General features: G+C 37.2%; 3 protein-coding genes across 4 annotated transcripts; 1 reads left to right on the top strand and 2 right to left on the bottom strand.

Annotated features, from left to right (window-relative positions):
- Nucleotides 1–5,185: 5,185 nt before the first annotated feature.
- LOC125237769 (solute carrier family 2, facilitated glucose transporter member 8-like) lies at nt 5,186–102,690 on the bottom strand. Its single transcript, XM_048144946.1, has 10 exons — nt 102,346–102,690; nt 87,144–87,266; nt 64,933–65,162; nt 50,255–50,371; nt 48,790–48,996; nt 42,492–42,624; nt 29,456–29,685; nt 27,819–28,013; nt 6,136–6,507; nt 5,186–5,295 (listed from the first exon to the last, which is right to left on the bottom strand). Exons 2-9 carry the CDS (start codon nt 87,220–87,222, stop codon nt 6,232–6,234), a joined length of 1,467 nt encoding a protein of 488 aa, XP_048000903.1. The 5' UTR covers nt 87,223–87,266; nt 102,346–102,690; the 3' UTR covers nt 5,186–5,295; nt 6,136–6,231.
- Nucleotides 9,805–20,141, bottom strand: LOC125237770. Of its 2 annotated transcripts, XM_048144947.1 has the most exons (11): nt 19,627–20,141; nt 19,429–19,497; nt 19,184–19,246; nt 18,978–19,094; nt 18,731–18,787; nt 18,610–18,654; nt 18,203–18,262; nt 16,484–16,580; nt 15,994–16,122; nt 15,758–15,894; nt 9,805–10,215 (listed from the first exon to the last, which is right to left on the bottom strand). In XM_048144947.1, the coding sequence occupies exons 1-7, from the start codon at nt 19,825–19,827 to the stop codon at nt 18,236–18,238; spliced, it is 579 nt and encodes a 192-aa protein (XP_048000904.1). In that variant the 5' UTR covers nt 19,828–20,141; the 3' UTR covers nt 9,805–10,215; nt 15,758–15,894; nt 15,994–16,122; nt 16,484–16,580; nt 18,203–18,235. The 2 variants fall into 2 exon arrangements, 1 of the variants encoding a protein (XP_048000904.1); XR_007178371.1 differs by lacking the exons at nt 18,203–18,262; nt 18,610–18,654; nt 18,731–18,787; ... (2 more) ...; nt 19,429–19,497; nt 19,627–20,141 and adding an exon at nt 16,991–17,126.
- Nucleotides 102,691–111,906: 9,216 nt separating the features above from the next.
- LOC125238044 lies at nt 111,907–117,279 on the top strand. Its single transcript, XM_048145331.1, has 2 exons — nt 111,907–113,146; nt 116,290–117,279. Exons 1-2 carry the CDS (start codon nt 112,142–112,144, stop codon nt 116,305–116,307), a joined length of 1,023 nt encoding a protein of 340 aa, XP_048001288.1. The 5' UTR covers nt 111,907–112,141; the 3' UTR covers nt 116,308–117,279.
- Nucleotides 117,280–121,003: the final 3,724 nt, after the last annotated feature.

Here is a 121,003-nt window from a genome sequence, read left to right as displayed (position 1 = left end):
CATATGAGAGCTGGTAAAATGTGGATGTAAGAACAGCTGTAGAGGCCGTTGTTCTTGTAGACGAGAAGGAATGCCATGCACACACTCCTATGCAAGACCAGTAATGGCAACTGTGATAATTCTAGGTATATTAGAGTTTGAATAACTGTCACTTTTAGTTTGCTTGCTGGTTTGTTTCAACTTTTTTGGATAATCATTGTTTTATTTTTTGTTACAGTGTAATGGACCGCGAAGCATTCATCGAAGATGATATAGAATTGGATTTAGAGTTATTTAGGGGCTAGGATCCTAGGAACCATCGTGCCAATTTTTCGGATTTTTTTGTGTTAGATTTTTTTAAATAAATAGGTACTGTAATCTTTACTTATTTTTTTATTTTACGAAGTTTAACATCTTCCTCGTGCACATATGGGTCCTATAATGTATTTGACATCCTTAAGTCATACAAATATGGTACCAACTTGGAATAGTAGCATAATGAATACCACTATATAGATTGAGACCCTATTTTCCTCCAGAGCAGAAGCTACCAAAACCTCAAAAAACTAACATCAAAAATCACGGTGGCCCCACTTCGAAAATCCATTCTTGGGCCCTAAGGACCAATCCTACCAAAGGAAATCTTTGGTTCAGCAAAAGCCGTATTCTTCGTTTTTTTGCCTTGTACAACTGCAACTATATTGGTATTAGTCCGGTTTCCTCACGATGTTTTCCTTCACCGAAAAGAGACTGGCAAATATCAAATCACATTTCGCACATAAGCTCCGAAAAACTCATTGGTACGAGCTGGGGTTCGAACCCGCGACCTCTGGATCGAAAGTCGCACGCTCTTACCGTAAGTACTTAGATTAAAGTTAGGTAATCAACGCCGGGGACTTTTTAGAAAAATAAACATCACATATCGTTATAAATAAAATACTTTTATTGTCATAAAAATAGACTTACAAATAAAAATACCAACATTAAACATTAATATTCGTCAATAATATCACAATCGTTCATCGTTAGGCGAAGCGAGTTCTATAATACAATCGATCAAACTACCCTCAAAAACAATAAAAATGAGCTATCTTGTACTTTCAAAGTAACCCATTTTCATTGCTCAGTCATAGATTACCTCCCACTACATAGAGCATATAAGACACGCTGTCGCTTTTAATATATTTAGCGTGCTTGTCAAATATGTTAAAATCACAAATATACTAATTAAGTACAACTTATTATTAAACTCTTAGAAATTAAGTATTGTGCGTTGAAATCCTTCATAAGAGTTTTGAATCGATGTAGGGAACAAATCAAATTATTTTATTAAATATTTTTTGATTTGTTTTTTTTAAGTAGTAACACTACTATATATACATTATAAACTGAAATAGATACCATACACTAAAGAAAAAAAAAGCGGTCGGGGTGGTGTAGCGGTCGAACACATCAGCCGCGATAGCTGGAGACCCGGGTTCGATTCCCGGCTTCGCCACCAGTGGGCTTGATCGCTTTTTATTTAGTATATGGTATCTATTTCAGTTTATAAGAGTTTTGAATGATTTTCATTACAAAGACTTAAATTGAGCGGGATATAGGTACCTATAGACCATGAATTCTTTTGTCGTGTTCGACAAAAAACAAAAAGGTGATCACAATCTATATCCTGCTCGATATATCTACAGATGTAGTGCGAAAAGAGTTTCCTTCGTATTTTTCCGGAAACGTTCGTATTTGTCATGCTAGTTCAGTCAATGTCAGTACATCTTGAGACTGACTGAAATAGCATGACACGTTCGTACATTTCCGTAACAATACTAAGGTAAATCTTTTCGCACTACATCTGTAAAGCAGTTAAAGGTACATTCATACGTTTCATTCTAACGTAGTAAGGTCTTGTAGGTTTTTAGACATTGGAAACCATGTAAAAGCATTTGGTGCATCATTGATGTAGGTATGTTCAAGGAAATATATATTACCGTGTCATTGGGTATTTTACATAGTGAGAAAATTATTAAGTATATAAACAGCATGATGGGTTTCGTATCTACTTGTCACTATGACAAGGTACAACATGGCACAAGATTTTAAAATTCTGGAATCGTGTAGGTACCTACATATCGATTCTGGACAAAAAATACCTTTTCTCAAACATGCAATGAAATATTGTCTTTACGTTCCTTAAAATGGGCTGGGAAGTATCGCTTTTTGGGCGCAACAACTCGAGAGGACTGTAAAGGGATTTCATATTATTTTTTAGGCCTAGGCCTGCAAAGTAACTTTTTTTTATAAAATATTGTCCTTTAGTGCATTTTTTTTTATTTCATTGTATGTTTGAGAAAAGCACTATACACATGCCTCGGCGTGAAAACGGATTGAACGTGAACCGGATCCTCATTTTCCCGGCCTCTGATGTAATGTACTATTTTAATAGCACATTGCGAACAATGCTCGATACCGATCTGTCAAGATCAAAAGTGCCATTTTTAATACCAAAAAAGGTCACTTTAGATTTAAATAGGTATTAGATCGCTATTATTTATAAGAATTGTCCGAATAGAGCCAATAGTATTAGATTGGATTTTTTGTAACTGTTTCCTAAAATTGTTTCCCTGTAAAATGTTTCCTATACGTTAAGTACACTAAAGAGTAACGACGAGCCGTCTTATATGTTCTATCATCTATAAACAGAGAGTAATATAAATATAACTAAGAACCCTGTCATATTAAACATTACGTCATACGTATTAAGGCACGAGAGGATTGAGCAAAATGCGATTACGACAAGGTTCTGTGTGATTTTCTAAAGTTATAACCCTTTATAAGGTATTAAGTCAGAAATTATGCAAGATTGAATCACTTTGAAATAATAAAGTACAAAATAATTTCTCTTTGTCATTTAAAGGTAATCACGTAGACAGCGTACTTTTATAAGTACAGAAATTGAGTTTTGAACTCTTAGGGCCACTTGCACCAACGAAAATGGAGGGTTAACCCGAAGGTTAACCCTCCATTTTATATGGAATTTAACAGATGACAACCCATTAACCCGAAGTTGAGTTGACTAAGTGGTCGGTGCAAGTGGGCCTTAAAGAAACAAAATAAGTTGCCAAATACAAAAATTAGTTTGTCTTAAAGCGTTTTCACATTATCCGATCACTCGACTAAATAAATAAATTATCCGATCCGATATCGGATGTAGGAAGTATCTTGAAAGCAAATGTCAAAGATGGCGCCTTTAATATACAGAGTGGGGCCTGTAACAAAGGCGAAGAATTGAACTGTAGGCTATTCTCCTTATACTGATCAATATTTGTTCAGTGACTTTAAAAAATTATAAAGTCTTTAAATTTTTAATTTTTCATACAAAATAAATATTAGCTTCAATGTACGCCATTATTGTTGTCATTGACGTTGTCTGTCACACTTTAGACTTAACAGAATTCGAAATACATTACCTCTTAGAAAAACTTTCAAGGGTGATAAAAATCAAAATACAAGTTATTTTTAAAAGTCGCCGAACAAATGTTGATCAGTATAAGGAGAATAGCCTAGAGTTCAATTCTTCGCCTTTGTTACAGGCCCCACTCTGTATAGCCTGCCAAGATGTTCAAAAATATCTGACCACACAAACACCAACAATAGCGTGCTTCGATATTTCTAAGCCCCTTTGCCGCTGACATTTGATGGTGAATTGTGACTGTCGGTCACCGTTTTTAAACAGCAGAATGGCGTACAGTCGACCAATTGGAACCCTCGGCCACTGTAGAACTATGTCATAGTGACGTTATAAATCAGATTGTAAGAAATCTCTTACTGCTTGTCATTTTGACATGGTTGTAGAGTGGCCTAGGGTTCCAATTGGTTGACTGTACCTTAAATATTTATTGCACTAATTTTTGCTGGTCAGTCGATGTCAATTTGTACAAATGACAAAGCACACAAGAATTTGGTACATAATTAAAGTCAGTCCACGATTCGTTTGTAACGATTTTGATAGCCCTGTCCGTCCCTGTAACCCATATTATAATGCCTACAGGATCGTTTTCGACCCACTCCTGAAAACACGCTACTAGTTACTCATTAAAATAAGTAGGAGAATAAGGTTGTCACCTCAAAAAATAGGAGAAAAAAATATATGTGTTGGGCACATATGGGGTAAGGGTTAAGTAAACGTAATCGTTAAATTTCATCGAATTTTGACGTTTAAAATAACAGTTGCACCGGCGAGGCTGTCAAAATTGTTGCAAGCTTATCTTGGGTTGACTTTACTTATGATCCAAAAACGTAAATTATCCACTAAACAGATTTTACAAATCACTTTTTTTCATTTCAATAAACATAATTATGACATGTGCGTTACCATAAGTAGAATTAAACAGTTCAGTCACGGTAAGTCTTAGGGGGAGTCAGTGAGACATAATTTCTGAAAAAAAATACGACACATGAATGTTACTAAATATCAAATAGACCAAATAGTCTACTGGACAATTCTCCCGGACTCCCCCTATAATTCAGTGCGGGACATAAAATGTGTCAAATTAAATTATTTTTGTTACGGTGGACCATTTCAAAAAGGCACAAATCAAAGAGTCTAACGGCTCAGCCACGACATTGGTCTAAGCGCGACAGCGGTGAGCGGCGGCCATACATTGGAGCGAGACACAGCGATGGGACTTTTCATTCGCACGTATGGCGGCCGCTCACCGCTGTCGCGCTTAGACCGATGTCGTGGCCGGGCCGTAAGTGTACCTAAGGCCCCGCTGTGCGGGTGGCGCGCATGGTTACGCGGGGCGGGTGGCGTGCATGTCAAACAATTGAAACTCATACAAGCCCGCCCCGCTGACCGAGCGTCCATTCAGGGGCCCATTTCTCGAAAGTTATTAGTCTAATAATATTAGTGTGTCGTCATGGCAACCCATACGATTTGACAGTTAATTCGTAGACTAATAATATTAGTCTAATATCGTACAAGCTACAATTTACAAGCGGTTGTCAATGTCTAATATGACAGGTTGGAAAGAGACTTCCGCTTGTAACTTGTAACTTTCAGTTTTGGGAAATGGGTTTTGAGGAATGAGGCGGAAGTCCCTTTCCAACTTGTCATATTAGACATTGACAACTACTTTTAAATTGTAACTTATAGCTTCGAGAAATGAGCCCCTGGGGCCCGTTTCTCGAAAGGTACAAGCCTTGTACTCGTATTACAAGTGCGCGAACTGTCAAATCGTATGGGTTGTCATGGAAACACACTTGTAATACAAGGCTTGTACCTTTCGAGAAATGGACCCCTGGCCTTACACTAATAGCGGTTAGGGGGAAGCGGGGCAGATACGTACACCTTTTTTCAAAATTGATTTTAGAGCCCAAAATGATCTTCAAATACATTTTTTTTATACCTAGTTGACAGCATATTTATTAAGGTATACAAAATTTACGTTTTCTTGTTAAATTTATACCCAGAGTCAGAGATATATTGATTAAAACAAAAAATGGTATTTGTGTAATTCTACCCCACCTGCAGGGCACTTTGATATCTAGTATGGGACACTTTGATACATCAATTTAGGGCACTTTGATACATATCAAACTGCCCCTAACAGCATGCGTTTCAGAATAACACACTTAGCTGACCAATGATAAGCCTTTTAAACATTACAAAAAGTTTATTAATGGTTAATTAAGTGTGGTGCTCTTGATACCTACGTACCTACCAGTAAGGTTATTAGGAAAGGTACACTAAAGGGGCACTTTGATACGTTCAAAACTGCCCCAACCAAAGTACCCCATTCGACAAATTAAAAAAAAATATTTATTAAAAATATACTATGAAGTTTTAGTTCTAAATAATAAGCCAACTTGATAACTGAATAGATATACTTACTGCTTTTGATAATGCTCATCCATTAAACTCTTTAAATTTGCGGCACCACTCGATCAGAAACACGTAAAATTTTTACTTAGGGACCGCGAAAACACGTTTCGACGCGCTGAGCGGCAACGGCTGACTGGCGAGCGGCGCGGCCGCCGGTACGTCACTCACACATACAAAGGCACGTTTGAGTGTTGCTGCAGGTGTATTTAAGCTTGTAGGTAAGGAGTTAGTGTGGGTGTTCAAAACTGCCCCTTGTGCCTAACTACCCCGCTTCCCCCTATTCAATAATTTATAGACAATGAGACATTCAATTTACAATACCATAGGTACTTGAGAGGGTCAGTCAACCACAGAAAACCACACGCCTCAAAAACTCATAACCGACACACCTCCTTCCCAGTCTCAACGTCTTTCCTCTTCTCCTTCTTTCTAGAATCTTCTAGAAGCGCGTAGATCTCCTCCACGCTGCGGTCCTTCGTCTCCGGGACCCATAATACTGTGTATATAGTGCCGAGGAAGCAGACTATTGAGAACATCACGAAGACCCAGTGGATGCCCAGCAGTTTGAGGAGTGGGTCGTAGGCTTTCGTTTGTAGGAAGTCGCTGAGAGCGTCGATGCTGCTTACGATGGAGGTTACCATGCCTCGGTGCTGGAAAAGGAAATAATAAATATAAATAAACTATAGCGTCTTTGAGACGAGAGTAGGTATAACTTTTCCAGAGTTATCTAAGCTTGTTCCTTGTGTAACAGAACAAGCATTCGATTCGTGGTCTTGTTCTTGTTTTTTTTCTTAAATGAGACTTACATTGTCAAGGCAACTGGAGACTTCTTTGCTCGATCCTTGGAAAGCATTTATTAAACTTTATTTCACTGGATACTTTAATTAATTCACTGTGGTACTTGTCCGTATGTGTTATCATGTTATCTCACATAAAATTCACTATTATTTGATGCAAAACAGGTCGGAAAAACATATTTATCAACAAACTACGTTCACATGGATGAAAAACTGACACTGACAGTTGTCAGCTGCGTAGCGTTCCGATATTATATCCTGATTTCAATCACAGGTCATGAAAGTTGATAATGATTAGTAATATACTTTCTGGGTGTGTTTAATGTAGCATTTAGAAACAAAAATGATATTTTATTATGTATTTGATTTACAAAACTAGTTAAAAACCTTTGATAAAGTAATATTTGCATATTTATATTTACCACAATATAAAATGTTTCATTACGTACTAGGAATCAACAAAAGATATCTCCATCTCACTCTAAAACACGTGCAGGCAAGCAGATGTTACTATTGAGAAGCAAAAAACGTACATGCTGAGATGTCTTGAACATTAATGCCTAAGGCGTACGACTTAGTAAACAAAACAGTTACGACTTTTTTTCTTATAAGTGTAATTTAGCGGCTATCCATTGTAATTTGCCGCCAGTCGCCTTTTTGTAGCTCTTTTGTCGTCAGTCGCTCTTTTGTAGCCCTTTTGTAGCCTCTTTGTAGCCCATTTGTAGCTCTTTTGTAGCCCTTTTGTAGCCTCTTTGTAGCTCTTTTGTAGCCGTTTTGTAGCCGATTTGTAGCTCTTTTGTAGCCCTTTTGTAGCCTCTTTGTAGCTCTTTTGTAGCCGTTTTGTAGCCGTTTTGTAGCTCTTTTGTAGCCGTTTTGTAGCCGTTTTGTAGCCGTTTTGTAGCCGTTTTGTAGCCGTTTTGTAGCCGTTTTGTAGCCCTTTTGTAGCCTTTTTGTAGCCCATTTGTAGCTCTTTTGTCGCCAGTCGCTCTTTTGTAGCCCATTTGTAGCTCTTTTGTCGCTCTTTTGTAGCCCTTTTGTAGCCCTTTTGTCGCTCTTTTGTCGCTCATTTTTATCTATAAAAGGGTCAGGGCGAACCGTCGTAGGGCATTCTTCAAATATCAACGAGACTAACAGTGTCCCTGGCTATCGTGTATTATACTGGTGAGTGAAGTTATTCTGCTATTGTTTCTCTGTTTGTACTTACTTGGAAATTATTCTAAGTGATTGTAAACTTTGAAATTGTGTCTCTGTTTGGTTGTGCGAAGACAATATCTTTGTACAGTTGAACTTAGGCTTGTAGTGGAATTGCTTTACTGTCAGTTGGGGGTTATTTTAGTGTTCTATTTATAGTGTAGTGTTACATTTTAATTAAGTGCAGAGTTATTTGTAGTTTAACGTGTATAGTGAAGTTTCTACGCTGTGATTTCCTAAGTGTCATTAAGCAATACAAAGACTGGGTCGATGTATGGCTGAGATTTGGGAAAGCATCTGTGTTTGATTTTATAGGAAGTGATTCTTGTAAAGTTAAGCCCAGATCATAGTAATTAAAGGAAATTTCACTTGTCAGTTTATTTATGTGATTTTACAAAGAGTTGTGTTAGTAAAATTGAATTTAGTTTTCTGTGGGGTTATTTTGCTATTTTACTAAGCCAGGTCATTGCTTGGGCAGACAGTTTGCCCGACTAAGCGCTTCTTACCTAACGGTGCCAAAAAGGAGCGATTAGGAGTCTTTTGTTCCAAGCCTGAGGAGGCTTGGCGTCTTTTTTATACTTACAAAAGGCGAACATTCCTCCCTGGTCTCAAGGTCCAGCTGCTAGATGGAAGTGAGGACTTTCGCGATTGAAGAAAGACATTAGGAGTAATCCTTGCTCACTGAAGTCAGCAGTAATTGAGGCTAGGTCTTGTATTATATATATTTATTTACTCGGTGCTCTGGGTCACGATGGTGCTGGTTGCTGGGGGATTTCGGTTGTGATTGATCCATACTTAAACGACAAAGTTTTGATCGCAGCTGGGTCTCCTCAAGTGACTGGTGTTGGCGTGTCCTAGAATACTGGATATATACACAGATAGGGCGATCTACTCTCTGCTACCTAGTCTACGGACGCAGAGGGGGGGATCAGAAACACAAGCCTATAGGTTGCCTATCTCAGCTTCGCTGGCTGAACTGTACAGTTCTAGTAGGGATACACTTGTACATATTCTGAACTCAAGATCTATGGTAAGTGATGATCTGTGGTTCAGATATGCTAGATTAGGGAAAACTATAGGAGTAGGGTAGAGTCACACACTATCACTATGAAATAGGGTTGTTTTACGATTGGTCTTGAAGTATAATTGATAGGCGTGTATTTCTATGGATTAAATGGACTTTAAATGTGGTGTTTACTATCTTTAAAATATGTGATAAACTGGTAATTCATAAAATCTCTTAATACTTAATTTATCTGAGTGCAATTAATAATTGTGGTAGCAATTTCTGATCTCTCGGTGTAGCTGCGGAACACTAAGTGTTGCTAACTGTTTATTCAAGGTAAATTCTATCAAATTGGCTAGGGAAACAAACTGTCTTTGAAATAAAAGGATTTGTTTGTTATAGGGCCCAGTGGCATGCGAGCGCCGTCCACTGATGACAAGTCAAAAGCTTAGAAAAGTTAGTAGACTTAGTTCTTATAAAAGTTAGCGACTACTCGGTGTTTCGTTGAAACATTAGAAGGATCGAGAAGTTATGGTCTATTAGCAGTATTGGGGAAAGGGGGGTTTAGCTAGGGAAAAAGAAATAAAACAACAGGGGGTTAGTTCGTAGATAGATAGCCCTTCAGGCTTACTTGCCTAGGATCCTGATAAAGTGGTTTGGTCAGGTCAGGGGTCCCATACCGCATCGCAAGCCCTTGCCCAAGCCGGGACCACTAATAAGGCGTAGCGGATGATTACAAAAATATTTTAAATATTCATTTTCTAAGTGCTGCAATAAACTAGTTCAAAAATCAAAATATTTACATTACATCATTATTCTTATTATAACTTCCTATTTCTGTAACGTTTTAATTTATATTATGCTCTAATAACAGGTTATTTATATTTACAAACTAAAAAATAACTAGAGTTCAAAATATAGTCGTTACTCATTAAAGGATCTGAGTTATCGCGGTTCACATTGAAGGGTTCTACATACTCGCACTAGACGATGATGAAGGCCAAATTTACGGGGTATACTTAAAGGGAGGTTATCCATACTGTTGGTTAGTCAAGTAAGTAAGTAAATAAGTAAGGTGAGCGGCGGTTTAGTTACATTTTGGTTCCGTGACCGAGGGATCTAAGATGTGCTCTTTAGAACACATCTTGGATACCAAGGTTTACAAATAAATAATAGAAAGTAGCCGTTACAAGGCTACATTTTGTTGCTGTGAGGCGGAGTGTGTACACTATATTTTGAACTCTTAAATAAAATTAAAACAATAAGAAACATTTATTATTCATAAACATAATAAAAACATATATAATATTTCCATATATCATTTTTCATTACTTAAAATTAATATCTCCTTGTTTTCTTGATACCTGAAAAAAAAATAGCAAAATTAATACCCATCTTACTAATTTATCAATTATAATGCTTCATTTAAAAGGGGGTAGGTGTGGGAAATAATTTAACTATAGCTGACCCGGACTTTGATTACATTTAAGGTACAGAAAAGAAAGTAAAATGAACAGACCAGCCCGAAAGCGTGTGGCAACAGCCAAAGCTCGAGAGAATGAGCCAACTAGAAAAACCAAGAAAAATACTTTGTCTACAATACCGGAGGAACCAACTCAAACAGAAACAACTTCAGCGGTACCCGCTCCAGTGAGACTACGAAGACCAGTTGCACAACCAGCTAAGAAGAAACCGTCTACCCCAACTACCACGGGGAGAGGGTTATTTTACAATATGTTACGAAGGACTGAGCAAAAAATGGTCGCCGGGTTAAGCCAGTTGCGGAACGAGCTGCAGGCGGCGATCTATCCTCAAGAAGAAGCCCTTATACCTGAGGTCATCACAGAAGACACTATCAATCAAAATGAACACGTCACGAGCGAGCCAGAACTAACTCACGAAGAAAGAAGAAATATAATCTATAATCTGAAAAATATCAACGTGGAGCGGCCTAAATTTGGGAAAACATCGTCGCACCCTGTCACCTTCCTCGAAGATCTAGAAGTCTACCTAAAAAAGACTTCAGCAGAAGGCCATGAACTCGAGACTATCATCGAATGCTTAGAAGGAACTGCAAGAGACTGGGCCAGGGTATACAAGGACCGATGGAACACAGTTGAAGATTTCAAGGAAGATTTTCTAAAATCACATTGGGGGGAATTCGAGCAGAACGAATTAAGAAGAAAGATAGTACATGGATTCTATGACAAAAATGAAGGTTCAATGCACAACTATTTCATCAAGATAGTGGGACAAGCGAAGACACTCAACTACGTCGTGCCCGAGACGCAATTAGTAACCGACATCATGCGCCACTTCCCACGTTACATTCAACAAGCGTTTATTACATCGAAAGCTATGACCATCTTGGAAGCGGCAGAATTTCTTCGGTCCATGGACGACGTCAATAAGCAGGAACCTCGATTCAACAGCCCCAGCGCTAGTACCACCACAAAACCTGCAGAAAAGAAGAAGTCTCAACCACCAAATAACTATCAGAACTGGCGACGACCTGAAAATCCAGAACGCAAGACATCGGCGATAGAAGTCGAAGATTCGGAAAACTAGAAAAGGCTGTCAAAAACGTCCCCGGATCAGCTATAGACAGGGTCGCTAGTTTAAGAATAATGACTAAAATGAATTGGAAACCCGGGCAGTTACTAGGTGTGAATGGGAGGGGGTTGCGGTCGCCCATAGAGATTAAACCATCTAATAGGGAACATAATGAAGGGTTAGGATATCACCAAAATAATGAATCAGACATTATAGAATTAGATTGCATCGTTAACGTCTTGAAACTAAAAGGAGAACAACTTGAACTAATAGGCAATGAAAAGGTTATTACTTCTGTTTTCGAAGAGTTAGATAATGAAAAAATAAACGCGATAATTTTAGATCAGAAATAATTATTCACGTTAGGGACTATGATATAGCGGCTTTGCTCGATACGGGTAGTGATGTCACATGCATATCACAGGAATTATGGGATGAAATAAAACACAAACACCCTGATATTCCAATCATGCCGATAAAAACCTTTTTCATAAAATCAGCTTCGGGACATAAAAGTAAAGAAATCAAATACATGGTTTTGCTACCAGTACGTTTAGAAACTCTTGAATTGGACGTTAATTTTGTAGTAATACCTAACTTGAACTTTCCTTTGATATTTGGGTTTGATTGGTTAAAAGAGAAGGAAGCTACCATTCAACTCTGTAAAGATGATTGCGGTGTAAACATTCGTCATGATGGTAAAAATGAGTGGATTAGATTTCATACTCAGGAAGACGAATTAAATTGGGTAAATCAAGCTCAAATAGAAGATCCTAGACCACGTGGTTCTTATACAACTGGAGTAGTCTTACAAAATAATGAACAAAAAGCCTTGCAAAATGTACTGGGGAAATACAATAGACTATTTGAGGATAGGCTCGGTAGAGCAAATTGTTATAAACATCTCATAAAAATGGAAAAACATACACCTATTGTCAAAAGAACCTACCCTGTACCTTATGCTTATAGGGATAAAGTTGAAAATAAATTGATAGAATTGGAAAAACAGGGAATAATAAGCCGTTCACAAACAGAATACTGCAGCCCACTAACATTTACTCTAAAAAAGGATGGTTCTATACGGGTATTACTAGATGCCAGGGAAATAAATAAATATATGATTGCAGAAACAGAGAAACCGACACTGCAACTAGATGTACTAAACTCATTTCATGGGGCTAATTACATCAGCGTAATAGATTTGAACAATGCATACTTCCAGATTCCCATATCGGAGGAAAGTCGGAAATATACCGGATTTACTTTTAATGGAAAATCATATGTGTACAACGTACTACCACAAGGGCTTAAGACTTCTGTCGGTAGCTTTAGCAGGGCGATGGATCGTATATTAGGTCATGACGTGAGAGAATTTTGCGTCAATTACCTAGATGACCTCGCAATTATAACAACCGGCACATTACAACAACACTTAGAGCACCTGGACATAGTCTTGGGAAAGTTGCAGAAAGCAGGGCTTACTTGCAATCTAGAAAAATGCAAATTTCTTTGTAAAGAGGTTAATATGCTAGGATATATAATATCCACAGATGGAATTAGGACTGATCCTGAAAAAATCAAATCAATACAGGATTTTCCAGTCCCAAGAAAAATAAAGCATGTTAGGGCATTTTTAGGTCTTTGCAATTTCTATAGGAGATTTGTACCTAACTACAATAATTACATTCAACCCCTGTGCAACCTTTTAAAGAAAAACGTAGTTTGGAAATGGGATTTCGAAGAGCAGCAGGCATTTGACAAAATAAAAGCTAGCTTTATTGACATAGTACAGCTACAGCATCCAGATTTTAAAAAGCAGTTCTTCCTGGAAACTGATAGTTCAGGTATAGGCTTGGCAGGAGTGCTATATCAACTGGATGAAAAGGGACAAAAAAGAATACTAGGCTTTCATAGTAAATCCTTACGAGGGGCCCAACTCAACTACACCACGACTGAAAAAGAGTTTTATGCAGTAATAGCATGTCTAGAGAAATTCGAGACTTATCTGAGAGGATCAAAGGTCACTATAAGAACAGATCATAAGGCTTTGTTGTTTGTGAAGAATTGGAAGTTGTACAATGCCCGCGTCATAAGATGGATAAACTATCTAGAACAATTCCAGTATGAAATACAACATGTCAAGGGTAAAGAAAATGTGGGGGCCGACGTTCTATCTAGATATCCTCCTCATAGTGACCTATTGCAAGAAGATAAGGTGCGTTTGCCAGAAATACTTTATACAGAAACCGGTGTAAACAAAGCTTTAATAAACAGAATGAAAAAGATACCCGAATTACAGAAAAATGATCCTGAGATTTGCCAAATAATTCAAGAATTAGAAAATAATACCCATTCGAACAGAGCCGGAAGAATAATACAGAGATGCTCGCTAGAAAATGGGATCTTGTATTTCAGCCCAGGCGGGACGGCAGAGAAGGTCATTTACTTGCCACAAGAATTGATAAATGAAACTGTACAACAGGTGCATTTAGAAATGGGACATCAGGGTGCTTATAAGGTCATAAAATACATTAAGGACCGATTTTACTGGAGGGGTTTAACAAGACATATTAAGTATATACTAAAATGTTGCCCTGTCTGTCAAATGGTGAAAACTGATCATGTAAAATACGTAGGACCCTGTCAATCGATAACTACTAGCAACATTGGAGACCTAATTATGGCAGATTTATACGGACCCTTACCATCAGGACAATTCGGTATGAGCTACATCTTAGTAATTCAGGATTCTTTCAGTAAATTCGTTAAACTATACGCCCTAAGAAAAGCAACCGCTGCAACTGTAGTAGGAAAAATGAAACAATTCTTCAAAATTATCAAACCAAAAGCAGTAATGACAGATAACGGCAGTCAATTTGCAAGTGACCAATGGTGTAAATTCATGAAAAGTGAAGGAGTAAAGGTAATTTACACTACAGTTCGCAATCCAAGGCCGAATACAACTGAAAGGGTGAACAAAGAGCTTGGAAGACTGTTTAGGACATATTGTGAGAAAAGGCATCAAAGCTGGGTTAAAATCCTACCAAAATTAGAGGTATTATATAACAACACCTTTCATGACAGCATAGGATACACACCATGTGAAGTAATGTACGGACAGCCTACTCAACTATCTTTTGATAAAGACATAAGAAAAACAATTCAGTTGAACCTTGAAGATATTAGAAACAAAGTAAAATTAAATTTAAAAAAATCCGCGGAATATAGACAGGCTAAGTTTAACCAAAATTTTAGATTGATTCAATACCAAGTAGGAGATTGGGTGAAAATTAGGAAAATCAATAAGTCAAACGCTCAGCAGAAAATCACAAAAAATTTGAACCTATCTATGAGGGCCCATACGTCATCGCCGCAATCCCCTTCCAAAATGTTCACATTCTAGTGGATCCGTATACCAACAAGGTGAGGGGTAAGTTCAACACGATTCACCTCTCCAGGTACTACACGGGAAAGGCTGATCCGGGGGCCGAAAGACTGAATTAAACCAGAACTATGAATAAATAATAAAAAAAAAAAAAAAAAAATTTTTTTTTTGATTACATATAGTGATTAACTGTTGATTGAATTAATGATTGTAATTTTTATTTGTGTAGCTTAAGTTCATGTGTGTTTTATAACTATGTCTTTGGATAAATATTGATTAATGATTATTTGACAGCTTGTAGATTTCTTTTATTTTTTGTATTTTGATTAAGTGTGTTAAAATGGTATGTACAACCTTATAGTGTAAGAATTGATTAATTTTGTATCCATTAAGCCTGATTAAAAATAATTGGGACATTGAAAACAGAAATATTACGAATATTATACAATATTTTCTACTAATGTCAATAATTCCCATATTTCACAACATTTTGGAATGTGTCCTAGCATCGAAAGTTTCACTACTGATGTGTATTTGAAATAAATAATTTGTTTTCTATATTACTTTGTTTCCCTTCACTCCTAGATAGGAATCCCTAAACTTTACGTTGAGACGGGAATATGTTTGTGAGCTTCTGTAATTTATTTGAGAAATAAAAGGATTTGAGAACCTTGAGAATCACAGACATGTTTTCATTGATCAACTTTAAGAGAACCGTTAAGGATATGTGTGTGGCAAAAAGGAAATAACAAATAGAACGAGAGCGGCGTTCCAGAGTCTACTGAAGCAGAGGGGCCGGAGAAAAGAGAGAAATTATACAGGAAAGTATGAGTAAAAGGTGAGTAACTACTCGAAAAGAATGTATGAAGCCTTAGACACTCTCAAAATATCTTCTTCAGGACCAATCGACTACTAAGAGTTGGTTTAGGACCACTACTGAATTACTAAAACAATATAAGGTCAAGTACCTGATTGAAAGCGACAAATTTGTTATCGCACTCCGAGTGGAATACATCTTTCATGAATGCAGCTTCTTGAAGTCAGGAAAAACACCGGCATCATACACTTGATTTTCAGAACATGCAAAATAGTAGTACTTGATGATCTGAAAATAAATAACAGTCCTTGTAAGACATATTTCCTAGTTAAGGAAGAAGTGAGTGCAAAATAAACAATTGTTTTAAATAATAAGGGTAATACTTACTCAGAGCTAGATGAAAAATATAGGCAAGAAGAGTATCTGAAGAAAGACATCAAGTATAGTTGACATCGCTTTCATCATGCTTGTAAAATTATAGAACGTCAACTAAATATAATAGGATTCTTCTCTTTCCTGAAAAGTACAACAGAAAATATTTATTAAAGTACAATCAATCGGTCTAGATACAAGTACAGAAGGATCGCTGTCAACAACTACTCAAGAACTACGTGCGCCATTGAGTTCTGTGGTGAAACAAGGAGGCTGTTATCCTTTAAGGACAAGACAATAAGCACGCAGCCATCGGGAAGTCACACTTGGCGTTATGAAAAATTACTATTTTTCCGGAGTGTTCAGGATATAAATAATTAGGAACATATTGTTACAAGTAGCAGGATACAAAAAGGTAATTTAAGAACAATTAGGACTAGGTGGAAAATTAAAGTTTCATTGTTCCACAAAAGATTAAAGAGATCTAAAAAAGGAAAATATTTACCTGTGATTTGATTATAACATCGTGATCAATTAAACGAAAATAAAGTTGATTATAATGTTCGTTTTCATGTGATTAATTTGATTGGAAATTAGCAAATCTGAAACAAGAACAAACATGAATTGAACGTAAGAGAATTACTGTAAAGTTGTTTAGAAATCGAGCAAAACTGGTACATATTGACACACATAAAAGGAAAATTGGGACATTATGACAGTCTAAAAGAGGAAACGGCATTTAAAGTAATAATCATCAAGCATAGTAACCCAGGGAAAAACAAAGAGAGGTTATAAGTATTATAAAGCATTTTGACACCAATTTGGCTCGAAAAGTTCGTTAATACGTTGTCCATAGAATATAATTAGAGAAAATGTATATATAAATACGATAACATATGGATGAAATGCAATAAAAGATGAGATAAACACACAACATCAAATCTAGGCAATCCGTCATAACCTCAAACTTCACTATGAAAATATTTTGCTTACAAAGACAATTTATGCTTACTTTCACGATTTCCACATGTTGTGATAAAGGAACAATTAGGATAAACTCGCTTGGAACCTTCTAAAAAAAGGAATTTCCGTCGTTTTCACATATTTTCCTATTTTTACAATGGCGCAGGAGTTGAAACAGACATGACATTGTACGTCCTGGGACATGGAGAATAAAGATAAAGGAGCAACCTTTTTATGTATCAAGAGTGTACATATGAAAGAAAAAAGTAGATGGCACTGCATTTGCAAGTATTTAAGGGTTCAACGATCTCTCAAATCTCTCGATAGTATCGTCACTTACGGAGAAAAAGGTTCCGGGTTCAAAATCCTGATTAAAACTTTAATTTTTATTTCTATAGTTATCCTGAAATATTTTGTTACAGCTTTTCGAAGATTCATTCGCAAGACTTACCTAAGATGGGGCAGACAAGTAAAATAAATAAAACAACAACTAGACATAATTAAAACGTACAAAAAGACCGTTGTCAGGATCGAGTCAGGAAACATCTGCAAACGTAGCCAGCGTGCAGCTATGGGAATACATTTTGAGTAGCTCAATCAATATACAGAATAAAACGTCTAATACCAATACGCTGAGCATTGAGAGAGATATGCACTCCTAGTGGGGAGATTTGTGACTACAATTTTTTGCGGCTGTTTTACTTCGACTAATTTTCCTCCCTACATATATTCTCCATAACCTAAGCTTTGTGTCGTTCGAAAATTTACAAACGTCAAAAGAATTCTAATATGGTTTGATGGATTAAAAATAAATAATTAATGAAATTTTACACTATATGGCGTTCAATATCATTAGAAAGGAGTAATTTCACATTAACAATTATGTATCAATAAAAATACGGAACAAAGGAGAAAAACAAGAATCGCATTCCTGAACTATTATCATGTTTTGAGTTTTGAACGAATTGGGTCTGTTTGAAGTAATTAAAAAACCGTCCTGAATTGTCGAAAGAAGATTTCACAGAAATATCCTCAAGTAAAATGTAGAAACAAATAAATATAAAAAAAATATATATATATGTATATTGGAATAAAATAAAGGGAAATAAATTTGAAAAATAAGAAATTCAAAAGGAATTGATGTCCTATGTTGCATGAAAGACTGTCAGACATGACAGTTGTCAGGCTGTCAGATCTAGTAAATTCTGTAATTTTAAGAGATTTTCCGATTTTTTGATATCGTAAAGGATAAAATAATTACCTTCTATTTGATTGGTGAAGAGATGAAATGTAATTACATCTGTTGAAAGGTTGAAAGATCCTGAAAGCAAAAGATTTGATAAGAGATGAAATTAATAACGTATGATTGACAGAGAGGTTATTGCATGGTTATTAGGACAATCATGTAGAGAATGTACTTTTAAGAACTATTATACGATAATGGACCAGTTAAGAGGGAGAAACAATGAACATCAATATCATATCTCTTGTAAACTACAGACAGGAAACAGTGAGACCTTGGCATTCTGGAAATACCATGGTGCAATGAAACTCAGTCTACTAGAAAAATAGGAGTGATTAAGGAAGGAATCCACATGAGTGCTAGTATCATTTGTATTAATGATGTGTGCGTCTAGCGTGTAAAGAAAAATGGACATAAATACTTACTTGTATTGGCCAGTTGGTGTTGCTATCAGTGCCAAGTATGCCCAACTGAAATGAAAAAAAAAGAATAATATTATATAATGTTGAAAGTTAAAGAAGAAGACAGAAGATACGAATACGTTACCTCTATCTCAAGAAAATCATCTATATTTATACTATCTTCACCTTGCGGCTCGGTTGCCTGACAAAAGAAAATTGGTGTTTAGTTTTAATAAATAAATGTGAGGTGCTAGAATAGAAATTTGTAGTATCATTTACCCTAGAATCATATAACTAATCAGTGGTGGATTAACATAACAATGTGACCCGGTGGTGATGCTACAATTATCATACACATATCTGTATGCATATTTTTTTTTGTGTATACTTACTGTAACTAATTGCTCTGAAAGCTCTTGAGATGGATCTATAAATAATTCTTGATTTAGTTCTTGACAAACTTGATCCGGAATAATTGTCATAGGAATGCAGGCCGGCATCGTTTCGGGCTTGTTTGTTTATGGAATAAAATAGATAAATTACTATTAGTTTATTTGTACTCATAATTCATGTACAAAAAGATGGTTATATTACTTACTTCAGTTGTGAGTCCTCGGTTAAACTCATCAATACTCGGAAGGAAAACTTCAATCTCCGTGGTCTAAAAAAAAAAAAATAATAAATATATATGTATATACATATATATTTTGTAATGACTAATATATTTTGTCAAGTGTCAATACAGATAGGGAATACGGTTGCACTGAAAGGCGAGTTATCGATCCGGATAGCAATGAGGGTCAGCAAACAAATAAACAGCATACATTTCGAACAAATACTTACCCGAAGTGTATTACAGGTTGCGTTTTCTTCGGTGGCAGACACAACTTTTGGAAGTTGTTTCATTTGTTTCTAATAAAGAAAAAAATATACATAAAGATTTCAAATAGTTTGTAATAAAGGTAAAATTACACAGTACTGCATTTCAGTTGATCATATACTTAATATTGTTCATAAAAAAAAAACTGATTAAATAATTACCAAGCTGCGGCGTCGTCGCTGTTGAACAGAACGTATAAATTTGCGCACATCTTTGAAACTGTAAGAGATACCATATCTCATAGAGTAGGCTTGGATGAAATCTTCTTTGGCTTTTTGACGTGATCTACGATTCTTAGATTTAGGGTGAGTCACATCCCACAGCATGGGGTAATTATCTTCTAAAAAGTCCAGAGGATTCATTATCGTTTACAACGAAAAAAGAAACAGCAATAACATTGGAGGCTAGATTTACTCAAGATTTGTTTTTTTTTTAAGTTTGAAAAATAACCGAAAGTGCATTTCATTTACCAATTAAATGCTTTTGAATTGAAAATTTGGCGCTAAATTTAAATTACAAAATGGTTGTCAATTTTAGCAAATTAAAAATTCATTTGTTGTAAAAAATTACGTTAGTTATCCATAAAATTGATTTATATAAGTTCTGGAAAGTAACTTGCTCTAAAAATAGACAAAATTTGTTACTATCAAAGTAAAGGGTTCTCACACACAAACATCCAAGCACCGAACCACTGCATCGAGATCATTCGTTTACAGATGTGGTGTGACTGTGTGTTCCTGGCTTAAGGATAACAAAGTGATGCTGCTACTCAACGCTAGATGGAGTAAAATAGTCGATAATCCATGAAATATGACAGATGACGTAAGACAGTTGACGTTTGACATATGACGTATGTCAATGTGATAGTGTCAGATTGACATTGACAGTCGCAAATGTTTTGCAAAGAAGAATCGGTTTTGTTTATCGTTCCTTTGGAAGATAATAATATTTGGAGCAGTTTTATTCGGGAACTTCATAAGTAAAATTAGTGTAGTTATAGAAAAGTTAATGTCCGACGTGCAAACAATAAATTAGATCATAATATGTGATGTCGGTTTACGGAGACGCGGAAACCGAAGTGACCGTGTTTGAGGTTATGAACATTATGTTTATTTTATGTTGTGTATGCAATAAGGGAAGGTAAAAGAGATAATTGATCACAGAAAAGTTTACCAGACAGTGAATTAATGTGAAAGTGTCCCTATAAGTGAAATGTTCAAGTGAGTTAGTCCATAATGGTATATTACATTTTTAAGTGGGAAAAGTGAACATACGTTCAGACTGGTCTTTCTACTTGAACATGGAGTCAACAAGCTCTTGAAGACTTTGGAAATCGCAGATCAATACTAGTGCAATGTGTCAGTTTTCACGAAAAAAAATCTAAAAATGCGGTTTTGGAACTGAATTTGTCAACCGAAAGAAAATATATGTGGTAAGTGCTCAGGAATTTTATTAATGAGCCCCATTTCTGTTACATTAAGCAAACGAGATAGAAAGTTGTGTACCTTGTACAATAACATTGTGTTTTTAAGGAAAATTGAAAATAAATGAAAATTAATAGCCAATTCTGAAATATTATTGCGTATATAATGGAACGCTCCGATTCCTTTACTCTGTGTAAATAACGTAGCTTCCCATTCATTTTCATCATTTTTGCGCTAATTAACTAAACCCTCCAATAGTGAATTTTCGAGTTTTTCGAAACATGTTCAAGATACCACAGGAATATTAATTTTTGGGTAAAGCGTGCACGGTATGTTGGAAAATTGGTAAAGATTGATCGGTGTGTGAAGTGTGACTATAGTGAAAATTTAACAGTGTGATACCAACATTTAGTGAATGTGATGAAATTACATTTGTGTAGCGTTTTGGTTTTCCAAAGAGTTTGAAATACGAGGAAGGCGTTCGGAAGAAAAGGTGACAGTATGATTTTTGAGTCATTTTCCTACTTGTTAACAAGTTACAGAGTCTACTGGTGGTGTAGAGTGCCAGTGTTAGGAGATTAATGAAAATTTAGAATTTTATAATTAAGGAATTAATTTGTAAGAAGATTTGTGGAGGTATCAAAACCACTTCAAAAGGAAGATTCATGTTGTAGTCCTGAAACGCCTATAAATGCGAAGGGTTTTCATAAGCTCACGCCACACTTTCCTATCTTCAGCGATCCTCGTGGCTCCACTGCAGCTCAAACCAACTACTGGTAGCCCATTGTCAACGGACTGCTTCCATGAACGGACAGGATGCCCGGGTCCACCGCTTGGAATGACACATAATTAATAAAATTTGTTTGTAATATGTGAAATAAGTGTACTACATGTTGGTTTTGTTATTACATGGTGTAATGTAAATTTTATGAATACATTGACCACATGGGTCAACAACCTCTAGTAGAAATGCACGGAAAAATCCAAATAATACATAATTTTATTTATTGCAGCACACAGATATGATAAATTATCTTTTAGTATTTTTCATCATTACCATTTTTAATACTTAAAGAGGATCTTCGAAAAAAAAAAAATATTGGAATGCAGTATTTTGAAAAAAAAAAATTATGGGGATATTAAGTAGCAATTTTATTATGAATTAATTTTATACTAATCTCTTTGTTTGGTAATATTTTAAAATATTAATTAAAAAAAAAAAAAAAAAAAAAAAAAAACTTATTACATACCTCTCCAACGGTAAGAATTGCCAGTCCATGCTTGGTCAAATGGTCATATATCCTTTTCAATTTTTTTTAGTATCAGATTAAACAACTTTTTGATTGGTCTTTGACATAATAGTAATTGTAGGTACATAGTAAAGTCCAGATTGTCTGGAGTACACATTATAAAAGGATGAGTATGGTTAGGAATGTGTTATATCATTCACGTTTTAATTGTTTTATAAATTTTTCATGAGGGACTTATAACCTGAAAATGATATTTTTGTACCCCAAAACCTTTCCTCTGTACGATGCCTATATAGGCAAGAATACAGATCCTTGTTCCTATCCTTATTTGCTTAGTTTATTGTACGAACATCAGCCTAGGACGAGTCGCTATTTCTGCAGCTGACCGTATGTTTCATACGACTTATTGCATAACTTATTTTGACGTTGCATTATGACTTGTAATAAAGTATAAAAAAAAAAAAAAAAAAAAAATGATAATAGCATGAAATTATTAATAATGAACGATTTATTACAAGGGGGGCAAATTTTATTTTGTACAAACATTTTATTTATATTATTTATTTAAAGTATTTTTGTCGGAAAAAAAAATTGTCGGGTAATCGGATTACTTTAAATTAATATTTATTAGAAAAAAAAATGAATGACAGGGGAAAATGGGGTAAGATGGGCTAGATATATATATTTTTTTTTAATTTGTACAGTAGTTCATTTCCTTTTTGAAGTATTATTTATTGTGATCATTTTTGAAGGTGCTGACTGTGTGTTGATATCGTGAGAAAGTGAAAATGAGGAGGGATGATTGTGTGTGTAGTTGAAGCTCTATAGACAAATTTGGTGCTTAATGCATGTTCAGAGGTGGTGGGTGCTTTGATTGCATTAATTACGGAATAAATGGATTGATACAGATAGACAGTGCTGGAAAGTGATCACAACTAGGTTGGTCGGGGTTATTCAGGGGAATAAACAGCGGGGGGCCGAGGGAAACACATTAGCCATAAAAAGCTTATCGGTTAGGTTAAAATCCATTTGGATTAGACCCATTTCAAGGGTAGTTTTTCGTGGCTATTCACTCTACAAGGTAATAAGACCCACACTGAATCCACACACCTCATCTTGACTGGGATGTATATGACGTTTGACATATTTATGAGCCACAATCGTCTGGAGAGAACGAAGGCTCTTATGAATTTTGTTTTGCTTGTTAAGTATTCAAAAATGAAAAATGTAGTATCTTTGAATATTGTTTCATTTGACTAAATAAATCTTTGATGATGAAAAAAAATGATATCGTACCATGTCAAGGTACATGCTTATGTCATTTAAGGTTTGTTAAAAAAAAAAAAAAAGTCACACCCAAACAAACCTTAAGTCATTATATTTTATTCAAGTATGAGACATGCGCCAAAACATGTGGCTGGGAGTGATTGGGTAGAGAAACTGGTTCGAGTTTCGACAATGGGATTTGAAGGCTTTGGACTTATAATGAGAGCTCAAAAGGTTTTCTTTATTCTGCATGGGAAGTTCTTGCGAAACTTGTTTACACTAAGAAAGGTGGTTCTGGTCCAACAATGCGGATGGAATGAATATTCGTAGCGAACAGAGACAAGTTAGCGTAGGAACGGGTTAATAGGACCTATCAGATTCACAACCTGGTATCCCTGGCGGGCTGAGGATTACTGGGAAAAAGGTTATCATGGCTCATTGTCGGAATTCTGTTGAGCTGTTTTCAAAGCTAAGTCGCTGGCAGTCGCATAGTATTGGAATTCACACTACGCGTTTAATAAAAAAAAGGGAGTCAACATTCCTGACCAATCTAGAAATAAAAAATATTTTATTTTATGGTATCGATTATTTTGTTAGAGTAGATTGAAAATTCTTACAAAATTAACTTTGTAATTTGTAAGAATTTATCAATCGGGGCCGAAATGTAACAGAACAAGCATTCGATTCGTGGTCTTGTTCTTGTTTTTTTTTCTTAAATGAGACTTACATTGTCAAGGCAACTGGAGACTTCTTTGCTCGATCCTTGGAAAGCATTTATTAAACTTTATTTCACTGGATACTTTAATTAATTCACTGTGGTACTTGTCCGTATGTGTTATCATGTTATCTCACATAAAATTCACTATTATTTGATGCAAAACAGGTCGGAAAAACATATTTATCAACAAACTACGTTCACATGGATGAAAAACTGACACTGACAGTTGTCAGCTGCGTAGCGTTCCGATATTATATCCTGATTTCAATCACAGGTCATGAAAGTTGATAATGATTAGTAATATACTTTCTGGGTGTGTTTAATGTAGCATTTAGAAACAAAAATGATATTTTATTATGTATTTGATTTACAAAACTAGTTAAAAACCTTTGATAAAGTAATATTTGCATATTTATATTTACCACAATATAAAATGTTTCATTACGTACTAGGAATCAACAAAAGATATCTCCATCTCACTCTAAAACACGTGCAGGCAAGCAGATGTTACTATTGAGAAGCAAAAAACGTACATGCTGAGATGTCTTGAACATTAATGCCTAAGGCGTACGACTTAGTAAACAAAACAGTTACGACTTTTTTTCTTATAAGTGTAATTTAGCGGCTATCCATTGTAATTTGCCGCCAGTCGCCTTTTTGTAGCTCTTTTGTCGTCAGTCGCTCTTTTGTAGCCCTTTTGTAGCCTCTTTGTAGCCCATTTGTAGCTCTTTTGTAGCCCTTTTGTAGCCTCTTTGTAGCTCTTTTGTAGCCGTTTTGTAGCCGATTTGTAGCTCTTTTGTAGCCCTTTTGTAGCCTCTTTGTAGCTCTTTTGTAGCCGTTTTGTAGCCGTTTTGTAGCTCTTTTGTAGCCGTTTTGTAGCCGTTTTGTAGCCGTTTTGTAGCCGTTTTGTAGCCGTTTTGTAGCCGTTTTGTAGCCCTTTTGTAGCCTTTTTGTAGCCCATTTGTAGCTCTTTTGTCGCCAGTCGCTCTTTTGTAGCCCATTTGTAGCTCTTTTGTCGCTCTTTTGTAGCCCTTTTGTAGCCCTTTTGTCGCTCTTTTGTCGCTCATTTTTATCTATAAAAGGGTCGGGGCGAACCGTCGTAGGGCATTCTTCAAATATCAACGAGACTAACAGTGTCCCTGGCTATCGTGTATTATACTGGTGAGTGAAGTTATTCTGCTATTGTTTCTCTGTTTGTACTTACTTGGAAATTATTCTAAGTGATTGTAAACTTTGAAATTGTGTCTCTGTTTGGTTGTGCGAAGACAATATCTTTGTACAGTTGAACTTAGGCTTGTAGTGGAATTGCTTTACTGTCAGTTGGGGGTTATTTTAGTGTTCTATTTATAGTGTAGTGTTACATTTTAATTAAGTGCAGAGTTATTTGTAGTTTAACGTGTATAGTGAAGTTTCTACGCTGTGATTTCCTAAGTGTCATTAAGCAATACAAAGACTGGGTCGATGTATGGCTGAGATTTGGGAAAGCATCTGTGTTTGATTTTATAGGAAGTGATTCTTGTAAAGTTAAGCCCAGATCATAGTAATTAAAGGAAATTTCACTTGTCAGTTTATTTATGTGATTTTACAAAGAGTTGTGTTAGTAAAATTGAATTTAGTTTTCTGTGGGGTTATTTTGCTATTTTACTAAGCCAGGTCATTGCTTGGGCAGACAGTTTGCCCGACTAAGCGCTTCTTACCTAACGGTGCCAAAAAGGAGCGATTAGGAGTCTTTTGTTCCAAGCCTGAGGAGGCTTGGCGTCTTTTTTATACTTACAAAAGGCGAACATTCCTCCCTGGTCTCAAGGTCCAGCTGCTAGATGGAAGTGAGGACTTTCGCGATTGAAGAAAGACATTAGGAGTAATCCTTGCTCACTGAAGTCAGCAGTAATTGAGGCTAGGTCTTGTATTATATATATTTATTTACTCGGTGCTCTGGGTCACGATGGTGCTGGTTGCTGGGGGATTTCGGTTGTGATTGATCCATACTTAAACGACAAAGTTTTGATCGCAGCTGGGTCTCCTCAAGTGACTGGTGTTGGCGTGTCCTAGAATACTGGATATATACACAGATAGGGCGATCTACTCTCTGCTACCTAGTCTACGGACGCAGAGGGGGGGATCAGAAACACAAGCCTATAGGTTGCCTATCTCAGCTTCGCTGGCTGAACTGTACAGTTCTAGTAGGGATACACTTGTACATATTCTGAACTCAAGATCTATGGTAAGTGATGATCTGTGGTTCAGATATGCTAGATTAGGGAAAACTATAGGAGTAGGGTAGAGTCACACACTATCACTATGAAATAGGGTTGTTTTACGATTGGTCTTGAAGTATAATTGATAGGCGTGTATTTCTATGGATTAAATGGACTTTAAATGTGGTGTTTACTATCTTTAAAATATGTGATAAACTGGTAATTCATAAAATCTCTTAATACTTAATTTATCTGAGTGCAATTAATAATTGTGGTAGCAATTTCTGATCTCTCGGTGTAGCTGCGGAACACTAAGTGTTGCTAACTGTTTATTCAAGGTAAATTCTATCAAATTGGCTAGGGAAACAAACTGTCTTTGAAATAAAAGGATTTGTTTGTTATAGGGCCCAGTGGCATGCGAGCGCCGTCCACTGATGACAAGTCAAAAGCTTAGAAAAGTTAGTAGACTTAGTTCTTATAAAAGTTAGCGACTACTCGGTGTTTCGTTGAAACATTAGAAGGATCGAGAAGTTATGGTCTATTAGCAGTATTGGGGAAAGGGGGGTTTAGCTAGGGAAAAAGAAATAAAACAACAGGGGTTAGTTCGTAGATAGATAGCCCTTCAGGCTTACTTGCCTAGGATCCTGATAAAGTGGTTTGGTCAGGTCAGGGGTCCCATACCGCATCGCAAGCCCTTGCCCAAGCCGGGACCACTAATAAGGCGTAGCGGATGATTACAAAAATATTTTAAATATTCATTTTCTAAGTGCTGCAATAAACTAGTTCAAAAATCAAAATATTTACATTACATCATTATTCTTATTATAACTTCCTATTTCTGTAACGTTTTAATTTATATTATGCTCTAATAACAGGTTATTTATATTTACAAACTAAAAAATAACTAGAGTTCAAAATATAGTCGTTACTCATTAAAGGATCTGAGTTATCGCGGTTCACATTGAAGGGTTCTACATACTCGCACTAGACGATGATGAAGGCCAAATTTACGGGGTATACTTAAAGGGAGGTTATCCATACTGTTGGTTAGTCAAGTAAGTAAGTAAATAAGTAAGGTGAGCGGCGGTTTAGTTACACTTGGAAAAAAGGGGCAAAGTTATCGTGATAATTCAAATTCAGTAAATATTCAAACGTTGAACCATGAGCGTGTATTTTACAAGTGTAATATTGCGTTTGCGTCTGCGTTGTAACGGTTCTAAGCCACGGGGTATTAAGCATATATCCTCGACTTTGTCACCGAGTGATGTTATCAGATGCGTAGAAAAATATGACTTATTTGGATGGCAGAAACGTATTGCTACTTTTGGAATGGAAACAGCTCAGAAGTGATGACAATAAGGCACAGGCTGGTATTCAGCAGCATCAGTGAAGATGTACAGAGACATGGCTAAGACCGGTAACCAGCCGGGCAACCAGAAGCCGACGCTAGTTGACAGTTGTAGAACCATGCGGAACTTTCTTCCAACTTCTGATACTTACTTGGAATGAAAACAGCTCAGAAGTGATGACATAAGGCACAGGCTGATATCCTGCCGCATCAGCGAAGATGCACAAACACATGGCTAGCACGGGCAACCAGCCGGGCAACCAGAAGCCGACGCTGGTGATGTAGAACCAGGCACCCAGGGCTAGCATGGAGACGCCGGTGGCGAAGGACGTGCCCGCGAGGAGCCACTGGAAATAACAGATTTTAGATTAGTATTGAATCAAAACTTTTTTCACGAATTACATGTAGATAGAACTAAAAGAACTTGGATGTAGGTAAGTTATTCGTTTTTGGAATTAGCTGGAATATTATTGCGTCTGTCAATTATTCAATAAAAATAATCTAATCTACCAATCTCAACAACAACAAACAGACAACCTTTTCCGTTATTTAAAAAATATATATTCATCTTATCTAATTTACTCGTATTTTTCTATCTTTACTAAGCGAAGAATTCACAAGGGTGGGTTGTTGTTAGGCAGGCGGCCGATCGTGAAAAGACACGCCAAATCCCAAACAACAAGTCATGAAGTTCGAAAACTTATTAATTGTTAATAATAATTATGATTAAGTAACTGAAAAACCGGGATGGATTGACAAAATATTGTGTAAGTTAAGTATTTTACTTGTAAATATTACGATTTTACTGACACATCGGGATTTATTGACAAGATATTGTGCAAATTTCAAACCAAATTGACTCAATGTCTTCGAAAAACATCACAGCATACCACAATTGACGTATATCTTGTCAAGGGAATTAACTTAAACCTTTTGTCACCAGATCACCTTCAACAGATGAATCAGGTAGGGTAAACTTCCCTAAGTTGGAGGCATTGTCATTCAAAGCACTTATTTCCTGTACATTTGTTTAGGTTTTTCCTTGCGGTGTTTACAATTGCCTACGATCGATTGCGGTTTGCCCTTGCTTTGGTTTAAGCACGTTTTGGTAATACAGTTACCATTTTCCTTGTCATATGATAAGTCAGCGTATAAACCATCTTTACCATATGTTTAGAGTTATGGCAGGTGGACTAAAATGAGAACGGAATGGTGGCAACAAATGTAAGAAGTGCCTGGCATCCGTTGGCTCGTTGGGTTGACGACTAGCCCAAGACCGGGAGAAGTGGCGTACGAGAAGCCTAATAAGCTCAGCAGTGGGCGATTAAAGGCTGATACGATACGAAGTCTTTTTTTAGATAGGTGCGATATTATCCGATCCGATATCGGATGTCGGAACGATTTCAAAGGCAAAAATCAAAGATGGCGGCTTCAATGTATGGGATATCGATCCTACATCCGATATCGGATAATGTGAAAACGCACTAAGGCTCGTAACACTATAAACTAATTACGTCGATTTTTTTTCCACGTCGGTGGAAAACAGGTATACGGCCCGCCTGCAACTCAAGGAGTGTCACATGTGCGTTGCCGACCCATTAGAAACTTGTACACTCCTTTTTTGAAGAACCCCATACTGTAGTTCATCGGGAATACCTCGGCAGGGAGCTCATTCCACAGCCGGAGCGTTCGTGGGAGGAAATACCTCTGAAACCGCACGGTGCGCGACCATTTACTTATAGGTAGCAATTAGGTTGGTTGGGTTGGCATTTAGGTTTCAATATCTTACCTTTCGTCCAGTCTTCTCCACAATACAGCTAGCCACAATGGACCCAAGTAGCTGTATGCCCCCCACCACAATGGTCTGTTTATTAGGACTAAGCTTCAAGCTGATGGACTCTGAAGCTTGTTCGAAGATGGAGCCAGCGTACATGAGGACCACCAGGTATCCGCAGGTTTCTTGGGACAGCATCACGTTGAGAGATATCCTGAAGGCTTTGAAGGTCGTTTTGTCGCGCACTGAAAATAGAGAAGGTGGATTTAAGTAGTGGTCTGGCATGGAGAAATAAATAAATATTATAGGACTTCTTACACAGATTGACTGACTACCACGGTAAGCTCAAGAAGGCTTGTGATATGGGTACCCAGACAACGATATATGTATAATATTATATAAATACAAAACATCCATGACTCAGTAACAAAATATCTGTGCTCATCACACAAATAAATGCCCGTACCGGGATTCGAACCCAGGACCGCGGCTTAGCAGGCAGGGTCACTACCCGCTAAGCCAAACCGGTCGTCAAATCTTACACAACAATACGGTACTTTTTACATTGCTGCTAATGAGGAGGCACACTTAAAGGTTATGACAGATGGCGCCACCCTATTAATTCATTGCACAGATAAAAAACGTGAGAGTGAGAAGATATGTTTTTCTCTCTCTCACATATGAACGACAGTGACATGCCTAGACACTTGCATAGGCGCCGCCTGGCGTGATAAATTGTCAGTGTGCCTCCTCATTGATTTATAGGAAGCTAGCTTTTGCCCGCGGCTTCGCTCGCGTTAGAAAGAGACAAAAAGTAGCCTACGTCACTCTCCATCCCTTCAACTACCTGCACTTAAAAGATCACGTCAATTCGTCACTCCGTTTTGCCGTGAAAGACGGACACACTTTCCCATTTATAATATTAGTATGGATTTCTAAATTCATCAGGGACAACTGGCCAGTCTATCAAAATGGAGTATAAGTTATCCCGCTATCACTGACGTGGTCTGCAGGATCCTCGGTATGCGTCAAGAGGCTCCCACTCTGTGAGAATTTTGGCTCACAAGTCATTCGGCATGCGGCAGACGTAGCCAGCAAAGTCCCACTTTAACTTGGTCGCTTTCCGAGCTATTAAAGTAATAGAATATATAGTACATTTCGATACAATCGCGAAAAAGAGGAAGGTCGAAACGAGTGGCGATAAATTAAAACACGACCGAAGGGAGTGTTTTAAATCGACACGAGTTATGAATTCCCGTGACGTTTGACGTTTTTCAGTACAGATGAACCTCCGAAGTTTCGACCTGACATATAATGAACCACTTCTCGCACTAGTGCGTGTAAGTCGTATTGAAAAAGTAAGGCCTATGCTCAGCATAAAGGGCTGACACACAGATGTCATATATACCATAGATCAAGCAAACGTATCTACTTAGCGTGTCAAATGAACTCAGTGAAATCAGGTGAAATCCACTGAGTTGTCCGTCTTTACTCGCAGCTTGCAGCTTTCGGGCGTCAATTTTTGTAAGTTGAAGTCAACCAAAACATAAAAAATGCCTCGTTACGTGATATTCAATTGCAACAACACAAAAATTATGAACAATCAAGAGCCTGAGACATATTTAAAATTACAGGCAAGAATCAACTTCAGTACAAAATTTGACACGCTCGGCCCCTATACAAATATATGAATTTGTTTCTAAATTAAGATAAGAAATTAAGTTCTGTGGGCTGACATGATTATTATGATGATGATGAAGTTGTATTGGACATTTTATTTCTACTAGTAGACATTATGGTCACTGTTAAAAAGTATACCGCGCTGTAGGTATACGTAGGTATTTCAAATATAAAACTTGATTGTCCGAATGGTGATATGGTCGCTTCATAAATCTGTTCCCATTTTAAATATAACATTATGTAGGTAATTAAAACCAGTCGAATGCTGATTTCATAGAAAAGTAACATAATATTGATAATTGCGAACCTACAGATATTTCTTTTATTTAACGTAAATCTTGCTGATAGTGTGACCAAAGACATATGTAACTCCGTATAGACAGATAAAGTCTAAGGAAAAAATATACCTCAGTACCATACAGAAAAAGGTACGGTGGCCTAGATGGCATTACACCTTTGGAGTACGCTCTGCTAGATGGCGCTAATATTAATATTTGACATTTTAAAACATATCAAGCTAAATATGGGCCAAATTGTCAAAACACTCAACACTGAGGTTCAAAAGTTTCACACCCTATGTCAAGAGACTGCCGTGTCACGCCTATCTCATGTAACTCGAAAAACATAGTTTTGAGTAAAATCAGTTTAAAGTTTTTGTTGGTAATTCGACCTGCATTCAATACTGGTGTGGAAATATAAAGAAAAAACTACACAGTTACATTGTAGTAAGTGTAATGCTGATGTAGATGCACAAAAAAAACATATTTTTTGGATATATTTAAAATTATAGGCTATATAGTAGTTAGGCACGACAGGGTCCCCATACAAAGTCTGTTTTGCGACGTCTTGTAACTCAAGTTACAGTAGTTGGGCACGACACGTTAACTAAAATATTTTTCTCAGTTGGCTTAGATGCAAGTTTATTGTTGTAGTAATGTTGTAATTCAATCAATTAATAATTATACATCGTGTTTTTTTCGTTTCCCGTTAAATTCAACACATAGTTAGGCCCATTAACAGAAAACACGCAGTATATAAAAAATAAATTCTTTTTCGTTTTCATACATAATAAATTAATTAATTCGTGTTAATTGTCTGACGGCACATGTCAAAACAAATAACATTAGAAAGTGGTAAATGTTGAACCACCCGTGTTCAGTAATTTAATTATTTTTTGTGAATAAGACTTAACACAGCAGTTTCTTAAAAAAATGTACCTAAATTGTAGATAAACAATGCACCTTTTTTGTTAGCAGGTCCCTCAGATCTTTTGTTATCTATCCGTACTATTGTTTAGCGAAATATGGGTCAGTGACCTCCTTATTACTACTGGCCTAGTAACCCACATTCAACAATACAATGGGAGGGATAGATAATAAAGAAAGGAGCAATGACTCGTAAGCTGTTGCGTTATCTGTTAAACAAAAGCCTTTGTTTCTATTATTCACGTGGCTAAGTCCCTTTTAAACGGCACGCGCTAAAGTCTCAGTGTAGTTAAAAAACAACTACCGTATAGCAATAAGGTTCAAATTTATGGAACAGTTCGCAGTATGCAGGTAACTTTTTTCGAAGATGATGACAAAACGTGTTATCTTCGAAATGACTTTTTATGGATTTGAACCTTATTACTATCATGATAGTTGATTTTTAACCCCCGACGCAAAAACGAATGTATGTCTGTCTGTCTGTCTGTTTGTCTATGTGTGTGTCTGTCTGTGGCATCGTAGCGCTCGAACGGATGAACCGATTTTGATTTAGTTTTTTTTTTGTCTGAAAGCTGAGTTAGTCGGGAGTGTTCTTAGCCATGTTTCATGAAAATCGGTCCACTAGGTCGCGGTCGGGGGTTTTTTCAAAATTTTAATTTTGTGGTTAGGTTATTAACTACACTGAGACTAAAACCGCGTGCCGTTTACGGTAGCTAGCTTCTTATCATATCGATAATATATTTGTCAATACATATTTAATTTTTTCAATCACTTTATTTTGCCACAAAAACTTCTATGTCTGCCTATAATATAAGGCAAAGTCTTCTATGACTGCCTATAATAACTAAGTACTGTAACTGAGTTCCAAATTGCTCGATGCGTAAAAGGCGTGTCGTGGCTATCTACTGTAACTGTTAGTTACGGGAGATAGCCACAGCTCACTATGACAAAAACGGAGTTACACGAGTTTAGTGACAAGCTCGTATGAGGAATTGGTAAGAGATTTATGATTTTTTTTTCACTTGGTAGGTAAAGACTTTCATAAAAACACGAATTAAACTTGTTACGCGTATATCATGTAACTCAAGTTACATGACATAGGTATGACACGGCAGAGATGGCAGTCTATGCACTGTGATTACACATTTTACTTCGACAGTAACTCTCTATAATACTCGATCCTCTTTGGTGTGACTTAGAGGATAATCGGTGTCACAGGTATAGGTACATAACAGGGATTTATTTTAAGAGTTTGTGGTCAAGGGTTTTACGGATATTAAAATTATGAGTAAAGATAGTTATTAAACTTACACGTGTACAGTAATACCCCGCTTTACGCGACCCTGTTTAGCGAGGATTCGCTATGCTATAACGCAATTTTTAAATTTTGATGGAAGCAAAACACCACTCAGAAAACAATAGATTGTTTTTAGGGTTCCGTAGTCAACTAGGAACCCTTATAGTTTCGCCATGTCTGTCTGTCCGTCCGTCCGTCCGTCCGTCCGCAGATAATCTCAGTGACCGTTAGCATCAATCACGCCGACAAAGTGGTAAAATAAAAAGTGAAAAAAAAAAATGTTTTGTTAGGGTCCCTCCCCCTACATGTAAAGTGGGGACTGATTTTTTTTTTCATTCCAACCCCAACGTGTGATATATTGTTGGATAGGTATTTAAAAATGAATTAGGGTTTACGAAAGTCGTTTTTTGATAATATATATATTTTCGGAAATAATCGCTCCTAAATGAAAAAAAAGTGTCCCTCTAACTTTTGAACCATATGTTTAAAAAAAAATATGAAAAAAATCACAAAAGTAGAACTTTATAAAGACTTACTAGGAAAATTGTTTTCAACTTGAAAGGTTTAGTAGTTTTTGATAAAAATACGGAAAACTACGGAACCCTACACTGAGCGTGGCCCGACACGCTCTTGGCCGTTTTTTTTTTTTAAATAAAAAATAGTTTTATTCTTATTCTTTTTATAAATTTTTCTTATATTTGGTCGCGGTAACTTAACATTGGAATTGGAAATATCAATTTGTTATGTGCTTTTTCAGACTATCGTTGATAAACATTTAGTGAAGATGTTGTTTGGCAATAAATTCATTTTTGGTGTAAACTTCTATAGCTGCCTGTACTAGACATCTAGATATTTTTTTAACACAAAGTTCCTATGGCTAAGTCCAGTCTCCGTCATCAGACCCCGTAGCCGAATGGCATTTCTGCGACGCTAAACGAAAACGAAATGCCGCGAAAGGTAGCCTGGCTCTGTCGCGCCAATACGCAAGAGCGATAGAGACAGATATCTATGAGCGTTTCGTGAGCGTTTGTGCATTCGGCTACGCACGCAAGTGCCGTAGCCGAATGGCATTTCTGCGACGCTAAACGAAAACGAAACGCCGCGAAAGGTAGTCTGGCTGTTGGAATTAACAAAACTAAATCTATCTTACTCTAACAAGTATATTGTTATACTTTCTCTCTCATACATGTAAACTATTGAATAAAAAACAACAGCCCATAGTTCCTAATCTTAAGGACTTCGTTTGTACTTTAGTCGCTTGGTAGCTATTAATAGGAGCACACCTTGCCTTACTATATTGCGATAATATATTTGAACTCTTATAAATCGCAATGTGTCTTTTAATTAATTGCCCCAAATCTAATAGGTTATGGGCCCAGACACATTTAACAGACTTTTGAAAATAGTGTTGTGAGATTCGGACCATTTAAGTGATGTTAATGTGATTGTGAACAATTTAACCATTCAACGGAACATTAATCCCTTTGTGGTGAAAAGCTAAGTACGCGGAAGTTACACATTTGAAATTTTGAAGTCGTTCAATCATTTTAATGGCATTTATGAAAGACCCGTTAAAATTGGATCAAGACAAGCGGTAGAATGTCTAACCAAGTTGAAGATGCAGCTGACTTATGTCGACGAAGAAGTTCGCAAACTGATAACAGTGATAACGCTGGAAATTACGAGTAAGTTTGAATAAACTTGAGTGAGAATACTAAATACTTACTCAAAGATGTACATTGTACATGAACATAACATGAAAGTCCACGTTGACTTATTTTACCTGACGCCTGCGATATATTGGGACCAATTTTTAATACGACCATCAAACCGATAACAAAGGAATCTTAAACGCCGACAACGCACTTACAACACGTAGTGCTAAACGATTGATCTGCTACTATGCCTCCTATATCATAAAAATTATTTAAAAAAATGTAATTTCATCGCAGTACGAGTTCGATGAGCAATCCTTCAGAGTAATATAGATCATAAATAATTGCTACATACATGAGCCATAAACATCATTGTGACCAGATAAGACTATCGACTATGGAACCCTCAACGTGCAACACATGCGCACACACGTACTTGGTAACGTATGTGGTAACGGCGAGATGTTAGTGCTACGTGGCTCTCTGTCTACCTTGAGCATGCTGACACCACCTCTATATGATGACAGTCATACCATCAAATCCAACAATGGCATTGGCTTACACAGTGAGTGTAAGGTTTGGTACGTATGGTTATATTTGTTATTATTTTAATAACCTGCATAGGTAATAGATATTGTATCTATTCAAAGTAAAATTTTAAACAATTGTGAGTTTTAGAAGAAAGTGCATAACTGCATACATATGTATTAATTTGTTTTAGTTTTATTTGCTTGACTCAGAACACAAATAATTAATTACAAGTCATGCTATGAAATAATTATTATTACGTTTGAGCATTAACAACTGCAACAGCTCATAAAAAAAAAAACCGTACACATTAAAATAAGTGTTACATAAAATGATGGCAAAAATCAAGCATTGTAACAGCTACGAAAGTTTCTTTTGACACAAGGTATCCAATGCTGTCGCTTGTGTGACTCTTAAGAATAAAAAAACCATGTTTTTTTGTTGAATGGGTACTTTGGAGCGCTCGATACTTGAAAGTATTTTTTTTTGCAATAGATTTGTTTGAAATTTATCATATTATCAAGAACAAATTGAGATGTTTAAGAATTTATAAATCATAAAGAGTCTTTGACTTTACAGTGTGTTTGCTATATATATATATATATGGCAGTATTTTTATTATATATAAGTGTCCATATCAAATATTCGTAAAAAAGAAACGAAATGACACTTTGATGTTGATTGTCAATTTACTATTGACTTGTCGTTCTTGAGTGAAGTAAATAACTGGAATTTGTGTCTTGTGTGAATATGAAAAGCTCACTGAAACACTGGTTTAATTGTAATACACCTTTGAGGCCACGTACAAATACTACAGGTATTTGATTCTGATTGTAACAAAGATGTGGTTTGTATTTTGCTGTCTCAACAAATAATTATAATACCAAAGGTGTGAGAACAGTGATAGTGTAGTTAGTGATAGCACTTTAAAGGACATTCCAATATCACTTTTACGGTGTTTACAAGATATTCTTATATCGGTCATGTTAGACTACGAGCATTCCAGTATTGACTTTCAGAGTTCTTCTGAAAAGACAAATGTTAAACCATGTGAGCCGGTAAAGAATTCCAATATTGACTTTCAGAGTTTTTCTGAAAAGACAGACGTTAGACCATGTGAGCCGGTAAAGAATTCCAATATTGACTTTCAGAGTTTTCTTGAAAAGACAGACGTTAGACCATGTGAGCCTGCAAAGAATTCCAATATTGACTTTCAGATTTTATCTGAAAAGACAGACGTTAGGCCATGTGTGTCTAGTGACTTTCACATGAGTCTGAAGAAATTGGAAATTCCATTGACATTCGGTTTTCCGAATAGTCTAAGATTAGGCCACATGAGACTGAAGAAATTGGAAATTCCATTGACATTCGGTTTTCCGAATAGTCTAAGATTAGGCCACATGAGACTGAAGAAATTGGAAATTCCATTGACATTCGGTTTTCCGAATAGTCTAAGATTAGGCCACATGAGACTGAAGAAATTGGAAATTCCATTGACATTCGGTTTTCCGAATAGTCTAAGATTAGGCCACATGAGACTGAAGAAATTGGAAATTCCATTGACATTCGGTTTTCCGAATAGTCTAAGATTAGGCCACATGAGACTGAAGAAATTAGAAATTCGATTGACTTGTTTTTCCAAACAGTCTAACGAAAGACCACATTAAATAGGCCATGTGAGACTTTAAATTGACGTTCGGTTTTCGAACAGTCTAACGAAAGACCACATTAAATAGGCCATGTGAGACTTTAAATTGACGTTCGGTTTTCGAACAGTCTAACGAAAGACCACATTAAATAAGCCTTGTGAGACTTTAAATTGACGTTCAGTTTTCTGAACAGTCTAACGAAAGACCACATTAATTAGGCCATGTGAGACTTTAAATTGACATTCGGCTTTCCGAATAGTCTAACGAAAGACCACATTAAGCTATGTGAGACTCTAAATTGACATTCAGATTTCCGAACAGTCTAAAGAGAGACCACATTCGTCTAAAGGTTTGGAGGTTCAACTGCCTTGAGTCTGAAGTATTTGAAAATACGTTTTACGAATAGTCTATGTGGGTGAATTAACTGCCTGCGGTGATACTGACTATCGAATATGTTACGCAAAGTCTAAGTGGACTACATGAACCTAATAATATTGGGAGTTATCCCTCCCTGATTTAAGCAATATGTTTTAGTCTTAAAGTATTTGTTCTTAGTTTGTAAACTATACATTCCAAAATAATTGCATCGTAAAGAAATGACAGATAATGGTAAATTGAATCTTTACAATACCACCACATGGTGTAGGTATTAAACCGCTTTCATACAAAAATTGATACCTAGTAAATTTGTTTTGTTCAGACCACAAGATTTTACTTTGGACGTGTAAGAGTAAATATGCCATTTAAAACAAATATAAAAACAAGATAAACAGTAATATTAAATATGCGAAATATTTTTAGTATTACTATTAGTTTATACCAGATTATTCAGAGAACAAATTTAGGTTAAATATTTCATAATTTAACTGTAATAGACAAAGGCAAAAGAATCAGTTACTGCAATGCAATTAAAAAGTCAATCAGTAAATTACTTTCAACTATTAATATTATATTTCGTACAGATAAAGTATTTTAGTTTAACTTTTTTAACTACATAAATCTATCATAAAAAGTTAACTATAGATAACAAATGCATTTTATTTCAAATATGAAAATTACTCAATTACACAGACTAAACTAAATTTGCCAGAAGTGACACAAACTTGAGTCGTTTCATGTGCTCTGCCTATCCCTTCATGGGTTACAGGCGTGATTGTATGTACCTATGTATGGATGTACAGACTAAAATGAAATATACAAATATCGATTAAGCACTTTCGATTTCAAGTCACAGTCTTTGCACTAGGATTATTTTGGAATGTGAAATAAATAATGCAAAGAGTTTCAAATTGAAAAACAAAGGCCCTTTGTTGTAAGTAAAGTGTAGTTGTTCTTAGCCCTTTTAAACTAATATAAACAAAGCAATACGTTTCGTTATGCTAAAGCATATCGGGTTGATTCTCACGGATAAGGAAATCTTAAGTGAGCTGAACAGTGAACACTCTGTAGGGGTTACAAATTTCTGTCAAGTGGTTTTCGTTAATTGTCAAAGACATTGATAAAGCTAAACTTTTAAGTTTTGATAAAAGACATGAAAAATGTATAAAAAAGTGAACTTCATGCATTTCAGTACAATCCTACTGAAACTACTGAAAGAATTGTTGATTATGAAAGTAACATACAATTTGTGGTTTTTGTATATTAAGTAAAAAAAGCGTAAGCTGAAACTACATATTATTATTGATACATATTAATGAAAATTATATACGATTGATTTACTGTGAAATTATAAATGTTTCGTTTAGATGCAAGAAACAACTGTAATGTATTTTCAATTGTTCATGATGTTTAATTTTGTATAAATGCTATATTAAATATTGCAATATGAATACGTACACACTTGTGGGTATTTAAAATGTCAGTGTTAATATTAAGACTTAAACGTTATAAGTGTATGTGTGATTATACTTAGATTTGACTAATTGTGTCTACTTATAATTAACTTGAATCGATCTGATCAATCGATTCTGGTGTGTTGAACTACATATGCATATGTGTTGAATAAAATTGTTAAATATGGTACCATATAGATAGGAAATGTCAAATAAATTGGATTGTATTTTAGAAATAAGTTCATGACATGGCTGGTAAGGTTTTACTGGGTTTCCCTTACCTTTGAACAAATGTTGGCCATAATGTTTCCCAGAAAAAGGCGGGTGATGCTGTTATTGTTTTGTATAATGATTTTAATCATAGATTTATTTTTGAGGGGGCGTGTTGGAATTAACAAAACTAAATCTATCTTACTCTAACAAGTATATTGTTATACTTTCTCTCTCATACATGTAAACTATTGAATAAAAAACAACAGCCCATAGTTCCTAATCTTAAGGACTTCGTTTGTACTTTAGTCGCTTGGTAGCTATTAATAGGAGCACACCTTGCCTTACTATATTGCGATAATATATTTGAACTCTTATAAATCGCAATGTGTCTTTTAATTAATTGCCCCAAATCTAATATCAAATTGGTAGTCCAGAAGTGGTGCAAATTTTGCTTGCAAGATTACATCTACGTATAGTTATTTTGACAGTTAGTTTTTATTCAGTAAGTAGGCCACAGGGGCACTTTTACATGTCAACATTGACTTTAATATCCTTCGCTTTTAAACTGTATATTAATATTGCAAACTGTACCTGTTTTCCACCACTCACTTAGCCATAACATTGATGGTCGAGAATATTCTAAATGGATTCTAGAATGTTCGAATCCTGTTTAGCCAGCTATCTAAGTGGCCCGACGATTTATCTATTAGACAACTGGCCCCAAGGCCTAGCTCATTTGTCAAGATTGTCCGATAGTGTTGAAACAAGATATTTAGCGGGTGAATTGAAAAGCAGAAAATAGCAAACAGATACGTTGTACCACAGAATATATAATAGTACAAGTACCATCTATCGCGCGACCATGCTTCCCGTGCAGAAGGCTCACTCCTATGATGTTCACAAAACGCCGCCATTCTAAATTTTTACCTACATAAACAAATGAACCGCACGCGAGCAGCCGGTATTGAATTCCATTGCGCTGCGCGAAGGTCGCCAACTCGCCACCAGTGTCAATAAACAGTGAAGTTATGATAGTATTTAATAGATGGCGCTAAAAAATTGAGGTACGATTCTTAGTATGAAGATTGTAAATCTTATATGAATAATCCTTACTAATTACATGCATGATAGTTCAAATGAGGACCTGCGGGCCGATTTTTGAGTCTCACGCGTTCGAATTCAGAAAATTGTCACTGAAAATAATAAGCAAGTCACCGTTTTCAACCGGTATTTTAGTGACAAAATCCCGTATGCGAGATTCAAAAATCGCCCCCCTGACCTCTACCGGTCACGTTTTAATATTCAGGATATAAATAAAAACCGGCCAAGTGCGAGTCGGACTCGCCCACCGAGGGTTCCGTACAAACTTTCTTTCAAACTACCTAGTAAAAATAATCTCATATGTTCATATAACTCTAATGACTTGACTAGAAGACAAAAGTATAGGCACTAATGAGTATTATTGGGTATAGCACCATCTACCGGTCAATTTGCTAACTAATTTGCGCGACCTGGTTTTTCAGGGATAATTCTTTATAATGTTAACCGATTTAAACAGTTTTTACTTTATTGGACAGAAGATGGTTTACGTAACATCTCGTATTAATTTGAAGTACGATGTGCATCCGCAAGGGTGGGTAAATTGAAAGTAAAAATCTGAAAAGTTTTTTGTGAATAAAAAAAAAGTATTCAAAATACAAACACGATTATATTTTTTCTGTAATATTTAGCATAAAACCAATGTTTACTAAAATTTTCATAATTTTTCGTTGGTAAACTTCGGAGATAAGGGGGGGGAACGGTATTTTTTTTTACATTTTCCTTCAAAATTCATTTTTTTTCCACAACAAAAAAAATATAAAAAATAGCTTATTTACGTTCAATTTGAGCTCTTTCCAACGATACCCCACTTGACCTAGTAACTTGAAATTTACAGTTTGCCCCCCTTTCATTTTGACCATTTTCTACAATTAAAATTAATATATTTAAAAAAATTATACTTTCTATTTGTAGAGGTTTACAATGTTCACAACTATTCCAAATTTCAAGTTGATAGCATTAGTAGTTCTCGAGATATTTAGGAATGTGACAGACGGACAGACAGACGGACAGAGTCGCACCATAAGGGTTCCTGTTGTACCTTTTTGGTACGGAACCCTAAAAACTTGTCTACTTGTTAAAGTTCGGACATATGTCAGTCCATTATAAATGCAGATTTATAGAATACAAAATTTAAAATTTAAATTAAGTATTATTTTTTTTATACAGTACCGCTAAGATATATGGCTGGAAATGGCACATAGTGACGTCTGCAGTTTTTATTGCCTATTAAAATGTAGTTATGTATTTTAGTCTCATCAGTATTGAATGTTAGTATTATAGTAAACTAGCTTTTGCCCGCGGCTTCGCTCGCGTTAGAAAGAGACAAAAATAGCCTATGTCACTCTCCATCCCTTCAACTATCTCCACCTAAAATGTCTTTGAGTGTCCCATCACCAAATTTAGCGGAGAATTGGCAATCTTAAGACCCTGTCGACGACTGCAATCGAATATCTACTCTACAGTCTGACTTTTTAAACATTTAAAAGTAGAGAAACGATATAGTATGCCATACGATAAATAAATAACCTGAAAAATCACGTCAATTTGTCGCTCCGTTTTGCCGTGACGGACGGACAAACAAACAGATTCCTATCTGTCCATCTCGATTTTTCTCCATCTCTTCGTTACAGGTCTCGTTTGAGTAACTTACCTAAACTCATCCGGTGGCCTTCGGCATGTATCTGGTGAGCTGTTCTTCCTTGTCCAGCTGTTGGATGACTTCCTCCAGGTCTTTGTTTTTTGGGATGGTGTTAGTATGTGAGTAACTTACCTATGTACCTAAACTCAGCGAAGTGGCGTTCTTGGACCTATCAAATATTCCATCTGTCCATCTATTTTCTTCCAGGTCTTCAGTGCAGGTGTCAGTGTTATTACAAGCTGCATTACTTACCTAAACTCAACCAAGTGGCCTTCGGCATGGACCTGGTGAGCTGTTCTTCCCTGTCCAGCTGTTGGATGACTTCCTCCAGGTCTTTGTTGTCTGGGCTGGTGTTGCGCAGCCACGCTAGTGCCTCGCGTGCCTCCTGGAAAAAATTCCAGCTGTTGATTCGGTGAAAGGTAATTGAAGATGGAGCTTTTTAATATGAGAGAGAGAAATGGAAGAGATAAAGGTCAGCTTTTTGAAAAGACTTTTAATTTTTTTACAAACGCGGTACAGTGCAATAAAAAAAGGATTAGATAGTTACATTTTAGTAAATTTCTGCTTTCGTTTAATTTGCATTTAGCACTGTACAGTCAGCGTCAAATACGTTGTGACGGCCAAAGCGCCAAATATATCGTAACACATCTTTGTTAGCATAATAACAAAAATCTGTTCCGGTATTTGGCGCTTTGGCCGTCAGAGTGTACTCGTATATGACCCTGACTGTACCTACGGACAAATTCATGGCAAATAAATGGCATTAAAACAAAGCTCCTACTAAACTTGTCCACCACGGCTTTTTAGGACCATGACAAGAGTTCAAATCTTAAATGAATGACGATGAGTGATACTGCTTTATAAAATAACGTGTTACTGCTCTAAGGTCCACTTGCACCAACCACTTAACTCAGGGTTAGTGGGCTGTCATCTGTCAAATTCCATATAAAATGGTGGGTTAACCCTCGAGTTAACCCTCCATTTTCGTTAGTGCAAGTGGCCCTAAGTGTTGAAGAAGATGCACCTGATTGTAAAAAGTGGGAACTCGTGTGCAAATACGATCTTATTCGAAACAATGCAAACCTATAGGAAATTGCTAATCGATCAAAATCAATTGGACTGCAACATCTTTCGTTGCAGCATTCGCAAAGAGTAAGCGATCGTCACCTTGTCTATGCCGGCTGCCACTTACCTACATAGGTGCTATAGCACAGTATAATAAAGAGTACTATCGTACAGTACGGCCACTCCCGCTCCCCGCTGAAAGTGCCACCCACCCCCTCTCGGTTACATCACAGTTACCACCTCTCAAACACCCGAACAGTCTACCTGTCATATTTCACTCATACAAGCATGTACGCGTTCACCTACACGAGCTAAGACTGTGTGCTAGGAATGCGCCTTTTCAATATATTTGATCGCCAGTGTCCGAGGTGTGGCTATAGTCTGCCAGTACTGTCAATAACTTTGACAAGCTACAAGTACAGATGTATTGCGAAAAGGGTTTCCTTAGTATTTTTCCGGAAACGTTATTTGTCATGCTATTTCAGTCAATGTCAATACCTCTTGTACTGAGACTGACTGAAATAGCATGACACGTTTATACGTTTCCGTAACAATACGAAGGCAAATCTTTTCGCACATCTTTAAAGGGTTACTACATTACTCTATTCTATTCCAATACATCATAGTCGCTAAGTCGTACAAAAAACCTAACTAGCGGTCCCTCAATGTCCGTGTACTTTGGGCGCATAATAATTACTTCCGCATAGTTTGCGACCTCAATAGATAACGCTAAAAAACTGTCAATGAGTGCTGTCACGTCTATTCGCATTATTTTTTAGTCTTGTCGTTTAGAACAGTCCAATGTACAAAAGTTGATCAAAGATACTTTACACATTCGTCGACTTATGGGACATATTTTTGAGCAATTTTTTACCCCCGACGCAAAAACGACGGGGTGTTATTAATTTGACGTGTCTGTCTGTCTGGGTCACAAAGATTTAGTAAAAAAAAACGTCACTTCTGTGGACAATATTATAAAAGTTAACGACTCTGGTACATTCGTATCCCGTTTTTCCTATTTGAGTGTCAAGAACTAAAAAAATGTTTCCCGTCATTAGAATGTCGTCTAAAAATTATACTCTGTCAAACAAGTTTGTCACTAAATAAGAACAAAGAAAACTATAGGTATCCTTTTCTATAGCACCTTAAAGAAAATGATGCATATAGTTTTCTTTGTTCTTATTTAGTGACAAACTTGTTTGACAGAGTATAGCACTAGATTTTCTTAACTTTTTTAATGTCCACAGGAGAGATATAACCAATTACCCATACATTAAAATCTGTTTGACCCGTCTATCTGTCTGTCTATTGGTTTGTCTGAGTGTACGTCTGTCTGTGGCATCGTTGCTCCCGAACGGATGATCATATTTAGATCTAGTTTTATTTGTATAAAAAACAGAGTTAGCCGGGAGTGTTTTAAGCCATGTTTCATGAAAATCGGTCCACTTTAATTTAATTTTGTGGTTTGGTTGGTGGTGTGGTATTACACTTGACAATAAAATTTACGTGTGACAACCGGTCTGGCTTAGTCGGTAGTGTAGTGACCCTGCCGGCTAAGCCGAGCCGATGGTCCCGGGTTCGAATCCCGGTAAGGGCATTTATTTGTATAAACACAGACATTTGTTCCTGACTCATGGATGTTTTCTATGTATTGTATTTAAGTATATATTTATTTATCTAGTACGTATGTCGTCGCCTAGCACTCATAGTACAAGCACTGCTTAGTTTGGGACTAGGTTGCTCTGTGTCAGGTGTCCCCCAATATTTATATATACCTATTTTTTATTTACTTCGCTAAGATAAGCCCTCGATTTCATTTCTTGCATACATTTCGACGTGTATGTCAACTAAGCTTACCAGTATATGCCAGTATGTAATTAGATTCTAATTTTAGCTCAACCAGAGCCTACAATCATTAGAGCTTTGCAACATACTAAACTAAGTACCTTAAACACTTAAATGTGTAGTTTCCGATTTCACTGTATATTTAAGTTGGACGATGATAAGGGGCATTTTGTAGAAGCTGTAGGCTGTAGGTATGTTTAGTTTATTGTATAAGTAAAAGTTAAAGGTATGTACACAAACGCCGGCTGCACGAATTTTATTAAAAAATTGGATTACTAAATATACATGCCATTATTCTAACAGAAATTCATGTTTGATACGATGGTTAACTGGTAGAGAATGAAAAGGCATTAAGTTCGTTATTTATGCAATTTTATGTCGAGCAATTAAGTTTAAGACGCTACAGGAGCGAAAATTCCTTTCAATTTGGGAATTCTAGTTTAATATACTAGTGTTATTTCCTTTATTTATCTTCCTTCTTAAGTTAGGTTTTGTACAATATGAGTATAAAAGTAAAATAAAAATAACACTTATAAAACAATATAAAACATATAAACACATTATAAAAAACCTAACCTAGGGTGCCGCCAGCAGCGGGGCAGGGTCCAAGCTGCCGGTGGTTAGGGCTGCAGAGAGAGGAACCGTCGGACTATCCGCGCCGTGTCCAAGATCACCGCCTTCTGCATCTGGCCCTTGATCCATCCACCTAGCGAGAGTCTCTTAAGATGGTGGTCGAGACTCTTCGCTATGAGACCGTTCGCTGAAACGACTATCGGAACAATGATCGTTGAATCAACATCCCACATGGCGGTTATCTCGTGAGCCAAGTCTAGGTACTTCTATAGTGTTATTATTATTAACTAGATCTATCGAAAAAAAATTGTCCATTCTAACTAACTTAGTTAAAAGAAATAGCAAAAAATCTTTAAAATCTAGGCTTCGCTCTCGACTGTTTCCTCCTTCAAAACTTAATCAATCGTAACAAAATTTGAGAATCTGAATAACAAATGAAATAATCTGTGTCAGACCGTTTAGTTTTTTTGGCTAATGGCTTACCAATTTTGAATAAGTACCATACCTTTTTTGCGCCATAATTAATAAGGCCGTTTTTAGAAATTTTTTATGGGCTCTAGGGTCTTTAAAAATAAGAATATCAAAAAAATCAAAAAGGTCCGACACAGATAAAAATAATAAGAATCTGTGTTGAAATTGCTCTGTCTTCAAAAACCAGACAGGAAATAGTCGAGAGCGTTTGTATGGAGAATTGAATTATTGGAGAGAATTGGAGTATTAAACAAATAAAGACATAAATAGATATTCTATTTGAGTTGTATGCTTATAATCTTAATTTTAATACATTTCTTGTAAAATAAGGTACCAAAAGGTACTTCTATGAGTTTTATGTATACAAAATAATCGTCTTCACTACATAGTATAAAACAAAGTCGCTTTCTCTGTCCCTATGTCCCTATGTATGCTTAAATCTTTAAAACTACGCAACGGACTTTGATGTGGTTTTTTTTAATAGATTAGAGTGATTCTAGAGAAAGGTTTACATGTAGGTATAGTACCCGTGCGTAGCCGGGGCGGGTCGCTAGTTTATAATATGATAAAATTCTCACAAACGTCTTTTTTATATGGATCAATAATAAATGTATTTGTTGCTTAGGCGAAAAATTATTAAGTAGGAAATGTACATAATTGAGTAATTTGTAAAAGAGTCAGTAGACTATTAAGCAAGGAAAATTTTGACCAAAAATATTCCGAAAGTGTAACGGTTTTCCTTAAATAACCTAACTTAACGCTATAAATAAACAAATATTGCCCATAATAAAAATATTTATAACCTCTTACCCTAACAAAAAATCCTTTAAATTATAATCATAATATCTCTCATATCAAAATGCAAATTTCCACAAATCTCTTCGAATCACCATAAAAACATAAATAAACATCGCAGGCCATACATTAGTGTCCTTCGCTAAAAACCACTTTCGGTTTGCGTACACGCATGCTAAGATTAATGATCTTGACGCACACGATAAGGTGTAAACTGGTAGGCACTAGGCTGTTTTACTAACAAATTAAATCACATGGTATAGATAGATAGATAGATAATCGTTTATTCATCACACAAGGTAATAGGTACATTTAAAATATACATTGTGTACAAAATATCTATACTAGTATACTACTAACAAGTGTGACTAGTCAAGAATTTAAAAATTTATAATTGCATATTTATAAGTATTTATAGTTTGTTTTAGATATGCGTTAGGTACTGTAAAAGCCCAAAGTACGATAAAACCTAGGTTTTACCGATGCCGATTAAAAAAAGCCCAAAGTGAGAATATTTGTTGCTCACTTTGGGCTTTTACCACAGATTATTAATAAGTTACTAACGTAACAGATTCTTCACTTGCTCGCAAAGCGATAAATATCTACGCTTTATTTAACTACTACTAATAAGTTACTACGTAAAACTCAGAGGAATAGTAGGTACAGTCAAGTGTAAAAATATGGGTGCGTACAACTTATCAAAAATATGTCCCATAGCACTTTATGTCGGCGGAATAAGGTCTCGGTACATATTTTTGAGCGGATAAAATCGATACGTATTTTTGCACTTGACAATGTTGTAATAGCCATAAGTTTTGCATAGGTTAATACATGGATCAGTTACAATAATCCCCCAGTCGAAATTGCCCCGCTGTACCTTACTTTTGTCTAGACAATTTTATTACGATATTTTGTCAAACGATGCGTCTGTTTGTTTAGAAAGGTTATCTTATCGCAAAGAATTTCTTATTCACATATATTTATGTGCACAAGCAGCTTGACTTACAAGGAGATTATTTTTATGCCTTTCACCTGTCAACGCTTTTTTACGGGGAAAGATTTAAAATGAATAATCGCGGCATTCGCGGCTGAGAGATTAAAAATTCAACCTTATTAGGTAATTTACATATTGAATCTGAGGCTAAGCATACTACTATTACTTGAATAGATAATATTAGATGAGTAGTTAAAAAAATCTAAATGTAACAAGGATACTGGCCGCATTTGCTCTCCCTATCGCAATCCTGATATTGGCTGCACTTTGGTCAAAAAGTTTGAGGTAGGCCTGATTTAGACGGTGGGCTGTTGAGGTTACATACAATTTTGCACAGCCATCAAATACCTACCGTAATGTAATAAAACTCGTATGCGAGTTCTCGTTCTCGTACCGTTTAGATGAGCCCGTAGTTTGGACGCCATGCTACGAGTACGAGAGTTTCAACGCCGCTGCACTGGCTCAGTGACACGATGTGTATCTTAGTCTCCGATACTAGACTCTGTCATTCGCTCCTGTCCTGTGTCATCTGATGCCACTCAATCGCTTGATGGTCACACAAATGACGAGGTATTTGAAGGATGCGTAAATGACCGCCGGCTTTCTTCTACTTACCAACTGCGAGAGTTCAGCTATCCGCAAAGGATCTTGGCCTCCGACACTAGACTCTTGTCATTCGCTCCTGTCCTGTGCCATCTGATGCGACTCAGTCTCTTAAAGGTCACACAAATTACATTGAGTTATTTGAAGGGTGAGCAATGATGACAGTTTTCGATGGCTTTAGAAAGAAAACCCTCATAGACTGACCTGTATCTTCCCCTGTTTGACCAGGAACACAGGCGTCTCCGGCATAGCTAAAAACGCCAGCAGATGCAAGACTGGTACTGCTGTGCACAGCCACAGCACGCTGGTGAAGGACAGCACGTCTCCTGCGATGTACACCACCAGGTAGCCCAGGTTCTGGGACAGGATGAAGAGAGAACCGAGCGCGCCGCGGACGTTGTCTGAGGCGATCTGTGGGACAGAAAACGTTATTTAGCTTTTTCTTCGGGTAAATATGTGTTTTGTTAAGCGATGTTTGACTGGAGTGAGGACAGAGCATTACACAGTCAATAGAAAATTGGGACCATTCAAATTCATAATTTAAAGGGCGTGTTGGTACCAAATTTTTGCGGTCTGTCTCTCATAATACCGAAGAGCTAGCGACTTCCTCGCTCAACGTATCAGCTTTGCTATACAGCGAGGAAATGTCGCCAGTATCCTTGGTACAATGCCTCAAGGGCCTATTTTAGACATTAGCTAGCTTTTAAGTTTAGTCTTAGTTTCTTATATAATTATGTAAATATGTTCATGTAAATAAAGAGTTTAATTATTTGGAATTTGAATGCATTTCAGTGTGGTAATTTTTCATTCGACGCATGAAGCGCGTCGTTAGACAGTCACATTATTAATTTATCAAAATAGCTTTTTTATTTTGTTTGACAGAATTTTTTGAACCTAACTTTTCAGACATCAGATTATCTAGATCTCAGTTCCTTGGACGTCCTGCTAGAAAAAAATTATCATTATTCAAAACATTGGAGAAAAAATTAAAGATGTTGATTACACAAGTTAGATACTGGTAATTGTGTTCAAAAACTCAAAAGCAATGGTGAATCAGTTATGTTGGCAATATGCAATGTATTCGTGTGTAGGTAGGTACGTTTATTCAATTGAAAATGTCTCAAGAGCTGTTAATGCTATTATATCCGACTGCAAGCATAACATATTGATTGGCAAGAATGTTTAGCATTCCATTACATCACTCACGTGTTTGACACAGTGTGTCGATGTTTCCATAACCTGCACGTTGAAGCCGATTAGAAATATTAGAAATTACGGCAAACAGGACCAATGCTAATTAATTAGAAATGATAGTATAGGCGAGACGACTAAAAGAAACTATTTAGTTCGTCAGTTAGATAATCAAAAAATGTTGGACACATGTTTTTCTTTTTTCTCGTAAACGTAAAATGACGACGGTACAGTGCGTTGAAGTTTCGCGTGACGTCACGCCTAGGTACAATTTTTACTTAAAAGTGACGTCACAAGCCCCCACTCCGGAACTTTGATGCTCTGTATCTGTATCTTTTGATTTTTTCGTTAATTTGATAAAACGAAAAATATGTGTTCAGTATTTTTGTACGATCTAACTGGCGATGGCGGACTAAACGTACAGAATGCCATTATTTTTTATGGTGTCGTCATCCCTATTGTATGGAAGAATACTAACCTCTTTGAGGTACAGTGGGGTGACTACGTAGCAACCTGCACAAGCTAAGCCAGCAACAGCACGCGAGGTTATAAGCGCCCACGGGGCTAGTGAGAACATAGTTATGGCCCAGCTGATCTGAAACAAGAGAAAATTGGTGTTACAGTTTATGACGCTTAAACTCAGGCTTACATTCCCAAAAGGGATAGGTAGACCACATGAACACTAACTTCACCTACCACTCCTAAAGGGAACGAAATTAGGATATTGCAGTAACAGGTCCCATGATCCCATCCCATAACCTAATACAGTCGACTTCTATGAAACCCACGTGAGAAAAGAGTTAGACCTACCTAAAAATAAACTTTTACCAATAAGTAACTACAGTTTTTTTCGACCAATATTATGTAACCAAAACAGCTAGAAATAATTAAAACCTGCGCAGCCAATTACACAAAACAATCGTAAATGTTACTAAGCAATTAAAAATGCCTAAAACACGTTATCAAAAGTGACTAAAAATAAACTCCATCTGGCTTGAAAATAAATAATAATCTTGATTTGCAACCGATATTAGGAAATCCTTGAACTGTCTATTTACTATTAATTATAAGTAGGTAAGTATTCAAATTTATTCAAACAAGAAAAGTTTATGAATGTTTTCGTGTGCTAACAAATGAAATACCTATTGGTAATTTAAGATAAATTATTAATTTCGCATGCCCAGTTACTTATACGTTATTACATACTAGTTTTAAAACTAAGTTGCTTCCCGCTTCGCGCTGTCTGTCCCTTAGATTTTTGAAACTATGTATGATCTTTGATTTTGATTCGGGGTTTTTCATTAGAGCTATTCAAGAGAAAGGTTTCTATTATATAATAATTATTAAACAATTAATTATATACAAATGTTTTAAAATGAATTATCTATCGTTTTTAATTAAAACGTAATGATCAAATGTCAATAGCATGGGTTTCGTATTAGATGGGACGCTATTGCACAACACCCTGCATTTTATGATTAAGCACTGAGACTTGGCACAGGTTGTTCATTGGGTGGCCCTGAGTAGATAAAGATCGGGAGGCATCGAGAGCCTCCCTTAATTTAGGAGGGAGGAGGGGGGGAAGGCTGGCGCCTCCGCGCTTCCTTTGAAACCATATTTCTTTTTTTTTTTTTTTTTTTTTAGTATAGATAGGTAGACGTTTGACCACGATCACACCTGATGGTAAGTGATGATGCGGTCTACGGTGGAGCACGCTTACCTATGAGATACCTATTTACTCTTGCTTTAAAGAGACCCGGATTGTACTCGTGCGGAAACACAGACTTAGGCAGGGCATTCCACTCCTTGGCGGTTCGCAAAAGAAATGTTGAAGCGAAACGCTTAGTGCGTATTTTTGGAATACTGACCATGAAGCGATGCCGCATTGCCGATTGTCTAGTGGTCCTATGGTGAAATGGGGACGGAGGAACAAGGTTATACAGTTCCTCAGCGCACTCTCCGAAATGTATCCTGTAAAATACCGATAAACTGGCAACCTTCCGACGATGCTCCAGGCTTTGTAGTCGAGAATTGGTCAGCTCGTCGTCATTGATGATCTTCTTGGCCCTCCTCTCGACTGACTCGAGCGCCGCAAGCTGGTATTTCGCTGAACCATCCCACAGGTGAGAACAATATTCTACACACGACCGGACTTGTGCTTGGTACAGGTCGAGCAGCTGCCTAGGTGTAAAATAATGCCTCACCTTGTTGAGGATGCCCAGCTTTTTTGCAGCTAACTGAGCTTTCGACTCAATGTGCGGGCCGAAGTTAAGTTTCGAAGTCAGTGAGATTCCGAGAAGCTCAAGATGGTCGGTAATCGGAAGGGATACATTTCGGAACGTAGGAGTAAGGTGGAATGGGCTCCTTTTAGCAGAAATAAGACACGCCTGAGTCTTACTAGCATTGAACGCAACCAAATTGGCTTCACCCCAATCGGAGACTGCCTTCAGTGATTCGTTCATGCGTTCGACCATTGCCTCCCTGAGTGACTGTATCTGGACTCCACTAGCTCGTGAGTCGGGTATGTAGCTTTCTACAACCGTCGTGTCATCTGCATAACCGAACGTACCTGGTTTCAGTAGGTCGTTTATATGGAGCAGGAAGAGGGTCGCTGAAAGCACAGATCCCTGAGGAACTCCGGCGTTTATTGCCAATTGATCGGACGAGCAGCCATTAATGACAACCCGAATCGATCTATCCCTCAGGAAGTCAGATACCCAGTTACAGAGACTAGTGGGAAGACCGAAGGACGGTAGCTTGCTAATAAGACCCTCGTGCCAGACCCGGTCGAAAGCCTTCGATATATCAAGAGAGACAGCCAAGGCCTCTCCTTTCTTCTCGATGGCCTCACTCCAGATGTGTGTGGCATACGCTAACAGATCTCCAGTGGACCGGCCACGGCGGAAGCCGTACTGTCGGTCACTGAGGAGGTCGTTCGCTTCGAGGTATGCCAGGAGTCGGTTATTCAGTACACGTTCCATACTCTTACAGAGTATGGAAGTGACCGAAATCGGTCTGTAGTTGGCCGGGTCTGCTCGGCTACCTTTTTTCGGCACTGGTTGCACATTAGCAAGCTTCCAAGATTTCGGAACCTGACCGGTAGTCATAGAGAGTCATAGAGATTTCTCTTAAACTATACAAAATAGAGCATGCGATATATCATTTTCGGATAAATGAAGGACGAGGAATTCATTTTTGGAACAAAAAAATGTACTTGAGAACAAAAATACAAAAAATATAGGGAAAATCTTAAAACGAGATTTTTTTTTATACATATTATTGCACTTTTTATAAAAACCGGAATAGTTATTTTAAAACAAAAAATATTATTTATTAGCTACATTTATCTAGTTTTAGAAAATGTATAATTTGTTATAGAAATATATTATAGGACGAGTGATAAAAAATAATTTACATCGCCCGATAGGGTGATTTGAATGATCATTTCAATAAGTTTTGTCAATGATTTCAGGTATAATCAATATTTTTAACACACGAAAGCCGTAATCATTGTAGTTTATGGCTATTTTAGTGATTAATGTATTTAAAATAATAAAAAAAATACAAAAATTTTAAAAAATATTAAAAATGTGATAATTTTTTTTAACATTATCCTATTTTGTTCTTTCTACACAATATATATCTAAAAGCAATAAATATCAATAAAAAGCCACATTTATGCAGTTTATAAAAATATATAGTTTGTTATATAGATATATTACGAAACGCGAGATAAAAAATAATGAAAATGAAAATTTTAATGTACGGGTCAGCTTATAATATAGTTTATTTTATAAAATAAAATTGCATATTGTGACTTATATTGTAAAAAAATGTCTTAATCACGTTCTCCTCTCCTAAAGCAGTTCTGCATGCATAGGCTTGAAGATTTTTTAGTTTACTAGCAGAACTTAGTTACCCCCTTAAATCGGTTTTACCCACCTATAAAAGATAAAACAAAAATCGTCATATTCTTCCTTTCAGTATCAATGATAGTTAGTTATTGCGCAATAGTGCCATAAAAAATAAACTAGATTCGTATTAGCATTAAACATTAATGATTTTTGAACTAAGACATTGCTTTTGTACGAAGGAGAACCTCAAAAAATGGTCTGACTAGACGAAAACATGTGTAGGTATCGGGGCTAGTACTCAAGGCTCTCAAAAAGTGTAGCTATTTTGAATTATTCAAATAAAACAACATGAATAGTCTGAATTTAATTATGTATTTATCACAACATTCTCTGCATAAGCACATCAGATCCGAACATTTTATTTAAAAAGTCTTTTTTTATGGTTGCACCTTACGCGGCACTGTTTTTTACACCTGCATCCGACAATTTCGAGGCATGTTTCTGCAGCAACAGGCAACGTTGCGTTGCGGGCAAGTAGGCTCCCAAATCCCAATTGTTACAGACTTTCGTCCAGCCACAAGTAGCAAATAATGGCAAATTTTGAATTGGGTTTAGTTGACCCCATACATGGACATCTTGATATACCTATAACCCTTACAAAAATGGTGTAAGGCAGCTTTTGTCGGTGAAATGCTGTTAATTTGGCGGTATTTTTTGGTTAATAACTATTTTCGGCACTCGTTAACCAAAGTACAGGACGCAGATCTGGAATAATAAATATGTCAAGTAAGAATTATCCATAAATTATGAAAATCATATAGATAACTACTATTTCACAAGATGTATTAGGATGTATATATCTGACCTATCATATCAATCGATCATTTCATGTGATATAAATAGTTAAATTCAGACTATATAGGAGTATGTTGTTTAATTTGAAGAACTCTACATAAATAACTACACTTTTTGAGAGCTTTGAGTACCTTTACCTCACCTCATCGAATCATACAAGCAAGCTGACCCGTACCGTACATCAAGATTGCCCTGCCACGTCACTTTCATTATTTTTTATCTCGCGTTTCGTAATATATTTATATAACAAACTATATATTTTTATAAACTACATAAATGTGGCTTTTCATTCATATTTATTGCTTTTAGATATATATTGTATAAAAAGAACAAAATAGGATAATGTTATAAAAAAGTTATCACTTATCACATTTAATTTTTTTTTATTTTTTTTTAAGTACATTAATCACTAAAATAGCCATAAACTACAATGATTACGGCTTTCGTGTGTTAAAAAAAGTGATTATACCCGAAATCATTGACAAAACTTATTGAAATGAGCATTCAAATCACCCTATCGGGCGATGTAAATTATTTTTTATCACACGTCCTATAATATATTTCTATAACAAATTATACATTTTCTAAAACTAGATAAATGTAGCTATTAAATAATATTTTTTATTTAAAAAAAACCATTACAGTTTTCATAAAATGTGCAATAACATGTATAAAAAAAAATCTCGTTTTTAGATTTTCCCATTTTATTTTGTATTTTTGTTCTAAAATACATTTTTTTTGTTGCAAAAATGAATTCCTCGTCCTTCATTTATCCGAAAATGATATATCGCATGCCCTATTTTGTATAGTTTTAGATAAATATGGTTTCAAAGGAAGCGCGGAGGCGCCAGCCTTCCCCCCCTCCTCCCTCGTAAATTAAGGGGGGCTCTCGATGCCTCCCGATCTTTATCTACTCAAGGCCACCCAATGAACAACTGTGCCAAGTCTCAGTGCTTAATCATAAAATGCAGGGTTCCCATACAAGACATAGCAATAGCGTCCCCAGTATATATTTTATCCTGCAACGGGGTTTGTGGCAAATCACTGTACACTTAAACTCACTCATTAGAACCTAAAAAACTCAGACATAGTACTCGCAGATCCTACTAATACTGCAAGAAAGAAGCAAGTTGATTTGGTTTTTATTACATTTACTTATTTATCTCTAATTAGGTATGTATTTAATTTACCTACAAACTAGGTACAAGTATTTCATTGGCTTAAAGCAAAGACATATATAACTCCGTATAGACAGATAAAGTCTAAGAAAAAAACGTACCTCAGTACCATACAGAAAAAGACACGGTGGCCTAAGTATATGGTATTACACCTTTGGGGTACGCTAGATGGCGCTAATATTAATATTAGACATTTTAACACATATCAAGGTAAGAATACTTATGGGCCAAATTGATTGAATCAAAACTGAGGTTCAAAGGTTTTAATCCTGTGTCAAGAGATGGCAGTCTATGCACTGTGATTACACATTTTACTTCGACAGTAACTCTCTATAATACTCGATCTTCTTTGGCTTAAAGTTTCTTTCACCCCACCTAACCTTACACTTGTATGTTTATGTTCATAATTGGTAATATTAAAAGCAGATTAACTCTAACGCTATCCACATGTTACTAGCTACTCAATTGATAGCTACACCATAATTAGTGCCAACATACTGAGATAATCTAGACTAAACCAGACTAGGCTGTATTCTTAGTTAGTTGGTATTTTACTGCGGCTTATTAGTACAGTCTTATAATTGGTTCACATGAAGTAATATTTTATGGGTTTTAATAATGTAGACGGATGGAAAATAAAAAAAAATTGCACCGTTTTTAGTGAGAAGATTTTCTTGGCATAGGTGAGCAATTCCCGAATAGTTTGTACATTTGGATCACGTCTCCGATTTTAATAAAAATTGGTAGGCTGATAGAGTCCATGATGCTGAGCAAGATCCACTAGGTTTCCCAAAATGTCCTATGTTGTTTGTATGAAACCTTCCATTTTTAGGGTTCCGTAGTCAACTAGGAACCCTTATAGTTTCGCCATGTCTGTCTGTCCGTCCGTCCGTCCGTCCGTCCGTCCGTCCGTCCGTCCGTCCGCGGATAATCTCAGTAACCGTTAGCACTAGAAAGCTGAAATTTGGTACCAATATGTATTTCAATCACGCCGACAAAGTGCAAAAATAAAAAATGGAAAAAAATGTTTTATTAGGGTACCCCCCTACATGTAAAGTGGGGGCTGATATTTTTTTTCATTCCAACCCCAACGTGTGATATATTGTTGGATAGGTATTTAAAAATGAATAAGGGTTTACTAAGATAGTTTTTTGATAATATTAGTATTTTCGGAAATAATCGCTCCTAAAGGAAAAAAAAGTGCGTCCCCCCCCTCTAACTTTTGAACCGTATGTTTAAAAAATATGAAAAAAATCACAAAAGTATAACTTTATAAAGACTTTCTAGGAAAATTGTTTTGAACTTGATAGGTTCAGTAGTTTTTGAGAAAAATACGGAAAACTACGGAACCCTACACTGAGCGTGGCCCGACACGCTCTTGGCCGGTTTTTGTTACCAGATTTCTATACATTTTCGGTAACGATTTCTATACATTAATCAAAGTGACATGATCTCGCTGTTAAATGAATAAACAGGATTTGACTGCCATTAATTTTCACGTGAAAGTACCGATTTCCATAAATACCATCAGTGACGCATTGGCATCACTTGAACGAATAAGTATTAATTTAAGAACAAATTAAATTGTACCTCCTTGCGTTATCCCGGCATTTTCCACAGCTCATGGGAGCCTGGGGTTCTCTTTGACAACTAATCCCAAGATTTGGCGTAGACTAGTGTTTTTGCGACTGCCATCTGACCTTCCAACCCGAAGGTAAACTAGATCTTATTGGAATTAGTCCGGTTTCCTCACGGTGTTTTCCTTCACCGAAAAGCGACTAGCAAATATCAAATGACATTTCGTACATAAATTCGGAAAAATTCATTGGTGCGAGCCGGGGTTCAAATTATACCAATTATATGACAATATTTAATCTAATATGTCTTCGATACCGCGATAGTTACTCATAAAATAAAACTATGGAAACGGATTAAATCGCGTGTTCGAAATGTCGGGATGAATTGTAAATTCATTATACGCGATATAATCCGTTTCCATAGTTTTATTTCATGAATTTTTAATCTATTGATTCAAGTAGTTCACCACCACAGTATGGTTGTCACTTGTTATTGAATTTTGGACGTTTTAGAATACAATTAAATACGGTGCTCGTCGAGCACTGCGAGAGATTTTAACCACGTATTTCTGAAGCCAAAAGAAAAAAAAAAAAAAATACCAAATGAGGAAATATTGCTAAAAAAAATTTTTTTTTACTGTTTTTGAATGCATTTGAACATAAAAAGTAAAACTAAACTAAATAGTAGTACCTATTCATAAAACTGGCGCTTAAAATGAGTTTATACGTTTTAACTTCTGATTAGCAGAAACGTCTGCAATCGATGCCACTAGGCTTAGAATAAATTTAAAAGTGAGACTAGAACTCACGGCCTCTGGGCCTCTATCCAGAGGCCGTGAGTTCAAGTCTCACCCAAGGCAGACATTTTCCACTTTTAAATTTATTCTAAGCCTAGTGGCATCGATTGCAGTCGTTTCTGCTAATCAGAAGTTAAAATTTAGCATGGTTAGCGCATCGTAACTGTTGAATTTCCAATATGACTTGGAACTCCGGTTACCGTTTAAGAAGTTTAACACTCTTACGGTAGATGTCGCTACGGGTCCCATCCCATTGACCTTAGTGGTGGAAAATTTCTTTAATATTACTTGATAGCGTTTTCACGGAAAATGTATGAAAGTTTTGGTTTGTAACTGTTTGGATGCGCTTTTCACCTTTTCCATGCAATTAATGATATTTTCCGTGTCGTTTACGCTCTATCGACTAACAATTAAAAACTCATGGTAACCTCACGGATAATTTGATATTAGAAACCAAAAAGTATTTATAAGAACTTGGTTTATTTAACTATTGACATTGCCTAACATATTCAACAAGAAGGTTAACTTTTTGCTACATTCTCCTTGAAATACCACTAACAGGTAAATCAGAATTAAACCCAAGTATTTATCAATATTATTTACCCTTCCGTTTTTGTAATAACAGTAAATTGATTATAGAAATATCATAATATAATTATATATTAATTAATATCCACCTGAATATATACAGGATGTTTATTTAGTACGCGCAAAAATAGGTGCTAAGCCGCGCTCCTCGGTTCAAATCCCGGTAAGGGCATTTATTTGTGTTATGATTACAGATATCGGTTTCTGAGTCATGGATGTTTTCTATGTATATGAGTATTTGTGTTTTTATTTCATTATGCCCTGAATAACCCGAAAAATTTTAACCACGCATGTAAAAACAAAGAAAGAACTTTTAAAGAAAGAAAAAGAAGACTTTTGTCATTTTTTGTAGAATTTTTGTTTTGTATTTTTTTTTTTTACTATTTTGGAATGTATTTTCACATAAAAAAGTAAATGTTATGTGTCATAATATTTGCACTTTAAATGAGTTTCAACGTTTTCTTTTTCTAAAAACTCATTTTTTAAAGGTTTTACTTCTCACTTTTTGACATCTATCAATTCAGACTATTCTCTATAATGGCATCAACGCCGTCAAAAAGGCATTTTGTACTGAGTAGCAATATGATTTTTTTTTCAATTGGTAATAATTCTGAAACTAGGCGATATCCAGAAAAGTTTATGACATCATAGTCTAAATATGGTGGAATACACTGTTAAAATCTTTCGGGTTATTCAGGCGCACGGTGTATGTATCGTTGTCTGAGAATCCACAACAAAAGTCTTCTTGAGCTTACCGTGGGCTCAGTCAATCTGTGTAAGAAGTCCTATTTATAATATTTATTTAATGAAACTCGAATGCGAGATCTACCTACCGTGTATTGTCAGTTTTTAATTTCCGCTCAATCTGATGACTTGTGTCATCTCAGCAATTACTTGAAGCTAACCAATCAGTACAATAGGACTAATTATTGGCAGAGACCACTATTATCTAACGTTGCGTGACTGATGATGGGTAGGATTTAATGTGGATTTTTGTTTGTTTTACTCTATCTAGTTTTATCTCGCTATAAAAATAAGAAAATCTGCGTTAAAGTGTCATTCAGATGTTACCAAATTCCAAAATGACAGTATAGGTGGTATAGGGACAAAATGCTTTCAAATGCTGGATGTTAACGGTAGTTACTGTCGCCACGAGATATCAAAGCTGCCAATTGGAAGTAGTTTAGCGAAAAGGCAATTGAAATTTATTTATTTACCTATTCGAAAATACATTTCAATGACATTACAGATAAATCCAATGCCTCATGAAACTTAAATTTTATAAACGGTAAATAAGCACCCACATAAAAAAACATTACAAACAAAATTAAACTGATTTGAGTGATGACGTAACAGCGTGGTTCCGCAAAAAATCCTTTTTTAACCCCCGACGCAAAAACCACGGGGTGTTATAAGTTTGACGTGTCTGTCTGTCTGTGTGTGTCTTTCTGTAGCATCGTAGCTCACGAACGGATGACCGATAGATATCTACGAGCGTTTCATTTTGTGAGCGTTTCGTGAGCGTCCTTCGGCTACGCACCCTGATACAGAAGTGACAGAGGTGTCATCTATTGGACATTAGCGTGTCGAGCGTGTCAAGCGCTTTTAGCTTACTACTTCAAAGAAAGCCTTGCAAATCACCATTTGGTAACCCGACACGAGTGTTTGGCGTGACTTGTCCCATTACAACAACATACAATCACGCCTGTATCCCATAAAGGGGTAGGCAGAACACATGAAACTACTAAAGCTTCAGTGCCACTCTTGGAAAATAAGGGGTTGAAAGAAAACGAAACTGTGACATTGCAGAGACAGGTTGCCAGCCTCTCGCCTACGCCACGCCACAATTTAACCCATATCCCATAGTCGCCTTCTACGACACCCACGGGAAGAAAGGGGGTGGTGAAATTCTTAACCCGTCACCGCACAGGCATTACACCGATAATCAAATACTACTATACTAATCGTACAAATGTCAATAGGCCATCGAGCGCGCGTACGAATCGCATGTCTTTGGATTTCCTCGTGCCTTATCTGTAACTGGTGCGAATCGGTTCGAGCGTTGCTAGAAACATGTGTTATGGGCAAATCTAAAAGTGCCTTTAAACAAATACAGCGTGTGGATTCCATACCGGCGAATAATGTATCCAGTTATAGTATCTGATCATACGAATCGTATAGGATAATCATTTTTTTAAAAAGTGTTATTAATTAGTAATTATTTTTTGAAATCTGACCAAGCGGCAATGTACTTATGTCCAACTTAATTTGACATGGCATAAACGTAATGACGATTAGATAGGTACGCTAATTGATGTTGACGTAATACATTGCGTGCTGAATTATTATGTATGAAAAAAAATCTCGTCTTTAAAAAAAACAGATAGTTAGGCTCCTTAGGTCCGATACTAATCGTTATTAAGATATTCGCCCGTATGAAATAGACACGCAGTATATTTCTATATCTTTTCTGTAAAAACAAGAATTAACTGTGGGCGTAGCCGAATGCACACACGCTTTACGAGACGCTCACGAAGCGTGAGCGAATCGTGAAGCGTTCGGGCATTCGGCTACGCACACTGGTCAAAATCAGATCTGTCGGATGTCAGATTTTTGCATTTCGAGGTCACAATTTTGTCACTGGAATAATTTTGAAAAAATGACGAAAGACAACTTTTAAAATGCGTATACAATGGGAATCTAATGTCCCTAACTTTTTTAAGCTTAAAAATAGTTTTGACTCAAAGTCAAAACGGTGGTCTAGAATTTTAAGAATAGCCCAAGATAATTTTATTCGTATAAGTTATCAAATCTAAACAAACCCACATTGTATAAAACGTCGCGATCTTTCTAGACGTTTGTATTCAAGATTCAACCGGCTACTTTACAAGTTTACTAGAGCAAACATATGTGCCGTTTTCAATCAAAAGGGTACATATTGTCGATTTTCAATAACGCACTACTTCCATAAAGCTTCAATTTGAAATCATCCTTCTCGACAAACGATATTGTGGAACCTTTTTGTTGGAGATGTCATCATGTCACATATTCCGTTGCTCAACTGATAAAATAAATTAAGATAAAACTAATGACGTTCATTGATGTGACAAAATCGTGCTTTATCTAAAAATAAGTATTTGTAATGAATAATGACATCTTATAGAATAAATTATACAAAGTCTAGAGGCAAAATATAATTCTCAGTACAGATGGTGTTTTTTTTACGCACTAGTGCAAGAAGTGTATCATTATTCATTATATTCGCTATAGGTACTTAATGAAATAATTGAGATATTACGAATAATGTCTTATACTCCGGTAGAATATAGAGGTATACATTCAGTACTCATTTTTGTTTTCAGTTACAAAAACATAAATCATGTTGCATGGTCATAAATTAAGTGTGTAATTTTTGTAAATAAGTAAATTCTTTTGTGTTTTTGTTGTAAACAGGCCTGTAAATTAAATAGGGTGCATTGGGGTAATTTCAAAATTCGTCTAATTTCGAAAGTCAAATCACCTCACATAATTATGTTGGAAATAATCATCATATCAAGATTCCCCTTTCGAAATTACTTGAGCTTTTCTGTAATTCGAAATTAACCCAAAGCACTTTAAATGTTTCTTTTGGTTTTAAATGTAGCAAGTTATTTTACTTCAATAAAAAGGTCATGTTGCCTAGATATCCTATTTTTAACCGACTTCAAAAAAGGAGGAGGTTCTCAATTCGACTGAATTTTTTTTTTTGTATGTATGTTATTATAAATAAGTACTTGGTAAAATACCACACAATAACCCGACTCAGGACCGATACAGACAAACTACAATCCAATTGAAACTATTAGTCCGGCTTCCTCACGATGATTTTCTTCACCGAAAAGCGACTGGCAAATATCAAATGACCTTTCGCATATAAGTTCCGAAATACTCATTGGTACGAGCCGGGGTTCGAACCCGCGACCTCCGGATTGAAAGTCGCACGCTCTTACCGCTGGGCCACCAGCGCTTCCCTTTCAAAAATATGTATAAAATATGGTCTTAGATATACCTATTGCTGCTAATCACGGTCACATCGTTCTGAAATTTCTGAATGATCGTTAATTATTGCTGGTTACTGCGGATCACGATGTATACCTAATATGTTTTTCACTAAAGTAACTATAATATTGTCACAAAACAATAGGGAAATGCGTCAAAAATGACAGCTATGTAAGTCACGATGATGTCATTAGGAACTACTGTATGTCATAATCACAAATGACAGCTGTGACAAAAACATAGACATATTACTAATATTTTTCTTTGATCGTTTTTTGTCGTCAAAACGTTTTGATTTCATTTTGTGACAATAATGACACGATTTGATACTTAATCTACATATGAGACAATGTCGTATAGGCCTCACAAAAAAGTATTTACAATGATACAGTTGGTATCAATAGAGCGAATAAGAGTAGTCGTATTCATCATCATCATTATTCCTTACAATGCTCTGGCATTGTTAATAATTATAGGACTGTAGGTATGCAGTATCCATACTACAGGGTGGCCCAAAATTACGTTGACAAAGAATGGGGAAATAATGTTGTAATAAACCAAAATATCGAAGTTACCGAAAATATTTTTTGGGCCTATATTTCTGCATATTTCTACATCCACCGTGGATATTTCAACAGCATTAGCATGGATATTTCGCAAGGTTTGTAATGTAGACCAATCGTGTAAAGACATTTTTTCCAGATTCATAAGCTCGATACGTTTCAGCCTACTTACGAAAATGCACCTTACTTAAAACTATAAATTATAGTTTGTAATCAATCTTAAAACCCTAGACCGTTTATTGATTACAAAAATTAGGGTATTTTACAAGTTATAAGTGCAATAAGTCAGACGAAAGTCACACTAGAGGTGCAGCGGCATATCGATAATTTTTTGTTCCAATATTTGCGTTTGTACTTCAAAGCCAAAGGAGGATATTTTGAAGACGATTCGATTTATTCGGTCAAAAATTATTAAGGGTTCACATTTTAATTTTTAAGACGATCATTCGTGTAAGTACAGAAAAGTAATTATACAAACGTTTGTCAACGTATTTTTGGGCCACCCTGTAATATTATAAATGGAAAAGTGTGTGTGTCTGTTTGTTTGTCCGTCACGGTTTCACGGCAAAACGGAGCGACGAATTGACGTGATTTTTTAAGTGGGGATACTTGAAGGGTTGGAAAGTGACATAGGCTACTTTTTGTCTCTTTCTAACGCGAGCGAAGCCGCGGGCAAAAGCTACTATAAAATAGTTTAAGAGGTAAATGTCTGTGACAGACGGACATGTCGAAAGTATAAAAGTTTAACAAATCCACGGATTTTCAACAATGTCAAGTGGCAACAGTAACCATTATGTGACACCAAAAGTCTCTAAAAGGGAATTTCACACATATAAACTTTCTGTACCTATTCTTGTTTTCTCGTCCCAAAAGGGGTAGGCAGAGCACAAAAACAGCTTAAGTTTCAGTGTCACTCTTAGCGACTAAGGGGTTCAAATCGTGATATCGCGCTCTTACATTCTGCAGTACATTTTGACTCGAATGTCGTGAATACAATATCTGCGGGCCGATTTTTGAGTCTCACGCGTTCGAATTCAGAAAATTGTCACTGAAAATAATAAGGAAGTCACCGTTTTCAACCGGTATTTTAGTGATAAAATTGTATGCGAGATTCAAAAATCGCCCCCCTGATGCTGACTCCCTTACTCCCGAGCACACAGTCGCGGTGGCATAAATTCACCAGGAGCACAGTATAAAGAGTACTATCGTACAGTATGGCCACTCCCGCTCCCCGCTGAAAGTGCCACCCACCCCCTCTCGGTTACCTCACAGTTACCGCCTGTCAAAAACGCGAACAGTCGACCTGTCATGTCTCACTCATACAAGCATAGTACGCGTTCACATACACGAGCTTAAACTGTGTGCTAGGAACGCGCCTCTTTCATATATTATATTTGATCGCCAGTGTCCGAGATGTGCCAGGAGTATAGTATAGAAGAATGGCTTATCCTGCTGTTTGTCTGTCCCTATGTGCTTAGATCTTAAAACAACTGATTTCGATGTTTTTTTTTAATAGAGTGATTCAAGACAAAGTTTTATATGTAATAGCCGTGTCGGGTTGCTATTCGTAGTTGAAGGGATGGAGAGAGACATAAGCTGCTTTTTGTCTCTTTCTAATCCCTTACTTCGGCGCATTCCGAAATTTTCGAATTTAAAGCGAGCAAGGCCTCGCGCAAAAGAGAATTAGTATAATAAATGTGACTTACCACCAGCATGAGCGACGTCATCACAGTGGTGGCCTTCCTCCCCCACCTGTCAGCCAGGTCCCCCACCACACACCCGCAGAACACGGGTGGCAGGAAGGTAACTGACGCCATCCACGATATCGTGTCGTCCGATATCGGTTCCGGCGCCGGACCGTCGTCGGATTGGAGGAGGGGCGTCATGGGCGACTGCCAACCCATTAGCATACCGAAGTTCAGGACGGGGATGGTCACTGGAATCAAAAGGGGGGTTAAAATTAAATTTATGAAAATGAACTGTGATCGTGTGTCTGACTGACTGACATACAGACGAACTGACTGACTGTTAATCTGTCTGATAGTCTGTATGTATATCTGACGTGGTTTGACTGTATGTCTCGACAGTCAGACAGACTTACAGACACAACGCCGGACCATTGTCGGACTGACTGACAGACAAACAGACAGATTATTGTGTGTCTATGGACGGAACTGGTCACTGGAAGAGAAAGTGCAGTTACATTAAGATTTATAAAACAACACCGAGTCTATCTGACAGACAGATTGATTGACTAACTGACTGACTGGCTGACTAATTGTCGGACTAACTGACTGGTTGACTAACTGATTGACTAACTGACTGCTTGACTGACTGGCTGATTAACTGGCTGATTATTGTGCAAAATGATGTAGTAATGTCAAGCACGAGCCAAAGTCATGAACGCTGAGATAAAGTGTGATTACGCATGAGTTAATTATTATCAAGGTTTAAATGATAAGAGATACAGCTTCCGAGACAAGGAGCTGTGATTAGTTGCTGCATTTTATATCTTTCATGTATCAATAGTCCCGTCATATAACTAGTAACAATGCATGGCTGTAGCCGATAAGGTAGAATAAAAATATGAAACATTGTTATTTCAATGCACAACTTGTAAACCTAGTAAAACCAGGGGTGGCTCACTCCGCGATTCTATCGCCGCGCTACAAGTACATGCAGGCGGCCGCGAATTCGCGGCCTAATCAGGGGTGGCGCTCGTTCTCACGGAACGCACGTTCCACACTTTCTAATGTTACTTTACGTCGCGAGTTTTTTTTAAGGTTCATATGCGATGTCTGCGTGTGGAATGGCTAATAATGCTTAGTCAAATAGACATCATGAATAAAATAAATACCATAGGACATTTTTACACAGATCTACTAATGATTAAGTCCCCCGAAAAGATTCAATAAGGCTTGTGATGTTGGAACTTAAACAAAAATATATAAATACTATATATAAACTTATAAACCTAGAAAGTACCCACGACTTGAATATAATAGTATAACATTTTATCTGAGTATTAATTCGTTTTAATCCATAGGCAACCCTATCGCCGGGCGCTGCGCACGTGCGGCTCGTTTCTTTGTAAGAATTTAGTAGGCATTTAAAAAGGCGGCATGTCGTGAACATCAAAGCAGTGGGCCTTCTGTACTTGTGCTATTATATATTCTGTGGTAAAACTTCAGAAGACGGACGGACAGATAGACGGACGGATAGCGTAGTCGAACCCTAAGGATGGTCACATCTAATCAGCATCGAGCCGCATTTTATGTAAGGTACAGCGGGGCAAATCTCGACTGGGGGCGTGTAACTGGTCCATATTTTCCATGTTTTACAATGTTTGCATTATTAAATAGTGTCCACCGGTTATATATGGTAGGAGTGTTCAGTGGATACATGTAGAACTCAACATCATAGTGTAGTAATGGAAAAAATGGATCAGTTACAATTGTCCCCCAATCGAGATTTGCCGCGCTGTACCTTATGAGAAATCGCTCGTTAATATGGACATGCGGACGCATGCGTTCTGCTTTCCGATGCGTAAGCGTCTTCACTCTTCATACTAACGACCGATTTCTCATACATAAAATGCGCCTAAAATCCATATGATGCACTGCTTTAACATAATCAATGCCCTATTCACAGAACGATTTAGATAGAAGAAACAAGTTCATCTATTTGTATAGGGCCGAGGGTGTCAGATTTTGTACTGAAGTTGTTACTTGCCTGTGATTTTAAATACGTCTCAGGCCCTTGAATGTTCATAATGTTTGTGTTGTTGCAATTAAATATCACGTAACGAAACCTTTTTAATGTTTTGGTTGACTTCAACTTACAAACATTGAGGCCCGAAAGCTGGAAGCTGCGATTAAAGACGGACAACTCAGTTTACTGAGTTCATTTGACAAGGTAAGTTGATAGGTACGTTTGCTTGATCTATGGTATATATGACATCTGTGGCCGTATTGCATTTGTTTATCTCACGAGAAGTGGACTCCAATCTTTAAAGAATGTATTTGGCAATAGTGTTACATCACATCGTTTAGTAAACGAGACACGAACTCATTTTTGCCTGTGTACGTTATTCGACGTCTTGTTAACGATCTGTAGCCTTACCAAAATCAGGTAGACAGACGCACAGACAGACAGGCAGACAGACGAACAGATAATCAGACAGACAGAGGAACGGAAGAATGGACGAGCGGACGAGTCTGGTTTAGGTGGAATAAGGGTTCTGGTTTAGCCTTTGGGTATGGAACTCTAAGATCTTAACGCGAAAGGAGAAGAAAGAATATACAAAAAACCACTAGATCCACTGGCCAGTCAAAACTCTTTAACACAATTAAAACGGTATGTCATTTGTTTATGTTTGTCTCACGAGACGAGACGTGGACTTCAATGAATGTGTTAATGTGTTTGGCAATAGTATTACATCACAGTGTTTAGTATACGAGACACGCAGTTCTGTCTCGTGCGTAACGTGTATGTATACTTATTCGACAGTTTGATAACGATCACTCAGCCGGCGTAGCCGAAGCAAAGACCTTTACATGAGACAGCGCAATCACAGTTTTTGCCATACTAAATTGAACCTTATCACTGAGACAGAAAGGTGATCGTATCAGACTAGCGAAAACGGTCCACATGAGAGGGCATTGTTTGGGCTGGTGTCCCTCTCGCACATGTGGCCAGTGTTAATGAGGTTACCATAGTAGTAGTATTTTTATCGGTATATTACCTGACTTTATAACTTCTTATATTATTTTAGAGTTATATTCAAACTAGGGTTTCGATATATTTTAAAGAATTGAAAAATAATTTATGCCAATAAATCAAAGATTTGTATAATGATTAATTATAAAATACCTTCAATTAGGTATTAGTAGATTTGGTAGTAACTTTGAAAATTGACTGGTATCCCCAATGTGTGACAGTCATGACGTCACTTAATAATGTTGACATTGTCAGTAAGTGCGAGAGGGACACCAGCCCAAACAATGCCCTCTCATGTGGACACACTTTTTGACCTAACTACTCATTCTGGCTTAAGTATAATTCTGTGAGCCGAAGTGACAGTTGTCGCTACGGTGCGAGCGAGACGCTAGCTCTGTCGCGCTACTGTCAAAAGAGCGATAGGGAGAGCAAGCTAAATTTGAGTGTTGTGATAGGTTCAAGGTACGTAGCTTAAACAAATTTTTCCCCTCACTAGCTCGGAAACACGTGTTTTGTCCTTAAATCCCAGCGGGTAAAAACGTATTTTATCCACTAGTAGGTAAAGTAATTTGACCTAGAATAAAGTCAAATTAACTGCTTTAAAATTGATAAAAGTAGGTGAATCTAGTACCTAATAAAGATGATTTACCACCTGTGGAACTACTGGAAGCACTGATAAACGCATTTTTTGCGTTGTAGTTTCCTCGCTATAGTGAGGGGAAAAGTTTTGTGTTACACACGGGTGCAAATGTATTTTACTTCTCGTGTGTTAAAAAACTCGCAACTTCAGGATTCTATTCTCAAACCACTCGCTTCGTGGTTCAACTATAGAATCCTTTCACTTGCTCGTTTTTCAATTCCACACTCGGCGTTAAAATACAACTTTGCCCCCTTGTATAACAAATAACTATTGTCACTGAATGAAACACAACAGTTTTCGCCACACCACACCAGGAAAGTACTTTAATAAACATTTATGATTTAAAAATTTATGATTCATCATTTACCTACAGGTCAATTTCTACAAGCTAGCGTAGGACATCACGTTAAGATCTGTATGATAATACTAGCTTTTTGCCCGCGGCTTCGCTCGCATTAGAAAGAGACAAAAAATAGCCTATGTCACTCTCCATTCCGTCAACAATATCCACTTAAAAAATCACATCAATTCGTCTCTCCGTTTTGCCGTGAAAGACAGACAAACAAACACACACACACACTTTCCCATTTATAATATTAGTATGGAATTATGGATTACTTTGCACTGTTGTAGATAAAAATAAAATGCAACGTCCTCATCCGTTTTCGAAGAATTGAAAGTGTCTTTTCAGTACAGATGGTGTTTTTTTACGCACTAGTGCGAGAAGTGGTTCATTATATGCCAGGTCGAAACTTCGGAGGCTCATCTGTACTGAAAAACGTCGTTCGATACACGTGCGAAGAGGAAATTCGTAACTCGTGTCGATTTAAAACACTCCCTTCGGTCGTGTTTTAATCTATCGCCACTTGTTTCGAACTTCCTCTTTTTCGCACTTGTATCGAAATGTACTATTTCAGTACAGATGGTCGTTTTTTTACGCACTAGTTCGAGAAGTGGTTCATTATATGCCAGGTCGAAACTTCGGAGGCTCATCTGTACTGAAAAACGTCGTACGATACACGTGCGAAAAGGAAATTCGTAACTCGTGTCGATTTAAAACACTCCCTTCGGTCGTGTTTTAATTTGTCGCCACTCGTTTCGAACTTCCTTTTTTTACGCACTTGTATCGTAATGTACATACACCCGTTGGTGTGATGAAATAGTACATTACGACACAAGTGCAGAAAAAAGGAAGTTCGAAACGAGTGGCGATAAATTAAAACACGACCGAAAGAAAAGTTTTAAATCAACATTTTCGCACGTGTATCGTGCGACGTTTTTCAGTACAGCCCTCAGAAGTTTCGACCTGACAAGAAATTAACCAGTTCACGCACTAGTGCGTAAAAAAAGCACCATATGTATCTAAAAAAAAATGCCCAAAGTACATTAAGTAGGTACTTACTTAGATTTTATGAATGACACTGTTGTTTGTTTTGTATTTATGTGTGTATGTTTATGTATGTTTATGGTTATACTTATTTATGTATGTCTATTTGAATGAGTGTTTTGTGTTGTTCGGTTGTATTTAAATTCTACTTCTCATATTTCTTAGAGCCACCTACCATATATTCTGATTATATTAACTCCAGTACCCAAAGGTTGTCTGGAAGAGATCGCTCTTAAGCGATAAGACCGCCTGTTGTTACCTCTGTTTAATTTGTTTTGTTTCTTGTGTATTACTTGTAAACTATGTGAGGTGTGCAATAATAGTTATTTGTTATACAAGGGGGCAAAGTTGTATTTTAACGCCGAGTGTGGAATTGAAAAACGAGCAAGTGAAAGGATTCTATAGTTGAACCACGAGCGAAGCGAGTGGTTCGAAAATAGAATCCTGAACTTGCGAGTTTTTTAACACACGAGAAGTAAAATACATTTGCACCCGAGTGTAACACAAAACTTTTCCCCTCACTATAGCGAGGAAACTACAACGCAAAAAATGCGTTTATCACTGCTTCCAGTAGTTCCACAGGTGGTAAATCATCTTTATTACTAGATTCACCTACTTTTATCAATTTTAAAGCAGTTAATTTGACTTTATTCAAGGACAAATTACTTTACCCACTAGTGGATAAAATGCGTTTTTCCCGCTGGTATTAAAGGACAAAACGCGTGTTTCCGAGCTAGTGAGGGGAAAAGAGTATTGTATTGTATTGTACTTATTTAATGATCCATTTGTCTCTAATATTAAAATCGTGATGTGTATACGTACTAAAATATACTGAGTTATATTTCCGCTGGGTTACGCGATTTAATAACCAGCAGGTCGAGGTTATTAGATAATGATAGCATAATCATTATAGCAGATTACGTTGACAATGTAATTTGTGAGTTTTTTGCCCACGTTTGGCTTTGGATGAACATCACATTATCATATTCAGCCATGTATGACCGGCTCCCATATGATTAAGAGGAAATTGACTGTTTGTTTTAAAATCATCATTCTCCTTGCGTTATTTCGGCATTTGCCACGGCTCATGGGAGCCTGGGGTCCACTGTGACAACTAATCCCAAGATTTGGCGTAGGCACTAGTTTTTACGAAAGCTACTGCCATCTGACCTTCCAACCCGAAGGGTAACTAGGCCTTATTGGAATTAGTCCGGTTTCCTCACGATGTTTTCCTTCACCGAAAAGCGACTGGCAAATATCAAATGACATTTCGCACACAAGTTCAGAAAAACTCATTGGTACGAGCCGGATTCGTACCCGCGACCTCCGGATCGAAAGTCGCACGCTACCGGTAGGCCACCAGCGCTTGTTTGTTTCAAAATATAATTTTGATGAAAAATTAACTAATTTGAATAAGAAAGCATCTACCCTGGCGCCTTGGCTTGCGCGGACGGCTAGGTGGTCGCGCGATCGTCAGCGTCGCGTCGGCCGTCGCTTCGCATCGCATCGCTTATCATCCATAGTTCATAGACGTCCACCTAAGACACCTCCAAAGAGATCGAAGGTTTGATTTCATCGCGCCGCGTCGCATCGCATCGCCGTCGCGTGCCCGCCGTCCACGAAAGCCACGGCATAACTATAAGGGGCTCCCAAAATGAAAAGGTGGGAATGACTGACTTAAGCTCCAACTTCCCTACAACCCCCACAGTAACTTCGCGGAGGGCCAAAGGCCCGGAGCGTGACTGAGAGGCTCCTAAGCACGCGAGGCCGCAGGCCGAACTGCGGACAGACAGTAGTGCTCCCACGCGTAACTCTTTTGTAAACTCAAGTCAAAACTAATACATACATACATACAATCACGCCTGTATCCCATAAAGGGGTAGGCAGAGCACATAAAACTACTAAAGCTTCAGTGCCACTCTTGGCAAGTAAGGGGTTGAAAGAAAATGAAACTGTGACATTGCAGTGACAGGTTGCCAGCCTCTCGCCTACGCCACAATTTAACCCATATCCCACAGTCGCCTTCTACTACACCTACGGGAAGAAAGGGGGTGGTGAAATTCTTAACCCGTCACCACACAGGCATAACTAATAAGTACTACTAATAGTCTTCTCTTACCACGGTAACTACTACTGCATGAGGCGAATTACTCAGACCAAGGATTAATATATTCTTTTTTCTTGTAATTATAAATTGAAATTAAAATTTACTGTAAGCAAATACATCAAAACTGTACCTAGCGTAAACTTATAACACTTAGATAGTTCTACCTACTTATATTTATTATGTAAGGGAGCCCCCTCTGCCAACAAATTGTCCTGCAGTTTGGCAGAAGAATTAACTGTATCAAAAACGGTTTATTTTGAGAATAAACGTTGTTTTTTTTTTTTCATTTCTATTTCGAATAGCTTACCCAGGTTCAACTTTATTGAGTAAACTTCCTTGCTCCGCGGACTGAAAAAGACTGGGAATCCCTGGGCTAATCCAATATAAGATTGAGATCGTTTCAAATATATATTTTCCTTGTATTTACCGGTTTGAAATATATGCAAAAGAGATATTACGAAGTGAAACGAGATACTTTGAGTCGGTATTCCCCAGGGTACAAATCGGCCACGATGCTTTCACATTTGATGCTTTAATAGTTATTTGTTATACAAGGAGGCAAAGTTGTATTTTAACGCCGAGTGTGGAATTGAAAAACGAGCAAGTGAAAGGATTCTATAGTTGAACCACGAGCGAAGCGAGTGGTTCGAAGAATAGAATCCTGAACTTGCGAGTTTTTTAATACACGAGAAGTAAAATACATTTGCACCCGAGTGTAGCACAAAACTTTTCCCCTCACTATAGCGAGGAAACTACAACGCAAAAAATGCATAAAATTTATCACTGCTTCCAGTAGTTCCACAGGTGGTAAATTATTTTTATTACTAGACTCACCTACTTTTATCCATTTTAAAGCAGTTAATTTAACTTTATTCGAGGTCAAATTACTTTACCCACTAGTGGATAAAATGCGTTTTTACCCGCTGGTATTAAAGGACAAAACTAGTGTTTCCAAGCTAGTGAGGGGAAAAATAACTTAAGACTCCACGCTATTTTTGCACCGAGTTGGCAAGACACAAAGTCATCATCCTCCTTGCTTTATCAAAGTGTTTGCCACGGCTCATGGGAGCCTAGGAGTTCGCTTTCACAACTAATCCAAAGATTTGGCGTAGGCACTAGTTTTACGAAAGCGACTGCTATATGACCTTCCAACCCGAAGGGTAAATAGGCCTTATTGGAATTAGGCCGGTTTCCTCACGATGATTTTCTTTCACCGAAAAGCGACTGGCAAATATCAAATGACATTTCGCATGTAAGTTTCGAAAAACTCATTGGTACATACGAGGGTTCGAACTAAGTATCAATCAGCTTTCAGACAAAAAAAACTTAATCTAAATCGGTTCATCCGTTCGGGAGCTACGATGCCACAGACAGACACACACACAGACAGACAAACAGACAGACAGACAGACACATACACAGACAGACACGTCAAACTTATAACAGCCCGTCGTTTTTGCGTCAGGGGTTAAAAATAAAGAAAATGCCTTATAATTTTTACTAGATTAATCGCTCATGAAACATTATCAGTCTACATCGTATGTACCTATGGGTGGAAAATAGTACAGGGTGGCCCAAATATACGTTGACAAACGTTTGTATAATTACTTTTCTGTCCTTACACAAATGATTGTCTTACAAATTAAAATGTGAACCCTTAATAATTTTTGACCGAATAAATCGAATCGTCTTCAAAATATCCTCCTTTGGCTTTGAAGTACAAACGCAAATATTGGTACAAAAAATTATCGATATGCCGCTGCACCTCTAGTGTGACTTTCGTCTGACTTATTGCACTTATAACTTGTAAAATACCCTAATTTTTGTAATCAATAAACGGTCTAGGGTTTTAAGATTGATTACAAACTATAATTTATAGTTTTAAGTAAGGTGCATTTTCGTAAGTAGGCTGAAACGTATCGAGCTTATGAATCTGGAAAAAATGTCTTTACACGATTGGTCTACGTTACAAACCTTGCGAAATATCCATGCTAATGCTGTTGAAATATCCACGGTGGATGTAGAAATATGCAGAAATATAGGCCCAAAAAATATTTTCGGTAACTTCGATATTTTGGTTTATTACAACATTATTTCCCCATTCTTTGTCAACGTAATTTTGGGCCACCCTGTATAACAATCCAATTTTTGTTTTGTTTCATACAGAGATAGACAATGAGTATAATAATGACACAATGACATGAGTAATACGAGTAATAAACAAGATTAGGTACATAAATACACAATTTAAGTGGCAAATTAGTTCTGGCAGTTGTAATTTGTCACACAATCGTAAAAAAATCTCGTTCGCTACGCTCATGTTTTCATTTTCATTTTATATCCCATATAACCATAATCGGTCGTCGTTCCTACGCAAATCGTCCTATTTTGTGTAAACACAGGTGTTCGGGTCTCAATGCTTAGTCGCAGTACGGTCGACGTTTAGTCGAGGCGACCCAAATGGAGACGATTGGTAACAGGCACAAATGGTCACAGAAGTGTGCACTACGCGTGCACACATTGTTACCGTTTGGCGACCATTTTCCCAAAATCATTCGTTCATTTCATTCTTTTCAAATGGTGACTGTCAGAGACGTCAAAGTAAAAAAGAAATAAAATCATTAGACATTAAAATGTAATGGCGTAAGAATTTGTTAAAAGTAAATCAGCAATTCCCGTTAAGTTTGTACATTTGGATCACGTCTCCGATTTGGATAAAAAATGGTAGGCTGATAGAGTCCATGATGCTGAGCAAGATACACTAGGTTTCCCAAAATGTCCTAGGTTGATTGTATGAAACTTTCCTTTTTGTTACCGAAAATGTATAGAAATCTGGTAACAAAAAAGGAAGGTTTCATACAAACTACATAGGACATTTTGGGAAACCTAGTGGATCTTGCTCAGCATCATGGACTCTATCAGCCTACCAATTTTTATCAAAATCGGAGACGTGATCCAAATGTACAAACTTAACGGGAATTGCTCAAATATTGTTTGCATTTGTGTTATAATGTGGGCTAATTATCATGGCCAATTAAATTGCTCGAGTGATTTCATAAAATAAGTCTAAATTTATCAACGCGCCATCAATTTATCTCAGTTTAACCAGCAATAATATTATTGACTACTCGGTGTTTGTGTACATAACTATATTGATTGGTGAAGTTTTAGTGCTTCGGTGCATATACTATACTGAAATAATAAATATAATGCCTAGAAAACCAATAAAGTTGTTAAAATATGGATTAAGACTGGGTATATTCTATGTAAAAAACAGTCGACAAACGGTCACCAAACGGTCAACAAACGGTCGCAAAATGGTCGTAGCGTACACGCGTGACTAAAAGCAGTAAATATTTATTGGATTTACAAAATGGCTTCTTCATTTTTTCCAGGTATCCTCAAACTTTATAAACAATTAAATATGCCGCCGTACTCAGATGTCCTCACTGAGGAAATTAAAAAAAAATTGTAACGTGCGTACCGAGCTGCTAGGTTGTAATTAAATTCGTCGCTCCGTTTTGCCGTGAAAGGCGGACAAACAAACAGACACACGCACTTTCCCATTTATACCTAATATTAGTATGGATACCTAAAGTAAGGCTTTGGGAATACAGGCTCGAGTTTATAGATGTATGTATGTTAGTGTTTATGTGTATGTGTATGTCAGATGGTGTATGTTGCTTGAACGCGTTTCTTTCTAACCGCTTCTTAGGGATCCGTAAAAATATATTCCCCTCACTAGCTCGGAAACACGTGTTTTGTCCTTTTATACCAGCGGGTAAAAACGCATTTTATCCACTAGTGGGTAAAGTAATTCGACCTTGAATAAAGTCAAATTAACTTCTTTAAAATTGATAAAAGTAGGTGAATCTAGTAATAAAGATGATTTACCACCTGTGGAACTACTGGAAGCAGTGATAAACGCATTTTTTGCGTTGTAGTTTCCTCGCTATAGTGAGGGGAAAAGTTTTGTGTTACACTCGGGTGCAAATGTATTTTACTTCTCGTGTGTTAAAGAACTCGCAAGTTCAGGATTCTATTCTCGAACCACTCGCTTCGCTCGTGGTTCAACTATAGAATCCTTTCACTTGCTCGTTTTTCAATTCCACACTCGGCGTTAAAATGCAACTTTGCCCCCTTGTATAACAAATAACTATTATAAAGCCGTCCATTGTGTCTTATTTGTACAGTCAAGTGCAAAAATACGTATCGATTTTATCCGCTCAAAAATATGTACCGAGACCTTATTCCGCCGACATAAAGTGCTATGGGACATATTTTTGATAAGTTGTACGCACCCATATTTTTACACTTGACTGTACGGTAACAGTTTTATATAATGGATCATATAACCCGGCAACCTTCAAAACAAGAGTGAACAGGCATCTTCTGGGCGAGCTCACTCTATCGTAGGCCACGTCTTTGCCTTTAGCTAGTCTGAGGCCCATTTATAATTTAAAAAAATGGATCGCTCTTTAGCGATAAGACCGCCTGTTGTCTGCCTCTATTTAGAGGTATAATCATTTGTTTTGTCTCCACTGTATCTTTTTTCTGTATCTTTTGCTGAGGTGTGCCAATAAAGAGTATTCTATCTATCTATCTATCTATCTATAATGGCTCAAAATCTATTTTATTCATACAAAAATTAAGCGAGACAAATAATTCGGTCATACTAGAAAAAATACCGGTCGTGTCTTTTGACATCCTGTATTAAAAATTACAAATCATTTCCTGGAATGTGTGCACTAAACACATTTCAGGAAATGACTTGTATTTTTTTTATGACACTACAGCTCCCAATTTTGAAATCAAATGAAATGATTTATTGTCAGACCACAGGTAAAAAATGTAAAAATATAAATGATGTCAGATGTCAAAATTAATTAATAATAAATGTATCTTTTCCTCAATCTACCATCTCTGGTGTACAATATTTTGGCTCATTCAAAGCATGCAATAAAAATTATTTACAATATTTACTCAGTCACAAAAAGCTAAATGATAACCAATTAGTACTTGGGTGACAGAGAATGCCTTAAATAAGTCCCCTAATTGTATTTTTTTATCCTTAATAGCATTATCTTTTAAAACTATTAGGGATCAAATTAAATGTAGATACCTATACCTAGTGTGGAACCAGACATTAGTGCCCCGGTCGTTCTTGGCACGTTTTTTGTATCATTCCTCTTGTACCTGTAATCTTTGCATTTCTCGTCTCTGACTCATACGAACCTTACCCCGATCATATAGTCTGCAAACAACATTTTTTTCCCCATTTTGCTTAGAAGATAAAATAATTGAGGTTAACTAAAATAAGCCCGCGACACGACATAGTGGACCGATTTTCATAAAACATGGCTAAGAACACTCCCGACTAATTCAGCTTTCAAACAAAAAAAACTAAATCTAAATCGATTCATCCGTTCAAAAGCTACGATGCCACAGACAGGCACGTCAAACTTATAATACCCCGTCGTATTTGCGTCATAAGGGAAATGGACCTATCCCTTTACCCAGAAAATGTCACATATTTCCTTAATAGGATACAACCGGCAGGCAAGTATGTCCCTAATATCGCACTATTTGTAAGTGCGGTAGGGAGAGAGATGTTTTATTATCATTGATCGCGCAACCATGCCTGCCTGCCAGGAGTAATATCCATACATTTTTTTTACCACGTCGGTGGCAAACAGGTATACCGCCCGCCTGATGGAAAGCGGTCACCGTAACCTATGGACGCCTGCAACTCAAGGGGAACTCATACTAATATTATACTTAAATGGGAAAGTGTGTGTCTGTTTATTTGTCCGTCTTTCACGGCAAAACGGATTAACGAATTGACGTGATTTTTTAAGTGGAGATAGTTGAAGGGATGGAGAGTGACATAGGCTACTTTATGTCTCTTTGTAACCTCCCACTACCCTAAAATGGGGGGTGAAAGTTTATATGGAGCATTCCGCATTTTTAGGGAACCCTTATAGTTTCGCCATGTCTGTCTGTCCGTCCGTCCGTGGATAATCTCAGTGACCGTTAGCACTACAAAGCTAAAATTTGGTACCAATATGTATATCAATCACGCTGACGAAGTGGTAAAATTAAAAGTGAAAAAAAAGGTTTTGTTAGGGTACCCCCCCTACATGTAAAGTTGGGACTGATTTTTTTTTCATTCCAACCCCAACTAGGTAGGTATTTAAAAATTAATAAGGGTTTACTAAAAAAGTTTTTTGATAATATTAATATTTTCGGAAATAATCGCTCCTAAAGGAAAAAAAAGTGTGTCCCCCCCCTCTAACTTTTGAACCATATGTTTAAAAAATATGAAAAAAACCACAAAAGTAGAACTTTATAAAGACTTTCTAGGAAAATTGTTTTGAACTTGATAGATTCAGAAGTTTTTGAGAAAAATACGGAAAACTACGAAACCCTACACTGAGCGTGGCCCGACACGCTCTTGGCCGGTTTTTTATTCGAATTTAACGCGAGAGAAGCCGCGAGCAAAAGCTATTGATATCATAATTACGATTAGCTGCGCAAGTCTGTGGCAAACTTCATTGACTGGACTAATGCAATGCAAGTGTGAATTAAGTAACATCGCGGTGAGTCATCGAACGGAGAGGGCAAGGTTTTGTAAGGATTAATGATTAGATATAAGGACGTGCAAAAGAAAATCATCATCATCATGAATATTAACCGAGTCCTTTCCACGTCGTGCAATTTATATGCAGTACATTACCATTACAATACAAGTGCGGAAAAGAGGAAGTTTAAATCGACACGAAATACGAATTTATTGTAAGTACGATGTTTTTCAGTCGATACACGTATGGCCCTTTGAAGTTTTTTTTTTATACTACGTCGGTGGCAAACAAGCATACGGTCCGCCTGATGGGAAGCGATCACCGTAACCTATGGACGATTGCAACTCAAGGAGTGTCACATGCGCGTTGCCAACCCATTAGAAACTTAATTGTACACTCCCTTTTGCTGTGTTAAAAAGCACAGCAAAAATGAGTGTACAAGTTCTAAAGAGGGCTCGGGTTGCCGACGACTCAAAAGACAATAGACGGAACAAATTAGTTTCGTAGGTCCTTCCGTCGCCAGCACACTGCACCCTCGTTGAGCTCTGGCAGCCTTACTCACCGGCAGGAACACAACACTATGAGTAGGGTCTAGTGCTATTTGGCTGCGGTCTTCTGTAAGGCGGAGGTATTTCCCCAGTTGGGCTCTGCTCTAGATTCGAGCGAGATGATATCCGCTGTGCTGTGCCCTACCACACAAAGCGGAATATCATGCCCTACCTCCTATAATATACTTTGGGCACTAGTGCGGGAAAAAAGCACTTTATACAGCCGCAGATACAGACGGAGTGTAACCCAACTGCAACTTAGTGCTTTTTCACATTACCTGATCCGTTATCGGACTGATTACATCAAAGACGCCATCTTCGATTTGCCTTTGACATCCTTCCTACATCCGATATCGGATCGGATAATGTGAAAACACTGAAACGCTCGTACTATGAGGTTGCACTTCGTCTGTACCAGCCTATCCACTATTAGCTAAAGGATATTCACTACGATCGGCTACGGGGCTCTGTATCTAAGCAAATATAGGTAACTGTAATCGTTGTTACATACATACATACATACAATCACGCCTGTATCCCATAAAGGGGTAGGCAAAGCACATGAAACTACCAAAGCTTCAGTGCCACTCTTGGCAAATAAAGGGGTCGAAAGGAAACGAAACTGTGACATTGTAGTGATAGGTTGCCAGCCTCTCGCCTACGCCACAATTTAACCCATATCCCATAGTCGCCTTCTACGACACCCACGGGAAGAAAGGCTGTGTTGAAATTCTTAACCCGTCACCACGCAGGTATCGGTAATCGTTGTTAACTTGGGATTTTTGGTCCATTTTTATAGGAGTCGTTTCCACTATACTTACGCGTTTTAATTCTGCACTATTTTATAATTTGGGCCCAAGAAATAATGAAATATCTTACTGAATTGTCAACCTATCTTACACGTGCGTCGATACATTGGCACCTTCCCATGTACAGTCAACCAATTGGAACCCTAGGCCACTCTACAACCATGTCAAAATGACAAGCAGTAAGAGATTTCTTACAATCTGATTTATAACGTCACTATGACATAGTTCTACAGTGGTCTAGGGTTCCAATTGGTTGACTATACCAAGAACCTCGTTCAGGACTGGGGCAGCTGCGGAGGTGGTTGAGAGCAAAAAGGTTGCTAACTATCGGGGTCTCGGACCTCAATATCTTTATTTATTTATTTCTTTATTTATAAATTCCTTAAAATTAACACTAACAGACAGGCTATACATGTTAATAGGAGGGTAGTTTTAGAGACACATACAGTAGGGTACACATTTATGGTCTTATGATTGATTAATAATCAGTAGCTAATGGAACTTGGAGTCGTATTAGCTTCCAGGTATCGGCTACTAATCGAGAGGAATTGAGATTCCGTGCTGTAAAAAAATGTCCAGATTGCTGTCACTGGCCAGTATTTCATTTAGAAGAGTTAATCCCCGTCCACAAACTCTATTCGCTATCCCGACAGCACGAACTCATGCCCTATCACACTCTCCGCTTCATCATGCATTAACTCTTCTAAATGAAATACTGGCCAGTGACAGCAATCTGGACATTTTTTACAGCACGGAATCTCAATTCTTTTCGATTAGTAGCCGAATGGCATGTGGTGTCGAGACCCTAGGCCGTGGCACGCCGTGGGGTCCAAGCGCTCGTGCCCTTTTTAAAGAGCTGAGCGCCTAGCTCATTATCACTACCGGTGACCAGAGACCAACGCATTTAAAGCATTGCTTATTATTGATATTTAGCGAGGGAATGCCGAAAGCATCTTTGGCACAGTGCCGCGGGCTACTTAGATATATTTTAATTTAGATTACACTAGATTTTGGCCGCGGCTTCGCTCGCGTTAGAAAGAGACAAAAAGTAGCCTATATCATTCTCCATCCCTTCAACTATCTCCACTTAAAAAATCACGTCGATTCGTCGCTCCATTTTGCCGTGAAAGACGAACACAACAGACACACACACTTTCCCATTTATAATATTAGTATGGATTTTAAGACGATACAGCCTTATTTATTATGGCGCAAATAAGATGTGGTATGTATTCAAAATTGAACAATCAGCCAAAAAAACTAAACGGTCCGACGCAGATTACTTCATTGTTATTCAGATTCTGAAATTTCGTTACAATTGACTCAGTTTTGAAGGAGAAAACAGTCGAGAGCTAAACCTCGATTTTAAAGATTTTTTCGCAACATCTTTTAACTGAGTTGTTCTGAAAAGATATTTTTTTTTCGATAAATCTAATTAATAACACTAGTATATTTAACTACAATTCCCAGATTGAAAGGGGGGCTCTTTTACATTTAAGCATTTTCGCTCCTGTAGCGTCTTAATTTTTATTTTTAGAGTTAGTTTATCTACTTATTTTATTATTTAAGTTTTTTTACCTATAATACGACCTGTCTTTTGTCTATATCGAAGACTAAGATATGTTTCTATACCACAGACATAAGCCATTCACCAGGCCTTGGTACAATTTCCTGTTATGTTAAATGACGTTTTACAAAAGAGTGTAAGTTACTATGAAATACACTGTGTTTGTGTCGTTTTGAAAATGGAAGCCTTATAGGAAACGTCGCACATGTTTATAAACTACGGAAACGGAGGTGAAATGTAGGATAATACTGGCGGACTAACTCGGCACTAATGTTGGCTCGACCAGTTGTGGAAGGGGCTAAGTCTTAGAGATGTGACAAAAATTAAAATTTTGAAAAAAACCCCGTCCGCGACATAGTGCACCGAATTTCATGAAACATGGCTAAGAACACTCCCGACTAACTCAGATTTCAATAAAAAAAAACTATATCTAATCGGTTCATCCGTTCGGGAGCTACGATGACACAGACAGATAGACAAACAGACAGACGGACAGACAGACAGACAAACAGACACACAGACAGACAGACACGTCAAACTTATAACACCCCGTCGTTTTTGCGTCGGGGGTTAAAAAATGGGGAATGTAAAAAAAGGCATTTTATGAAGGGTCTTGGTCGAATTGGAAGTCCTCCGAAAAAACCTCCTAATCCTAGAAAAAAAAATAATTCTTAGTCCGGAAAACGATAACGAATATTTCACGCTATTTTTAACGCTAATAAGTAAGGGATGAGTTGTAACTCCATACATCAGTAAATGCGGGTTATTTCTAAATTACCAGTACTGCTACTTGTCAATAGATGTCGCGACGAACGAAGAGTCTAATGCTCACCAAGTCTTAGCTAATATTATATTAGACAATAGTATTAATCAGTATTCTGTTTTCAATTCCTTCTGCTTGTAATATAAGTTGTAAACTGTTCTAATATTTTTTTGGCAGACGAGACACTGTCGACACCTAGTATCCAGTAGTGGTACTGATAATTCACGCTATTTGACGCGTGATTGTCGCTAGATGTCACTTATAACCTAAACAAATAACCCGCATTTACTGATGTTTGGCGCGTAGGTACTCAAACACAGTTTTAAATGTAAAATTGATGTGTGATGATTTTCTGTTTTATAATAACTTGTTTTAGTCACGCTAACCGACAATATGCCTAGTTAACCTAGGAAACCTGAACACAGTAACTGCACTTTACTGTTAACTTTGCTACAGAAAACGTAAGCGATAGTACCTCGACTTCAGCAAGTATTTTTCGTTCGTTAGGCATTTAGTAGTACAATTTAGTTTGATCAAGGAGGATATATATGTAAAGGATTGACAATCTTCATTCTTAACTTATTGTTATTGGTGAAAATATGACTTTTACCACTACCGGGCTATGAAACAGTACCGTCTAGTTTTATCCATGACTTATGAGCCATTTCAGAGTTACGTGTTTTTGTATAAGATAAACAGTCCCTGTAGTATATACTGTTAATACTGGATATCGTCATTGTTTTGATTTATTAAAATCGCAGCGTTTTGTAAAGAAAAGAATTGTAATCGTACGGCATACGTACAAAAATATACAAATAAGGTAACGGTAATCATGGACAGTTTAAGATAAAATTTTGCCTATTTTTGATTTTTCACTTACACGTGTAAAAAATCTACCGCTAAGCGTGTTAAAACTTGAATGTCCTATCCTTCTTTTACATTTCAAGCGTATTGCACAATAGATACTCCTATTGGTTTCATCATAGTTAACAAATTAAAACGAGGTGTTTTTTCTCCAATCATGGACGGCAGTTCTCCAGTAATGGATCCCCCATTTTGGACAGTGAAATAAGTTTAAAATTTTGCTTTTAAAGCCAACTGATACTCAATGAGTCAATTTTATATACCCCAAATAAAATTACTTTGGGTTATTTTAACATAGGATTGTTTCTTGTAAATTTTGGTTTCGCAAATTGTTCCTTGTCCATCATAGAAAGTACGCAGTTTTCGGGTTCCAGTTATGGACACTCGCAAAATAACACTATTTTTTATATCTTTGGAGCAACAAATTAGTATGTTATATAGTATATACCTTACCTCATGCTTAATGCAGTAAGTAAAACTCATTCAAGTTTACACCGAGTATTATTTTTTTATTATTTTATATATGAACTCAACTCTCTTAGCAACATTACTAAGAATTCGTCCTGATATTTTTTTCAGTAAACTGATGACATTTAACTTGCCGCCAAATCCTTCAGAAAAAACCGAATTAAATGAAACTTCAAAATTAAGCAGTTCTATGACTCTAGTTTATAGTACATTGCTGTCAGTAGGTATTTTTTTATCAGAAAGATTGATATTTAAAAAAATACGTATTTTCCTTCACAAATATGCGAAGACGAACGAGATGTATAGAAAGGAGGTTTAGGTACGTAAACTTACCACTAAACTTACCTAAAAAATCTTGTTTAGGTACCTCAGTGTCAAACTGGCGGTAGTCGCTATAGAGATTAGGCCACAGTATAAGGACGCGCTTGTGTGCACCCCTCGCAGCGTACGTTTGTTAAAATAGTTATTACTGGTTTACTTTATACTGTGTCTAGGCTCTGCTCAAGCGTTCTCTGTGCTAGTGTTAGCATAAAGTCATTCATACTGTTTTCATATGCAGTAAAATATAACTGCATAGCAAGTTTGACCTTACACTAGCACCGAGGAAGAAAGGCCACAGATTTATAACTATAGACAGAACAAACAATCATTTTGCATTTTTTTTAGTTTGCCTACTTTAGGGTTCACTGCTGAGCAAAGGCCTCCCCTCGTGTTCACCACTCCAATTTTGTATACCTGTTTAAAGTTATAATTTTCATTAAAGTCGCGTTTCCTAGCACAGTTTTCTTTATATCCGATGATGGCGGCAAACAAGCATACGGCCCGCCAGATGGTTAGGAGTCACCGTAACCTATGGGTGCTTGCAACTCCAAGCAGGTTTGATATTACTTTTTGTCTCGATTCAATTCTAAGTTTTTTCTAAAATATAGCAAATCTAAGAAGTTTTTTATAATAGATATTATTAGGACAGTCTTGTCTTACACAGATTGACTGAGTCCCACGGTAAGCTCAAGATGGCTTGTGTTGCAGGTACTCAGACAACGATATAGGTATAATATACAAATACTTATATTATGTACATAGAAAACATCCATGACTCAGGAACAAATATCTGTGCTCATCGCACAAATAAATGCCCTTACCGGGATTCGAACCCGGGACCGCGGCGTAGCAGGCAGGGTCACTACACGCTAGGCCAGACCGGTGGTTTTCAATGTATGAAGTCACTTTCGTCGTTGTTTACCGTAAGTAAGTAAATTGTCTGATAAATAGGATGCCGAAAAGTAGTGTCATACAATCCAACTATTGAAAAAAGAGCTCCTTAGAAGGATTTTAAACAATTTATAATGACGAGTCTATTGAGAGGTGGTCTACGGGTTGACCTTAAGCTAATACAGGTAAAGAAAGGCATACCGCAATGCTCTACCATGATTTACATCTTGCATTGTAAGAGATTCTTGATCTTTGTGCGGGCACTGAATATATAATAGTACAAGTACAGAAGGCTCACTCCTTTGATGTTCATAAAATGCCGCCATCCTAAATTCTTACCTTCATTAACAAATGGACCGCACGCGAGCAGCCAACATTGAATTTTATTGCGCCGCGCGAAGGTCGTCACTACTGAATGGGCCGCGAACTCGCGGCAGCCGGCATGTACTTGTAGCGCGGCGATAGAATCGCGGAGTGAGCCGCCCCTGGTGCGGATTCATTTAGTGTTTGTCATAGATTCGTCTCTACAAATGTACCTATCACGTAGCCAGCCAGTTTTACGCAAAATTTGCTCCCTTGACTTTCTGATTTCACGCTTATCGCTGCTACGTATAATATCTGTAGGTTACCTAACACTGGATCTCAAATCTCAATACAACCAGTGATTTTAGTTCAGACGCGACACGCCACCGAAACGCCACAAAAATGTAGTCAGGCTCTGTCGCGCCAATACGCAAGAGCGATAGGGATAGATATCTCTACGAGAGAGATATTATCGTGAGCGTTTCGTGAGCGTTTGTGCATTACTACGCACACAGATTATAGTATGAATTTTCTGAGATGGTTTAATGGTTGGATGGTTTGGAAACCTTATTACTATCATGATAGTTACTTTTTCTACTCCCGAACTGTTATTCGTCATTTACAGGGTCGTGCATAGATCTTTAAAACCCTACATAAAGGTCTATTCCCCAAAGCCAGCGTCCGCCGGCTTTCCGCGCATGCGCGCAGTATCGAAAAAATTGAAAACGCATTGTTTGGCTCTGTAACCATGGCAACGCCTTATAACGACACTGCGCGAGTGCGCGGAAAGGCTGGGCAGCCGAGCTGACAGTGCAAACCTTTGCGTCAAAATACAGGAAGCAGTGTGAATTTCACGAAAGTTATTCAAGAAAACTATTAAAAACTAAGTGCATGGTCGTAGAAAAAGTATTGTATGCAACGGTGTTTAACTGAGTCAAAAAATACTCGTGGCGTCTCAATAACAATTTTCGGCTTCGCCTCAAATTGTTACCCACGCCACTCGTCTTTTTTGACCTCCTTTAAACGCCTGTTGCATAAAATACTATTTCAACTACACTGAGACTTTAGCACGTGCTGTGGAAACGGGAGCTAGCCGCTGTGAATAATAGAAACAAAGGCTTTTGTTTAACAGATTACGGCAAAAGCCAAAAACCATCTCAAAAAATTCATACTATACATGTAAGTAGGTGCTTTGTGAACCACTGCGCTAGATCTTAGGCGGTTGTTTGGTCACCACTGACAACAACATCGTGGTTATGAAAGTAAGAAAGCAATGGGCATTGTCACAACTCCATAATTACATAACTGACAATTGTATTACGCTCGCAATACACGTGGCGTGGTTTGTTACATTTGTACCGCGTATAAATAAGGGCCAATTCATAAATCACGTGAGGTTTCACTTTTGACCCTGGTGATGTTTGCACAGAGACAGACAGACAAACAGACAGACTGACAGACAGACAGACAGACACGTCAAACTTATAACACCCCGTCGTTTTTGCGTCGGGGGTTAAAAACGAACAATATCAAATTACCTACAGTCACTGGCATAAAGAAGTGATGATTTCTGTACCTTGTCGCTTTAATTAATTGTTTGACAACGTATGACATTTCAAACAAGACTAATACGACAAGGTACAGAAATCATCACTTATACCGCTGAGACCGTTTAGTTTTTTTGGCTGATTGTTACCAATTTTGAATACCACACCTTTTCTTGCGTCGTAACCAATAAGGCCGTTTTTGAACATTTTTGATGGGCTCTAGGGTCTTTAAAAATAAGAATATCAAAAAAATCAAAACGGTCCGACACAGAAAAAAAAATCTGTGTTGAAAAAATCAGTGCTCTATCTTCAAAAACCAGGGAGGAAATAGTCGAGAGCGTTTGTATGGAGAATTGACCCCTCCTGTGCCGTCTTAATACAGAGGTTTACAAATGATCTTACCCATGACAGCCATGAACAGCTGGTTGAGGAGTCCGCCATCTTGGAGCCGCGCTAGCCAGCGCGGCATTACGGCAAGCATGGCGCTTACTTCGGGTTCCGTTCGCTCTCAATGGCACATCGTACCTGGAATAATAATATTATTAGTTTGGTTGCATGTTGAGGAAATAATAAGTAGCTTCTTCTTCTTATGGACTAAGAGCCCAGACCTTCCTCATTTTCTCAAGGATGAAACTTTGGGATAATGTAGAGTTCGTATCGACGTTTAATATTGTCTGCACCTAGTTCGGCCCGTCGTCGGCCATTTTTTTTGCTATGTTTTTTTTTAACACTGGCTTTCCTAAAAGACGTAAGGATTTGATAATCATCAATTCCTGACCATTTCCGTCGGCCGACGATGCCGACAATGCCGTAACTGCTGGCCGAAGAGCTGGCGACTTTCTCACACAACGCATTGCGATACAGCGAAGAAATGTCGCAAGCATCCTATTTTAGGTATAGGCTAGCGAATAAGTTTTATGTAGATATGCACTGATAGCATGGTCGCGCGATAAACGATAAAACATCGGGCCGGCCAGATGTTATATCATTTATCTGATGTTTAGATAAAGATAAAGATAAGATAAAAATCATTTATTGTATAAACCATTCTACACCATTTATCGCGCGATCATGCTTACCTGCGAATAAACCTAAGTATAACTTCTCATTTCCATGACAACAATAGGATACCTCGATTATGTCACAGCTATCATGAAGAGTGCCAAGTATAGCTTGATACCTACATTCCTTATATTTGTTTACGATATAAGCTCTATATTAATCTGGTTACTGTCACTAATTGATTTGAATCGATTGTATAAGATTAGCGCAATATTTGTATTCAGTTTGCGTATATTTAGGCGGCAGGTGTATACAGGGTGATTCATGAGTCGTGAGCAGGAGTGAACAGGGTACTGGGGAGGGTCACACTGAGCAACTTTCATAATGGGGCAACACTAAATTGTGATATATTTTTTTTCTTAACTATGACTTAATTGATAGTTAATCATCAATTAAGTCATAATTAGAACGTAATTGATAATAAGCTATCAATTAAGTACTTATCAATTAAGTCATAGTTAAGAAAAATAATCACAATTCAGTGTTGCCCCATTATGAAAGTTGCTCAGCGTGACCCTCCCCAGTACCCTGTTCGTTCACTCCTGCTCACGACTCATGAATCACCCTGTATATGGAGTGGTTTATTTATTAGGTTTATAGTCAATGCATATTAATGTCTGGATTTCAAATCGGATTATATCTCTCCTCGTCAATCAAATCAATAGCTATATTTTCTAACGAGAGCTAGCGAAACGCAATACTTACATTTCGACTTTTTTTCGGTTGCCTAGGTGGCGGGACGGGACCCACGAAAGTATCAGGAAAGGGATTAGTAAATTTGTTCTAACAATTTAAATGGAATAAGGCACAGACTGAAAAAAAGAGCATACTTAAATTAAAAAGTGGCAACATCGTCGTTTCGTCTTTTTCAAATCAATTTGTGTGAGAAAACGGGGCGGCACTGGATGTTCCCACTATTGAATTTCTACTATTTTGTCTGGCTGTAAGTGCGTTTTCACATTATCTGATCCGATATCGGATGTCGGAAAGATTTCAAAGGCAAAAATCAAAGATGGCGGCTTAAATGTATGGGATATCGTTCCTACATCCGATATCGGATCGGATAATGTGAAAACGCACTAAAAGTGTTATTGAGGGCAATAATAGTACATTGTGCAACAAGGGGAGGAAGTTGAATAATACTCAAGCGCGGATCCAGCTTCGTGCCCAGGGGGGGGTCACGTGGTAAAGGCCCAGGCCCCGGAGGGGGGTCACGTGGTCTATTTGTATGGCCAACCTAGGCTCCAGGGGGGGGTCATGACCCCCATGACCCCCCCCCTGGATCCGCGCATGATAATACTAACGAGAGTAAGTTAAATCGCGACGGCTTGCCGGAGCGATTTAAAGACTCGAGTTAGTAATATTCATACTCCCGAGTTACACACAATGTTTTTCATCACACTCGCAATGTAAAAAATATGTAAATAGATGTAAAAAAGTTAAGTATGGTACAAGAAATTTCATTATTCCCTTGGGAGAACGATTTTTCTATAACTCACGCTCCGCCTGCATACAATAGCACATTTAAAGTGCGGGTGTGATGAAAAGAATTATATCATGCAAAGAGTACGACTCGTGTCTGTCACGTTTTTGCGAGAATCATTCATTATTTACTGATAGATTGACAGTTATCATCTTAATTCCTAGACGACAATGCAAAAGATAGTGATCTAAAGTAAGATAGATATAACGATATATCACTTACCTGTATAATTATTACTGTTTAGTCTAAACTATTATGCAATATTATGGGTAATGTACCCATATTGACGTCAAAGCAAATCATCTGTTTAAGAACATTAAAATCAATTGCATATCGTAAGTAATGGCTATATGTCAGAATCGATTTGTCACATCTAACTACTATGTAAGACGAATATAATTACGAGTATGCCCTGTTTACATTGTGTTCCACTAGACTGGATCATGTCAATTTATGAAATTATGCAAAAACAACAATAATTATGCGTTCATTGATAATCTCCATACAAACGCTCTCGATTATTTCCTTCCTGGTTTTTGAAGATAGAGCAATGTTTTTTTACAGATCATTATTATTTTTATCTGTGTCGGACCGTCTTTATTTTTTTGATATTCTTATTTTTAAAGACTAGATCCCATCAAAAATTTCCAAAAACGGCCTTATTGATTATGACGCAAAAAAAGGTGTGGTATTCAAAATTGGTAACAAATAGCCAAAAAAACTAAACGATCTGACACAGATTATTTTATTATTATTAAGATTCTCAAATTTCGTTACGATTGATTAAGTTTTGAAAGAGGAAACAGTCGAGAGCGGAACCTCGATTTTAAAGATTTTGTGCAATATCTTTTAACTGAGTTGTTCTGAATGGTTAATTTTATTTCGATAAATTAGTTAATATTAACACTAGTATATTTAACTAAAATTCAAAAATTAGAAGCGGGCTCCTTTCTATTTTAGCCTATTCGCTTCTGTAGCGTCTTAACTATCTATTATCTACACTATTCCAGTAGAGTTGGATGGAATGAGATGAAATCAATAAGTATATCCTTATCCAGCATCAATCCAGTCACCGGACTGGCTAAAATAAGTTTACAAGGTGCAGAAAAAAGTAGTGATCTAGGACTAGTAAACAGTAGGGATTCAGTGCACAGAGTTTAGCCGCCGCGTGAACTCGTATATGCCTGAAGAGGGGTCTCCAAAATTGGCCCGAAACATGTCGCAGCAGTAGCGATATAACAACGTGAGTAGAACCGTGGTTTTATTAAATAGAAGGGATCTGTTTCGGTAAATAATTTCGGATTTAAATCCATTGTTGTTAGTTAGGTAGTAGGTAGGTACTTGTACTTACTTACTTACATATATAGTTTAAGCAGTTATTAAATTAAGATTTTTTAAATATTTGATCACCGAATACATAGTACAAATTTGACTCGAATTATCTTTGTCCTCTGAATGGAGAGTTGACTGACTTAAATGACCTGTCCAACGCAACTACGCAGACTGGAAAGCTAAAGGAGTAAATCTAAACGGGGCATCGTGTGAGATAAGATGTATAAGTTCCGAGGCGGGTATTAAAAGATTATCTCAAATAGGTCAATTACAGCAATGTCATCGATGAACATGAATATTGCATGCCGTCGGTTGTATAACATGCATGCATTAGTTTATATTGTGAGATTAGTTTGTTAAAACAAGTCGTTTTACCGCTTAATTAATTTATAATAAGATAATTTTCAGTCGCTATGCTAACAGATTTTGTATAAATATTAAAAATGGCGATAGGTACCTACTCCAACAATGTGTGTGTGGTACTTTGATTTGATGGCACAAGCATGACAAGCATATATGTATGTATACTTATCTAAGTATAATAAACAGCTTCATTATTAGGTAATTTGATAAATATAATTTTTCGATACCGATTTAAGGGTGCTTTCAAGAAAAACGTCAACTTAATGTAAAATTGATAGTTTTAGTCGGTGCATTACTACATTTTCCGGCATCCAATTAGGGCATTTTAGCATCTTAATTATTGTACGACCGGATTTTTGAAAACTAACTCACTAAATTCATTATGAATTTTTCTCTCATGATTGTTTAGGAAAACCCGGGTAAAGCACTGGATGCCTGGATCAGTCGATCTTATTTATAAAATTTGGACAGTTATGGACACTGAAACTGGTAAAATATTACGTATTGTACCTACTACAATCTTCTCAAACTACATTTTTTGTTATAAGGTTTTGGAATAAATAAAGTAAATGAGGGTAAGAAGAATTCATACTATATTTTTCCAGAAATTACCTAAATTTAAGTAAATGAACATTTCGTTATTAAACTTCTTTCGGTAAGAGCCAAAGACACAACAATAGCAGTCAACGTCATTGCGTCTCAAAAAGACAACAACAGTCTGCTCACAACAATCCGTGCATCAATTGATTTAGAGTCTCGCTTATAAGCGGTCAATCGAAGGGTATCATGCGATAAACAAACGATGGGAGCCGGAACGCGGCGGTCACGGCTGGTAAAGACGTAGCCATTGCTTTGTTCCCCATCGAATTTGTAACTATGACTTGCTATGACTAAGTATGTTGACTGAGCTTATATGTATATGTACTACTAATTTCGCCAACAAACTGTCCACAGTTTGGCGAAAATATTTGTGTATCTGTAGCACTTAAGGTTTCTTTTGTTATAAATAAATAAATACATTTTTTATTTATTTTTATAAATATTTTACTACCTATTTACATAATTTTCGTCAAATATTGTTTACAGATTGAACTAGTGACCGGCTTTGGAGCATACCTCGAAGGCAGTGGTTCCAATAAAAAGGAAAGTTGGTCCGGAAGCAAACACATTATTTTTATATTTTATATTGATTCCATACTTACACAACAATGTGTATTTTTATGAATAAACGCCAAAACATTTCTGTGTGTAAGACAACTCAACTAAATGCGTTTTCACATTATCCGATCTGGCCCCGTAGCCGAATGGCATTTCTCCGACGCCAAACGAAAGCGATACGCCGCTGGCTCTGTCGCGCCAATACGCAAGCGCGATAGAGATAGATATCTACTAGCGCTTCGTTTCGTGAGCGTTTCGTGAGCGATTGTGCCATTCGGCTAGCCACCCTGATATCAGATGTAGGAACGATATCCTATACTACATTACAGGCACCATCTTGGATTTTTTCCTTTGAAATCCTTCCGACATCCGATATCGGATTGGATAATGTAAAAACGGACTAAAGCACTCCAAACTCTACCAACAAAACTGTTCAAGTAAATAAGTTCAGGGACTTTTTGATTATTATTTACTTTATTTGACAACTTAAATGAAGGCTAGATTATTCTTATACTATTTGTCTTATAATTCAAGTAAAAACATAAACAAAGATGTAAAGTTCTGCTGGCCATCGGGTGCATACTCTTTGTATGAAACTGTTCTATGTATTCAAATCAAATTCAAATGTAATTTGAATGTTTTGACAGACTTCAATAAAAATAGTATACAAGAGGAATATTTGTTTCATTGGGTTAAGTGCATTGGTACCAAAGAGGATCGAGTATTATAGAGAGTTATTGTCAAAGTAAAATGTGTAATCAATCACAGTGCATAGACTGCCATCTCTCGACACAAGCTTAAAACTTTTGAACCTCAGTTTTGACAATTTGGCCCATATTCTTAGCTTGATATGTTTTAAAATGTCAAATATTAATATTAGCGCCATCTAGCCGAGCGTACCCCAAAGGTGTATCGCCATCTAGCTCACCGTACCTTTTTCTGTATGGTTTTGGGGTACGGTTTTTTCTTAGACTTTATCGGTCTTTACGAAGTTATATAGGTCTTTGTTGGTACCCACGCTCACCTTTGCTATTACATATACGTACAGTCAACCAATGAGGAGGCATACTGACATTCATCCCGCCAGGCGGCGCCTATGCAAGTGCCCAGGCATGTCACTGTCATTCATATATGTGAGAGAAAAAATATTATCTTCTCGCTCTTACACTGAGAGAAAATACAACCAGTTTTCATGTTCGTTCAACAAGTTTTTTGGTTAAAATAGCGCCTACGTGCTCTTTGGTTCAAACAACAAGCTACTTGTCATTTGAATCGGCAATATATTTGAATCAACAAGTCGATTTTATAAAAACAACCTGACACATATTGTTTTAAATATACGTTTGGCTGATTCAAACGGATAAACCGCAACAAGTCGAACTTGTTAAATTCACAATGCAAATTTCTCTCAGTGTACGTATGAAATTCTTTATCTGTGCAATGGACTAATAGGATGGCACGATCTGTCACAACCTTTGAGTGTGCCTCTTCATTTGAATCCCTGGTCGGTGTAGAACCTAGTAGGAGGTAGGGCATAGCGAATGATATTCCGCTTTGTGTGGTAGGGCACAGCACAGCGGATATCGTCTCGCTCGAATCTAGAGCAGAGCCCAACTGGGGAAGTAGGTACGCCTTACAGAAGACCGCAGCCAAATAGCACTAGACCCTACTCATAGTGTTGTGTTCCTGCCGGTGAGTAAGGCTGCCAGAGCTCAACGAGGGTGCGGTGTGCTGATGACGGGAGGACTTACGGAACTAACTTGTTCCGTCTATTGTCCTTTGAGTCGTCGGCAACCCGAACCCTCCTTGGAACTTGTACACTCCTTTTTGCTGTATACTTAACACAGCAAAAGGGAGTGTACAAGTTTCTAATGGGGTGGCAACGCGCATGTGACACTGTTTGAGTTGCAGGCGTCCACAGGTTACGGTGACCGCTTTACATCAGGCGGACCGTATACTTGTTTGCCACCGACGTAGTATAAAAAAAAAGAACCTATTCATAGACAACGTCAAAAGTGACTTCTATGGCCAATAATGCACAGTGTCAATAAGATAGGGTTCTATTTTATAGAGTGGTTTGTGATTCAAATCTGTTGACCGTACCTAACCGTTAAGTTACAATATCTACCTATAACATACGAATAAACATTGCAGTTTTCTAAATCTATATTATATCCATACTAATATTATAAATGGGAAAGTGTGTGTGTCTGTTTGTTTGTCCGTCTTTCACAGCAAAATGGAGCGACGAATTGAAGTGATTTTTTAAGAGGAGATAGTTGAAGGATTGGAAAGTGACATAGGCTACTTTTTATCTCTTTCTAACGCGAGCGAAGTCGCGGGTAAAAGCTAGTATTTAATATCTCTAAAACCAAGATGTTATGGATTTGCCACGAGAAGGAAAAAGAAAGCTTGTGGCATTGGTAAACAAATAAATCCTTTTATTTTATCCGTTTTACCCATGATTATGGTCGGACATTCCATAACATAGATCATTTACCTTATAATTAGACGAACCACGTAAACCAACTTCAACTTACTGATACTCCCATACTAAATAACTATGAACACATACAACTTGACATATACAAGTACAAATATTAGCGGTTATAACTTCGAAGTCATATTTGAATTGACATGAACTGTTTTTGCCCTATTATGGAGGCTGCAAGTCCTTATACACTACGGAGTCTGTTTATAAAGTGGTCTATGTTCCACAAGAAACGTTAATTGTAGCAAACTTGGATATATAACTTGTTTCTAAGCACCATAGACCACATTCCAAAGATTCCGTATTAATCGTATTATCTAACGTTTTTTTTATTTCGATTGTGATTCGCGATTAGTAAATACTAGCCTTAAAATTAAACGCCTTTTTTGCGTTGTACCTACTTTCCTCGCTCTAGTGAGGGGAAAAATTTTGTGTTACACACGGGTGCAAATAAATGTATTTTACTTCTCGTGTGTTGAAAAACTCGCCAAGTACAGGACTCTTTAGTTGAACGTTGAGCGTTCGAGAACATAAACCCGAACTTGGCGAGTTTTCTATTCAAACACATATAAAACAATATAAAGTTAACTCTAGTTTGTATTAATATAACCGATTTTCCTTATACATTGGGTCGATAGAGGATACTACACGGATCAGGTGCCGTAGTAGCCGAATGGCATTTCTGCGACGCGAAACGAAAACGAAACGCCGCGAAAGGTAGTCTGGCTCTGTCGCGCCAATACTCACTAGCGATAGACATAGATATCTACGAGCGTTTCGTTTCATGAGCATTTTGTGAGCGTTTGTGCCATTCGGCTACGCACCCTGACGTAGTACGAAAAGCTTTTACTTCGTTATTTGCCGGAAATGTTTGTATTTGTCATGCTAGTTCAGACAGTGTCAGTACGTTTGTACTGAGACTGACTGAAACCGTATGACACGTTCGTATATTTCCATAAAAATGCGAAGGAAATTCTTTTGCATAAGTACAAAATCCCTCCAATGAAAATGTAAGCCCTCTATAATTCTGTAAAAAAGTAGCCAAGTCTCGATGGAGCTGCTTGTTTATCTCTAAAAAGTAATGAAATCTAGACAAAGTCTTGCCAAGTCTACGGTTCCTTACTGCGATTTCTTTATTATTATAGTTAATGTTGTGTGACTTGACCGTTGAAGGGTAGCGGTTCTGGCGACAGATTGGTGCAATGGTATCATGGAGTGCCTGGTTTTGTACCCTTGTGTACCCTTCAACGGCCAAGCCACATTATACGGAGTATCAAGGTAAGTGATCTGAGGGCACTAATGCTAATCGCTTCTAGAGAACAGGCCTAGTGTCTCAGTGCGGTGCCCTTGTGGGGTTCCGCAATAATGTACATAAATACAAGGGTTTTAGAAGGTACCAAGGCTTAGGTACGAAGCTTGAATTTTCCAGCCGCTTTTTGGGAAGAGGAAACGCGATTTATTCGGAATTTATTTACATTTACGTATGATATAGACTTATAGAGTATAGAGACGGTAAGCCAAATCTTAGAGCAAAATAATGGCGCTAACGTTGAAAAATGTAGAGCTGACCAGTCAATTGTCTTCATAAAACGCGTGGCTTCCTAAGCCAGAACACTTAATTACAAATTGATTAAAATGTAGGTTTAATTCCCACAGAAAATTTGAATTTCGTGCATTTTTTGGAGCCAAGATAATTTTTAATAAAATGCAACAAATCTGTTGATATAAGGACCTTATTACTTAAAAACCTTCGCCACTTAATATGTGTAATTTTATTATGCTATTTTATATCTTTATTTACATGAACATATTTACATAATTATATAAGAAACTAAGACTAAACTTAAACTTTAAAGCTAGCTAATGTCTAAAATAGGCCCTTGAGGCATTGTATCAAGGATACTGGCGACATTTTCTCGCTGTATCGCAATGCTGATACGTTGTGCGAGGAAGTCGCCAGCTCTTCGGCCACCAGTTACCTCAACCAGACGCTTCGCGATTTCAGTGAACAACTTGTTCGCGCTGGGACCCCATGGACCTAGTTTCTACGCCAAAGGGTACAAAAAGGTATTCTTTGCCAAGACTATGCTTAGTACATTCATGCATCACTAAAATCATATCAATTTCACCGTAAGCATCGTTTGTTATAATTTTTTTTATATAAGTTAGATAATTGAATAATCTTTCTTGTGACATACAAGCTATAAGAATGTTAAAATAATTAGTAATTAAGTGTTGCTTCAATAGTTAATAGTGTACTGAAAAAAGTCAAGTACAGAGGCACTTAGTTACGTGTAACCAAGTGTAATCCATTAGATATTGAATAATTACTAATGTTATGTAATATGCAGTTATTAATTAAATTTAATTAGTCTCGTGTCACTTTACATTCTCTGCGCATTGAACCGTAAATGGCGTGAATATAAATATCGAAATTAAATAGTTGTCCAGTCAAATTATTAAACAACTAGATTTTGCTCGCGTTAGAAAGGGATAAAAAGTAGCCTATGTCACTCTCCATTCCTTCAACCATCTCCACATAAAAAATCACGTCAATTCGTCGCTACGTTTTGCCGTGAAAGAAGGACAAACAAACAGACACACACTTTCCCATTTATAATATTAGTATGGATTATAGTATGGATATTACAGATTAAATAGAAAAAATATGCACCTACACACATGTACTTATTGTTTACGTTATAATTATGTCCATATAAGTAGGTACTAAGTACCTATTGGTAGGTACTAGGTACCTAACTACTCAAGGCAGTCTGATTTTTTTTTTCAATAACTTGAGTGTTCCAAAACTCTAAATAGGCATTCATATTATTTATGAAATAAATTATCACTCTAAAACATGCTTAAATTTAATATTTTAAGCGTTACAAAAAAATAAAGTTTGTTCCATAAGATTATTGTAAAAAATCTGTAAGTTTTGCTATTTTGCACTCAATTCCATTCCATAACTAGGAATGACAAATTGAGAACTTTTCAATAAACGTGTTACATTTTATTATAAACTGCAGGGCAATCATGGTCGCGCGATAAATGATAAAACATCGGGCCGTCCCTATCGCACTTACAAATAGTGCGATAGGGAAAGCCTGATGTTTTATCATTTATCACGCGACCATAATTGTCTGCCTGTTTATTTTAATCCTTCTTCTTTAATTGTCATTACAAACAGTTCAAAGTCCCTCAATTTAGTTCACGAGGGGTCACCATCAGGTTATGATCATCTCGCCATGCGGTTATTGCAAAACCGGTATTTTGTGACACACGTGTGTAAATATAAATGAAATAAGACGATTGCGCAAAATACCATCTTGCAGGTCTGTTTTGGGTGCTACTTATAAGATACTAGCTTTTGCCCGCGGCTTCGCTCGCATTAAATTCGAAAATTGTGGAAAGCTCCATACAAATTTCCACCCCCCTTTGTACGGAAGTGGGGGGTTAGAAAGAGATAAAAAGTAGGCTATGTCACTCTCCATCCCTTCAACTACATCCACTTATAAAATCACGTCATTTCGTTGCTCCGTTCTGCCGTGAAAGACGGACAAACAAACAGACACACACAGTTTCCCATTTGTAATATGTATTAGTATGGATTTATTGATTTCCATTATAGAAGGTTCTTTCATGTTCCAACAGGTTCCTTTCGAACTACGGAAATCTAATAATTACAGTGGGTTGTACATACTTATAAGATACTCACTACCTCATTTAGGTGGATATTTCTAATTATATTTCCCTTTTTCGGGTCACTTTGTCCACTATCAAGTATGACAAGTATCAAACCACTTTCTTATTTTACTAGAAATCATTAATTCCAAAAGAATGTACTTGAAGATCGTTAATATTGTTATGCTGATCACGACTGAAGTGAACTTATAAACAATAAGTACTTAACGCACTTCAAAATTGAGTACTGACGTCATATCTATTGAAGGATGCAACGTCCTCATATGAATTAACTTTTAAAGTATTTTCGTTGCCATGGTTACATCCTTCCCTTGGACAACATTTATGTGCCCAATTTCATTTTTACAAGCTTTTATTCAACTTGCCTTGTTAGTATGTTAGCTTAGGTCAAACCGTAGAAGCTAAAAACACTTCCCGGTTTCCGATTGAGCTAAAATTTGCACACATATGTAAATCACGTGACAATGCAATATTATGGTATCATCGAGCTGAGCTGATGATGGAGCAGAAAGGTGGTCAATTGGTCATAGGAAATCTGTTATGAAACGTCGTATCAACATCGAGTAAGGGCTTTTTAGAAACGTCTCGGAGAGCAGTAGATGACTGTTGAAAGGAAGGTACAGTCGGCGATAAAAGCTTGTGCCAAAAAAGATTTTTTTGCAAAAAAACTTAGTAGTTATAGTTTACATTCATAAAAGGATTAAAAGGAATCCGGTGTCTCATACATTTGAAGTAAGTCTCAATATCAATATTTTATGAACGATAACAACAGACTTCTTTCGGGATTGACCCCATACTAAAAGTTGTTCAATATGGCCTACATATGCTGAGTATACACCGTGTTTTTTTTTAATTCCGTTAACTTAAAGGGAAGGTTCTTTAGATCAAATACAATTAATTTCTCTAAGAAACTAGCGTCTTAACTCTTACGGTTATCGAGTTATTAATAAAATAAAGATGATTACTAAACACGTGTGTGACAGTCATTCTTAATGTTATTTATTTTGACATGTGCCGTCAATCACCTGACACTAACTTGAATGTTATTTTTAAGGGCCTCTCACGCTAATTAATTCATTTATTATCTAAACACGTGTGTGACAGTCATTCTTAATGTTATTTATTTTGACATGTGCCGTCAATCACCTGACACTAACTTGAATGTTATTTTTAAGGGCCTCTCACGCTAATTAATTCATTTATTATCTTATGAAAATGATGAAAAATGTATTTTTACGAATTTAACTAAAAGTGATATACAGAGTGGTTCCTGATAATGAACCTAACGACGTGTGAAATTTAACAGAAAACAAAAAAAAACACGGTGTAGATATGTACAAAACTTTTACAAAATCACCCTGTTTCTTATCTTAAAGAAATATGAACTCTATATATAGTAGGAAACAGCTTAGTCTTGTTCTTACTCGAGATTAGGTACCTACAACGTGATTTTGTTAAAATAACCATTAGGTAAAAAATGTTACGATATATTAGGTATGATATGACAAAATGTAAATATAATAATCCATACTAATATTATAAATGGGAAAGTGTGTGTGTTTGTTTGTCCGTCTTTCACGGCAAAACGGAGCGACGAATTGACGTGTTTTTTTAAGTGGAGAAAATTGAAGAGATTGAAGAGACATAGACTACTTTGTCTCTTTCTAAAGCGAGCGAAGAAGCGGGAAAAAGCTAGTACTTATATACATATTTAGGTTGAATTGAAAAATTTGAAAACAACAGTCAGTTCTTATTTCACTAAGATATGGTTTTCCTTAAAGAACGCGGGCACGCGGGTGACGCGGGTATCGAATAAAAATAATTATTTTAGTTTAATCATCCGCTAATGGCTAAAGTCATAAAGTAATTATAATTGGAGTAACTAATAGTGTTAGGGTTTAATCTTTTCTTTCGATAATCTAGATATTCAAATAATTTCGAATTTATTCGTTCGGATAGTTTACTATTAACATCCTGAATCCAGCTTTTGTAGTAAATACTTATCAATCACTTTAAACAGATATAATCTGTGGATCATGCTGGATTCAGAGTTCAGACGGGTATTCTTAACACAACAGTCGACCACATACATGCTGAGCAAGTCATAGAAAATCACCAGAAATATAGCACACCACTGTACAAGTGTACATTACACTTATTGACTACACGAAGGCTTTCGACACTATACTACACCCTGCAATCTGCAAAATTACTACGGGATCAACAAGTACACTAGACATAGATAAAAATACTAAAAGAAATAATTATAATAAGTGTACCACCAGAATAAAATTTTAAAACAATTGTCTACCGTTTCCTATTCGAAGGAGGATAAGGCAGGGAGACCCACTGTCCCCGAGATTATTTATAGCAAGGCTGGAGTCAGACTTTGGTTGAAGCGGAGGTCCCGCGGAATAAACATTGCAAAAATAACCTGACTCACCTAAATTAACAAAAAATGTAAAACGAAAAACAGAGTGCCTAACAACTTACGCCTTAATAACTGCAGACCAACTGCAGACTAATATATCTATGTATAAAATAGCAACAAATGTTAAAAAGATTGACAAGTTCTCACGCAACCTAAAGAGTATCTAGTACTTGATTGCTGATCGCTTGAACTAATGAACAATTCTACTTTTTATAGCCGGTTGTGACCTTTACGTCAAACCCATGCCAATCAGGATACTAAAACAAGCTTGCAGTGCAGTTACCGTCAGTTTTAAGAAATGAATAAGCAGGCAATCCATACTAATATTATAAATGGGAAAGTGTGTGTGTCTGTTTGTTTGTCCGTCTTTCACGGCAAAACGGAGCGACGAATTGACGTGATTTTTAAGTGGAGATAGTTGAAGGGATGGAGAGTGACATAGGCTACATTTTGTCTCTTTCTAACGCGAGCGAAGCCGGCAAAAGTTAGTATAACTATAAATTAAACGTGTACCTAAATGGTTGATTATTTATACAAAATCAAATCTCAAATCTCAGTCCAGCTTGTACTATTATAATTATATTCTCTGATGCAGCTGTATTTTCATAATGTACTTAGGTAAAATTTATGTATTTTTTATCCTAAAAATAACTAATACGTTTTTTAAGATGCTTAAAAATAATGGGTAAAATTTTCAGAAATAATCGCTATAAAACTTGAAATATGATTAAGATGATTTATATTGTCCCGATTTTACAAAAAAAAACTTGTAAACTATTTGTATTAAATAAAGGTATTTAGTATTTAGCATTTTGGATATATAATGAAACGTTTTTATTTTAAATTTGTATGAGAAATCATATCAATTTAATTATGTTGTCCTCTGTTTTGTCCAAAATAATAATCAATGTTTTGTTTTTACTTCAAGAAAGATAACTGACTTCCAAGGAACAACAACATGCCTACTAATAATATTTTTTTATGTTCTTGTAATTAATATCCAATTTTTCGTATGACCATTAAAATTATGTTGCAGAAAATTGCTCGAACACGTTTTTCAACCAACTCGTACTCGCAATGGATTGTCCAACTATTAAATAGGAAACATTATTCCATTCGTTTCTGTCATTCTTTTTTATCACATTTCTGTACAGTGAGCTGCAAAAGTGCATGGCGAATTTGGCCATTTTTTGCCAAAGTTGTCCACCCCACTTTTTTGTAACATGGGTATTTTTTACGCGATTCATACTCAGAATCGCTGATAGAAGAAAAAAAATGTCCTAATATTTCCATACATTTTTCAGACCTTCCATTCCCTTACCGCCATACAAAATGTATGAAAAATGGTAACGGAATTGGAAAAAATCTTGGGACACTTTTTTTCTCCTATAAGGATTGAAAGAGCTCGCTATTCTGAGTGGAAACCACATAAAAAAATCCAAATAAAAAAAAAAGTGGGGGGGGGACAACTTTGAAAAAAATGGCCCATTTATAAAATAAGTTATTCATAATATCTCCATGCAATTTCGCAGGTCACTGTACATGTTATTTTATGATATTGTAATAAAAAAAAACTTACTTATCAACAGGTTTCGTCGTATAAGCACAGAATTTAGCGAACTGGTCGATTTGTTATGGTTCCGTTACCGGTTTTTAATGAATAATAAAAACACGAATGCACGGTATAAATTGCACTTTTGATAATTCGTGTCACAATCACTTATCACAGTAATATCACAGTATTTCACTTAATATATTTTCACAAAAAATATTTTTAACTGTTATTAACAGTTTTCAAAAAAAAAAATTACACTTTACTCAATTAACTGAGTAAAAAATGCTTTTTAAATAGCGAAAGAGATCGTTTCTCGAAATGAAGATCGCGCGTTTAATTCGAGTGTGAGACAAACGGTCGTGCGCTTGCGCAGAGCGACGTCCATTCACTGACTGCGCTCGCGCAGATCAAGAAAAAACAGTTCTCGGTAGCGCAACAGCTGTGCGTACGCACTCTTTTGTTCGATGAAAGAATAATAAGTGGTTAACGAATGAAATGTATCAATGTATGTATTATAATGAATATGCGTTGGGATTGGAAGTGATTGATTCACAAATACTGGGAAATTCTGGATTTTTTCATTAGTTTTTCATATTTAGTACGGTGTTCAGTATAGGTGACAGAAAACTATAAAATGTTGGGTTTAAATATTTTGTGCCTTTCCAAGAGGTTAAACATTCAAACGGATACCTAGAATAACGATTTCTATATTTTTGACCGATATACAGCTTCGTCGGGTATGCTTATAATTTAACTGTAAATAAAAATATGTATGATTTTTAATTTACTTCTCTTTCTCAAGTACCTATACTCCCATTACGAATTGAACGGAATAAACGTAAACAAACTGCTGTCACTGTCAAAGTAACACGCGCAGCTCAAGTCGGGGGTTCTCAAAGTAAGGGCCGACGGAAAAACAAATTACTTGTAACCAGTTATTAACGATTACTCTATTACACACTTAAAATCGTGAACAGATCGACCACGATGACTGTTATAGTTATTTGTTATACAAGGGGGCAAAGTTGTATTTTAACGTCGAGTGTGGAATTGGAAAACGAGCAAGTGAAAGGATTCCATAGTTGAACCACGAGCGAAGCGAGTGGTTCGAGAAAAGAATCCTGAACTTACGAGTTTTTTAACACACGAGAAGTTAAATACATTTGCACCCGAGTGTAACACAAAACTTTTCCCCTTACTATAGCGAGGAAACTACAACGCAAAAAATGCGTTTATCACTGCTTCCACTAGTTCCACAGGTGGCAAATCATCTTTATTACTAGATTCACCTACTTTTATCAATTTTAAAGCAGTTAATTTGACTTTATTCAAGGTCAAATTACTTTACCCACTAGTGGATAAAATGCGTTTTTACCCGCTGGTATTAAAGGACAAAACACGTGTTTCCGAGGTAGTGAGGGGAAAAGTATATTATGTTATGAAATCGGTCCAAAATTGACGAAGTTCTCTCATTCAGATACTTACAAAACCAATAATTAAATTTATAACCACCTTATTTTGCACCATCGTATTTGAAATCGGTTTTAATTAGCCATTAAAATTCACTACCACCTTGTCTCGAAAGTTGCTGAAAAATTATGTTTAGCGGCCCGCTACTTGGTCGCCCAGGTTCATTTCCACAGTGATACCAGAGCAATAAACAAAGTACCCGACAAAAACGGCTTCTTAATTTCAATAAAAACGTTTTGTGTTGAAATTTATTTTCGTTTAAACAGAGTCATTATTTGTGTAATGGAATATGTAAAGATTTTTAATAAACTTGTAAAATATCGGCAATTTTAATACCTCGAATGGTGCAAATTTTTTATAGCACCGGTCACACCTTTGTTTACAATAATTCCGGCTAATTCAAAATAGGGATTATAGAGATCTCCCAGCCTCTGTTCAAGACTAATCGGCCCAATTCGGAATAAGTATAAAAATACGTTGAATATTATTTGTATTTATTTATTTAATCGTATGGCAAATTATATCTAAAAGCAATCAGAGTGTAGCCTTGAGGTTGCTAAGCCAGGCAACCAGGTCCGGTGTCATTATTTGTATATTTGACATGGATCGATATTTCAATGTCAAGTTTGAAGAAACATAATTTTCTATACTGAATTACTGATCTACATCGTATCTATATCTAATATTTAAAGTATCTTAGATTTTAAAGCTTCTTTATCAATTCATACATATGTTTGGGTAGACGTGTATCACTGTTAGTCCGTTTTCACATTATCCGATCCGCTATCGGATGTCGGAAGGATTTCAATGGAATAAATCCAAGATGGCGACTGTAATGTATGGGATATAGGTACCTACATCCGATATTGGATCGGATAATGTGAAAACGCACTTGAGGATAAAATCAATTACAAAAGACACAAAAGTATTTCATGAATGTTTCCTTAATACACGACTTGTATATAATAACTAAATCGACGATGGTCTAGGTCGTATCAAAACCAATGAAAATAGGTACCTAACAGCACTAATTAACGTACTTGGGTACCTACATACATAGCATACAACTGGTCTTAGCGTCTATTTCAGACGATTTTTGGTGAAATGTTCGAGAAACTTTTGGTAGCTACGAGTAAAGGTACCTACAATATCCGAGAAACATCGCTTGGTGGCTTAACAGACCTATGCGAGACCGACATACTTTGCACATAGCTGACAAGGGAAGCATGCAACTGATGCAACCGATTGCGACATTTCGCTACGGCGGTGCCTTCTTTCCCTTTAGTCTGCAAGTGCAGTCTCATCGACATAGGGGAAGTTGTAACTCCATGACTTTTCGTTCGTCGTGTATTGTCGTCATCTATTGACAAGTAGCAGTACTGATAATTCACGCTAAGTAGTTGACGCGTGATTGACGCCTGATTGTCGCTAGATGTCACTTAATGCCTGTACAAATAACCCGCATTTACTGATGTATGGAGTTACAACAGCTCTTCCCTTAGTTATTCCTCTATGAAGTAAACGAACTTGCGACCATCTGCAGTATCTGCACTTACGCCACTTCGCTCGCTTCTCACAGTTTCGGTGGTAGATCTAAAGCTGCCATGTCCCTGCAGTCTTTGAAGCGAAGCACTGGAAACGCGTACAGCCGTATACCCATCTTAAAGTTAAACAATAATTAAGTAAAAATACAATATAATTATTTTATTATATTGTATTTTAACTTAATTATTTTTTTTGTATTTTTACACGTTTTATACACTGTATTGTCTTATTTTACTTTGATGTTTGTTTTTGTCATTCATATGGGTTTTTGCCTGAATTAAAATTGATTAAAAAATGAAAAAAAAAAATAAAATTAAAGGCCGGCAACGCACCTCCAACACCTCTGGTGTTTCGGGTGTCCATGGGCGGCAGTGATCGCTTACCATCAGGTGACCTGTCTGCTCGTTTGCCTCCTATCCCATAAAAAAAACTGGACACATAATATACCTAATTACCTAGTACACTACCCACAAAACCGAAGATTGACAGCGATTTAGTAACGAAACGCATTTATCTTTTTAAAAGTGGGTTTCTAGGTGAGCTAAATATAAGACACGGGTAAAAATAAGACAAAGCTTTCAAACTGTAGATTTATTTTTTAATGGGACAGGAATTAAATAAATACAATTTAGGTGGTTGAGTGTAAAAAGTTATCCATATCTTTTACTAGCTTTTGCTCGCGGCTCCGCTCGCGTTAAATTCGACAATTACGGTTTGCTCCATACAAACTTCCACCCCCTATTTTAGGGAAGTAAGGGGTTAAAAAAAGACAAAAAGTAGCCTATGTCACTCTCCATCCCTTCAACTATCTCCACTTAAAAAATCACGTCAATTTGTTGCTCCGTTTTGTCGTGAAAGACGGACAAACAGACACACACACTTTCCCATTTATAATATTAGTATGCATGTACCCCACCTAAATTTCTTCTTCTCTCTTCTTGTCAAAATTCTTTTTTTTTTTAGTATAAATGGGCTTACTCTTGGCCACAGACTAGCCAAAGGCAAAGACGTGGCCTACGATGGAGTTATTACATACCACAAATCAGTGGTTGTGCATGCAAAGAGGTGTCAATGTTTGGTTGTTATTGTCTCGGATCTGTACCTAAGTTCACATTTTTGACACATTTGTTTTGAAGTATGTTGCGATGTGGCTAAGACGTATCGTTTGCCGACTCTTGCGATTAATTTCGAATTGGTTGAATCGATGAGGCCCTATGTACAAGGAGTCGCTTAAACAAATATACGATTTCTGTCAACTTACTGAAATGTTATTTGAATCGAAATGACAGACTCTGCCACAGCTCTAGTTTAAAAATAAAAATGAATGATAAATGACATAATAGGTAAATCCTGCGTGATAAATTAATATCGTAAAATACTCACTAACGAAGATCCGCAAAAATGTAACATGTGTTAGATTATATTTAAAGTAAGAGAAATATTGTTTTTAAGTACTTGATTTTTAAAAATATTATTACAGGATTTTATTTAAAATTTCATTAAGTAGGTTGCGCGAGTTTACGTTTTGTGGACGCTGTCATGTGTCAAAAAGAGGTTCTTACAGCTCGGGGACAATAGCTAACCAATACTCGTAGCAAACCTGAGATTTATGGACGTCCAGCGAGCGGTTCCCATTTTCCCCAGCGTCTCTTAAAATTTTACAAGGCGCAATTCAGTACATACCTACTTACCTAGTTAATTAATGTATTGCATTTTGGCGTAGGATACTGTGAATAACATGGCATGCGTGTGAGCGCATTATTCTCATTATTCTGTTCTTGTTAGGGTTTGCAAGATCCGCCGATTTTTCGGATCCGGATATTTCGGATCTTAAGATTTGCCGGATCCGGATATCCGGATATTTCGGATAAAACGGATCCGTGTTGAAGAGGTCACTTTTTATAGGGGTTTCTTCAAATCAAAGCTGCTGTTACCGAAATAAAATAATTTAAATTCGCAAAACGACATAAATATAGTCTATTATTGCTTCATTAACTTTTTAGACGAACTTTTAACATACAATTGTGTCGTTTGACTTCAAACTCGCGTAAATCGATTCGGTTTTAAGGATGATTATACAAAAAAAGCAGAATGGATTTACCCGAGTTTGAATTTAAGCGACACAATTAATGTCACTCCCATTGTACCTACAGTACAGCATATAACATTAAACAGTAGGCTAATATTTTTGTTTAACATACATAAGCTAATGCAGGGGGAGTCTCGTTTGGGACGCCGTGGTGAACGGACGCATCCCTGCGAGCGCAATTGTCCCTCAAGGGTTGTAAAACCCCGGTCAAAACAAAAGAGCCCGCGACGACTCTACGGGTGGTAACCGACTGATCGCGGCCTACGATCCGTTCCTATTCCTAGTGTGTTTATGTAGTTTTCGCGTCACGAGTGTGCCGTGTGTTTTAATATTTATCCAACTTCTAGAGACAGTGAGAGACCAAAAACACCCAGCAGCAACCACAAAGACAATCCGCAGTATGAGTTTACGAGTGTGAAGTGTGTTTACATACTTACAGTGACAGTTGCAAAAATTTTTAGAGACAGTGTTAGATCAAATAATGTTTAGGTGTACTAAATAGCGACTCAAGCCAAGCGGGTGCCAGACGTGCCAGTGCCGGTGGCTCTCGCCCTCGCCTAACCCGGGCCCGGTGTCTACGACCAACGTCGAGGAGCAGCAGCAGCTCAGCTCAGCTGTCACCCACACCTTCACCGCGACCAAATTGGTGAGCTCGTTCCATCTCTGTAAAGCCTTAGTGCTAATACTGGTGCTCCAAAGTATATCGTTTGGACTATGTTTGGTTTTGGGAACCAAACTTAAGAGTTGGTTAAGCCTCCAACGCACCTAGGTACTCATATCCCCCATGAGTCAGCACGGGGACAAAGCTGCGGTCACGTTATTACTCTTTTATCATCAGGGGATTGCAATTATATATGCCTATTTTAATCTTATACTACACACTGTGCCTAAATTATATACCATGACCATGTTTTACTATTTAATAAGCACACCACAAAGCATACATGTCACATCAATCTAATCACACGCCCGTTACTTTAACTTAGATTTCAAATCTATCACTAGAGCCCCGCATCGGCTCAAGACGCGGTTATACATATATGACATTTACTTGAAAGAGCCGGTCACGCGGCCCATTTCAGTTATATTTAAATTAATCTTATAGTCCTAATTAATCTAATCTTAAGTTATATTAAATAACGCCTCATTTGATCAATTTGAATTAAGGGGTTGACTCGCAGAGCCATTGAGTGATAGCCACGACGTTTCTATAACATCCTTTATAGGTAGGGAAGACAGGTCACATACGAGGTACCTAGCCTCAACCCAACTGTATTAGCTGATCTCCATAACGCAATCTCGATAGCCTGGGTATCAAAAGCAAGCTACGTAGTAGTTTATATTAGTTAATTGTGTCCCTAGAATGAAAGTTACGGTACACACTAGACAGGAAAGTAGACTTAAGAAGACACGTTGGTCTTAATTCCGATAGCGATGTTTAGTTGACCAGTTGCAAAAAATTTAGTTTACTATTTCTTTGCGCTAAATAATATATATTATCATATTATTGGTACCGTTATAACGAAGGACGTCAACGAAATATCATAGTTCGAAAAACATATAATAATGTACATACTAAGTTCACATTATAAAGTCATATGTACATAACACCCCTTTAGGTACTTACTCAACCCATTAATTCCCCGAAGATACATTGCTAGCCGGAAATATAAGACAAAATTATTTGAGACCCAAAAAAGAGGATTTTTCTCTGGAATTATCAGGGTAAATTTGACAACATACCACATTGCAATCCCAACTCATAAAAAGCCAATAACTACCCAGTAAAGAAAAAGATAAATTACTTTCAAAAAAAAAAACAAGACAGTTTTCTCGTAAAGGCGTGCACACTGCACACATCTGGCCTCCAGTCACCGCTATTCGGCCAAACACGGTCAAGTGTCATAAAAAAAAAAATATAAACGCAATACTCTATTAGGAAAAGGGTCATCCAAATGTCTCTTCAAATCTCTGCGGACGCAAATTTATGACTAAGACAAAAGGCCCATCGGACCATATGGCAGTCGAACCTATGCTACCTACTAGAAATAGTTATTTGTTATACAAGGGGGCAAAGTTGTATTTTAACGCCGAGTGTGGAATTGAAAAACGAGCAAGTGAAAGGATTCTATAGTTGAACCACGAGCGAAGCGAGTGGTTCGAGAATAGAATCCTGAACTTGCGAGTTTTTTAACACACGAGAAGTAAAATACATTTGCACCCGAGTGTAACACAAAACTTTTCCCCTCACTATAGCGAGGAAACTACAACGCAAAAAAATGCGTTTATCACTGCTTCCAGTAGTTCCACAGGTGGTAAATCATCTTTATTACTAGATTCACCTACTTTTATCAATTTTAAAGCAGTTAATTTGACTTTATACAAGGCCAAATTACTTTACCCACTAGTGGATAAAATGCGTTTTTACCCGCTGGTATTAAAGGACAAAACACGTGTTTCCGAGCTAGTGAGGGGAAAAATAACATAGCTTTATTGTATAAATAGCTTTTTTTGCCAGAGCAGGCTAAACCAGCCCCAAAAATGTATTTATATTTACTCTCTAAGTTCTAGGTACCTAAAACGACACATGGCCGAGATCGAGTGTCTTGTGGTGTGGTACATGTGAATGTGACGAAACAGTAGCTGTAAGGTGATTATTAAGTTATTTTGAGTGACTAATACCACGTAATCTATCGTTGTTTTATTATTGAGCTTTCTTTAAGCGAACTTGTGCACGAGTGTCTAATGTGTAGTGGTTGAATGAATCATGAAAGTAAGGACTTAAAACTTGGTTGTCGTCCACGAACTAGAAGAAACTGTTTTTTCAAGAGGAACTGCGCTTCAAAACGTCATTCATCTATCACATCAGCGGACGTGTCATCACCGTTCATGGCAAATTTTCGAACTGTTAGCGGTCTACAACTACAACCACCAACATTACGCTGCACTTAGCCAACAGTAGATACAGATAGATGAAGGACCCTCAAATTGTTCTTTCTGCTACCTCCCGTGTTCGTCGTCTGCCAAGAACAAGAAGAAATACACCGGGTCCTGAAAGAATGACATGAAACGAAACTATCAACAGAAAAATAACCCAGTATCCCAAGAATGCTCAGCAGAGCAGCGGAACCCTCTTCGCAGATATTATATACCCTGTCTCTTCATATCACCAAGAATGACGTGAGGCTGCATAGCCGGTCGAAGAAAGTAGTACTGTTAATAAAAATAAAAATAAATACTAGACTAAAATCGTGTTATATTGCCTCAGTTTTATCTTACAGCGAATGCAGTTATTAGAGTGAAAATATTTACTGAATTTTCAGTGTAATTTATTTAGTTACCATATAGTTAAGTGTTGTGGCAATCGACAAGTATTTACTACACTCAGGGAGACTCCTTGGAAGAATTACGAGAAAGAGCGATAATATGGGTTCGTCGGAGTTACAGAAAACTCAACTACAATGGCTTTGGATACAAACAATCAATCTCAACATTAAAAAAAAAACCGGAAAACAGTTTAACCGCAGTCGCCATCCCTTCGTATATATTTAGACACATATCTATCCATCTTCCCTACACTGGGCACGATGCTAGTATTCGGTCTGGTTCTTCTACTCCCGTCGATCCCCATCCTGACTGCAAACGCCCCACACTCCCCACCCGTATTATTGGCTCACCGGTGTCTCGGGCAGGAGGGTCAGCCGGACATGCCAGGGCGGCAGACGACGGGCGGAATACACGAGTAGGCCCAAAGGCGCGTCCTGAATCGGTACAGGTTCACCAGGACGGAGGTTGTTAGCACACCCAGCATACGCCTCTGACCGGCGGCCTGTATCGTGCCGGTACGTGCATTTGAGCAAGCTCGAGGAGCCTCCCGTCCCTCCCTCTCTTTTGTGTCCAGCGCCTCTGCGTCCTTGCAGCAGTAACTGCTGGCTGGTGTAGTCACAGTACAGTACAGTACAGTACATACATAAGCTAATGCAGGGTAATTTAGTGTTGTTCACTCATGCCTCCGTTTTACTGGGGCGTCTATCCATAACCACAGCCAATAAATACATCCATGCGAAATTGCAGATGTAGGAAAAAAGATAAAATAATATAATTTTATTGCGTTACACGTATTAGACGTGTAAAATATGTTACACATATTTAGTTATCATGTACCATTTTCAATTGTTTTTCTGAACTTATGTGCAAAAGTTTCAGTTTCAGTTTCAGTGAAGCTCTAAGGCTGGCAGCGCACCTCCAATCCTTCTGGTGTTTTGGGTGTCCATAGGCGGGAGTGATCGCTTACTATCAGGCGACCTGTCTGCTAGTATGCCTCCTTTCTTATTAAATACAAAAAATTGGATCTGGATTCAGCTTATAAAATAATTACGTATATAATTATATTAATTACTTTACTTCCATGATCTCTAATTCATCATTAAGCTTAAAAACAACCATCGGGTCGTCTGGTATTCTGCCTAATGTTATATTGATGCATGTGGGTAAGCTGAGAATAAATGAAGTCAGTCTTGATCTGGAACTTGTGTTTGATTGCCGCTCCCCGAGTACTTTAACATGGCGCAGCCGAATTGAACCTATTGTAGAAAAATACATACAATATTTCGTTAGTGCGCGTTTTGAAAATAGGACAGTGCAGTGTTTTCTTTTACTGATTTTGTAGACGGTTCGATTACAAGATCTGTATTACGAGAAGTTGTAAGGGCCATAATGGAAGCTGTGTTGCCGCCGCCATTGCCATTTAGTTTTTCAAATAATTTAGAAAATGTTACATCGGGGAACTTGTCCAAGGAATGGGAAAAATGGAGGAAATCATTCCAAGTTTATTATGAGGCGTGTGAGTTATCCAAAAAAACTGCTCAGGTGCAAATGAGTATATTGCTACATGTGATTGGTGAGCAGTGTCGCGAGGTACATGCTCAATTTGAGGATACATTTGCCAGTGTAAAGGACTTGTTGGACAAATTTGAATCATTTTTCTCACCTAAGAAAAATATTACTATCGAGAGGCACAAGTTTTTTACGCGATGTCAAAAACAAGGCGAGTCAATTGAGCAATACGCGTTTGAGTTAAAAAAGCTAGCAATTGCTTGTGAGTTTAAGGATTTAATGGATGATTTGATAAGGGATCGCCTCATATGTGGAATAGAGGAGAATGCGCTGAGAGAGCGTTTGTTGCGAGAACCGGATTTAACTTTAAAAAAGTCCTTGGAAATATGTAATATTGCACAGATATCAAAGATGCATGCGGGGACAATCAAGAAAGAATCCAGTGAGCATGAAGCCTATAGTTATAATATTACTGCAAGTAACGGTCAAGGCCAGTTCGCGCCAGAGGGCGAGGGTAGCCCGCACGGTCAGGTAAATTGGATATCGAGACGCGGAGGGTACCCGCGGCGAGGCGCGCCGCGCGGCAGAGGCCGCGGCTGGCCGCAGCCCGCCCCGCGCCCCGCGCCGCCGCGCCGCGCCGCCGCTCCTGCGCAAACAGCTGTTTCATCGCGGGAGATAAGACACCAACATCAACAAACGGGAACGTATACTGGATATAAATCTGGAGTGCAGTGTTTAAAGTGTGGGTTTACTCATGGTGTTCATGTGAGGTGTCCGGCTTTAGGGAAAATGTGTTTGAGTTGTAATAACTATGATCATTTCTCACGCATGTGCACTGTGTATAGCGTGGAAGCTTGCGAGTCGTCAGCCGAGCCCAGCGATCAGGTAATTTATTGTCTTAGTAGTTCGCTTAGTGACTGGTCTATAGACTTATCTTTCGGAGCAGATGTTGTGATTAAATTTAAACTGGACACCGGGGCCGACGCGAACATTTTACCTATGAGATATTTAAGCCAGGTCGGCTTGGTAGAACAGGATTTAACTAAGTCGCATATAAAGTATAAAAGTTATACGGACAATAGCATTGTTGTTTTAGGCACGTGTCACTTAAAAGTGCGGTATAGAAATGACTTTTATGTACTTGAGTTCGTGATAGCGGACGTACCGCCATCTGCAACACCGGTTTTGGGGCGCGACTCCTGTTGTGAACTTCAGGTAGTTAAGTTGGTGAAGGACGTTACACGCGCACAGGACTATGATTACATTTTTCGCGATTACAATGATGTTTTTGAGGGATTAGGGTGTATGCCTGGCGAATACAAGATAGAAATTGATAGTAGTGTGAGGCCCGTAGTTCACGCTCCCAGGAAAATGCCAGTAGCCTTAAAGGATAGCATTAAGGAAAAATTAGATAATATGGTAGAAGAGGGCATAATTGCAAAGGTGGAGGGCCCCACGGATTGGGTCAGCAGTATGACTGTGGCGCGTAAGTCTAACGGTGATTTACGACTATGTTTGGACCCACGTGATTTAAATCAGGCCATTAAAAGGGAACATTTCAAATTGCCAACCCTGGATGAGATCACTGTAAATTTATTGGGATCTAAATATTATAGCACGTTAGACGCGAAACAGGGATTTTGGCAGTTGCGTCTGCACAAGGATAGTACGGATTTGTGTACATTCAATACATGTTTCGGTAGGTATAAGTTTTTGAGGTTACCGTTCGGAATTACATCGGCTTCGGAGGTTTTTCATAAGAAAATGTTTGAAAATTTTGATGACATCCCCGGAGTGTGCCTGTTTATAGATGATTTACTTATTCACGGCCGTACAAAAGAAGAACATGACAACCGACTGATAAGGGTTTTGAACAGATGTAGGGAAATCAATTTAAAATTAAATAAAAATAAATGCAAATTTGGTTTGACAGAAATAAAATATCTAGGTCATAGAATTAGTGAAAAAGGTATATACCCAGATAGCTCACATACTTCTGCCATAAAAAATATGCCACGGCCACAGAACACAAAAGATCTAGAGAGGTTTTTGGGAATGATTAATTACGTAGGCAATTTCATACCAAACTTATCCGATAGGAATTTTATATTAAGAGAGCTGTTACGTAAGGATACCGAGTGGCACTGGACAGAACATCACCAGAAAGCATTTGAAGACTTAAAGGATTGCTTAACAAAGGCTCCCGTTTTACAATTTTACGATCTCAACAAGCCCGTGGTTATCTCGGTTGATTCTTCTAAGAATGGATTAGGGTCTTGTCTTATGCAAGACGGTTTGCCGGTTTGCTACGCTTCTCGATCGCTCACAAAAGCTGAGCAAGCATACGCTCAGATCGAGAAAGAGCTTTTGGCCGTAGTCTGTGCGTGTGAGAAATTCTATACGTATATATACGGTAGGGGTGACATAGTGATAGAAACTGATCACAAACCGTTGGTCAGTATAATTAGCAAGCCCATAGCAACCGCTCCAGCAAGGTTACAGCGAATGTTGCTCCGTTTACAGCCATACACGTTTAAGTTAGTTTATAAACCCGGAAAATATTTGTATGTGGCAGATACGTTGTCGCGCGCCGTAGAACCGACATTCGGTCCAGTGGAAATGGATGTCCCGCGAGATCAGTTGGAGTTGCGAGCACAAGTTTGTGCCATCGCAGTGAGTAATCCGTTACTTGACACTCATTTTGTAAAAATACAAGCTGCCACACAAAATGACGTGGAAATACAAACAGTAATTAGGTATGTCAGAGAGGGTGGCCAACACATAAGAACGAGGTTGATACTCAAGCCAGGCCATATTGGGGCTACCGCGACGAACTTTCGTTAGCATATGGAATGTTGTGGAGAGGAGATAGAATTGTAATTCCGATTGCAATGCGTAATGATATGTTAAGGCGCGCGCACACTGGGCATTTAGGTTTAGATAAATGTAAATTACGTATTAGAGACAGTATGTTTTGGCCAAACATAAACGCACATGTAGAAGACTACATTAGTAACTGTCAAGCATGTTTGACATTCAAAAATCAAAATAGAAAAGAAACCTTAATCCCCCACTCAGTACCAGACAGAGCGTGGTCTAAACTCGGCGTGGATATATTCCATTTTCAGCAAAACCAATACTTAATCGTAGTAGATTATTTTAGCAAATACGTTGAAATTGCGAAGTTAAATTCTCTAACCTCTGATCACGTTATTAAGGAAATGAAAATAATCTTTAGTCGACATGGCATTCCGAACACGGTGTTCTCTGATAACGGACCTGAATTCAGATCTTACAGTTTTAAAGTGTTCTCGGCAGAGTGGAGTTTCCAACATATAACGTCATCGCCACACTTCGCTCAGTCGAACGGGCAAGTGGAAAGAACGATACAAACGATTAAGAATTTGTTAAAGAAGACTCACTATGAAAAAACAGACTTTAGACTTGCTTTACTGGAGTATCTCAATACGCCTATTAGTAACAATTTAGCTTCCCCTTCTGAGCTTCTTAACAGTCGTAAACTAAGAGGTATAGTACCATGTCCTCCAAAGTTTCTTATGCCTAAAATTCAAAAAAAATGTCAAAAAAGAATTGGAAATACGCCAAGAAAGACAAAAATATCAATATGATAAAAATGCTCGAGATATGTCCGAATTATATCCAGGCCAGAAGGTTAAGGTCAGAATAGACAAGCGTTGGGTGAGTGGTACTATACTATCATTGCGAGGTATTCGTTCATATGTTATAAAAGTTTGTGGTGGTGGCACCTTAATTAGAAATAGACGGCATCTTATGAAAGATTCTGATCAGCGTCCGGAAGTGCACCACACTCCAGTGTGCCTCCTGCCTTACGATGATATCGGTAGTGATAACGCGGTGACGTCACCGAGCTGCGCTGCCAGCGCGCCGCGCGCTAACTATACCGGGTCTGATTCTCGTGGCATGACCGCCGTCCCCGGTCCATCCAGTTCATCATCTGCTCCCACCAATAACAATAGTAATAATAACTATGTTACTCGCTCCGGCAGGGAGGTGATTGCTCCTGATCGGTGGGGCTTGTGGGGCTGGTAAACACTTGGGAATGGTAATGTAGGTATATAAGTATTTAAAAAAAAAAAAAAAATTTTTTTTTTGGTGTATAAACCGTCTTTTATTTTTAATTTTATTATTGTTAATTTATTGTTTCCGTTAATTCCAACACGATTTTGAACTCTTAACAGAGACCAGTATCAGTGAAATAGTATACATATAATATACGAGTATATTTAAGTATTTGACACAGTGAGCCTTGGAGTTAACGGAAATCAATCGAAACAGATTGTATAAAATGTTATACCTATCAGGAATGTTCTATTAGGCTTACTAAATGGATTTTTTTTATTATTATTGAACAAATGAGTAGGTCTGTAGTCCAAACTAGTTTGTTACTAAATCAACAACTGTATATTGTTACTAAATTAATTTTATTATGTGTTATTGTAATCCATAAATTGAATGATTATGTCATGGTAATGTCATTATAATTTTATAACTGTTGAGTATCGGAATTAAGTAGGTACTTTGCCGCAAACCAACATTTTATCCAGAATAAAACATGGTTTGTTTTCCTTTTCTATTTCATGAATTGTGAGTAATAGGTACATAAGTTAAAATAATGCATGCATGTTGATGTTAATAGGTAAGTAAAACGCCACCTAAATGACCCGACATTCAGCACATGTTTTAAATTTAATTTACATTTTTTTTTATTGTAAAGAGTTCCTTTTACTTTAATATGTAAACACTTTAAATATACATGTAGTATAAATACACAATACAAATGTAGTATCATGTACGTAAATTAAAGGTACCTTTGTATGTAATATACTCAAATGTAATACTTTTTTTTTGTTATTTTTTTTTGATAAAAGGAGATTGTCGGGTATTCTGCCTAATGTTATATTGATGCATGTGGGTAAGCTGAGAATAAATGAAGTCAGTCTTGATCTGGAACTTGTGTTTGATTGCCGCTCCCCGAGTACTTTAACAGCAATCATATCTGCTTTATAGAAAATAAATAATTTATCGTTATTCCTGTGGGTGTGGGATGCATCCAGTTAGAAAAGAAAGCAGTTTTAAAAACAATGGTATTTACGTATGTATGTAAACACTTTATTGTACATAAGACAAGTACAAGACAATGGTTTTCTGTTCATTTTATTTAGTTTGTTAACATATCGTTTTATGGATTCATCGTATGGCGTAATGTACCAAACCTAACCTAGCTTGATATTCTAGAGTATTCGAATTAAATAAATATTGTGTATGTTATTCACATAAACATTTTAGGCGACAAAATACACGAAATAATTCATAAATTTCATTCGAAAATTCTTTCTGGCGTGGATAGATAGCCATATTTAACGGATCCGTATTATCCGTTTTATCCGGATCCTATGAGACCTCGGATCCGGATCTCAAATTCAACGGATATCCGGATAATTCGGATATCCGGATATCCGGATCTCAAACCCTAGACACGGCATTAGTAATACGTCGTCAATTGACAACATTTCAAATTTTGTGAAGTGGGCTAAATCGAAAACCATTTCGGTAAATACGCTTCCTGTATGTAATATACTAATTATTTAATTTTTTTATCCGTTAATTCCCGAGAAAATCGGGAAAAACTATAAACCGGAAATGTGACGTAGATAGTCCGCACATAGACAACAGACCAGAGACTAAATTAAATCTATTTTTTTTTATAGTATCTGGTTGTCACATTCTGTCATAAACTTTCAAATGACATTGTCACTGACACCGTCCAACTTTTTTTAAAGCAACAGGCGAAGATAATTGTGAACTTGTGACGTCATTTTTCCCTTACGACCTTTTAAACATTCGTTAATTTTCAACTTAACATTTTTGAATGAAAATTTACTTTTCTGAGAAAATAAAAAAATATGTATACCTTAGAATTTTGTTTTCTTTCAATAAATAACATAAAATAGCCCACATGAAAAAATGAAATGTTGTCAATTGTTACTTCGGCTAGGCACGAGGCACGACTGACCAGCGGGTTTTTCTGTGAAGAATGTCCCTTGTCAAAACATTCCAAGAATTTTATGGAAAATATTACTGAATTACAAATGATAATACAAATGCGCGTCACGTAGGTAGGTAGGTACATAAGTTATTGAAAAATGTTATTCAATTATAAATTAACTGTGAAATATTATATACTTACAGAATGATAAATTGTGCGTCATGCATATACATGTACGTATGTACATGGAAATAATTGACTTAATTCTCGACTTAAAGCCTCATCTGCAGAAAAAAAAACTTCACAGAACTGTTCCTGTTAATTACATTAACATACATACATACGATCACGCCTGTATCCCATAAAGGGGTAGGCAGAACACATGAAACTACTGAAGCTTCAGTGCCACTCTTGGCATATAAGGGGTTGAAAGAAAACGAAACTGTGACATTGCAGTGACAGGTTGCCAGCCTCTCGCCTACGCCACAATTCAACCCATATCCCACAGTCGCCTTCTACGACACTCACGGGAAGAAAAGGGGTGGTGAAATTCTTAACCCGTCACCACACAGGCAATTTAATTACATTAAACTCTTAAAAATCAGTGTGTTCACTTTTCTGCAGTGTAGGTAATCTTAGTGCATTCCAGGTCCAAATCAGAATTTGGGTCCAGGTTCAAATCTTAGCCTTAGCCTAGACAGGCCTTTAGATATATTGGGTTGGTAAGAAAGTAATGAGCGATCGATTGAATTCCACATAAAATTTTTGAGAGAGTTCTAGAATCTTCTATGGTCGAAAGTATATAAAGGGCGAGTCGCACAGTTTCTCGTCAGTCATTCACTAGCTGTCGCCGGGCTAATATAAGGAAGAAAATGGACGAATTAAAAGTGCATGTAAGGCATTGCTTACTATATGAATTTCAGTCTGGCCATTCAGCCGCCGAAGCAGTGCGTAATATATGTCAGCGTGTTGCTCCTGAAGTTGTGTCTGAGGCCACGGCGAAACGATGGTTCCAGCGGTTTCGTAGTGCCGACTTTTCATTATCAGATCAACCTAAGTCTGGTCGACCGGTGAAGATTGATGTAGCCAAATTAAAAACCTTAATTGAAGGAGATCCGAGGCTAACGAGTCGTACTCTTGCTACCGAGTTAGGCTGCTCTCATGTCACCATAGAAACACATTTACACGAGTTGGGAAAAAACTACAAATGCAGTGTTTGGATACCGCATGAACTTGATAGAGATCAACTAAACCGCCGTGCCGATATCTGCATACAACTTCTGTCTTTTCGCCGCACATTCAACTGGTTGGACCATCTTATCACTGGAGATGAAAAATGGGTCTTATATATAAATCACACACCCAAACGTCAGTGGCTAGCTTCAAATTAAAAAGGAATAGAGGCACCAAAAACAGAGCCTCACCCGAAAAAAGTTATGCTGTCCGTTTGGTGGGATATTAATGGTATTATTCACTGGGAACTCCTACCAAGTGGAATGACTGTTACCGCATCAGTATACTGTAATCAGCTTGAAAATTTAAACCAAAAAATCTGTCAGAATCGTCCACAGCATGCAAAAGTTTTTTTCTTACACGACAATGCTCGCCCACACATTGCAAAAGTGACTCTGCTAAAGCTATTGGAGCTAGGTTGGAAAGTGATACCTCATCCACCGTACTCTCCGGACTTGGCACCTACGGATTACGCATTGTTCAGATCGCTAAGCAATGCCTTGAATGAAAAAAAGTTCGATGATCAAGCCCATCTGCGACAGTACATAGCTGAGTTTTTTGAATCTAAACCTAAGAACTTCTTCGCCGATGCTATTCATCACCAGAACGATGGAGACAAGTAGTAGATAACGAAGGCCGTTATATTTCTGATAAATGATTAAAATAATAAATTAAATAAAAATTACAATATTGGTTATGATTCGCTCATTACTTTCTTACCAACCCAATATTTTTTTAATTAGCCTCTTTTAGTGACCCACTGCTGGGCAAAGGCCTCCTCTCGGTTTTTCACTCAATCCTACCCTACTACGTCTACGTCGTCGTCGGAAAGCGGTCACCGTCACCTATGCACGCCTGCAAATCAAGGAGTGTCACGTGCGCGTTGCAAACCCATTAGAAACTTGTACAATCCTTTTTGCTGTGTTAAGTAATTACACAACAAAAAAGAGTGTACAAGTTCTAAGGAGGGTTTAGGTTGCCGATGACTCAAAGGAAAATAGACGGAACAAATTAGTTCCGTAGGGCCTTCCGTCGTCAGCACAGCGCACCCTCCTGTGAGCTCTAGCAGCCTTACTCACCGGCAGGAACACAACACTATGACACTAACTGATGTCAGCGTTTTCTCACTATTTTGGGTAGAATATATGCGTCCAGGTTATCCCGCCATCTCCTTTTTGGTCTGCCCGAACCCCGGCCTGCCCCGTTTATGGCGTTTCACGGGTCCCTGTCTGTAGTCATTTTGGCCCACCTTTTCGGGTGCATGCGCCACATATCCAGCCCAGTCACACTTTAGCTTAACGGTCTTGACGCCCACATCTACAATATTAGATATATATAAATTATGATATTTTTACCCAACTACCTGCTCATAAAAACCTATTCAATCTTATTGACTAAAATGCTTTGCTAAAATGTCATAAAACTTGAACGAACGATAAGAAATAACAAATTTTATTACTTACGAGTTACCTGAGAATATG

Source organism: Leguminivora glycinivorella, chromosome 22 (genome assembly GCF_023078275.1).
Source record: "Leguminivora glycinivorella isolate SPB_JAAS2020 chromosome 22, LegGlyc_1.1, whole genome shotgun sequence".
Taxonomy (NCBI): Eukaryota; Metazoa; Arthropoda; class Insecta; order Lepidoptera; family Tortricidae; genus Leguminivora; species Leguminivora glycinivorella.
Note: the sequence above shows the minus strand (reverse complement) of the source record. Positions and strands in the feature narration are given on the sequence as shown.

Excerpts from the sequence above, each read along its gene's own strand:
- LOC125237769 (XM_048144946.1), bottom strand. The coding sequence starts at position 87,222 with ATGCTTGCCGTAATGCCGCGCTGGCTAGCGCGGCTCCAAGATGGCGGA. Across the intron at positions 50,372-64,932 it reads TGACGTCGCTCATGCTGGTG|ATCAGCTGGGCCATAACTAT; the intron begins GTAAGTCACATT and ends CTCTTGTTTCAG. Across the intron at positions 28,014-29,455 it reads TGGAGAAGACTGGACGAAAG|TGGCTCCTCGCGGGCACGTC; the intron begins GTAAGATATTGA and ends TGTTATTTCCAG.
- LOC125238044 (XM_048145331.1), top strand. The coding sequence starts at position 112,142 with ATGGAAGCTGTGTTGCCGCCGCCATTGCCATTTAGTTTTTCAAATAAT.
- LOC125237770 (XM_048144947.1), bottom strand. The coding sequence starts at position 19,827 with ATGAATCCTCTGGACTTTTTAGAAGATAATTACCCCATGCTGTGGGAT. Across the intron at positions 19,498-19,626 it reads AGCGACGACGCCGCAGCTTG|AAACAAATGAAACAACTTCC; the intron begins GTAATTATTTAA and ends TTTCTTTATTAG. Across the intron at positions 19,095-19,183 it reads ACCGAGGACTCACAACTGAA|CCCGAAACGATGCCGGCCTG; the intron begins GTAAGTAATATA and ends TAAACAAACAAG.